The sequence below is a fragment of the Labrus bergylta genome, chromosome 7, assembly GCF_963930695.1.
Source record: "Labrus bergylta chromosome 7, fLabBer1.1, whole genome shotgun sequence".
Classification (NCBI taxonomy): Eukaryota; Metazoa; Chordata; class Actinopteri; order Labriformes; family Labridae; genus Labrus; species Labrus bergylta.
In genome coordinates this window covers 9,215,379-9,356,547 of record NC_089201.1, presented here as the reverse complement: position 1 = coordinate 9,356,547, position 141,169 = coordinate 9,215,379, and the positions used below count along the sequence as shown (strand labels likewise).

Genomic DNA, 141,169 nt, shown 5'->3' with positions numbered 1-141,169 from the left:
GAAATGTAATATATATAAATATAGTTTATGACCTTAAGATGAAGAAAGATGACATAATATATAACATTATCACGTCATATAACATAAAGCAGTTACTAACAATCCAGGTGAAATGACAAAAGGAGTAAGATTAAGACTTGAATAGTTTTCATTGTTATTTTAACACAACATTATTGCGTTCCTTCCTTAGACACCCAGAGCTCTGCCATACAGTGTTTTTTTTCAATCTCCTTTAATAGTTCAATCAGCTTTAAGTTGTACCCCTTATTTATTATTCAATATCAGTCTGCTTAGTGCTCCTTAAATCAAGGCTACAGAGACTATGACAAACGCAAATTCAGATCAAAACAAACATGTACAACATAAGGTTCCAAATACTTTACTTTAGTTTCACTGATGTTGATCCCCAAACTCAACCTCTGAAATCTAGACGGTGTTTGATTTAAAACAGTCTGCTAAGCAGGCACAAATTCATTCAAATACAACTCAGGGATTCTGTTGCATAACAGAGCACATCTGAACTTAGATGTCAAACTTTCAAAACCAAAATCGAACTTTTCAAATCAACATAAGATTCCCAAAGTAGCATGCTTACCTTCTTCAATAGCAGAGATGCTTTGAAATGAGATAATCAACTCTGTCTCCTCTTCTCCTCTACTTTATTTTAATAATGCACGGCATTCAATTGTGTAATGACAAACTAATCCTGCATGCGTGGCATATAGTGTAATTATGACTGAGTCTACAGTGTTAGAGAGCAGATGCACTCTACCATGACAGGCATTGTGTGTATGTACCTTTAAGAGACAATAAGTACATTTTGGTTCACCAATCATTTTTTTTTCTAAAAGGATTGAAATTATTTTACTGCAATTCCTTAAGCATTTAGTGTAAGTGTTAGTAGACTGTTTACAGACTGAAGTAGATAATACATCTCCCTATGTCAAGTTTAGTTTTGTTCTTATCAAGCTGAAAAAAATCTGGGAACATTTTTTATTTTGAAGCTAATTAAACCTTCATTAAAGTGATTTTAAAGAGCAGAGTGGATAGGAAACCCACTTGGTGCTGGGAAATATAGAGCCCAACCAGTTTGTGATATTTGAGAACGAAACCATACAGGTGGATAAATGAATAAATGAATGAGTCCCTTTGTGTTTTTAGTGTTTAGTGTGTAATCGGCATTACTGCAAAAATTCCTCTGAATCTGTATGTGTGTGTTTTAGCCTGCAATAGTTCTGATAAGTGGTGAGCAGGTGTCTGTCGTCTTTGACAATGTCATTAGTGTGAGCTTGTGATGTCCTCTAGTGGGGGAAGCAGGTATTTTTTTTGCAGCAGAGCAGGCTGCAGACAAGCTGAATGTTAATATGGTAGATAAATGGTTGTGTTCATCGACATTGTCTGATCATCGTTTGATGTAAATGATAAATGGACTTTTCATGTCTTCTGACTACTCAAAGCGCTTTTACACAGCATGTCACACCTACACATTCACACACTGATGGCAGTGGCTGCTTTGTGTGTGACCATCAGAAGTAACTAATCCCATTCATACACATCCACATGATGCCGACGAAGCAGCTGAAGCAATTCGGGGTTAAGTGTTTTGCCCAAGGACACAACCCTAGGCCTTCCGGTTGAGAGATGGCGACTCTACCAACAGAGCCACAGCCGCCCCAGTGATGTCAAAGTTACACCTGAGTGTATTCTTCCAGACTCATTTAATTAAATGAATCTCATGCAGTGTGTTTAAAGCAGTTATTATTAACCGTTTACAGTGAACAGAGCTGGTGAACAGGAGATCTTCAAGCTGGTCCAGTTGCTGATCTGGATGCTGGACAGGTTCTTGTGGGGTCCTGACAGTCAGATCAGCAGCAACATAAATGTTTAAGGGACAGCTGAACATCGGGCGGCTGTGGCTCAGTTGGTAGAGTTGCTGCCTCTCAACTGGCAGGTCAAGGGTTCGATCCCCAGCTGAGCAACATGTCCGATGTGTCCTTGGGCAAGACATTAACCCTGAATTGCTCCCGCTGCCTTGTTGGCGGATGTTGTACTTCTCTGAGGTCTGCACATATTCACCATGGTCATCAAAGACCTCTTCCTCCTCAGACAGGCCATCAGATACAGAGTCAAATCTGCTCTCATCATAGCAGTCATCATCATCATCTTTACTACCATCTTCCCTCAGGCTCATCCTAATATTAAGGAAGACTGGGTGAATTTATCAAAAAGATGATGTGTGGCGGGAATTATTCCATCCTGATCACCTCAATCATCTGCTGGAGTTGCAGTGGTGAAGATTACACCAACTGATGGGAGAAAAAGAAACATCTGACAGTGTTCTGTGCTGGAAAGAAAAGGTGATATTGACTCTATATCCCCTTGATTCTTGGGGGCATATTTGCTCTGTAATTTGTTGTTACTTTAGTGCAAGAATGGGGGGGGCAGCAAGGCTAAATAAGAACAATGCATGGTAAAGCATGGCAAATATGGTGAGACTAACAATAAAAGCAGAACAGACGTCACTGAAACAAAGATATGAAAATAAGACGAGTCATTTTCCACCAACAGATTCACCTGTACAACAGTGAGTAATGAAGGTCCCACATCCTATCTGCGTGAATGAGGTATGAACCTTAAAAGAAGATTTTTGAGTTTTTTCTTATTTTTAGGGAGTTGTTCATCTTCAGAGAGTCAGGTAAAATAAGAATCTGATTAGAGCTACTACTGTTTGTGAAGAAAAGAGGGGGCCCAGCAGTGCTTTAGGGATCGACTTCTACATGACTTTAATTGAAATATATTTTGGATACAGAAGAGATGATCTCAAATCCAGCTGAGCTTCATGTGAGCACTGCTGTCCACACTGATCTTAGTAATTATTTTTTGCATCACTTCTGTTCTGATCATTTTTCAGTTTGTAGACAGTAGCAACAATTTGACTCATAAGATGTGAATCTGGGAAAATTCATGCCACAATAAAGAAGAGTTGATTCATTTGTTAAATTTCATGAGCTTAATAATGAACCCTTTAACATTTTTTTTTATCAATTTAAGGTATGACATATAAACTGCATTAACAGGAAAACTGATGCATATGTAGTGTTTTTCTATCTAATTTATTTGTTTATTTATTTCAAGTAATTTAATTCATATCGCCACCATGTACCAAATTCAAGTTTAAACTCTTTAAAAACAAATCCTGTTTATGTTTAAAGGTGCACTATGTAGTTTTGATAGGGAAATGTACAGATGTTCATAACTCTATACACAAACTGTCCTCAGAGGAAAAATTGTTCCCTGGAACACTGTTTGAAGATAAAATGCTACACAAGAAGTTATGGTGGTTTGCATCAGCAGACCTGAGAGCTCCAAACAGTGTTCCAGGGACCCATTTTTTCCTTTGAATGAAGTTTGTGTATTTAGTTCAGAAACTATAGCATAGAATTGTTTCCCTTCTCCAACTTTCAAATTTCACTCCCAAATCTACATAGTGCACCAAGACTCTATTAAAGATGCAACCACTTTTTTTAATCAAGCCATAGCTTTAAATGGCTCATCACTTTAAGGAAATATTCCAGATCTTTTTGGCTGCTTTAAAAAAAAAAAGATAACATGACTGAGTTTACATGTGATATTACCAAGAAGATCTTATTACTTATTAATGTACTGTTAGATGTAAACTCAGATCAGATTAATGCCTGTATAACACAGTCAAATTGAGTCTGTCTCCCTCTAGAGGCCAACCTTGGAACAACAATGTAGATTAGGCTGTGATTCTTCAAAAGTATCTTATTCAGTGTTGCCTGTGTGGTTTCAGGTGATTCAGCAGACCACCTGAAACTGAAGTCACAGTGGCCAGATGGTTCTTATATTCATTTATGTTCATTTATTGTGTCTGGCTACATGAAGCCTTTACACAACAACAAACTGAGAGAGTCCTAAGATTACTCATCTGAATGAACAAATGAGCATGTGCATTTAGGCTGATAAATAGTTCAGGGCTTTATTGCTGAGTTTTCAGAGAGGCAGTAACTTGAGTTTAAGGCTGTCATAACTTTTTTATTTTGCTATCATTGAAAATTGACACATGAATTTGATAGGCCTGCAGGACGTAAACCTTCTCCTATAACAGATCTTTGGAGCATATTAAAATATATTCAAAATATCATACTATGACAAAAACAAACAAGATGGATGGGTTATGTTGTGTAGGGTTTATTTGCACTGTTGCATTATTTGTACAGATTGCTCGATTTCAACAGTAAGATTAAGGACAACACTCCAAACTTCATTTGCTCTGAAAATGTGCTAACCACTTTTCTCTGTGTTAAACTTTCAAATACATATAGGCGACATACCACACAGTTTTTTTTAAATTAGAATACATTTGTTTGAAATGTACGCTGATTGACACAAAGCTATTTTTGAGACAATTTTACAAGGTGCCATGACACTGGGCTGATTATTTTTAAAATGTAAATAAACACTAAATCAATTAAACATTATAGAAATGAAATAAAACAATAATCTAGTGGTGGAAAAAAGGCAGATAAAGTTGTAGCCTTCCCTTTCTAAATTCTGATTTGGTGGGCAACTCATAGTCCGCTTCAAAAGCACCAAACTGCCTCACGTATCTTATGTCACATGTCTTTTCAAACATAATTATCTAATATAGCCTATATATATATATATAAGTATTATTTGTGGAACATTAAACTAACTTAGTTTTAAAATGACCATGCGAAAAAGAAAATCTAAAGTCTTGAACGTGAGCAAAAGTTTTGAAATAGTATTTTTTTCTGTTAAATAATATTTTTCTTTTTTCTTTTTACAGAACTGAATTTCTACAACAAACTGTTCGACAAATCGCAGAGATTTGAGTGTTAGATGCTCAAAATGTCCCGAGGGGGGACCCCCACCTTTCATTATCTCATGCCAATGCCTCACTATTAACCCCATACTGAGATTAGGAATCAGGGATTTGAAACATATCTGGGTTTACTAATGCCGAGGTTGTCCACCTAAAAAAAAATATATATATTAATAATATATATAATTAATTGAGAGGCTATATCAGCCCTGTGTTAAAGCCTGAGCCAAAGATGCATGCAATGTATGCCTTTTAGCATTTCAAATGGACTATGGATATGCCTTTGGTGCATGCTGGTATCATCATTTGATAAACTAGTGTGACCGGATATAATGTGTATTAGTTTATACGTTTTGAGCAAGCGTCGTTTTACTTTGAAAGCGAAGACCGGAAGTTATCGTAATTACCGACGCGCGCTTGGCGCAGGTTTGAAGAGCTCTCAGCTCTGCATTGCTGCTGAATCTCTGCGTGGAAGAAAGCGGTCCACTGAAGTAATGTAGCGGGTATTTTTATTCATTAAATTGGACTGCGCTGACAACAACAACAACAACAACAACAACAACAACACTGTTGGACTGAGAGAAGAGTCGTGCTCGGAATAATTCTGACCTGGCGGTTTTCTCATTTGGATAAAGAACAGATTTGTGAGAGGAGAGGAGCCAGAACATCGCAGCAAACATGTATGTTGGTTTAAATGTGTCTCATTTCAACTCCCTGTCTAGCTGCCTGTTTCTCCATTTGTTTATCTATATTAGTTAGCCTCCTGTTTTGGTTGGGGGGGGGGGGCTTAGCTTACATTAGCCCAGGACATCTTCTGTGTCTGCCAAGACGCTTTTCAAGTAAGCTACTGCTTCAGCCTGCTCCTGTCACATCGTCATGTCCCGCTCTCTGCTCAAGCTGTGGAGAAACCAGCGTGCCGAAACCGCATTAACAAACCCTTAAATCCTGCATTTCTTGTAGTTTGAGCTCTGTGTGTGTGTGTGTGTGTGTGTGTGTGTGTGTGTGTGTGTGTGTGTGTGTGTTTCTGCAGAGCATTCCGCAGTGTTCTTCACAGCATGAAGCATCAGTGAGTGTGGTAAAGGCATGCTGGACCTCCACAAGTTGCAAAAAGACTTTATTCAAATACATGCTGTTTGGAATAGTGTTTCCAGATTACCTGGAGACGTGTATGCTCGAGGTTTTGAAGGTCCTAGTTGTAAAGCTTTGTCATTTTTTGCTGGAGGCAGAAGCTAGGAAAGCTTCTTTTGATGACGCATTTGGAGGTGAAAGACATTTGAAAACATATACAAAAAATGTGGATCTCTTTGTTTGCAAAATCATTAAAGTCTAGTTTGTGTAAACCAATAACACTGTTACTGGATTAAGTTGTTTTTAGTTGTTACCATGTCAACTACAGCCTACTATTCTCATTGTATTGATTCTGAATGTAGCTGTTTTCATTATAGTAGATAAAGCATATTTGTAGTCTCTGTTTACTCACTTGGATTCATATAACACACCAACTAACAGTGTATGTTATCCTGTCAATCTTATTATAGTCTAAAAGTAATGTATATAAAGTCTGCTGACTTCATTCACTCTGTTAAAATGTCTTGAGACACAAAGCCAAGAGAAAGTCTTAGCGTGACCTGGCGAGGCAAACCCGGGCGAAATCTAGTTATTTTCAAATTGCTTGCTTGACTTGGGAAATTTCAACTCATGATCTGACCAGGACAGAATCCCGACTTTCAGGATGATTTATTCCAGCATCCATTTAACATGTTTATTAACATCTGCAGAATCTCATTTCAAACAGTTGTAGTGTTGTGTCACTCTCATACTGAGCTGAGCCTGACCCAACAGGTCTTTAAACTGGCCACTGGTCATGTGAAGAAGTCGTAGATTGTTCACCTCTAGACTGTATGATGTGAAGAGCACAGAGCTGACAGTGATTTGTTTTGGGACTTATGTGGAAGGGTGAATTATTCTGCAGTCACTCTCGTTCAAGTAACAGAGGAAAACATTTTCTCTGCTTCTTATTAGAACAAATGTTTAGACAGACTTGTTTAACCTTTTAAGTCCAAAACATGAAGTAAAATAAAAATACAACCCCAGCCATAAAACCTGCCAAATTGAATATAAATTACTCACACAAACACACACAGACAAAATGATTGATTAACAGACAATGAAAATGACAGTAATTTCAAGCGCCTCACACATTTATTATGTAAACAGACGAGCTTCCTGTCTCCAGATGGAGTGACAACATTCCTGTCATAGCTGTGAAATGCAGCGCATACTGTAGTAGTACTCTGTCTGCACAAATAAAAACACAGTTCTGTTTGATTCTGTTCCAAGTGGGGTCAAGGCCATTGGCTCCAAATAGTGCTGTAATAGGAGGCAAAAACAATCTGGTTCAGGATGAGTGTGGGAATCCTCTCTCCAAACCACAAACACACCGTGTCTCTGTAACTCTCCCAGAGGGAAGTGAACAGTGAGTCCTTTGTGCCGGTGTGGGACTCTCACTGTTAGAAGACCTAATTCAGCTAATAATCAGGCCTGTGCTAACAAGCTGCATGAAACAGATACAGAGCAGGGGGCAGACACTGTACTCACTCATCTGTCTCTCATTTCATTCAACATTTATTACCCATAAACCATCATATATGGATCATATATTTCAGCTTTCTCTATATGATGTCCATAGTGTACTCATTACTCATTCAGGTATGTGTTTCTTTGGGTCCAAAATGCGATGAAAATGTGCAAATTCTGAACATTGTTACGAGTGTTAGAGCAGCTTTCTCTAAGTGAAAGTTATTATCATCTGATGATAACACCCTGATTTGACTTTCTTTGTTTGAGTCAATCTCTGCGCTTCATTTTTTAAATGCATCATTTGTCATTGAGCAATGCAGCAAAAGCATAGCAGTCTGTATACTTCACTGTCAGTGGTTTCCTGGTATACAGGAGTTTAAAGGGGTGGGAATCACCAGAGTCCCCATGATACGATAGTATCGCGATACTCGAGACACGATACGATTCTATTGCCATTTTTTCAGTCTTTTCAGTCTTATTATTTGTTTTTCAGTCTAATCCAACTTCAACATGAATTCTTAATAAAAAAAATAATAGATACTTCTTGGCTGCCATGAGATGATATAATATTGCCACACAAAATATTGCAATACTATACTGTATCGATTTTTTTACCCCACCTCTTGTAGTTTACAACAGTAAAGTGCCTTGAAGAAAGTAGTAATTGACAATGATTTCATGTCAGAGGGCTTACGCTCTTAAAGATGCGTCTCACAGGTAAATCACGAGGCTCATTCTGGCAGACATATGAAGTGATATTTAACTGAAAGAAAAGATAAAATAGTCAAACCTTCATGTTTAATGGCGAAATCTGATTAATCCAGCAGAATTCTGGGTCACGTAAAGGCCTTAAAGATAACCATGTGTGCATGTCATCTTTGTATTCTGCTTTGAGGCACGTTGCTTTCCTGCAGGCTCATCCTGTGGACGAGCAGCAGATGAGACTGCAGTTTTTTAATGCTTCAGAGTCTTAAAGGTTCACTTTTTACATTTTAAAAAAATATTTATTTGGGCCTTTATTGGAGAGATAGGACAGTGGATAGAGTTGGAAATCAAGGCGGGAAATTGGGGAATGACATGTAGGAAAGGAGCCACAGGTGGGATTCAAACCCGGGCCGCCTCCGTACATGGAGGGCACACGCACCAACCACTACGCCACCGGCGCCCCAAAAGTTCACTTTTCACACACTCAGTTTTTCCTCTGCCGATGCAAATGATTGAAGCTAAATGTGAGAATGAAAAGTAAAGATGATCTAAGATGAATTATTAGATATTTTTCCTGTACATGTTAGGACTGGGCAATTAATTGATTGCCCATTAATCAATTAATTAATTGATTAATCTTGTTGATCATGTAAACATGATCAACATTTCAATCCCTGATGTGGATGTTATTAATACACCGTTATCTCCCATTTGTACAACGAGCTAACAAGCTATGTTGAGTGAGAAAAGAGAGTGACCGTGCCTTATAGAGCCTCCTCCTCCCTCATTCCTCGTCCGTCTAGAGAGCGACAGAGAGGAAATTAGAAACGGGGAGTCAGGGTTAAAACGTCACACTGCGTTGCGCTGGGTCGCTAGCAGGCAGTCAGGACACTCCAACAGTAAACAATTGATTCAAGATGATTTTGACAGGCCGTTACTTATGAACGTTTTCAGAAAGTTAAGATTGTTTAAGTCTGATAAATGATTTGATGCAGTGAAGTGATCATCAACAAAACATCTCATTCTAATTCCTTTATAAGTCTTATGTATCCCTAATCAATAATGTATGCTATGAAAAATGTCAAACTAAATAAGGCTCTCTCATCAGCATGCAGATAATCACTGCCATCATCTGTCACCTTCCCTGTGGCAGCGTATTCAAGCATTGAGAATAACTGAGTGATCAGTCTTGTTTGCTGTTGTAGGTCACACAGAGGCCTCTGTTTCATTTCAGTCTGTTTCATAACCAGCTTCAACTTCCCACAGGAAATGTAATTATTGTTTTACTCACCAGACCTGTTTGTTTTGGTCGAGGAGGAGACCTTTGAGGATTATTCAGTACCTGCTAAAAAATGAACAGTGATTTCATCCATATGCGTTGCTTCTGTAGCTATGGGCCTTTGTACAATTACACTGATAAGCAGCTTCTACAAAGTGAATGTTCATGCTGCCTGAGAGAGAGAGAGAGAGAGAGAGAGAGAGAGAGAGAGAGAGAGAGAGAGAGAGAGAGAGAGAGAGAGAGAGAGAGAGAGAGAGAGAGAGAGAGAGAGAGAGAGAGAGAGAGAGAGAGAGAGAGAGAGAGAGAGAGAGAGAACTGAAGCACCACATGGAGTGAAGCAGTTTAAAGTGTCTTTGGGGCCCCAAAAACAACCTGACATGGTTTAAAATGCATGGACTTTTGAAAACAGCTTCAGGAATCTCTCTCGCATGTGTACATACACACACACACACACACACACACACACACACACACACACACACACACACACATGGTCCTTTGAAGATAATGACTTCCTCTGGTGGAGTAGACTTCCTTGAAAAACTGGACAAACAGCCAATTAACACACAAACTCTCAAACTGGGTTATATACACACTTATATAGACACACGTGCACACGTGGCAGTCTGAACTCTGAAAGACTTCGACTCTTCAGTTAACTTTGCTGTAGAAGTTTCTACTGAAGGTTTGGGTTTAGCAGAATCAATTGGTCAGAAACAGTTTTGAAGAAATTAGTCGATGTTTCGAATTCTGGATGAACTCCTGGACAGTTTCACGCACCAGCTAAAAGTCCTCAACAAACTAGCAGTGCTCTCCAAAGCCAGCAATGAAGTGATGAAGGAACCTCTATGACTAAAGATGCACCGCAATCTGCTCGGCCCTGACTGTTGACCGCCTGGTTCTCACAAGTATAGCTGATTTTGTGCAGATCTCTGACTCACAAACACAAGCCGTTTAATGCCCTGCGCACAACTACACAAACGATTACGGACTGCCACACCCACAACAAGCTTACATGTGGGCAGTGTGGTGCCCATCAACGGAGGAGATAAAGGTTTGACATACAGGACGACAAACACAGAACGTTTCTCTGCATTTGCATCCCCCTCACCTCTCTGCCCAAAGTGGATCAGGGATTTTTACTGGCTGTCAGCCAAACATTCGACTACTCACTTTGTGACAGCCGGCTACTTTTTTCATTTGTTGATTCTGACACACAAGTAGCTTTTTAAGAGGCACTCACCTCCGCTAAACTCATTAAAAAAAGAGCTTCACATCTCAGCTTCGAGGAGATTTCAGTGTCGGATAAATTAGAGCAAAATAATTGAGCAGAAGAAGAAGAATATTATGGGATGCTTTTGCAAAACACTGGAAAAATATTTGTAGCAACATGACTCCTGCACAGTAAGAATAAAAGTTCTCTCATTTTACCTCCATACACTTCTCTGTTGCTTTAAGTAAAATGACATTCATGGTCACATCAGCGTCTCAGTGCGTGATTGAAAAGCTCCAATAATGCGAGACGCATTGTTATAAACTATACATATTGATAATTAAAGGATAACAACAGAGCAGGGAGAGAGAGCAAGACTACAGGTAACAGAGTTTCAAAGATTATTCAAACTACCTTTCCTTTTACACCTTTTCCTTTCACCCTCAAAGTTTTGCGGAAATATTCACCAGAATGCAGGGAAATAAGTGTTGATTATTCAAAATGTCCTCGGGGAGGAATCCGTAATATTATTTGGTTGCGGAGGGACACTGAAATGATATAAGCTCAGTGTCCTGTATGAGTGCATTCAAAGTTTGACCTGATGTGAGAATATTCACTGCAGGGAATAATATATATTGGATTGATTATAAACATATATATAAATAAAAATTCTAACCGCTCCTGTAATGGTCATGTAACCTGCTGCAGTTTTTTTGTAATAAACATTGAAACAGATACTTTACATTCAGTATTTTTTATGAACATAGAATTGATCTCAATTTAAGAAAAGGTTGAAAAATGTTTTTTGTTTTGATGTCAATTAGGCCTAAAGTGCTTTAAAGACTGATCATCGATGTCGGCCAAAAATTGGTATCATCAGGTCAGAGCAGGTAAAAATATCAGCCAAAGAAATTGCAATGGGTGTACGGATAGCTACAACCAAGATGTAGAGGTAAACAAGCAAGCAGCCATCACTTCTAAACCTGCACATACATAACACTGAACAAAATGTGAAGAATTCCAGAGATCTTGTAGAACCTGCTACATGGTGGACAATGCTCTCAGTTTCTATATATTTGTGTTCTCTTTCGTTTCCAGCAGAGAACTTTAAAGACTCAGCAGCATCACGAAGTTCATCCTCGGAAATGTTCAGCGTAATCACCACCACTGAGCGTTATCAACGCAAACTGAAACATAAGAATATTCATAAGAGAAGGACCTTTAAGAACTATCCGAGAAACTATGGAGCTGGCTCCATAAGAAACTGTGGAAACAAATAAACATCAAAGTTGCCTTTAAAACTTAGCGTTTAGTTTAGCAGTTTGTAGCTCATTGAATTAGCCTCCCATTGGTTGGCATGGTGATTGATTGCAGTTTCCTGGTTAACTCCATCTTAACTAAAAACAATAATAGTCGCAGCCTTTCTTCATTTTGTAGTAGATGACTAAGTCTGCCATCTTTCTTTTCTTGTCACTCTTGTTGATGACGTCATTGTGTAAAACTCGGTGCAATTTAAAGCAAAAAGTGCTGGCAGAAGGAGTTTTTCTCTGAAGTGTGAGGAAATGTTTTGTTGTTTTGTCATGTTTAAACCTTCAGACTAGTTAAGGCACTGATGGACCACTATAGCTGAAGAGAATTAGAGACACTAAGACATCTGCTGTAAATCTCAAACACCAACGCTGCACTGCAGTTTTAGGTATAGACGTAAAGCAATTCTATAAATCTTTGCACCACAGAGTGATATCAGCACTTTTAAAATGGGTATCACATAACCCGGAGCAGCTTTTCGCATAAAATAATAGCTTTTGTTTTCAAGGTGAACTATTTAAATGCTGCATTTTTTTAACCTGAAGAATTAGTGCTCTAGATTTTGTCGGTTTATGAAGGTTAGATCTCGGCTTTTGTCTCATGACGATATATGCCTACTTAAATGAATGCCGACTTCTCAGTAATCCTTAGTAGGAGTAGTAGGCAGGAGTAAGGGCACTTTTCCGATCCCTCCATGGGTTGGCTGTGGACCAGAAGTAGTCTGTCATCTCTCACCCCCAGTTGACGGACCGCAGTGCGCCCTGAGTATGTGGAAATTGACTCTTAGAACCAGCCTCAAGTGGAGGAACTGCAGGATTTTGAACTTCCGCATTGGCTTCATTTTTCAACAATGAAGGTTGCTGTTTGGTCATATTTTAAAGTGTCCTTGGGCAAGACTCTGAATTTGCGTTATGTGAATGGAATTGTACTATTGGGCAGTTAAGCATTGTAGCAGCCTCTTTCATCTGTGTGTGAATGGTTGAATGTGATATGTAGAGAAAAGGGCTATACAGGTCCAATTACCATTTCAATATTTTTGGTAAAATAAGTAACATGATAACTGTTTGTATCAAAAGCAGCTTCCCTCTGTGAAGTAAAGTCTTGATTTCTTTGTTCATTTTCCCCCTGGAGGAGAACACTTCATCTGTTTCTGTAGGATCAGTAAATAAGTAGTTACACAGATTCCCTTTATACGCTAAAGCCTGCTGATACGTGATTGGTCAGTATTACTCGTACTACAAACATACTTCAAATGGAAACTAAAACACTTCTCATCCTAACGTCAGGTCCCTGAAATGCAGGTTTCTTTTTTTAGTAGAATCTTTAAAAAGACATTAATAGAGCTGTTTGTTTTTTATTAACAAGCAATTATTTTAGGACAAGTCAACACAGTCAGATATTTTATGGCAGGAACCTGAGAGGATGGAGAGAAGAATTTTGATCAAATAGATCAAAAGTAAGTACGCTTAAATGGAGCCTTAAGAAAACACTAAGAGCTGTACCTGCACTGACCTCTGACTCAGCTGAACTCACTGTGTGTGTGTGTGTGTGTGTGTGTGTGTGTGTGTGTGTGTGTGTGTGTGTGTGTGTGTGTGTGTGTGTGTGTGTGTGTGTGTGTGTGTGTGTGTGTGTGTGTGTGTGTGTGTGTGTGTGTGTGTGTCCATGAAGTAGTCCAGCTCTGAGACTTCTGTACTGTCTTTCACTAATAACAGAGTCGTGCAGTAATCACAGGTTATACTGACTGCAACAGCCATTTACAGTCTTTTTACTCTGAAAAGTCGGTGTGTATGCTGACGGAGGTTTGGTCACTGGTGGGTCAGTCGTGGTTGTTTTCAGAGCTGGTCCTGTCTCGCCACAAGAGGGAGGGAAGCTAGGACACACATCAAAGCAAAAAACATGTGTCCTCATAGACTGTATAAAACATGGACAAATCCTCAGCGACATCACCCATTGGTTACTGAGGAGGCGTTTTCAACCCTGTCATTGATAATGCATTGCCATATTGGAAATGTTATCCTCACCTGACTTTTGGTCAATCAAGAAATAGACAAGGAACTGGTGATGATGTGGGCCACAGATCCTTACAAAAAAGCTAAATTGTGCTCACCTGCATCGTACTTGATTGGTACGCATCCCGTGTATTTAAACCATCAAAATCTGAAAAGACTCACCTAACCATCCGGCCATGCATCCCAAGGATGCACCTCATCTTTCCCATACTGAACAACACATTGTAAATTAAAAAATTGTGGTAAAACAGGGTTTTGCCTCCATCAAGCTTCAAACCACCACACAGCACTCCTCAAAGTCCGCCGGGTGTTTTCATGAAGCAAATACTGTTTTCTCAGGAGAGCACTGAATGCATTTGTCAATTCTAACTGCAATTACTGCATTACGCTGATTTGGTGGCGGCATTTTAACATAATCAAATTGAAAAAGGTTTCCAGGGAGAGCAGAGAGGCTTCAGGCACAGGGTGTCCCCACTAATTGTTTTGTTTAAAAAAGATTATGAACTAAGATACGAGAGGCGGGAACGCTGAATGAGACGGCTGTCACCTCAGAGACTACACATTGCAGTGACTGGATGTATAAGCTGATAAACGTCAGAGTTTTACAGAGCTACACCTTTTTCATGATTAAATGTCCTGTTTACTTTTTGCACCTCCGTCCATATAAAAATGCTCCCGAACTGCAACATCGTCAAATGTAATGTGTTCTTACATTATGTTCATTGCTCTTTTCTATATGTGTAGATCCTTGGAAATAAACGATGTCAGTGAACAGGCCTGGATACAACATGACACTTGATCAAAGACTTCTGGGAAGGATAGACCTTTGTTTTCTTGCTCTAAGCTCCTTTAGTGGCTCCTGAAGGTGAATTTAAGGGGCTTGAAGGTTTGGGGAACGATTTTCGGTTCATGGGAGGAGAGAGGACGTAAGGTAGCATAAGTTGGTGTCATGAAAAGCTTCCATTGTCTCTCTCTCCATGTCCTCCTCTGCACCTCTCTTGGTGTCTGCACATGCAGATGGTTCAGGTGAAAGAGATTATAAAGGGATTACCCACTAGGCCTTTTGCCTGCATGGCCACAGATAGTGAGAGGGAGATATACCGTGTATCGATGAATCCTTATGTTACAATCAGCCAGTGGTTATTTGTCAATTCTTAACAAATGTTATCTCAAGACACTTTACAAAAGAGCAGGTAAAAGACCTTCCTCATGTCTATATTACAAAGAGTCAATCTTAATCCATCATGAGCAGTATTTACCAAAGTTGCAGAGGCAAGAAAAAAATCTTGGGCAACACCAGACTAGTGATGAAAGTTTAACTCATCTGCCAGGCTTGAAAAATGGGATAGAGGAAGATGCAGGAAGAAGGATAGACTTTAGACTTTAGACTTTACTTTATTGTCCCCAAGGGGAAATTCTTTTCCACTTCACAGTACAGTTATGGACAGCACACCGACAGATAATCACAGATGGACAAACACAACAAGATAACATGCAGACAAATGGGGACAAACAAGGGGAGGGGGGGTCCTGTGCAGCAGACCGCCCCCACCAATGATCCAGAGGAACCTACAAGACATGAGAGCTCTGGAGCTCCCAGGCAAATATGTGGTTAGTAACTTACATAGCACATGAAGATTTACAGATAGTAGAGAGAGAGAGAGAGAGAGAAAACAAACAATGCAATATACAAGCGATTAAGTAGCTTGTCTGTCAAAAGGTGTTACGGATTTTAAAATAATCTATTTTAGAGTTCAAATTAGGGCTGCATGTAGTTTAAAAAATCTATATTCAATTAATCTACCATTTGTAAATCTACATATTTACATTTTGGTTTTTTAAATGTTCAGAATTTAATTTCATTCCCAATTAAAAGATCTTGAGCAAAGAAAGGCAGGAAATATAAGTATTTGAGACAACCATTCTTGTTTAAACAATCTCCTTGAAGTGCGTTCACAAGCATGACTGAAGTGTTTGTTACACGTAAGCCTGAGTTCCAGGGAGCTTCAGAGAAAAGGAATCACTCAGAGGATTAAAATCATCACACTTTCTATTGTGCCAGCATAGGCTGCTACAAGTTCCTCACTGCTTCTACATGCCTAATAGACCCAAAACAACTGATTACATTTAAATGGAAACAACGTCATTGGACAGCTCAGCAAGCCTCAAATAATAGTATATAGTGTTATAGTAAATGCAGCATTGTTGTGCAGATGTTAATATTACATTTTGACAAATGAAGGCAAAGTTACAGGTATTCGTTTCTGTTTCATGGCTTCTTTTTCACTACGCCACCGAATAATTAAATTGCAATAATCTGTTTAGCAAGATGAGTCTTGAAGTTTATACAGACGAGATGATAATTAGTTCCACGCATTTACATCCAAAGTCAAAGGAAAAATGCAAAGAGACACATCAACTAATGTTGATTCAGCTGAAATGGCCAGCTTGTAGGTGGTGTCCATCTGAGAAATCCTGGCATCGATCCTCGCTAAAAGGTAATCAAATATGGCACCGATCAACCTCAAGTAGCTGGAAGCAGCAGTAAAGCCAATCCAAACAAAGTTCCTGGAGAAGGTGGTGAAACAAACCGAGCAGTGTGCGCCTGCACGTGATGTTATGCAACTAGACACAACAGCATTTGATTTTTTAGTGAACCAGGGTGCAGATTTGTAGAAAGTCTGAATCCATGTTTTGTCAGTTCCGTCCACAAATTGAGACATGCCAACTTCTTTTTGAAAAGTGCTTCAAAAGGATCTTATTGACCATTTTTTTAAAGCAATCTCTGGACGTCAGGAGAATCTTAAAACGGACATTCAATGCAGTTTCATGCTTGACGTGAAAAATCAATCTCGCAAAGGAAACAAGGTGCAATCCTTAAAAAATGTCTGGATGATTCGCAGGAGGAATGCTCCGGAAATCAGCTGGAGACAATCCCTGTCAGATGGGAGGGAGAGGGGTATCTCCAGATAATAACCTGCTGCATTCTCACAGCAGAGCTTTGTAAAAGTGTGAAAGCACTATGACATTGTTAATAAAAAAGTGGGAGGAAAGTGGTCGTTGCAAGTTTACAGAAGAATTCTTCAAAGGCAATCCCTTAACACTTTAACACTTTATATTAAGGTCACAATACTCACAATGAAGTTGTTCCTTATTAGCATGCTAATTAGAAGATACTGGCTGCTTTTTATCAGTCATCATTAAGCGCTTATTATTAGTACCTAATAATATTATATAGTATTCTACATGACCATATTCTATAGCGACTTGGCTGTTTTGTCCCCAGGTTTTGTCATGTGTGGTAAATGTTTCAAAGTGTGTCTTGTTTTCTAAGCGTGTCAGGGCCAAGAGGTGTACGGATTGGAGCTCAAACGCTAGTCATGCGGCCTGTAGGGGTGAAGCGTGAAGGCAGGGTGCGGATTGCCTCGTGTGAGTGTGCACTTAATTAATGGCCTAGTAGCTATGGCATAGGGTCATGTAGAATAAGGTACTAATAAGCGCTTAATAATGACTGACGATAAGCAGCTATGCTTCTAATTAGCATGCTAATAGGCAGCTAGTTAATGATGAATATTGTGATTGTGAAATGAAAATCACCAATGTGCATACATAAAGCCTTGCAGAGCTGCACGTGTTGTTTACATTTTGGGACCTGCTCTCAGATTTTTCCTCAGTTGTTGTCACAGACTAACGCACCAGTTCAGCAACTGCTCTATGTGTCCTTTTACTGCCCGTGCAGCAGCTTAACCTTCCACGAAGGGTTAACCTAATGACATAGTATCCCTGCAGGTAGATCCGCCTCGCAGGCCAAACAGAGACAGAGTAACAGACATCAATCAGAACTTACTCCTAGCAGAGACTCTTGAAGAAACTAAGATACAAATTCTGAAAGTTTAACTATTACTGTAATTAAACAGTCATAACATGTTCTCACGCACAGTTTGATTTTGGGACATTAGACAAAAACACAGACTAGAAACATTGAAGAATATAGAGCTTGTTTATATTAAATATAGAGCATGTGATTCATCTCAAGTGAAACCAGAAGACAAGACTAATCTTTCCATCTATTTCAGCCTGAGTATTAATATCAGAGTTATTTTCAGTAAAGTTATCTGTGTCTTGTCACCCTATTAGACAGGCTACAAACTACATAGTAATTAGCCTGCTGCACTCCAGTGACAGTTAAGCTGATTATTGGCCAGCTGGAGATTAACCAGAAAGTCCCACTTCACAGGGGTCCACACACACACCCACACACACTCAAGTCATGTGGTGCTTACTGAAGGATGTGCAGCCTGTCAGTTTATTTCTAAGCTCATTCTACTATTCTACCATATAGCATGACGGAAATGATTCAGTACAGTTCAGGATCTACATGAACGGTCTGACTGCCTGATTATGTCTTGAGAGCAATGGGCAAGAAGATCTTTCCTAATCATAATATCTTTTGCTGAAGCCCAGTCAACTCTTCCTGTTGCTGCTACGAAATAAAGGTTGAAGAAAGGCATCATGTTAAATGTAGTAGCTTAGCAAACATGTAACATATTTAGGTAATGTTATCCTGCAGGGCTCACGAGTTGTTTACTCTTTTTTTACTCTTAAAGACAATCACAAGACAAAAGCCACTAAATAACAATTATTACAAATATAAATCTGTGCAGCAGTAGATCAGCGAACCTGAGTTCTGCAGATAAAAGATCAATTTCTATTTTTGTCAATGGAGTCTGGAGGTCTTGAAGAGAGCTATAACCGTCTCTGGTTCTAAAAGTATCCTATCCATAACAGAGGTCAGCCTCTTTAGGGATCCTGTTTTTTAAGTGTTGTCAGACATTGACAATTACAATCTGAGACCGTCAGAGGCAAGAACATGCTCTTTGGCTGGATGGACTTATATTTGGAGCATTTTCCCAGGGAGATTACCTTGTAGCCATTGCAGCTAATGCAGTGGCTGTAGGCTGAAGCCATCTCCTGGAGCTTTTTTAACATGAGTAATTTAAACTCCCAAAATGTAGAAATCGGGCCCAGGTTTGAATATGAAAAAGAAACAAAGACCAGGTGACTTTCTAGAACCTTGATAGTAGTTTCTTTATAGTTGCTTGCTATTTTAAAAATGTTAACAGCTTTACTAGTAGAAATTATTAAGCTTTGATCACTGACAGGTTCATTTTTTGTTTACTGAAATGAAGACTTCTTTTTTTCAACCAGAAACTTACTCATGGTTGGGTGCTCAATAAGCCTTATTATTAGGCGTCCTCCCACTTTGGTTTGTATTTGTTTGTGCAGCTTGCCCTTCAAAAATAGAAACAGCTTTGAGGATGAGGGCAAACTGAAGTAATAAGTTTGATTGCATGTAGACTTCCCCTAATCCAATAAAGCCGAGGAAAAGAGTCCCTCACTTTAGCATGATCTCTGTTATAGTGCCACTTCTGGACGAGCTCCAGAAAAGAAGGCTCTTTACACTGGGTTACCTCTGTAGCTAGTAAACATGGCTCATTAGCAGCTTATGTTAGATGAGATAACCTCACGTGTAATGCATTCCTTTAAGTCCTTTCTAGTATTTGAACTTTTGGAACGAAATGAAGAAAATGCCCCACACCATTGTAATCATTATTCCTAGTGGGATCTTGTGCATTACCTCAGGATGTTGGGACACCTAAGAGTGAATGTATAAAATGAACTGTTATCTTTGGCAATAGACAAACTCCTACAGCTGGTTTGGGCGCTTCCATCTTGCGTTGGCCACCATACAGTAACTGCATGGCATCTCAGCGTCTGCTGCTGCCTGGGCCAGAAGTTCTTCCAGGTGTCGTTGTTAAAAGGAAAGTTACAAAGACAGTAATTGTACAAGTAGAAAATGCAAAGTGTCTTGACCAACTGTACACTTTTGGGAGGATATGCTGTGTGTTGGCCGATCCTCGTCATCAGACGTCTGACCTGACAAATACTCTCCAAAACGTAGTGTATTATCCACTCGCTTTAGAATGGGAAGTCCAATGGGCTCATATACGTGTTGGTCCACTCCAAGGACTTGTGTTGATAAAGTGTATAATTAGCTGTAGATTGCTTGGTATGAAATTCTAAAAATATGAAGCAGGAAATTGAGCAGCTTTGTTAACATTCCCTGGGCAGGGTTAAAAATAACCACTCCAAGGGAAAAGGAAAGAGGTCATACAGACAGCCAGATAGAAAAGCGTCAGCACTGTGCTGGATTCATCTGACCTTTAGTGAAAATCAGGACCTGTATTTGTTGTACTTTTAACCGACTTTTTGTCGGACTGACAAGAACTGCTGTAGGTCCCCCCACCAAGAAATACATCATACATTTATATAACATTTACATTGAATTAAGAAGTTGACTTTTTATATTTTGGTTTTATGCTCTTTATGATGCCAATTTAAGAGTTTACAGGTGGATTGATTTAGTGATTTTGTTTTTGATGAATCCATCAATAAATTGTTCTACCAAGTTTTTTTAATACCTTTCAAGAATTTCTGCATATTTGTGATAAGTCATGAATACCCATTGTCATCATTCTCTTCTGTCAAGTACTGATGCTTTGTCTTGGACCTCATAGATGTCTCATAGTGTTGCACATTAGAGCTTCTGTCAAGGTTTGTTTAAGGTCTTTTTTTATTCTTTACAACACATGGGGAACATGAAGCAGTCAGTCTGATTTGGTTTATGCACAAAAAACGACTTTAAGTTTAGAAAACACATCATGATGTACTGTAAGTAAACTGGTTTACTGGGTGAAAGATTTGCATTGTTTGACCCAACCATCGTCTCCTGAAGTGGAATGCTGACCTTATTAAGAAGAGCAGCTATAGGAGGTCATCTCCAACCAATAATAAAATAAAGTAAATAAAGTAAATAAAGTTCACTTATATCAATAAAACATGTGGTGTTTTTCAGCCATTCAGTCACAGAAAGAAAGAAGTCAGCAAATTTTTGTCCTTCAGAAGTCCTTGGCCTGATGTTACCTTAGATAAGAATGATTTGATCCCAGTGGAAAGTACAGGTCATATATAATATCTATTATACAGTTTTTCTTGTACGGAGGCTGCATTACCCTGAGTCGAAATATCAGTATAATTTATAAAACAAAAATAAACACACATCACAAGTGCTCAACACTTTGACACACACACATTCACACAGACGTTTGCAGAGTTGGATTTCATGAGTGTGATCATTTTGCATATTTTTATGACCCGGAGCGATAAATAGATGTAAACAAATGAGTAAGCTGAAAACTATTTTATTAGCGTTATTGTAAACAGAGCAACCTGTCAAGATCACACAGAGCTTTCTGTTCAATGACTGACTACACAAAATGGATTTGTATATCAGATTATAAACATGCTGAAGACTGCTTGAATAACAGAAACAAATTGTAAACTCATGACATTCATCGCAGCTTGTGATTTTGTCACTGCCAAACAGTTGCCTCCACTGATAGTCCAATAAGAGAATCTTAACATCATTAGGGTGGCAGGCAGCAGTAGCTCAGTCTGTAGGGACTTGGGTTGGGAATCAGAGGGTCACTGGTTCAAGTCCCAGCACAGACCAAGCCCAGAAATTGGCCTGGTAGCTAGAGAGGTGCCAGTCCACCTCCCAAGTGCTCCTACCCTGAGCAAAGCACCCAACCCCCCCACCAGCCCAGGAACACCCACTGCAGGCAGCCCCCTCACTCTGAGACCTCTCCATTAGTGCATGTCCATAGGATCCTGTTTGTGTGTGTGTTTCAGCCTATGTTTGTGTAGCATGTTAACTAGACAGAGTGCAAAAACAAATTTCCCCTCACAGGAACAATAAAGTATACATTATTATTGTTTTACATACAGTATTAGACAACTGTTGCACAACCCCTCCTGTAATATGAGCTACCCTTTTTTCAGGTGGAAAAGTTTAAAACTCAATTCTTAATAGGAAGAAAATATAAAGGAAAATACATTAAAAAGTGTGTGTGTACAGTATTCTGTCTTTAATTTGGACAGTAGGGCTGTGTTAGCTCAGTCTCAAGCCGTGCCAGCCTCCACGTTCATCACTATGAACTTATCTGGATTCTTCTGTTTATGAAACCCTCCCCTTTTTCTTCTCACTCGTCTGCTGCTGACAGCATGCACTGTAGATAATCATCAGGGAATCATGTAGACATTTTTTGCACTTGTTTTACTGGAAATGAAGTGATTGTATGAAATTGAAGTTGGGCTTGACTGGAGGTTATTCGGTTTCAGACTGTGTCAGGGTTCAGATTAGAGATGCACCGATTCACTTTTTCCAGTTCTGATCCTATTCCAATACATGTACTGTACTGATACTGATTCTGATGTTTCATCATCATAACTAATATTGTTATCGTTATTGTTGGTCGTATGTGTAAGTCTACACAAAGCTGTAGTAATCCTGGCATTGCATTGTGCTGACTTTTCATACAAACTGAAGTGCAAGAACATATAGAATGAGCTGTTTCATGTCATCTCAGCGTTGTCATGGAGACATTCTTACAATTCAGTCTGAATGTCTTCAAAGCGAGGCTGTGTGATTTGAGAATTGGACCCAATACCGATATTATCGGTCCCATCTCCAGTTTAGATGTCTAAACTCATGTACAATGCCAAACAATTAACAAATATTCTAGTTGGAAAGCGGTGTGTAGATGTTTTGTTTTCATTCAGAAGACTGCTGGGGAGAAAGAAGTAGCTGCTAGCTGGCTAACGTTCGCAGACGTCATGTCAACATCGGTAACATCTGACACTGACATCTGTCTGTACACTGACTAAGTGGACTCATGTTTACTGTGGCACTACAACCCACAAGAAACAGTTATCACTAGTTATTACTTACCCATCCAGTTAGTCCACTGTTAGCTTCCATGTTGTTGATCCTGCAGCAGTGATAGACGGTAAATTTGGATAAAAGCGTCTGCCAAATACCTAACCATAACCATAACCAGCGGTGGCTGCACAACACTGCCTTCTACTGGTTATTCAGGGGAGGTTGTATTCGCATTTGAATTCGGGGGTATTTATTTGTGGATGGCAGTGTGCGGTAAGAATGTCTCAAAATTACGTCATCGAGAGAAAAGCCCAAAAGTGATCCACAAATGCAGAATCCACACACAAAGTCAAGCATAGTTATTTTCAAATCTCGAAAAATGTATTAAAAAATATGTTTATTTATACAAATTAGTTTATTTATTTGTATGTCACGTTTTTATATTTGTATATTTGTATTTGTATATTTATAAATGTATGCCTATTTATACATATCATTTCGATATGTATAAATCTTTTTGAGACAATTCTATCTCCATAGAGCTGAAAGGTACCAGCAGAGGGAGGGCTCAGCCTCTGTAAGCTGAAGAAACTGATAGAAAGGAGGTCACTTTAATGCTCCAGCAGTTTAAGTTTATTCAAATTAACTGGTGATCATCCAAAGTTGTTGCCCTTCAGACTTTCTTCTCTATGTATCTTCCCTAGCTCACGCTGAGCGGAAATAGAGGGACAGTCACACAAAGCAGAAATTCTGAACCAAAAATACTTTGGAAGGTAATGACTTTATGTCTTACAAAGAACTCAGACTTCTAAAGTTAAAAACAGTTGTTAAAAACAAGCTGCAACAATGTGCCAAGAAATGTAAGAAAAAGGAAGGATGCTAGCTTGTAAAGGATATCAAACACGTTGCTTCATTTACTGCTCAGATTTGAAAATGTTTATGAAAAAAGGAAATGAAATGAATGAAAACTCGTGATTTTAGATCTCAGGGATTGTGATTCTTTCAGTAAGTAATACTTGAGGTCAGCAATGATTCTGTTTGTTTACAAGAAAACTCAATTTCAAAAAACTATTTCATCAATGATGGAGAGAGTAGAACAAACAGAGGAGAAACAAGCATACCTAGACTGTTGGGGTATTAAAGATATGACAGGAATGTGAGGAATGGGGTTTCATTTCAGGAGGAGTGTGTGTGTGCAGATGACTCAGCTGAAAAAGTGTTGAAGTTTGTTTGAGTGAGTGGAGACAGATTTAATTTAAAAGCAGCGTGTGTGCGTGTGCGTGTGCGTGTGCGTGTGTGTGCGTGCGTGCGTGCGTGCGTGCGTGCGTGCGTGCGTGCGTGCGTGCGTGCGTGCGTGCGTGCGTTAAGTATGCTGTGCACTAAACCTTTAGGACAAAAGGATCACTGTAACTTTTCACTTGAAGTTAGTGATTGTGAGTGCTGGGATCCTTTCTTTAATGTTGTCAGGTACTAAGAATAACAATCTTGATTTTCAGTGTTAAAAAGTACATGGAGAGCACGTTAGCAGGTTTTATTCGGGGAAGGGTGAAATTACCCTACGAGTCATATTGGCAAATCATCATCCTGAAAAGAATTGATGAGAAGAGAGGATAAAGTCCAACCATGCCAAAGACTAAAGGAAGTGTTAACCTCACCTATGTGGTAGGTAGGTAGTAGCATAGAGAAGGTTTGGAAAAAATGATAGACGTTATACTGTGTTTTCAAGGTCCAGCTGGTGCAATCATTTTATTTTATCAAAGGAACTTTTATCGCAGGTCATTTCACTCATCTCATACCCCGTCTCAATGTTCAACCATTGTTTATTTTTTTATTTTTTTTAAGTACCGTGGACGTGTTATTGTAATAATATCGTATCGTGAGATTTCAATATTTTTACATTATTAGTGGCCAAAATACAAATCCTGTGTTATAATAAAAGTCAAAGCTGAAAGTATAAGGTGCATAACATACTCTTAAAAGTGTGTATTGTGAAACAACATAAGTAGGAAGTGATCAGTGGGCAGTAACTTGATGCTGTCCTATTACATCTGTTGGAAAAATGTTAATTCTCATAAACAACACAATAGCTTAGACCAGGGGTGTCCAAAGTGCGGCCCGAGGGCCATTTGCGGCCCTTGAGGGATTTTTTTGCGGCCCGTGACTTCAAATGAAGAATCAGAAGATTTTGGCCCGAGGCCTTGATTAAGATTGGCACATTATCTTCTTTTTCTTTTTCATGTTAACAAGAGCTGAACAATATTCCTAAAGTAGAAAATGTTCAGTAACATGTATGTTTTTTTTTTTTTTTTTTTAATCTACAGCTCTTACTATTTTCCACATTTTTTTGTTAACTATGAAAAAAAACTTTTTTGCAAACAAGTGGACTATTGTTTAACCATTTAATGACCTGAGCTAAATGCAGAAAGCTTTTCCAAAAACAATGAACCACGTTACAGGCTTGATTCTGAGAAAAAAACAAATAAAGTAGAACGAAGAAATCTAAATATTTGATTTCCTTTTATTAAAGGGTTTGTTTAGCGAGCCTTTTGATTCTGATCTACAAAGCCTAACTATTTTTTCAACTATAGTCTAAAAAACAAAACCTGTGGCCCGCTAGCGATTCTAACACGACAATTTTGGCCCGCAAGAAAAAAAGTTTGGACACCACTGGCTTAGACTGATCCAAATTGACAATCAGGATAGGTAAAGATGACTGACTAGATACACTCAGAACAAAGTCTCTTACCCACTGCTGTAGCTTTTCATTTCATTTTCATTTTCTCATTTTTAATTTGAATTGAAGTATTATTTGTTTAAATGTTTTTCTTCACTCCCCGAGGGCAAATTCAGGTTTACACTCTGTTATTGAGAGACCTGCTACTCACACACATGCACAAACAGGACCTATGAACATGCATTAATGGAGAGAGGTCAGAGTTGGGCTGCTTCACAGGGAGAGCTCCAGAGCTGTGCGGGGATTTGGTACCTTGCTCAAAGACACCTTGGCAGTACTTGGGTGGTGACTTGGAACCTCTCCAGCAACCAGACCAACTTCAATACTTTGGTACTTACAGTAGAAACCTTGTAAAAAGAATCAGAAATTAGTTTCAACATGTCACTTTTTTTAATGGTGTTTTTGGTCATGGTTTTACCTCGATTGTGATTACATCTTTAATTCTGAAAGCTGATCATAGAAAGATTTCACATTCCAAAAAAGGCAAACATGTTTCACTAAGAAGCCTGTGTTGGATTTTTAGGTAATTAAAAACATACAATCCATACAATTACCACTTAGGAAATGGTCTAAACAGTGTAATGGACAAAACATTTTATCATATTTTTAAGTTTTGTTTCAACACAATTTCTAATGGATGTTTTCTGTGACTCTGAACTTTGATCTAATACTCTGGAGTGTACTATTTCAAGCCAAATTGCAGAATCTAAGCTGTAAATGATGAATCAGCTGGACATCAGATGATGTTTACAAAGTATCACTAGTGTCAAAGCAGTCATCTTTTCTATTCTCCTGACTGGTGTCAAAAATAGGCGTGTGTGTACTTGGTGGGAGAACATGTTATTTGTGTATGTCAGCTGCTTCTATTGTATGCGTGCAGGTTAAATAGCAGCTGCTCTCCTGTTCTTTACAGATAAACACTATCTCTCCTGTCCACAGCACGATGGATTACACCCGGTGGATGTGTGGCAGTGCTGGGCTCCTGGAGAAAATAAAGATTCAAGGCTCCTAGCGGAAAGAAAAAAAAAACCTCTATACTGTAAAGATAGGACAGGGGTACATTTAAAGCTACTGTGACATTATCCCTTAGGAACATGTTTATGCTTATTTGTAAAATTATGTTTACAAGAAAAAATAACTCCATCAAGTCATTTAATTACCTACCTGTCCAACTTTGCATTAGTCAAGCTAAAGATAGCCAGCTAGTTGTACAACAATAACAGAGAGGAGTAGCTTGGTACCATGAACAAAGACAACAGTGCTCGTCTCCTGAGCTCAGGAGGGTTTTGTTAATATTTTGTTTGGATACTTTCAACATGTAGCTTACTTTAGTTGTTCTCGTCAGTGTAAGCCTGGCAAACCAAATTATAGATGTGAAACAGGCTGTCATCACGGCTCAGCAATGAAAAGGATATATCAAATTATTGTTTCACTGTTCATTTGGTGTATTTCATTGGCTGATTCAAATTTTGCAGGCTATTATAAAATGAAAGGCTAACGCTCAGTTTACCACAAAAGTTTACAAAAGAATCTGAATTATGGGATGGCAATGTTTCGATAGGCCTAAAAGTCTTGCCTATTCCAACACAACTGATGGACAGAGGACTTCAATTATAAGTCAATAAGTCAACACAAGTCAATTACCATGGCAACAACAACAACTGCCATGTGTGTTCATCACCTTTGTTCGTCCCTTTGAAACCCATTATTTGGGGAGCCATGCTCTTGGCAACATGTTTGTCTGTTGATTTGTTATTATTATTGATGATCATTATTATTGCAGGACAATCGACAATACACGAGAGACAGTTACAATGAGTACAGGCCTGAAAAAGGGGGTACATTCATGTTTTACCTGTGTCCCAAACTCACATTTCACTTTAAGAGAACAGAATTAGGGTTACTGCATGCATGGAGGTGTGTGTGTGTGTGTGTTTTTACTTATAATGATCTATTTAAATCCTCATAACTGTTTGATGCAGCGTGTTTTCACGTTACCTTCTTCTGTGTATTTAGCCAAGTTGTGGCACTGAAATGACTCCAGGTGAAGTCTAACTTTGTGTGGTCAGAAACATGTTCAGCAGGGAGAGGGAGGAGCAGGAAAAGCAGTGTCATCAGGGAAGAAGAGGAGGGAGCTCTGCTTTAGTTTTTCCTCCTCCCTCTTACGCCTCCTCCCCCTCCTCTTCTTATCAGTAAGTGTGCGGTGGAGAGACAGAGAGGGGATCAGTGGGCGAGTGGACCAAGGATTAACAACTTTGACCGTGGATATGGGGGAAGAGGGAAAAGGAAATAGACCAGGAATGAGAGAAAAGAAGTGAAGAAGCTGCCAAATAAAAAAAGAACAAAAGAATAAAAGAGAGAAGTTAGGATTTGAAAAAGGAGTAAGAGAGCGCGCGGAGCGAGGGCTGCGTGAGCACTTGTTCCTGGATTTGGGTGGACTCTGCTAAAAAGACTTGACCAGCACAGCCATCATGTACAGTGGATATGGAGGTATGAAACATTAACTCTGTTTGTCAGGGTGAACTTACTGTTGCTGGTTCACAGGTTTGTTACTTATTATGAGCTGATGGCAGGAAAGATGAAGTCAAATACCCAAAACAAACAAAAAACCTGGAACTCACCCTGCAGCAACATCAAATTAGTGTCAAACATTATTTACTGTCACTTTACATCACTCCCAAATGAAGGAATCCTCCTCCCGGGACTTATTGATTATTACTATCAATGACTAAAATGCCTATTCTTTTAAGAGTTAATATTTAGTTTTAAAAAATCAAATAATGATCCACCTTTGTTAACACTTTGAATGTCTCATTCCATTTTGAGGTTTATTGGTGTACATAACCTCTCAGTCTGTGTTCAATAAGTTTTCTTGAGAAGAACTATTAGTTTCATCAACTGAGTTACTCAGCTCTGCCTAATTTAAGAACAGATCCGTGGTGTCACTACATGAGTAAGGATGCCACTGTGCCAGTATGCACTGCCTGAAGTAGAGACATGGTTTACCTAACTTTTTATTTTTTCTCTTATCTTGAAAGTACTCAGCCTTTTTTTTTTCTTGAGTTTCAAATTCAAATTCCATAAACGTTCTTTGATTAGACACAGTCTGTCATGTTGTTATGCTTGATATTACAGTCTGAAGTGACAACAGGCTGAATTCAAACTTTAAGTGGACAAACTGCTCTGAGGGGGAACTTGCCCTGAAGGAGGACTTTTTAGACATTCCTCAGTTTCAGGGCCGTCTGTCGATGAGATACAGAAGCAGCTCTTGTATATTCTTCATTTTGACCCAAAACATGTCAAAGGGAGCCGCGTTTTAATTAAAAAAAAAAAGGCCACAATGTAACTTTAGAATTCAGAAAAGAATTACTGAGAGTGGTCTAGACAGACAAAGAAAGGTCACTCCATTGTGAAGGCAGGTTAAAAATTATCTCTGTGTGTGTGTGTGTCAGTGTGTGTCCCCTTAATGGGATTAAAGGAAACACATATTTTGCTGAGCTTGCTGTTCAGATGGAGGAAGTGCTGAGTGTCAAAACTGCAAATAGAAATAAACTTGGAAAAGGAAGTTAGTGATGCAGACTGACGGTGTGGACTTTGTAACAAGAGCTGTTTGTTGGTGCGTCAATAAGTTAGCGCGTTAACTTCTTTTTTTTGACCAGTTTGAAACTGGTGGTTTTATGAATCAGATTTGTACCTTTCACACTTAATGACCCGAGTCATGTTTAAATAGTTTGTTAGGAAACATCTGTGTTTCCATGTAAACAGGATGTCACTGCATGAACACAAGCTCAGATACCAAAAACCACAGTTAAAAGAAACCATTTATACAAGAAAACATAATAGTTGATCTTTTTTAAATGCATATATCTAATCATTTTATTGATTTTATTGAACAGCATTCATAGAGTTTTTTGCATGTCTTCGATGATTTGTAGTTAAGAGTTATTATACCTGCTTCAGCATGTTTGTGACAATTTTAACATCTGGAAAGTCTGCATAATGAACATCAGTAAGATAACAATTCATCTTCTAATGTTCTGTTCACAGTATAAACTACATCTTACACCGAGGTTAATGACACCTGTCATATTGAGACTGCCTGCATCATGTAACTATCATGATGAAGAAAACATGATGAAAACATTTTGGATTACGTGTCAAACATGTTCAACATGTTTTATTTTTTCATGCACCTTGTAAAAAAACTGAAAATATAAATAAATTCAACCATCTCCTTTAAAAGTACTTTGAGTGGTGCGACTGGTTCTGATTGAGAGTCCTGTCAGTCCCTGCTCACTGCAGCTTTTTAAACTTGCTGTGATTTTTGATTTCCCATTTGACCTTTCGAGTTCTGCCAACATTCATCTTACTTTGATGTAAATGTTTTGACACTTCATTTTTCATTACAAGTATAATAACGTAATTTGGGCAATAATAACATCCATACAGTGTTCATACATGTCAGGGATTTTTAATTTATACTTTATGAGAAGTAAAGTCAGCTGTTGGTTTAGGAGAAAAAAAGTTTATGAATTGAAAACAGTGTAACAAGCCTTCTAAAAATGATCAGTATCATTGGTTTGTGTAGACAGGATAGACAGGACAATTTGAGTGATCTAAATCTTGTTACCTCTTAAAGCTCATCAAGAGTATTAAATAGGAGGATTTATGAATTTGTTTATTTATCTGCACTGCAATTTTAGAGCCTTATATTTGTTCAAAAGATGTGATAGTATCACAGCTGTATTAGTTATAAATTACTAACATTAAAAAAGGCGTTTAAATCGTCTTTTCTTACGAGGACAACAGATGAAGAAGAGACTGAGCAGCTTTCCTTTTCCACCGAGTGTGATCCTTATTTGCATACAAATATTTAACCATACTCTCCCTATAGCAGTTTAAGAGCAAAGACTTCATCAATCTTTTCAACCAGGACTCGTGAACCCTCATCTTTATTATACGCTGGATAGCTGATGAGTTCAAAGATGAATTATATTTCTACAGAAGTAACAGTGGATCATAGAAGAGCTTCAGTGTGATGATCAAACTTGTCGTACCTGATGGCATGTGAGCAACTTTGTGTGAATAAATAGTTAAAATAAAGTGGATTTACCGCCACGGTGAACACAGCGTCTTAGGTCAAAGTAACATATTAGTTACATGGTCATACTGTCATTGGTGCAGATTAATTATGTACATGTGTGCTGTATAACTACACAACAATAACACAAACTGCTCCGGCCCCTTCAGCATGACAATAGCATAAAGTATCCTTTTCCTGAAGCGAGCAGGCAGAGCTGTACTGTGAAACGGGAGGGTTATTCCTGTGACTAAGTTCAGCCATCATTTGCTGGAGTCTTTTCCCGGCCCCGCCCTCTCTGCAGGATGTGACTCCATCCTGAGTTTCCTTTTCCTCAAGAAGTCACATGAAGGAGGAACGGGACGAAACGGGACGGGACAGCCGGGCGTGAAACTCTGTTTTCTGTGCTTGGTGTCTGTGTTATTGTCAACATCAAGATGGAGATTTTTTGGATGAATCAAAAAGGAATACACAGGACTGACCCTTTGTGAACCTTCAGTGCATCTTTTACCAGGAAAACCCCATGAGTCAGTTGGGCCTTCACAGGAGGCTAATTCATTCAGGTCACATGTCTCAGTTCTTACTGGAAGACACAATTGTCCTTATGATAACATTGAACAACTCCTTAACCTTTCTTTTACTATGATACTCTTAATAGCACCAGTTTGCTCAACCATTATAGCCTACCACACCCCCCCCCCCCCCCCCAATAATAACTTTGTTATCTGAGATAAAATACCAGAAGTGTTTTGTGGTAAAAACAAAAACAAAAAAAAAACCTGAGGCTATAAAACATGGGATTCTCGTTTTAGTGAAAGTTTTGTTTTGTTGTTGTTTTATAAAAAAGTTTACACTGATTTCCCTTGATTATAGTTTAGACGCTAATCTTAAAATCCTTGATTATCATGAACATTTTGACTCAATATTTGTTTGATTAATTATATAGAAAAGAAAGTTTTTTGGCTGAGACCGTTGGCCTTCTCATCCACAGTTTGTTCAGCTTGCTAACTCACTCTGTTACAGTAGCTGCTCTGTTGGGCTTAGCAGATTGATTATTATTCTTGACTCGAGTGTGTTTTCCCCTGTTTCCCACTGTGTGTGTTCTCGGATCTGCCGGTCGTTCTGGGTTAAACATTCCTTACATGATGGAAGGACACACACCCAATTCTCCCAGGGGAGCATAAACACACATGCACACCCACAAAAAGTGATTATGATAGAGCATTAAGAGCAATGACCCAGTGTTGCTGAGTAGTTGGGCGTGCATGGTGTATTTACTGGTAATCGTCCTTTTGGACAATGAAGGAGGCCGACAGATTAAAAACCGATGGGCTGTGTCTTTAGCAAATACAAATAAAGAATTTGATGCTAATAGTTTTACAGCTGATATTCATATTTTCCAGCATGTTAAGTCGATAATGCATCAATGATATAAAGTCTTCTGTGGCACTTTTTGTCATATGTCAGAGTGCTGAAAAAAAGAAAAGCAGAAGGGAACATTTCTTTTGATTACAGAGGTCTTTTTTCTTTGAGCCATGCTGCATTTTACAGTCAATACTCCCATGCATTTTGTCTTGTGCTAAATCCAGTTATTTTGTGAGATTTAACTAATGTTCAGTTCAGGCACATATGTATTTGGTTTGATTAAGGCAAAGAAAGTGGTGATTGTCAAAGGAAATTAATAGTTTTTTTTAACATATGCACTCTGGAAAATGTGTAGAATAATTCAGGCATGCTGCCCTGAAAACTTCCTGGTTGTGCGTCCATTGCAGGTTGTAAACGTCTTCATTCCCTCCCATTCAACACTGAATTGTCCTGAATATTTCCAGGTGTGCTCTCACATCAGCTCACCTAACATAACGTGGAAAATATATTAGGGGGCTGGCAGGAAAAATTCCAGGTAAAGTCATAGTGAAAAATGTGGCGCTCTGCAGACACACATTCAACTCAGCCTGAAAATTTCAGGAAGTTTTCAGGAGTGAATGCATGTGTGAATAGGGCTAGCTTTTGATGGACGCATTTATCTAACCAAACCAACTTTCTATAATCATTTTCTCTCTTATAGCTCAACTGGGGGCACCAAATCATAATTTCACCTCAGGCGGTGAAATGGCTAGATCCAGCCGTGTCCTTTATGGACCACGATTGTGCAAAACAGTTTATATAAGTCTGGCTTTTATTTGATAAGACAATCTTGTGCTGACTAAGTAACATCGCCATCCGCAGGTCATCACACTAGTGGTGCAAAAACAGGGTAAAGGAAACATGGACTTAGTGGTATGCTGTGCTTGTTCGTGTGTGCGTGTATGTGTGTGTGTTTGGGCACCAGACAGAGTTTTTCCAGAATGATCTGGGAGAGACAGACCAGAGAGCATCAAACAATAGGTGTGGTGTCACACAGTGGCTCACCACAGAGGTGTATGGAGGTCTGTTTGTCACTGTGTGTGTTTGTGTGTGTGTGTGTGTGTGTGTGTGTGTGTGTGTGTGTGTGTGTGTGTGTGTGTGTGTGTGTGTGTGTGTGTGTGTGTGTGTGTGTGTGTGTGTGTGTATTTGGGTGAGTGGCTGGGTGGGTGTGTGTGTGGCACAGAGCCACAGTGATTATATGAGAACATCAATAGCCAGGGAGATGGTGTGACTGGGATCTGTTGTTGTCATTGGGCAGGACTGGACCACTGTTTGGATCAGGTAGGAAAAACTCAACACTGCTCAGTTTGACAGACAATTTCAGTTTGATGGATTTTAACTGGCTGACTTCTGGATGAGCTTGTTGGAGTTTGAACGGATCTTTGAACTTAATTTAACACTGGCTGATTAGATCACAAAACTTTATTAACAAGGTTGAGCACAAGAGGACAGTGGGGTGTGTCAGGGAAAAAATGTGCCGACTACCACTGCCCTGTCTGAACACGGACGACTCTGACAGAGACGTGGAGTCCCATCACGGTTAGTGTTTGGTTTGATTTGGATTGAGGGGTGCACTTCTGCTAATAACACACGTTTCTAGTCCAGTGCGTTTTTGAAAGCAAGAGAAATGCGGCAGATGACACAGATTATTGTACAGGAAAGTTTAAAAGTAACATTAAGTTACAGTTTAGCAGGCCTGACTCAGTTTAAAAACTGGTTTCCAGCAGGTTCCTGTAGATGATTTTTTATTTACCATTGAATGAATGTGCTGGGCTCATTTAATAGTATCTATTAAGTTCAAATAACTGGTCTTACTTTCCTTCAGTACTTTACTCACTCAAGTGTGACCACAGGATTATTTGGGTTTGGTAAACACAACCAAGGAAAATCAGTCAATAATAAGGAAACATTAGCTGAAAACCAAACACCTTCTTGATTTGGTATCATCACCTGGAGAGCTCGGTTCATTTCACTGCCTTCTCCAGTAACTGTGTCCTCATTGTCTTTAGTGTCGCTTCCAGCTTCTTGAGGCTGACCGGTGCCTGGTTTGTCGACTTGTTAGCTAGGTCACGCACAGCTCAGCTAGGATCGATGCCAGGGTATCTCAGACTGAAAAAAAGAAAAAAACTACTGATAGTCTGCAACAGATGCTCTCTGTCTGCTTTCTCTGATATCAACAGCATGCCTGGTGGCTATAGCTTTGACTCTGAGAAGAAGCTGAGAAGTTTGTGTTGTATGTTGAGTCAACAAAAACTTCATTAATGATAATGAGGAGACCTAAGAGGGTGAAGTGTAAAGAGTCATACAACTGTTAGGCTTGGGTGGCAGTTGCTCAGTCTGTATGGATTTGGCTTGAGAATTGGCGGGTACCCAGTCCAATTCCTGGTACTGACCATGTATGAAAATTAAGACTTTTTCCTGGAGAGGTGCCAGTTCTCTTCCTTGATGCTGCCATGGTGCTCTTGAGCAAGGCACTAAATCGCCAACTGCTCGGGTTGCTTGTCCGTGTTAAGCCCCCTAAACTCTTATAGCCTATGTTTGTGTGTGTGGCATGTGTCCATAACAGAGAGGAAACATGTAATCACCTCTTTATTAAGAGGTGATTAATGAAGTGTAACATTAATCTGATTGTTTATCTCATTTTCTTTTGAAAGTCTTAAATGGCTGGGCTATAAATCAAAGGTATTATTCAGTCATATGATTTTAAAAACTTATGACTGCATTACTGACCAAAAAAATCAAATTTTTAAAACATTTTTTTACATAAGCAAGCGACCCATCTTTTTCTGCTTTCAATTTTTTTATTAGCTTTAAGTGTTTAGGATATTGTGGTATTTATTTATTTACATTGGATCCACATTCATCCTGGGCTCCATAAAAAAGAAAACAAGACAAAAAGTACAAGATCAATCAAATGTACAACATCAGTAAAGAAAAAAACAATCACAAACAAACCATGAACTAATACAGCTCATAGTGTCATGAGCACGAGATGGTTAAATTATTACCTTATTACTTATAACTTGACATAATCAAACATCATTTAAATACAAGATGATATATGTTTACCAAACTGATAAGGGATTAGAATATAACATGTTGCATTGGGGAAGATAAGATAAGAGAATCATTTATTTCTCCCACAACAGAGGCATTTACAGTGAATGTGCAGTAAAGCAGTGTAAATACAAAAATTACAAATCCAAAATAATGGCCAGTAAATCAGGCTCACTGTTGTGCTGTGGGGCCATCATTTGGTGCTTGACTCCATTAATAGCAAAGTTTCCCTTCATCGGTCTGTGTTTACTGATAAAATAACTCATTGATTTAAGATAAAACTGTTTTGTATGGACTTTTATCTGAGCAGAAACAATTGACTGTTGTCATGTTTCGACTTCAAAGTCATCACTTGTTACCTGGAAGTTCCTCATGGAGACGGAGAACTGTTATGACAACACAACAAGACGATTTATCGGGAAGTGAAAGAGGAAAGTGTCTGAATGAGATGGACCCATTGATCGTCAACTTTTCCACTTGCTCTCCATGTCCACTCTGCTCCTCTGGCAGGCTACGTTTATTTGTTGTCTTCCTTTATCTCTCACTGCCTGTTAGCTCCTCTGTAATCTATGAGAAGACTTTAACTAGGTTAAGCCAACAAGAGCTTGACCACACAGTCCAACAGCAACACACAGACACACACACACACACACACACACACACACACACACACACACACACACACACACACACAGACATTCCTAATGATTTTCAAGGGTTGAACTTAACCGTCTCTATTTTTAAAACTTAGCCATTTTAAAATAATTACTTTCTTCATGGTGTCCTTGTTTAAATGTGTTTAAAGTCAAAAGGAAGGTTTGATTGTTGTAATTTGATTTCACAAAAAAATACTTCTGCTTAAAGTACTTTTTCCATCCATTGTGCCCGAGCTGAACTCGGGTAGAGTTGACCTTTTCTCTTCAGCCCGATGACTGCAGACTTCAGGACTATCTGCCTTTGTTAAATTTCCTGTCAGGAGAGGCAGTTGCTTCTGACTTCCTGTAGGATTGTGACATTTCCTGTGCTGTCGGGGGGGAGGGAGAGGAGAGGGCGGGTTGGCAGTCATCTCACAAAGGTCTTTCAGCTGTTTGAAGAAACAGGATACAGGACAGTGGATATTTCAGAGTAGGAAAACACACTGCCTCAGCTGACAGAAATTAACCGCTGACATAAGCCACAACAACAAATCACAGCTTCAGGCCACAGACTTCACATGTTTGTCAGAAGTCAGAGAGACCAAATGGACTTTCATCAGAGCTGAATAAGAATCTACTCTGAAGATTAGAACCATAGATTGGGGACGTTAAGATTGGATCTTTGTACCACTCACACTACAAGATAATCTGGGCAGATAATCGGTTCCGAGCAGCCATGAGTCGGGAGAGACTCTGCGATTGTCGGGAAGGAATAATCGGAGCTCAAATCGGCCAGATTATCCTGCAGTGTGAGCCAGGCTTAAAACAGAGTTTATTCTTTTGCACACAGATGTGTAAACTGTGGTAACAAATTCACAAACAGCTTTTTATTTTTGAGTTACCTGAGCCTTCAGGTGCTCAGTAGATTTGGGTACCAAAATGACTTGGATAGGTTTTTGGAAAATACCATGTTGTGTTACATGTTGGGTCAAGATTAACAGCTGGTTTCATATGGGACATGAACACAGTCTATTTGGTGGAAGCTATTTGTTGGACCTTTGGCTTCTCCTAGCCAATAACCGCACAGTAGGTCTGACCTGTGGCGTACTTTATTCAGAAAAAGGAATGTGTGGTCATTTCCCACCATTCATCCTCTATGTTTCACAGCAGAGCTGTCTGTAGAAACTGATATCATTGACAGTATTAAAAACAAAAAGATTCTAGTACCCAGTTGACTTATACCACCTGCTACATTCATGATTTTATACAATAGAAATATAACACCCAACTGACTTCATTGCCTTTAACTTTATTTTATTAAATCCGCATGCAGCCGTTACTGGAGCTCCTTATTGAGATGTATACATATCTTGTGTTTAAATTCCTGACACGTAGTGATAGAGGATTGGCAAAGACATCATGTCACTTAATCAAACTCAATACCACATCGCTAAGCTTTCAAATGTAAAACTGAGTGGTGCGTTTAGTGGTGAGTTCGACAGCACATCAGTTATTTAAACTGGTGAATGTGAAACTCTGAAGCTACAAAAACAGGCTGTTTTCTCACACTTGATAAGCCATTTAACCTTGAGTAAACTAAAAACACACAGAGTCAGATAGGCTGTATCTGTATGTGCTGTTCAGTACTAAACAGCTGCTACAGAGTACAGAGAAGGAGCTAATCATTGGGGAGATGTTTAGTGATACATCATTGTAACACGATAAGATAAATCACAGTATCTTTCAGTGTTTCGGTTGGAAATGAGTCATAGATGAACATAGAGAACAGGACTCTTTCTGTTTTAAACAACATTTTATAGATTTTTACCCCTTCATATTGAGAAGTTAGTCAAATGATTTATGATGTAAACATACAGTATGGAGGGAAAACAAGGCTTACAATAAGTCTTATATAACAAACTGCTTAAAGTGAAACTTTGGCCTTCTGTGAAAACAAAAGGAGATACTTTAACTCTTACTGACAAAGTTAAAAATGAGAGATATTTTCACATTTCTCAGTGTAAGAATGATTGTAGGTTTATTAGTTTCGTAATTTGGTATCTCTAATCAAAGGGAATTAAAATGATTGATACGTCCCCAGTGACTCACCTTCACAAGGTAATAATGGTGGCAACATTTCAGGGCAAATCTGTCTGATCATGTTTTGTATATCCACTAAAAGAGCTAGTTTTATACCACTTAGGCATCAGGTTGTTATTGTGTCTCATAGCAGTACTTGGGAGGAGCCACAGAGGGAAATACTTTTGAGTTAAAGAGTAAGATGCTTAAGTAAGTTATATTTGCGATAAAAGTTTTCAGTTCTTCATAATTGACCCTTCCATTGTTGATTCCTACTCGGGGATATTTAGCTCAATAAAATGAACTCATCACAGGTACAGAAGCATCTTAGCCGCCTTGTTGTTAAAGGTACATTCTTAATATTAACATCGAGGCACAGAAGGTATTTTATTTCCTGGTGGTAATTCAATGCCTGTATCTTTAGGTTCGAGTTGAATGACAGAAAAACATGGCTGATGTTCTGTGTATTGATAGTATTTGTCTTGTTCTCTGAACAGGGAGTCCATCCCGAACCCTCTCCACCATGTCGCTGTCCGTTCGCCCCACCAGGCGCCTCACCTCCAGATCCATCACTAGGAGCCAGAGCTTCACTGGAGTCAACACTTACGACAAGGCCTACAGGTACACACCCACACTGCCCTGAACACACACACCAACACACACACACTCTCATATACATGCTGTGGGGAATTTCACAGGACATCCTGTCAGGTGGAGCTCCAAAGACAGACAGTCTGACTGAAAAATAAGTCATTATGGTTCATTATCACTAAGCCTTTAAAAACAACAATTGTTTCTCTTTATGACGATACATAACTGCATCCATTTATTTTCTTTGCATCTTTATAAAAAAAATTGAATTAAAACTACTTAATTGACAATAAAAATTATGAATGGAGTAGTGATCCTCTGTTGTATTATTTAACAGCCAGTTCATTCATTGTTTGTTTATTTGCCTCCCACCCCATCCTTCTCAGTCCGGCTTTCTTTGAATGTAGTTAGTCATTGTACTTGGTTTCATTGCTTATCATATATGAAATAGTTGTTGCACTTATTTTGGGATTGTTTTAAAAAAAAAAAAAAAAAAGTTCTCTCTAATTGTATTTCTTTGGCCAGTTATCCTCCTATTTTTAACCCCCCAGCTGTTTTTAAATGCAGTCCTCTTGTGCTAGTAATAACAAAACAATATGCTTATATTAAATGAACATATGTTGCTTTAGATCAAGAGGAATTCTGTTCTAAAGTGAATAAGTTGCATGGGAGACAATGTGCTGAAAGCATCTTTGTTTCGAAGAATTGTCTTAAAATATAACAGAAGAGAGCCACCAAGTCCTGGTTAGTTCAGCAGCAGACTTGTACTCATGTTTAGCTGTTGGTACAAAGGCTAAATATGTATTTTATCTGTATCCTAGTGTACCCAGTTTACTCTTCTTTCTCCTTTTTAACTCTTTTTATTTTTATCCACACAAAAGCCCTTTGTAGGAAAAGTCTTGCAAATTAGCACCTGCTATAAACACTATGAGTCTTGCATTGGATTGCTGTTTTCAGTTTGTCTATGTATATTGTATCTGTCCCTATCAGATAAACCATAAATAAATACGGACAGAGTTGAGGACAACTGGGATATATATCGATATTTAAAGAATACTTTTCTCTAAACCTGATGTTGCAGGAACCTCTCAGTGTTCAGCACTCCAGGTCTGAGCAGGAAACCCAGCAGAGCCAGCAGGATGTTCAACACGTCCAGCAAGTCCAACCCACCACCCAAAGTTCCTCAACCAGAGCGCCTAGACCAGGTCTACGAGGCGCTGAAGAAGGGCCTTCAGTGAGTACTCTCACAATACACCGTTGTACCGTAGACACAAATAGCAACTCTAATCTTTCAGCTAAGGGCTCACGTCTTTCATGCTGCACTCATGACCCCAAAGGCTTTATTGGCAAGAACAAATGCAAAAGCATAAACACAGAGCTTTTTACTTTCATTTCAGCAAATCACAAGTTCAATGATCTGGGATCCTTTCAATTTTTCCTGATCCAGTGGAGAAAACAATTTTCATTATAACAGTCCTCTTCAAGGAATTGGTTAAATATTTAAATCAGTCAGCGATGGAGAATGTGAAATGTTGATATTGGTAAATACTTTATATAACAAACATATCTGCTTTGAGAAAAGTTACACGTTTTTTTTAACTCCTTTTCTCAACACCTGAGCTCTTATCTTGGTCAGCACTACTTGATCGTAGTTGTGCGTTCATCCTCTTTCAACTGAAAATAAATCTTCCTGACTGAGAGAAAATAACAGAACATTGGTCTTGAATTGGTTGTCTGTGAGTCTGTCTGACACAAAAAGCAAAAGGAAATCAGGGAAAGTGGTGACAAGTGACGTTAATGCTTACAAAAGGCTTGAAGCACTTAAACTTATTTGGTAACAGGAAAGTTTAGTCTTATAATTCCTGTCTATGTCCAACTCTTCATATATGACATATCTACAACAGTGGTTCTCAATGGGTCCAGCCTCAAGACCCACCACCAACCCTTTAATGAGAAATTGTGACACAATTTTCCGGATATTTTTTAACCAATAATCTTTATTTGATTAGAAATAGTGCAGTTTGGACCTCAGTTCTGCCACAAAAGACAGAACAAAAAGATCAAACAAAACAAACGTTTAAAAAGTGATCCAGGCACACGTTCACGATCCACAGAAAAAAAGGCTCCACAACCCACTTTTGGGTTCCGACCTACCAGTTGACAACCACTGCTCTACAGCACTCAGGATATCTGTCATGTTCAACAAAGACAGCATTTGATTAACTTAGCTTAGGATAATGTCAAAGAATTGGAGGAAGGGCCACTGACTTATGAAATATCTTAAAGTGGGGACTCTGTGGTGAGCAGCAGTGTGGGGGCCTTCAGGGTCGTCAAGTAATGCCAAGGAATATTCTAAGATCATTTTTCTAAGACCTTGGTTTGTTAAGCCAAATATATGAGTGTGGTTAGATACTATAAAGGACATATGTTAAACTGATGTCGTTATTTGCATTTGTGCTGTTTTGTACAATGTATTTTTAGTCTGTGACATTATTGACTCTGGATTGTACTGTCTCTTGTTTTGTTTTTTCTTAATGTTTTTATATGTTTAAGGCCCATGAAGGGTTAACTATTGCAAAATAGCTTAGGCTGTCAGTGTGTGTTGTGTGTTATTCATGCTAAGACTTGTCCATACACAAATATAAATGAAATCAATACATGTTCTCTCAGGTCGTACCTCCAGGTTTATCAAACAGACCTGGACGGCCTCAGCAGACAGATGAAAGAATCCAAGAGGAACTCCAGACTGGTACGTTCTATGTTTGGTATATCCTACAAGGGCTGCACAATATAGGACAAAAAGTTTCATGCAATCATTGTGACAGATATTATGATTGTGATATCAGTCAGAATTAGTGGATATGATTGTTTTTGATCATCACACTATTTATTTCACTGGAATTATTAAAATCTTGATTTATTACATAATATTATGACTTGATGTGAAAAGATTTGTAGAAAAGGGGCATCTCTGTGGAAATAAATACCTCAATATGTTGCTGCTTGGCCAGATTGTTCTTCTTTCTAAAATGAAACCCCTATTATGGGGATCTTTTCTAAATAGTATTCATTTAATCACTTCCTTAAATAAAACTCTGTCCTCCTCAACCAAACGTTTTCAAAAAGTTCCTTTTAAAATGTTTAAATTATTAACCAATAAATGAATTGGCTGAATGAGTCTCCAGATCTGTCATCTTCTCTGGTGTATTCATCTCTGGCTGATAAATAACAAACTAAATATATTAAGCATGAGGAGTGTAGCCCACATTTTTCTGCAACTTTACTGAAATCCTAGAAATATATTACTGATTTCTGTTTTCTTCATCCTCAGGGTTTCCTGTATGAACTGGACAAGGTAAGCCACTGTTATTTCTTAAAGGGGAAGGTCAAATATAATTGGGTGACGCTATGACAGGCTGCATGCAAAATATTTCTGTTAGTTTTAACAGCAACAATTTGATGTGACTTTGTGCTCCCTCTAACAGCAAGTGAAGGTGACTGAGCGGTACATTCGACGCCTGGAGTTTCATCTCAGCAAGGTAAGACGACCAGCAACGCTGTCTAACAAAGTCTCTCACATCCCTGAGGGTGATTTAAAACCAAATCTGTTGGAAATGTTGCAGAGGTGTGGACCCTTTTACAATATTTCTTACTTTCATTAACAATTAGTAAAGGACTACTTGCTTACTTTAAAAGCTTGCCTTTTTGAGCTTCCATACAAAACTGCATGACTGCTGTACTGCACACACCTACCTTATGAACTCCCTTTACATTTTAACCTTAACTCAAGAACTAAATACCTGCCCTGCTCCTTTTTTCACTAGTTTCTAAGACACAGAGAAGCAATTCTGTTGACACAACCTCAAAGATGATCGATGTTGAAACTGGTTACAGCTCAACTGGTTTTATGTAGATTTCTGGTTGAAATGGGCACCGCACACAAATGTTCTGTTTCTTGTCTCTTTTTTAATTTACATGTTTCATCAAGAATACAGCACTACTTAACCAAAGGGAAGAAGGCACCTCAGTAGAAAGACCAATGACTGTCATTAGTAGTTTATAGAGATAGCTGAGGTGGAGCAGGAATCACATACTATATTATAAACACATATTAACATTGTTTTCCTTCCTGTACCTTTAACCAAAAGGTTAATTCAACACAATAACAATGATAACCAGCATTGGGTTCATTAGAAGCATAAGCAGTTATATTATAGGCCAGATCAAACAGTGAGGATGTATTTCTAACATTGAACTTCATACAGTTATAAATTTGCTGACACTGCAGGGCTCCAATATTCCAGAAATGTATTTCACCAGGGTGAGGTTTCTGGAGGATTGGAGCTCTGCGGGGTGTGAGCCCTCTTTCTCTTTCAAGTGATTTTTTTTGCCCATCTCTATTTGTTTTTTATGTGCGTGTTTTATCGATTGTTGTGTTTTAGAACATGGCATATCCCGAGCAGCCAGCTCTAGCAGTGGTGTGATATTCAAACATTATTCAGACTTGGCTTCCGGAGTCGCTGATTGACTGGCTTCCTGTCCAGTTCCTGCCTCGTACTAACTTACATTTTCTGCGTTCCTCTTGCTATGAGGATGTTTTCACTGAGAACCTTTTTCCTCCTGTTTCTCCCAGATTGAGGAGCTATATGAAGCATACTGCCTGCAGAGGAGACTCAGGGATGGAGCCAACAAGATGGTGAAGGCGTTCACGGCCTCTCCGGTCAGCAAGGAGGCCAAGGAGAGTTTAACAGAAGCCAACAAAGGATACAAAGAGTACACAGAGGTAAAAAGTAGGAGACAGGGGAGAGGTGGGCTGGAGTGAGAAATGGATTTAGATTGAGTAGAGAAAAATGGTAAACATATTGTGATCCTTGTTGGAGAACAGAGCCAATGCATGACCAGGTACAGATACATTAACCATAAAAGCCCTAGGATAGCTCCATTGTACCTGCGCCTCGTTGATATCTGTGCTTATCCTGATGTATTTTCTAGATGTATGACCAAATGCTTCTTATCCTTAAAATCTGAATAACCTGAGCCAAATGTTAATGCACGATAATAAACCCTAATAGTTGATTTAAGCATTTAAATATTTTCATAATTAAAACAAAAAACACCAGATATGATTCATATTCTGTGCATTTTTTGGCATTTTTGTGCCTTTATTGGAGAGATAGGACAGTGGATAGAGTCAGAAATCAGGGAGAGAGAGAGAGTAGGGAATGACATGAGGGAAAGGAGCCACAGGTGGGATGTGAACCTTGGTCGTCCGCTTGGAGGACTACAGCCTCCATACATGTGGCAATAACCACTGCGCCCCAGTACTCAGTGCATTTTAAGGTTTTGAGATATGCTCACTTTGATTTGGGGTTTTATTTGGATATGTTCCTCTACAGTAGAAATACATCTACTTGGTGTTTTTAGCTTGCAGTGATTTCTTTTCTTGGAGTACATTCAAGATGCAAACAACAATCCCTCGTGGCCTGATAGTGTTCTTCCCCGGCCACCTGCATGTCTTCACCACATCGTACATTTGGTGGATCTCATTGTACAGATTACAATTCTTTTAAAGACTGAAGTCTGAGCTCAGCAGCTTTCTCAAACTCTTGTAGGAGTAATTTATTGTATTTTGTTTTGATCTGTTTTCATATGGATGCAGACAATCAGGATATAACAATTCATAACTAGCGGGATAATGTGTAAACAACAGCTCTGTAGTTCAGACCTGTTTGTTAAACTGTCCCCTCTCTCTGTAGAACATGTGTGTGTTGGAGAATGAGTTGGAGAACCAGCTGGGGGAGTTTCATATTAAGATGAAAGGTAAGAAATGTCCCTTTACAGATGTGATTTAAATTTCTTCTTTTCTTACATTTGTTTTTGCCTTCTTTAAGCATGCAACACAAAAACACAGTTGTTTTAAATTCTTTCCATGCCATAATTGAATCGTATGATTTGGTTATTATTACTTCTGGGGTGAGGGTAAGAATAATCCAGACACTTGCAGAATACGAAATAACCTAGAAAGTTTCCGGCAGTCCTGGTGGGGGTTTCCTGACGCTGATCAACTGCATCTGTCTCAATCTGTCTTTCAGGTCTGGCTGGATTTGCAAGACTGTGTGCTGGTGACCAGTATGAGGTTAGTCAGTAAAAGGAAGTCTGTTTGTTTGTATGATTGATCCGGGGTGAACGACCTCTGTTCATTGTGAGTGAAGCTGTATAATGAACCCAAAAAAAACCATGTAAACATGAAAAAGAATTCATGCAAAGAAAGAAGAGAAAAACACGAGACGACTGCCGAACACAAAGTATACACACATATAACTCTGCTGACCATCAGAACTGAGGCTGATGCTATGTATGTGTGTGTGTGTGTCTGTGTCTGTGTCTGTGTCTGTGTCTGTGTCTGTGTCTGTGTCTGTGTGTGTGTGTGTGTGTGTGTGTGTGTGTGTCTTTAGATCTTTATGAGGTACGGTCGGCAGCGGTGGAAGCTCCGGGGCAGAATAGAAATCAATGGCAAGCAGGTGTGGGACAGTGAAGAGATGGTGTTCATGCCTCTCATCAGCGAGTTCCTCTGTGTGAAGGTCAGTCCTCCTCATGTACACCACACACACACACACACACACACACACACACACACACACACACACACACACACACACACACACACACACACACACATCTACCACTACATGGTTCAGTTTGGATATTAATATTATTACAAATACTGATGTCGTTTAATAGTGTGATTAAACTACATTTATGTGGTCTCCTAGGTGACAGAGCTGAAGAGCTTAGCCAATCACGTGGTAGTAGGAAATGTTTCCTGTGAGACGAAGGACCTTTTTGCTGCGCTGCCGCAGACTGTTGCTGTGGATATAAACGACCTTGGGACTATCAAGCTGAGCCTGGAAGTCTGCTGGAAGTACGTTGTGTCAATTATGCTGTCAACAGAGTTGCGATGTAAAGTTCAACATGGCTACTGGTTTAAAGAGTATCCTTAACTGACCCACGCCTTACAAAAAACAAAATATAGTTAGTTTCTTATAGTTTTTGCATTGTTATAGTTTTTTTTTCTTTAAGCAAAGATTAGAAGTTAGAAACAAGCAGTGTTCAAAGGTTTTATTCAAGTCCAAAATCACCTGCAGAAGTTTACACCTCTAAACAGCTCAGCGGAGTTGAATAACACAAGATCACTTTTGTGCCCCTTGGATCCTTTTTTTTCCTCTTTTCAAGAGGACACAACTTTCTTCATTCAGTTTAAGGCTGCCGCACAGACAAAATATGAAGGAGTTCACAACACTGTATCTACAAAGATCTGTCACCCGGCTTTAAAACCCTCACTGTATTCAAGATGGTCATGATCTGTATGAGTAATGTTCTGTTTGTTGATTTCACCTCTAAAATTTGATTTAAGAACATTGAATTAAATATTGCATCGAATTATAATTTTGTCCCGCTCTTCCTCAATTCCTCTTTTTCCTCTATTCAGTCCATTTGATAAAGACGACCAGGGCTCAGTGGCGAGCAGCGTCAACAAAGCTCCAAGCGTCAATAAGAGATTCTCAACCATCTTCAACCAGAGTCCGCCTGACACGCCGTCCTTACGAGAACAAGCCTTCTATGTAAGTGCTGCCTCCTTCTGGCTGCTTCTTATTTCCTCCTATTTCTTCCAGATTATTTGTTTTTCAAACGACTGATACTGGAACACTTTGGGCTTAAGTCGTTGGTGCAAATATTTCGCTTTTATATTTACTATCCTTATCTAAATGTAGGTGAATAGATAAGGGAAATACATGATATTATATAAAGTTATACTCTTATCATACAACTAAATGAGAACATTTCAGACCACAAAGTAATGACCACTTTGGATATACATAAAAGTGCATGCAATTTGTGCACATTTAAAAAAGAATATCAGTTTGAAAAGAGGAGAAGCATACATTTTTACACACATTTACTATGTTTTTTCCACATCATGATTGAGGCTCTTGAACACACTAAAGTAGGAAGACACTTTCTAACTGTGGAAACAGGGACATTAAGGAGGAATAACAGCAGACATGGTTGAGATTTCATATGGTTTGTATACAGGAAACATTAGAGTTAGACAGAAAACCACAGCTTCCCAACTCCCCAGTAACTTTTTGTTTCACCTGCTGCCACTCTGACGTGCAGTCTCTGCCTCGGAGTCTGACCAGGCGGCAACACTGGCCACTTCTGGACATCTTCAGAGACACACTTAGCCAGAGCTGTTCCTGTAGTGACAACTCACCAGCAAGGCAGCCTACTGCAGTAAGTCAATATGCAGAAAAACGTCCCAGAGCCCACTGGATAGTGTACTAGTGACAGTAGTGATAGTGTAGCTCTTAGAAATCTAGAGCAGGCTCCTTTTTTGTGTCTTGCTTCATGAAGCCGTGAAGGTTGTATGCAGGGTTTCTTAACAGCTCTTCACGTATTGTTCGTCTCTTCCTGTTTGAGAGCAGGAACCATAAATCAGCTACTGTAGTGTTTGGTCAACCACAAAAACTGCACACATATGAGTCTACACTGACCTTACACTAAGACCCTGCACTGGCGTTCTGGTCCGGTTGCAGCAATGCTTTAAGTGGAAGATTCTTTTCTGATAACTGCACTTTCACATAAGTGACTCTATTTAACCAAACGTCTCTTTCTGTTCATATCTTCTTCATCTCTCTTGAGTCCAGCCTCTTTAAAACACTGCCGCTCTCTTTTAGAACATGCTCCGCCGTCATGAAGAGTTGGAGAACGGAACAGCCTGGTCAAATTCATCGGAGTCCTCTGATGACTCCTCCAGTCCTCAGCTAACTGTAGGCGGGCTACGCGACAACACACATCACAAGGTAACACACAAAACACACAATACCTTATCTATGGTCTGTGTATTTGTGCTCTTTTGATGGTGATGTAATTACGTTCTCTGGCTATCTATCAGTATCTTTGCTTGCTAAGCTGGTTCTCTCGGTGTAAACATGCTCATTGGTACGTCTCTGCATGCTGCTTAATCATGGTTCTCAATGCAGGTATTCATATTTACAAATATAAATAAGCTGTGCCTCTGTATTTTTTTTCTGTGTTTATAGAACTGGTCATTCATTATGTAAAAGAGAAACTGAATATGGTTCAATCACCCTGGTGTTGTTTTTACTTATAGGAGGCACACAAGTAAAATAGTAAACGGACTTGAGCTCTTTTCTGGTCTTACTCAAAGCACGTTTACACTTGGTGCCTCCGTACATGGGGCGTGACCTAACTGCTCTGCCACTACTGATGCCTTTTTATCAGTACACCTTAAATATTTCACTGTGTCTGTGTCTGTCATTCTCTAGGGGGTAGTGGTGACACCAGAAGTCCAGCCAGCTGTAACTGGAAGTTCTTACCCACAGCCTGAAATCTCGTTCTGCCTTCGAGACTCCTCCACCTCAACTCCAATCTCCACCAACAGAGTTAGTGCAGCCGCCGAGATCTCCAACAAACACCGCACAGACAGCGACAGGTAGAGTTTTTTCAGGGGTTAACAGTTTTCTAAATTCGTATGGACTGATTTTTCACTGTGTTGGCACATATATTAACTTCGATGTATAAAATGATTTACAGGCGAGAAGAGAAGGTGACAGTCACTGTGAGGACAAAACCTACCAGTGAGGAGGGCGAGGCAGGACGACAGTCTCCCATAGAAACAGAGGATGGAGTAGCCACAATAAGCCTCACCTCTCGTAACTACTCGCGCTCTCTGAGCCACATTAGTGAGAGCAGTGCTGATGGTATTGTGTTGACTGACAGGTCAGCAGGGGAATCAGGGGAGGCGATGTCTTTGGCCTCTGTGCTCTCTGTCAATGACATTGAGATGGAGATGAACAGCAGAACTTCAGAGAAGCCCAGCTCTTCTGAAACATCACCGCAGAGACTTATTGCTGTCCATGAAGACAAGTCAGCTGACAATGTAGCAGATCAACATCTGGAAGATGCATCCAGCTCTCTCCTAACTCCCTCCTCTTCCAGCTCAGGAGGAGAGGACTCTACCACTCACTCGCAAACAGACACAGACTCACACACAAAGTGCAACACACTGCCGGAGAGCACAGATGTAACATATGTTGCCCAGCGGGTGGCGGTGGAGGAGGAGATTTCAGGTGCAGGAGAGAGTGAAAGTCCTGTGGACAGCGGGCTGGAGGAGGCTCTGGCAGCTGTAGTTTCCTCTCTGGATGATTACAGAGGACAGTTCCCCGAGTTACAAATACTGGAACAAGAGCTGAAGCTCCTGCAGGTTACACTGAAGGTAAGGCTGGAGTATGTATGAGAAAAGGGTCACTATTTTTCTCAAAGGTAGCAGAAGCCAAAAAGTATTTAAATTCAGTGGCATGAAACAGGCTGTGATGGCTGTAAAGTAATCCTTCAGTCAGGTGCACTCGATCAAAGTACTTCAACTATACATGTGTGTTTCTGCCACTGACAGGCTCAAATTGTTTTTTGAAGTGTCTGAAAACATTAAAGAAAGGATCCATGTGGATTTGAAAGGGTTATATGCTTTTCTCTAAAACGTTGCTGTTTTTAAGGGTGCAGACTCTGTTGACCTTGTGAAGCACAGAGGTTCTTGTCTATTGCTGCCTCAACTGGTTAGTTTGTTGGTATTGTTTTTATGCAGTAAATCTCTTCGTGTAACTATGTGTTACATGGACTGCACACAGAAAATTCACCTTTGGTCTTTCATGTAAAGTCATATACCGACGATTTGCCACAAAATGACACCCATGTGTTTCTTAGTTCATTATGATCAGTTGGCAGCTAATTTTTCAAAATTAGCAAACACCACAACCGTCCCATGTTATGGATATTTATAGAATATATATGAATGGATCATTTTTCTTGTGACGGCTCGAATGATGAAGAAAAGAAGCTGTGGAGGGTTGAGACAGTTTCACTGAGAATCAACTGATCAGTGGGTCAGTAGGTACTGTAGGTAGGAGTGATGATTGTGTAAATTTGTAGACAATGGTACTTAATATTTTGCAGTCATGTACCAAAACATGTGCAGTTAGCCTGAATGAATGAGAAATTCTAATCTGTTGAATCAAACGAACTGTTCAGAGATTTAAACTGAAAAAAGTAACCCTCCCATGCTAGAAATGAGATGAAACGAAGGTTTACTCCTACTAATTTCTTTCAATGCACAAATACAGTGTCTATTTCCACTTTGTAAATACTGTCTATGCTGTTCAAAGACATGCATACATCAGTGTTTGTGTACTGTTTGACTTTTGCTTTCTGTGCGTGTGCTTGTGTATGTGTAGGGTGGTAAGCACAGCCGTTCCCCCAGCGTGGTCAGCCTCACGGTGGAAACAGCTCTGGGAAGCTTTGACTTCCTCAACACGTCTGACTGGGAGGAGGAAGAAGAGGAAAAGAGCGACAAGAGGAGTAGGAACGGGAGGTCAGTGCTCACAAGACTAAATGTTGGTGAAAACACTGAAAGCCAACTAAATCCTTTGACATATTAAGTGAAAGTTCCTCAGGGTGTTTGGTTTATCAAGCAATAAATCAGCCAAACGTCTCCCACTCACTCAGAAATGACTTTCACACAACTGTCAGAGAAAATCACATACAACAGTGAAGTTAAGGCATGTCCTAGTGATGCTTTAGATCCTGTTGTGATTGTAGTATCACGCTGCCATCTAGTGGAGTGGGGTAGTACTGATACTCTGTTTCTGTTGATTATTTGCTGCAGTGAGAACTACTGGCAGCTATTGAATGATTAAAGACTTGAAGAAAATAAAAAATGTCATCAGGGAAATACCCAGTCAATCCAAGAATTCCATCCTAGACTGCACAATTGTACTTAATCAAATCATTTTGGCATATTTTTATTGTCAGCCATCGTGTGTGTCTGTATTTGCTGTGCTGCTTATCAAAACACAAATACACTGCTCCTCAATAACTAGACTCATATGAGCTTTCAGAAGCTACTTCCAGTTAGAAAACTTCAAGGATTAATTCCTCCTTCTACATATTTCAAGGTCTCTGCAGGACAGAGGCCGGGACAGTCCCTCCTCCCCTTCCACTCCTCTCACAACAGGCTGCATGACTCTAGACTGCTCCCTGGTGGTCCATCTGAAGAACTGCTGCACACAGCTCCTGGTAGGAGACTTCTTACATTGTCCTGAAGTATTATTTTCACAGCTGTGTTCATAAATGTTCAATTGATGCATTCATTCCAATGGTACCAGTGCACTTAACATTTCATTTGACAGACAAATTGGATGTCTGTAGAGGTTAAATACAGAGACTTATGCAGTAATTGAAAAGTCAGGCTTGTTTACAAAATAAGGTAGCTTTAGCAGTTGATTTATTAGAATCATGGCGTAAAGCTATATCCTCAAGCACAGACGCTAGTTTTATTTAAAATATTATGTGAGAATACAATAAATCAAACTGAATTCAGATAATTCACCAGAATGAATCTGTTCTGTGTACATGATAAACAATATATATATATGTCATTCTGTCTGCAGCGTTTGGGTACGTTTGGTCCTCTGCGATGTGGAGAAATGTACGCCTTAGACCGACTGCTGAGAGAGGCTCGAGTCCTTGAAATCATCCGACGCGCCACCAAGGACAACCCGCGGGACCTGAGACAGCCGAATGAAGGTGAAGACATGAGTCTCTTTATCTTTGTGCACCTCCGATGTCAGACCATCAGCTCCAGATCGAGAGAAGCATCAGTCATATTTGAAGCATTACATTGTCCTTTCAAAAGCCATTTATGTGGGCCAAACAGCTGCTGACCATAGAAAGATAAAGTGAAAACGTGTTCAGAGACCTGCGTAGAGATCAATGTGTACGACGGGTCACAAACTGGGAATGAATAAAGTACACACAGCAGGTGGCTTGCTATTTAAAACAAACTGAAGTGGGTAGAAACTCAGCTTACCTAGATTTGAATTATATTAAAGTAAATTTTCATATATTTATTTATGCTCTTCAAACCTATAAAAAAAAACTGACAGAGCTCGCGACAGCTTAGCTTGTAACCCCTCCTGACATGCTGTCCATTGATGATTTAAAAAAACAAACTGATGATTGAATTAAAATGGAAACAGTTCAAAACTGTGTTCGAGCTCATGTTATGTACCGTAATGCCATCTGTAGTATCTTTGGGCTTCCATCATTATCTGAATAATTCCAACTCTCAGTTTTACCAAATTAAAATACTGTGAGAAATGCCATCATTATAGAAAAAAAAATATATTTTGAATACTGTTCATTTTTTCCTGAATTTATGTGCATGCAAAGTAAAACAGTTCTGTAAAAGTGATGATTCATTTTGTACGTTGATTTTGGTGTTTCTGACTTAGGCTAGCTTTTTCTTAGCTCTCAGTTTGTTTGTTGTTTTATTTTGATCCACATTAGTTTTTTAAAAGTAGCAGCTATTCTTTATGTACACATGACATGGCAGAACGTCCATCAACAACACAGAAACAGTTGCATCATTCGCTCAGAGAAGTTGATTTTTAAACCTTTGAGCTGAGATCGAGTTTTTAGACAAAACCAAGTTAATGTCAGCAAGCTTGATCTGAAATAAAATAATTAAACACAACTTCTCTGATCTGTTCCCTCTCCTTCGCAGTGATACCACAGCTTGACCAGTGTCTGGGCGCTGTGTTACTATGGCAACAGTGTGTGGGTCAGGGCAGCGTGTACAGGGTCTCTGCGGAGAGCTTCCTCTCTGCGTTGTCCACCCTTTACTCCAACAACCTGCCTCAGAGGGCCAGCAGCATGGCAGACACAGGTATGAAAGCATGTGTTTGTAAGAACTGTAAAGTGCATGTGAGTGTTTGTGCATCAAAATAAAACCTGTATTTTATGTGTATGCTCAGTGTTCCTGTGTACGGCTGAGCGGGTGCTGGATCAGAGGTTACCACGGCGAGAAGGCAACAGAGCAAGTGTGACGGTGACACTGTTCCAGCTGTGGAGTTACCTGGAGGCCAACAGCATCACAGACATGGAGACACACGTCAATGAGTTGGCAGAAGAAGGTAAAACACACAAAAACACACACATATACAAATGCCTGATGAATTTTCGAGAATAATGTTAGAAAATAATCGGTAACAATATCCATCCAACAGTGTGGCTGGTGCAGAGCTTGGCGTCATGTGAGCCAGATGTCATTGTGCACGCTCTGCGGCAACCTGCATCATGCAGCCTGAGGAGGGAGGGACTTCACGCTGTGGCCAAGTTACTGAAAGACCCTCGAGGAAAAGTATCAGCATCTGCCAGCTCTGTGCTGAGAAGCCTGAATACACAGCCCAGACAGAGAGAGCAGGTAGGAATACGACATGTTTTTACAACCACTGAAAGGTTCATTGATATCCTGTGAAGAATAGCACAAATACAATAGGCTTATAATATTGATTGATTGATGGTTATGCTCACACATGGCAGCAGTGTTGACCAGGTCTTCATCATGTGATGAGTCGGTTCATGTTAGCACTCAGCAGCCTCATACAAACAGTAAACTATGTGTGTATTCTCGTCCTCAGGCGCTGGTCATTTGTTTGGAGCTGCTGGAAGACGACAGTGTGCACACCAGAGTCTGTGGATGTAAAGCCTTAGCATGTCTCAAGGTACAAACACAGAATCTTTTCTCTGATCACAAGCTGTTAAATCCTGTCAGAAAACTCTAACATGTTCAGTAGAAGTGAACGATTATTTTACCAGAAGCAACAAATTGTTTAAATGTATGACATGGAAGTGATAAAGTAAAGAAATACAGCCATAAAAAGGCGTCTCTCTCTATGTCCACTCTGTTTTCCTTTCAGGCCAAAGAAAGCATCGATCAGTTAGTGTATCTGTGTCGGACGGACAAAGAGGAAGTCCGAGAAGCTGCCAAACAGACTCTGCTGGTGCTTGGTAAGAATGACAGTGAAACCTTGTACATTACCTTTATAAACTGTTAGGCTGGCTTTAAGAAGACAGTGATGGTGATGATATCTTCCTACAGAGTTGGCAGGAGTTGTGCTTCTTACTTGAATAAATACAGAATTAGGGTACAGGATATATTACCTACTTTAAGTGCCTGTGTTTAAAGTTTTGTGACTTGTGCTACTTGGTTTTATGTCTCTGAGATTCTGGAATAAAGTAGTTGAGGGACTACTTTAAGTTGCTGTGTTCTTAAAAGAAACTTCACGACAAACTGGGATTTTTCAAGGTCAGACAAACAAAAGCCCTTCCAGCAGCCCAGGACACTTTTTGAGGAAAAAACAAACTGGCCTATTACCTTACAGTAGCTCTAGGGCAGTGCAGATTGACCCGCACCTGAAGAGAAATGTTTGTCCCTGCAGCTCAGAGAAGCAGTGGTAGCTACACTGTGTGGTTCCAAAAGTTCAAATGATGATAGACTTTCTTTTAAAAACACAATTCTTAACCGAAAACCAAAATAAAAAAATAGAACTAATTGATCACCCAGCTCATGTTGTTTCATGTGTTTTTTGACAACTGGATTCAAATTGCTTCATCTAAAATTAACTCCCAATGAAGTTCATTAAAGTAAAGATTCTATGCTCGATTCCGATTGATGACATTATTTGTCTTCGTGTTCTTTTTGAGTTAGCATTAGTTGCCTTTGAGGAGTTTTTGAGTTGATCACGCTGTCGGTTTGTTCTTTAATTCATTCCGTTGTTAGTCGAGGCCCTAAACTTGTGTTTATTAAAAAAATACCGTAAATGACAATTTTTTTTAATGAATTCTTACTGTTGCTTATCTGTAATCTTTCATACACATTGTTTTTATCCCATTCATTCCTGTACTTTATTTCTGTCATTAACAGACGGTTAAGGCAGAAATCATCAAAAACATCCACCTTTATTGTTGTCTGCTTTTCACTTTATCGGACATAACCGTCTCTTGAGATGATTCATTCATACATCCATTCATTCTTTTTTATTTTTTTTTATTCATCCGTTCCATGTTTTGTTGTTCTTCCATTTCTTTTGTTGAGCAGGCGAGGAGGGGAAGATGGCGCACAGACATGTGGAGACGTCTCAGGACAGTTTGCCCAGACTCTTCGCCCCAGGAAGCATGGCCAGCACAGCTTTCTAACACCACACACACACACACACACACACACACACACACACACACACACACACACACACACACACACACACACACACACACACACACACATAATTGCTTGCAAACACTGTGGGAATAGAACCACTAAGTCTCCAATACATTATGAATGTTGTGCTTTGACACATGTTGTGATAATATACACTATGCTGTTCTTCTACCCCATTATCACCACTAATAGTATACATCAATTCAGAGGGTTTACCTTAATACTGACATGACAGACAGAAACTGTACTTTGGGGTACTTCTGATCTTTTTAAACCTGGGCCTGAGTGAAGAACACAAACAAACTGGCAGATTGGACGATTCTTGACCAGAAACTCCAGTGTTCTGTATGTCAAAATTTCCATTTTTGTCACTGGAGTTTGATCACTGTGAAGTGAGCAATGTAAGCCAATAAAAAAATGAAGAAGCATCTTCCTTTGTAAGAAAAAAGGAGCAGGTGTAGAGATAACATTGCAGACATTTCAGCCCATTTTATAACTGCTGGCTGAAGCAGTCCACCGGAGCAGAACTTTTTTTTTATACCTGTCAGCATTTAGAGAACAAAATATGTAAACATAAAAATATGTTTAAATAAAATAGAATGGCCAAGGGTTTAAAAAAATCTTAACTCCTTGTTAACACTGGGCCCTTTTGTTTCCATCAATAAGCTATGAACACATGTTATATATCAGCCTGTGCTAACAAATCAGTTGGACTTACAGGGACGAATGCACACTAGGAGCAGGCTTTAATGAAATAATGTAAAGAGGAAGCTGCAGGAGGATGAAACAGATACTGAGGGATGAAGGGGACAAGGAGGAAAGTGTCCGTGTGGCCCTGAGGCATTTCATAAACACATTACCAGACAGACTGTGCCATTGCAGTTCTGTCTTTTCTTAGACACAGACACATTATTATGAAGGAAGACAGAAAGCTATGTAAAATCATTTTTTTAAATAGTTTTAATTACACAACCTTCTAAGTGCCCTAACATGTACGAAATGTTGAGTTTCTTGTATTTTAATTTATTTTTTACCTTTAAGTCTCTATGGATTTTGAGTTGTTATGTGGTGAACCAGTCAGCACACACACTCTCCGATCAGATAATGCTACCCCTGTCATTAATTCTCTTAGGGGCCCCTGCTGTCTTTAGATTAGGATAAAAGATGTTTATCCTGCTGCAGGGTGACATATTGGTCCATGAAGTGACATGTCTGACAGACAATTCTGCCTTTACTTCACCTAATTGTTTTTTAGATTTGACTTTTTTTTTTTAAAGATATTTAAGCTTTCTATTGTTGTTCATTTGTGTCCAGGCTATGTAGAGAGATGAGGCTGTAGAATATGCAACAAAATGACCGTCAAAACTTTCATCTATAATTGCCAATGCAGCCTCGATCGGGGAACGCAGAGAAATGGTGCAGAAATAAAATACGTGCAAAGATAAATCAAAGCCAAATCACAGAGATGATTAATTTCCACAGGACTACTTTGGTCACTTATTCATTAGCGTTAGAACTGTCAGGTAGTCTCTACTCAAAGCGTTCATGTTTGTTAACTTAAAAAGCGACACATGTCTCTAATGTTGTAAAAGTGACAAAATTCCCACTCCTCTTTTTTTTTTTTGTGGAAACACTTTTTTAGTCAAGATGAGGCTTTAGCAGTTAGCCTTCTGGATGTATAGAAAAACAACACTTTATCTGAAAGTATGTTTCAGTGCACATGTTTAACTCGTTCATGCTGAGCTGAACTGCGTGCATGTTGCTTCAGGTTGTATGATAAAGCTGTGTGTAGCGACTGAGCAGGCAGGGCTTCACTGTGTTACTCAGGAGGAGACATTAGAGGTTATTAAGGGAGGAAACCCTGCAGGACACTTTACATTCAAACATCTGCTGTCAACGACACACTTACACATAAAACTGAACCCAAACCAGCACCTCTGCTGCTACTTGCGTGTCAACTGTGAATAGTCTTCCACTCCGTTATCTATCTCGCAGGCCTTTAAGTTGAATGTTGTCAGTTAATTTGGCAACAGATTAAAAATGAAGAGAAGTAAAACTCACACTGTAGATCTACATAAAGATTATTTGAAACTTTTTAAGTTGCGTCTGAACAGAAAATGGTTCAATCAATTCAGTGCCATTACTTTACTTATCTGCTTCTTTATGGAAATTCATTTAATATGACTTTATGCCACTGGAATGTATTATTTTCAAATTGTAAATTGCTTTATCTTAGCAAAGTTTTGATTTGTAAATGTATTCTATGTTTTACAAGATGCATTTTTACTATTACAATGATTATTTTTAGCATGATGAATTCAGTGAATGACACTACTCTCTGTCACGGGTCTGCTGTTAATGGAGGGCGTTCTGTAAAGAGTTACTGAGTATTTGTGAAACTGTCATGGACTGCAGCTGATGAAATTATCTTTTGAGAAGGCCACAAAAGATCCCAGAGTACAGATCAATCAGTCCATGACTTTCCTTTACATCACTTTCAAATAACAGTTTGATCCTGAAAGCTCGTAGAGAGAATAATGACTACTGTTTCTTTGTTGTGTAAGTTTAGGCATTCTTATACAAGAAAAACAGGGACGACACTGTAATACTACTGGATTGAATATCCCATATATCTGATCCAGATGTGGAATCATAAATGATTGAAGGACAACACCTGTGTCTTTAAAACTCGGCTGACCATTTCCAAGTAACCAGCTTGAATCCACTAACATCACATTGAAGACTCGATTTTGTAACTTTTATTTGTGACTATAAATCCTTGTTACAACATCTCATCACTTTGAGATATTCTACGTTTTTATAAGTTGCTACGTAATATTTAAAGCACAAGGAGGCAAACATTTCAGTTGAGTAAATTAAACTGTTTAAAAAAAAGAGTAATGAGGTCAGACATGAAGAAATAATGCAGATGTCAAATTTTACATTTCAAGAATAAAGGCGTAGTTTCAGTTTAAGTGAAACGTTTTTTTTTTTTTTTTATCAAAGAAAGGATTTTTGAATATTAAAACTTCACTTTTTAGACACTAAATCTCCTAATGCTCTTCAGTATGTTCCCACTCTAAAGCTAATTTATTATTTTTCCAGAACGCAAACACTGGTGGTGATTTCTACCAGAGCAGGGGCCTGTTTTTAGAAAGAAGGTTCAACAAACTCTCAGTCTAACCCTGAGCTCTGAGTTGATTTAAAACTCTGAGATTTCGGTTCCAGAACAGCTGATTTAAGTTTGTTAAATCAACTCTGAGTAGGTCCACTCGGTGTTCAGGCCGTGCACCATGAGGATAAAAAGCCAACATTAATGGAGCTCCTATACTACGATTCACCATGGCAACAGGTGACAAAAAAAGAGATCCTCGAACTTTAACCATCTCGAAATAATATTAAAACTACCAGGGTTTTTATTCTGTAATACGCACGTGATAAAGACTGAATGAATGAGGAAATTAAATGGGAGGAGACAGGGAAGAACACAGGGTTTGTTGAAGAAAACCTGCTCCCGACCAGGTTGCGTTAACAGACTCTGTTACCATAGTAACTGACCCAGAGCTAAAGTTACCTCCCTCTATGGAACGGGCTATAGTGACCTCTCTTTCTGAAACGTAAAACCCAGAGTTTCCCTCATTTCGGGGTTAACTGACTCAGTTTACACTAAACCTGCTTTCTGAAACGGGCCCCTGGATGATTGTCGTAAACTCAAGCCAGTTTTATATCTCTTTAACTTGACGGTGAAACTGTATAAAAACAGAATATTGGGAAATGGTCAGCATGAGCCATCCAAGATAGTTTTATTTTTTTATAAAGGGTAAAAGAAAATAAGCTAAAACACAATGCTTTATGTTGAAATCACAGGTAAAAAGCGCCAAACATTTTGCACTTCTCCACAGTCAGAATCTGTAATCATATGGCAAAATGCCCAGCCCCTTTTGTTTCTGTTTATTATAATTGAGTTTCATCAGATTCACAGAGACACTGCCGACAGTGACGTTGGCCCTCTGCCTTTTTCATTTCCTGAGCACAGTGACTGACAGGTCATCTCTCCAGAATGACAGTATTTGTAATTCCACTGACATCACCACATACAGTCATGCTCCAGCCTCATTCAGTATACTGATAGGTTTAAACACAATGGATCAATGTAAACACAGTTACAGTGAAAAGAAAGACAGAAATGTGTAACTCACCAATTGCTATTGTTTTGCACGCTAGCAGTGGGGCTCCACTGATGACAGTGTCGGCCGTGAAGCACTCATTGTAATAACTATGGTGACAACCTGTCTTTTACTCCAGTGCCACCATCAGGCCAAATTTCATCTTTTGTATTAATAAATACCTGCAAAACTAAAGCATGTATGTAAGAAGTGGGCATGGCCACTTTGACCACAGGCACTGGTTTGTGGATTCATTTTTGAAGCCTCCATTTTGGTATTTTAATTGTCGCCATCTTGTTTTTAAGAGTCAGAAGTGATCATATTTACAAAAAGAGGGGGGGATTGCTACACCTCTATCTTATTTGACATGTTGTGTTCATTCATCTAAAAGTGCTGTACCTCACAGCTAGCATGGCTGTAGTTGTTATATGTTCAGTTGACCGTCCTTTGTACCACTGACACTCAATTATTTTATGTAACAACAGTGTGCTCCAACATCAAACCAAAATGGATCATTTTCAGTCTGACTGCTGATGCTTTTGCTGGACCTCATTTGATCTTTTTTCTCTTCACCTTAACATGCTACAAACTTAAAACAGTTGTAACCAGTATAAAAATGCAATCACAATGTGCCAAGCCTTTTACGTCCCTTTAACTGACTGAGATGTTCTTGGTAACACTAAACTGTATTGATGATGTACTTCTGAAAACTAACTAATCAGTGCTTGTAAGGATGTGACCACTCGTACAGAGGATTCATGCTTTTCAAAAAGTCTGTGTAATGAGGAGAGGGAATGTTTTAATCAAAGTCACTCTTACAAAGCGTATGGGCAAAACTAACGTCTTTGCATGAAGTCTGCGCTTACCCCCCCCCCCCCCCCTCCCTTTATAGGGGTGAATCTTGAATCAGAAGTATTTTTAACACGTTGCCCTTATCCTCTACAGAAGGCAAAAGTGAATGGAATTTTTATTGATATGAGGGTTCATCAGACAACTAGTAAATTAAACTGTTTAATTTGGATGTTTAGTTATTTTATACAGCATATAATGAGCAGCAGAAGCTGCATTGTTACTGGAATCACAATGTTGGACTCATGTCACATGTGGGAACTCAATATTTTTTTCAATAATGGCTATCACTGTATTCATTGCATAGTGTATAGGAAAGCAGAACTCTAAAGCTTTACCTCTGCATCCAATAAGCATCCCAGTGTTCAAGTGCCTCAAGCTTTGATAGTAACATAGATGCAATAAGACATAAATGAGATGCTTTATTTAAGAATGAAGAGAGTGTGAAGCAGTGGAAAGCACTGCAGCACTGTATATTTTTTCCACAATATTGATCAAGTGTGCAGCATTGGAAACTAAATGTTCTATTATTTTTTGTTTCTTTGCTAAGATATATTTCCAGGAATTCTGGTGTCAAATATATGCAAACTATTAAAAAAAATGTTTAAAGATTTTTGTCATGTGCCAGTGTTTTCTTATACTGAAATGCATTCACACTCAAATACCACTACTGGCATCAACTTCATTATCATTTGTCTGAGGATCTCTGTGGTCTTTTCGTGTTTACTACATTTTAGAACATTGATATACAAAAGGATTTTGCATGGAGAGCACAAAATATAATGTATGCTGCGTTTAGGGCACTTCATGAAAGACTGAACAACTAAAATTGGACGAGGAGAATACCTAAACGATCATATGTCACAATAAACCTTTCAACCATTTCAAAGCTATGACGGCAGTGTTTATTTTTGACTCTTAGTACCAGTAATCGTACATTGTTACTGATAGATCTGATCTTGCCACTGTTTAATCGGACTCTTTAACAGCATTGCCACCTTTTTTTTTTTTTTAAAGAAAAACTCTTTCCATTATTCCATATTGTCATCCATTATTGTATATATATTTTTATTTAACTGATGTTAATATGTTTGATTTTTTTAACTTCTACTTTTATTTTTAATAATTATATTCCTGTCTCCTGTTTTCTTGAGCTGCTGTAATGCAAAAATGTCCCCCATGGGGGATCAATAAAGTGTATCTTTATCTTTAATTAAAACCCTTCCTGACCTTAAATAGATGATGCATATAAAATACATTATTTTATTAAGAATATAATTTCCGTTTCATGATTTTCTTTATAAAAGCCTTTGACATCTGGAGGTTTATTTTGCATAATAAAAATCATATCTCCGAGGGTCCTCAAAGCGGCCCTATTCCACACAGTGATAAATTGGCTTCAATGTATTCCAACGGGGCGCCCCTCCTGGCCAATCAGGGTGTGTGCAGCAGCTTCGACACCACCCCCCAGCGGCCGCACAGGCGCACTGAGCGCTCAACTGCCATTTTGTGGCAGAGGCTACTCTGCTAAAGCGGGAGAGGATTAAAACAAACTGCGAAGAAGCCCGCATTTCTTACCAGCATCTCTAACTTTGTAGCACAGACTCTCTGCTTTCGGCCAAGTTAAACGGGAGGAGAAACACACTAAAAAGAGGTAAAGTATCACTACTTTTCTGATAAGTGGGGAGTTTGCAGGATCTTTAATCGGCCTCTAGGTGTCACGATGGGGCTCTGGGTCCGGGCAACTCGTCGGAGAGTGTTTGTCTCCCTCTATCGTTATCCAAAACCCCGTCTAAATACGTTTAAAAACCCCAAGTTTTCACAAATATAAACACAGCCTGCTTTATTTTAAGAGAAACTACGGCGATAATGTTGAGGATGAGTTACTGATACTCGGATGATTTGGTTGGAGAGTTTAGGCCGAGGCGTCCATTTTCTCTCTTCTTTGTTTCCCGTCTTTGCAGCCTTGACGACATGGAAACTGGCGGGTTTAAGTTAGTGCTCATGTTAGCTTGTGAAGGCAAACAGAAAAGGCAAAGTCCCCACAACAAACACGTCTACATGCACGATAAAAAAAAAAAAAAAAGGATTGCAAAGTAACACACAAGTCACGTTTTAAGCATTCAAACATGGAGTTACGTGGAGGTGTAGCGCGTTGAATCAGCGATAGATAAGAAGACACAATGTGAGCTAAACGGAGGCTAGGTCAGCCGAGAGAAAAGGCCCTTCCCCACCCAAATGCCCTTAGTCACGTCCGCTAATACAAGCAGACTTCTCTTTTTGTTGTGTTATTTAATTCAGCTGCATCGTTTTTTTTTGTTTTTTTCTTGTCTACATCTCCTTCAGTCTTAGTAGTGAGCTTGTGAAGAGATGCACACTTCACTAACATGTAGGCCAGCGCGGAAACAGTGACGAAGCAGTCAGAGAGAGAGAAAACAAAAACCCATCCTCGGTAATCACGATACGTTCACTAACAACAAACAACGCGGCTGGTGTGGTCCTGAAATCAGCCATCTTCCACTGGGGAGTATCTCTTTTTGTTTCTTTGTAAATGTTCCTGTCATAGCTCCGTGGTCGAAGCTGTTGTTGCACCCTTCTCCCGCTTGTCTCTTATTGTAAGCCCACCTAGAGCATCATAGCCTCAGATATATATTATAGCAGAGAGCTCCCTCTACGATTCGGCTTGGAGAGCTACAAAAATACCGCTATATATCTGCTGTGCGAGGAGGCAACAGCTGCCCGTCTGGTGGCTCAGTATCATTGCCATGTTGTGGTAATTTTATTGTACTTTTAAGAGTATATGGAGGAGGCCTTTATAACAGCCTCTGTGGCTCATGGACGTTTTGTAACATATAAACAAACATGTTACGTGCTAACATGGACCATCATCCAGAGGTGAATGCTCATGGACAAGTCAAATTGTTGGTATTAGAGGCTATTAGATATGATGTGAGGTACAGCATCACTGCTGGTACTAAATGTGAAAATCCTGCTATGATCATTGGGGTTTTTTTTTTTAACCTTAAAATTAAACATTTGCTTTTTCTGGCTTCTGAATTTGTTTTCTTTCACTTCTTACAAATAACACAGCAACATGTGACACAGAGGCTACATTTTTGCCTTAAACTGCATTATTATTATTGTTTCTGTATTATTATTGTTTCTGCATAGGACTATGTTGTTTGTCCTATGCAGTTAAAATTAAAACATTAAGAAGACTTTTGAATGTCCTTCATCGAGGCATTTATCTACCAAATAGAGTGGAAGTTGTGAAATCACACTGATTATCTGTACCCCCCCCCCCCCCCCCCCTCCCCTCTTTAGGTTGACTTTCAGGTAGCAGCCTGAAGCCTCGGGTGAGCAGATATGTGTTGAACAGAACAGTTTACAATATCTGCAGTCTGTTACAGTCAACATGTCTGTATGTGGAAGTGTGTAACATGTCCCTCTTCCCTTCTTCAGCTTGGCAGGGACAGTGAGTAGCAGGCATCTGAATCAGGAAAGCTCAGGGTTTTCAGCAGCGATTACAACCCTGCAGACTGCAGTCCAGTCTACAGAAATCATGGTAACAGCCAATTTATATCAGCTGTTCCAGGTAACACTAGTGGAGTTCAGTTGAAATTGTTTAAAACTACACTTTGCTCTGGTATGCCACAGTCCCCTAAATACACCAACTGTTTCACAATATTCATAGTAGAGCAACAAAAAAAAAGTAAGAAGTGAATGTCAAAAGAAAAAGATCTAGTGTTCAGTTAGTATTCATCCTCATCTAGTTTATGAAACCGAAATTCAAGAGTACCAAATTGCTGTCGTGACATATTTTCCAACTGAACAGGGATAGAATCAATCACAAGTTAGAAGGTGGTATATAACTTTGGGATACTTTTAATTTGTCAAAAAGTTAGTGAACACCGCTGAGGGCAGGACCAGTCATCAGACATTCGAAACGTTTTACAGGTAGAGAAAATACAGATATTTTGAGATACAAATGCTCACTTAATGCTTTATTAACATTAAACACAGGGACCCTGGATTTAAACCAGGAAAATGTACTTTTTGTTTCACAAAGACTTAGCTTAATATTGGGGCTTTAACACTTGCAGAAAACCTCCTGATGTTTCCAGGAGGAGCTTTATGAATGAACGCAAATAGTCCCATTTTTCACTCAGAGTTTCTCTTGCTAGACCCCTAGTATTTTTTCTTCAGCAAGTCTGAGTGAGCTGATGTGAGAACACAGCAGGATATTCTCTGAAGAATTCACCTCAAGCCAATGGGAGGGGGGAGGGGGGTGATGTTTACCTACTGTGACTGGAGTGCATTGACTGACTGCCCATGACTGGGTACGATCTCCATGCACGTGATTAAACTGCTGCATTATTTTGTTCTCTGCTCTTTGGTTGACATCGTGGTTCTGCGAAACCACACGTATCATTGATATGAAGGCAAATATTCTCACTATAGCATTGTATAGCGGACTCTGTTGCTACTTCCGCGTCTTTTTATTTTACGTCACGTCTTACCTTGGGAGACCCCCATCCCCCTTCAGTCTGACAGTGATAGTCTCCCGCTGTGAGGAGCCAATGTAAACAGCCAGGTCAGGAAAATCTCTGGAGTAGTGCTCCTGAAATTATTCAGGTATTTTCAGGAGTGTGTTTGTGAAAACGGTTTATGACATATATAATATATATACATAGCGTGATTTAATTCAGGAGATCTCTAACATTTTGTTCCTTTAAAACTTGCTGATAAACTCTACTTAGTCATAAAGCAAACTTGCTTCCAGTGGACTCAACAAAAAGCACATTGCTTAATGATATTTTATCCTGCATAATATTTCAGTTCCTACCCAACATGGACGGAGGGCCAACAGAGGGTGTAGGGGTGGTGGAGGTCCCCTCCAAAGACTTTCCCTCCATCCAGGCCGTTCACAGCCAGGATGCAATGGTGGCTGATCTCCTCCAGCAGGCAGCTGAGGCGGGGGGTGTTGTAGAGGGACAAGCTGGAGTCGTCCTCGAGCAAGGTTATTATCCATCAACCGATTTGTTAACGTGTAACACTGTTGTTTATTTCACATTTCAGGTTTATGTGGAAACTGTTCAACTCTCTGATTCTCAGCGATGTTGTGTTTCAGGTCATGGAGATGGAATGGTAGCGAGCCAACAGCAGCTGATGGAAGCAGCAGTGGGGGTTGGTGTGGAAGGGGGAGCAGGGGTTGAAATGATGGTTATGGACTCGCTGGATCCAACCCTATTACAGATGAAGACAGAGGTGAGCTCACAATTAGAAGCTTTATGATTGACTTGGTATGATTGTTTCCCAGATAGTTAAAGAATAAAATCATTTAGATTTAAGATGCTTCATGTGGGTTGGGTGTTCTTCTCTATTGTAACAGTCAATTAATTCAGAGTGAATCTGCAGGTGATAGATGCTTCAGTAGGCGGTTCAACTACTACAGTGGGTGTTGTTGGAGGAGTAGCAGGTTCTGCGCACCAAGCAACTGTAACAACAGTAGACCAGACTCAAATCATCACACTACAGGTGAGTGCTTCTGAAGTCATTTTACATCGTGATGTTGAGTTTGTCTCAATAACGCACCGTAGTTTCTATGTGTGCTGACCTCGGGTCTCTGTCTGTCTTCAGGTGGTAAACATGGAGGAACAGGCGGCTCTGGGTCTTGGTGAGCTCCAGCTGGTCCAGGTTCCTGTTTCTGCCACTACTGTGGAGGCCCTGCAACAAGGCACTTACGTAGACACCACTGCTATGCCGAAGGATGGAGACCCAGTCATCTGCCACACCCTGCCACTGCCTGAAGGCTTCCAGGTACACAGACCAGCTTTGATTTTTAGAGCTTTAACTCTGATTTAAAAATGTTAAACTGCATTGGATATAAGCAATGGCATCGCTTACTAGTTTTCATTTAGAATATCTTTCCATAAATATTCAGGTTTATTTTGAATAAATATTGAGTTGCGTTATTATTGGTTTTGAAAGTTAAAGTTCCTCAGTCTTGGGACTTCTGATATCTTCTTTGTACCTACAGAGGAAATGCACACATTATTTTGTTCATGGTGGTTAACTGACTAAACATTAAGTGTATATTTCTTATAGGTAGTCAAGGTTGGTGCTAATGGGGAGGTTGAGACAGTGGAGCAGGAGGAGGAGGAGGGAGGAGTTGTCCACCCTGTAGAGGAAGATGAGATGGGTAGCCACCAGCTCCTGGAAGAAGGGGAGGATGAGCCCATGCAACCTCCAAGCGAAGACCCAACCTGGTCAAAAGACCCAGACTATCAGCCTCCAATTGGAGGTATCAAGAAGTCCAAAAAGGTCAGATAGTTGTTCGGTATCAGTCTCTGTTGTTGTGGATGTGAAACTGTAACATGTTGAAAGGTAGAGCTTTGATGTCAGCTAGTGATGATGTCTAATGGTTGGCTGTGTGTCCAGGGTAAAAAGAGTCGTCTTCGATATGCTGAAGGAGACAAAGACATGGATGTCAGTGTGTATGACTTTGAAGAAGAACAGCAGGAGGGCCTTCTGTCGGAGGTAAACGCTGAGAAGGTGGTGGGCAACATGAAGCCACCGAAACCCACCAAGATCAAGAAGAAAGGTGAGACAAAGACGTGTGCTTAATTGACAGTATGGCAGGATGCAAACTTTTGGTCATTATTTTTGTAAGATTTAATTTGCATTACCCTTTTCAAAAGGAACTCGTATTGGCCATTAGTATTCGTTCAACCTTAATCACAGCATTTTAGGTAAATTGAACTGCTTCCATGTTGAGGTTTACATGGTTTAGATGAAATGCTGTGAAGTTACTGCTAACAATGAATATGGGCACAAACTCATATCTTGTATTAAAAAGAATTTGCACAGACGGAGGCAACATTCACTATTCACTATTTTTTGTCCGATTTTACTAGACGTCTCTTCTAATCTGAACATTTTTGTCTGGTGCCAATCACATTCCTAAATACGATATTGGTAAACAGTTAACTGTTATTATCCAGAGTTAGTTTTTTGGACTGTGGGACTGTTTGGAAATAAAATATATCTTTAGTTTTTTTTTTACCGAACTCTGTTGTCCACATTAGTCGGTTAAAATAATGCTTGAAATTATAGTCTGTTTTAAACGTTTCATGATTCTGAAGTGTTTTTGAGTTTTTTGAGACAGTGGCTGTTATTAACTCTGTGGTCTGTGTCTTGTCATTTTTGTGTTAAAGGAGTGAAGAAGACATTCCAGTGTGAGCTGTGCAGCTACACCTGCCCTCGGCGCTCCAACCTGGACAGACACATGAAGAGCCACACGGACGAAAGGCCTCACAAGTGTCACCTGTGTGGAAGAGCCTTCAGGACGGTCACCCTGCTGAGGAACCATCTCAACACACACACTGGTACTGACCTACTCGACCACTTCATACCACTGCAAGACTCCCAAGTAGACCATACAAGTGCAAGTATTGAACTTTTGTTGTTTTTTTTCTTTTGACAGGAACTCGTCCACACAAGTGCACAGACTGTGACATGGCTTTTGTGACTAGTGGAGAGCTGGTTCGTCATCGTCGCTACAAACACACACATGAGAAACCCTTCAAATGCTCCATGTGTGACTATGCTAGTGTGGAGGTGAGACTTTTATGTTCCTACTGATTTCACTTTCGGCTGTTCTCCATAAATGTGTTCTCATCGAGAAATTCAAGAGATTAATATTTTTTTAGCCAGCACTCAAAGCTAAAATAGGTTTCAGATACAGAAAGTGCTGCAATTTTTTTTGTAATGGCTCTCTGTGTTTGTGTGCATCTCATGCAGGTGAGCAAACTAAAGCGTCACATTCGTTCCCACACTGGTGAGCGTCCATTCCAGTGCAGCCTTTGCAGCTATGCCAGCAGAGACACATACAAGCTTAAGAGACACATGAGGACACACTCAGGTAAAACTTATCCCTGCACTGCTCTTCTGTGTTAGCAAAGGCAGCATAAATGATAAAGTGGCATGTTTCAGTTAGCAGAGATGAAGGACTAAAACATTATAGTTGTTTAACCTTTTGTCTATGTATTCTTGTTAATGTGTTTTCATTTGGTAGCTTCCTTACACAATAATTAATTCCAATGAAAAAGAAAGAACATTTAGCCTCTTGCTTATCATCACCTTCCATTAACTTTCAACTTCTGAGCTATAATTTTGACATGTATCAAGTCAAACTAGACTGATGTTATATATCCCTTTGCATTTTTCTTGTTGCCCTGTCAGATTGGAAAAATGAATAAGAACAGTAACCAGGGTTCAACATTCACCGCAAAATTGCCCAAAGCCAACAAATTACAGTTAAGGGACCCCTCCTTGGGATAACAACTGTATCCAAATTCTTTAAACCTTTGCAAATGCATCCCCACAATTCCAATGACATCCCCATTGCTTCACACTAGCATTAGCATCGTCATGGCTGACCCTCCAGCTTGTGAGCTGCGGAGATTTAGAAGCAGTAGCAACCTGGTACAGCTACAGGAAACTTCAGTCTGTTATTGGGTTGATGTAGAAGTTCAATGTTATATAATATTGGAAGGTTATGAAGGCTGTGTAAAGTGATGGTTAAATTGCCTTTAAATAAATTTTTAAGTTTGATTTTTATAAAGGGGGCACCAAAATGTAATTTTGCCATCAGATTTTGTTGTTGAAAATACGAGTGTCTACTCCTGTAATGGTGATTAACCCATGTTTTTGTCCGATCCTGTTCTTAGGAGAAAAACCTTACGAGTGCTACATCTGTCACGCTCGCTTCACTCAGAGTGGAACCATGAAGATGCACATCCTGCAGAAACACACCGAGAATGTGGCGAAATTCCACTGTCCACACTGTGACACAGTGATTGCACGCAAAAGTGACCTGGGTAACAAAAAATCAAAAAAAGGTTTAAACTTACCACACACAGATCACTTTTTTTTTGTTGACTATTAACGTATATCGCTGTTCTGCAGGTGTCCACCTCCGAAAGCAGCACTCATTCATAGAGACGGGGAAGAAGTGTCGTTACTGTGATGCCGTTTTCCATGAGCGCTACGCTCTGATCCAGCATCAGAAGTCTCATAAGAATGAGAAGAGGTTCAAATGTGACATGTGTGACTACTGCTGTCGCCAGGTTTGTCCACCCAATGTTTTGTAAAAAAAAATAAAAAAAAAAAAAATGTTTATGTTGGGTTCCCCGCTGCTAGTTTTTGTGAAATTGTAATTTCATATGAATAAATGAGCCAGTATCACTGTTTTTAAAGACACACATATTTTAACCCATATGTTTTATTCACATGTATTAAGCATTGCATTATAGTTCTGTCTGTTATTAACGTTGTTTAACATTCTCTTGTGTTCAGGAGCGCCACATGGTGATGCATCGCCGCACCCACACAGGAGAGAAACCGTACGCCTGCAGTCAATGTGAAAAGACCTTCAGACAGAAGCAGCTGCTTGACATGCACTTCAAGCGCTACCATGACCCCAACTTTGTCCCCACCGCCTTTGTCTGCCCCAAGTGTAACAAGACCTTCACCCGCAGGGTAATGGCCCTTCCCTTTTCATTTCGCAGATCTGGTGTGAATTCTGAAGTTCAACATTAATGACTTATAGTTATTAGTAAGTTAGTTATACAATTCTTCAACAATCTAATTTCTCTTCTTTTTGCAGAACACCATGGCTCGCCATTCTGAGAACTGCAACGGTGAGGTGGATGAGACTGAGAACGGAGCTGAAACCCCGAAGAAAGGAAGGAGGGGTAGAAAGAGGAAGATGAGGAGCAGGAGAGATGATGATGATAGCGGTGAGAATTAAACCTAGTATATTTATAAGGCTTTTTTCACAGGAAGACCAGCTGTTAGCAAGTTTTTATGACCTTTGCTTGTCACATTCCTGACGCCTGTCTGTGCTTTTCTCTGTTGCATTCAGAGGAGGATCATGTTGAGCAAGACGACGAGGAAGAGGTGGAGGGTGAGGAGGAAGCATCACTGCTACAAGAAGAAGAGGAGGAGGTAGATAGTATGGAACTGGACCAGGCCCCTGCCGCCATCCCGGTGCCGGCTCCTGATGAGCCACCCGTGAAGAGGAAACGAGGCCGACCCCCAAAGAATGCTCCCAAACCTCCAACACCCAGCAAGCCCGTCAGAGTGGCTACCAAGACACCTTTAGCTGGTGAGAATATGACCGCATTTATAAAACAAAATGAATGAACAAATTACTGTTATTATCGTGATGTTAATGAATACTTTGGGTTTTCCCATGTCATTAAAATAAAGTGAGATGGAAATCTTATTATTTCTAGAGGCAGTTAAAAAAAGTTGTAGCATGTAAGTTGTTAAACCTGATCACTGTCTGGCTGCACTTGTTGTTGTATTGCTGTCTGGTGTCTTTGTATAACTATTACCCCTGAATGCAGCACTGAATTGAGTGATGTTGTGTTGTGTTTTGCAGCTGCTGCCATCATCCAGGTGGAAGATGAGAGCACTGGAGCAGTGGAGAACATTATAGTGAAGAAGGAGGACGGCGACACCTCTGCAACGAGTCCTCTGGAGCAGGGTGTGGCTCTAACCGTGGAGGGGGTGGGGCTTGATGGGGAAGGGGTGGAGACTGTGGAGCTGGCAGTAAATGAGGAAACAGCCGTGACAGCTGCCAACGGAGACCTGACACCAGAAATGATCCTTAGCATGATGGACCGATGAACATGCCCCACACACACACAGATGGACTTTGAGTATAATTGGCAAGCACACATTAACATTTTCACATCTTTGGCCTTCACCGGATGTTCCACATGGTGGCCACGTTGCCTCAATTGCAGTGGCTGCACAAATCGACATGCACGAAGAAGGGAAGCCGCATGTAAATACTCTTATCATAATACTCCACGTCCATATACTTCATCATACAATACACACACATATACACACATGATCCCACTGCACACACTTGTGTACTCTCCCTTATCATAATCAGATATCATCTGAGCTAACGACAGACTTCTCTCTGCTCTTTAATGCTCGTTTCAGTTTGATTGTCTTTTGAATGAATCATTGTGTATTTTGCTACTAATTTGTACCCACAGCCACTTCCTATGTCAGTTCCCGCCCACACACTCTGCAGCTAGTGTTTCTCTCCTCTCTGCTCTGCCAAAAGGGGACATTATGACATCTACTTTCACTTTTCACCTTGATTTCCTGCTTGCTCTAATTGCAACTACTTGACTTTGCTAATTCAAGCCTTTATATGTGTATATATAGAAAAAATGTAGTTTATCCTAATGACATGTAGTACCTGCTCTCAGTCAGATGCTCTTTTTACATTATTTTCCCAAAGGTTTGATTTCCCTTCTTGGCCTCTGTTAAACACACAGTCCTTGTTTTGATTTTATGAGTTTGTAAATGAAAGCCTCTCTCAAGGGAAAGATGGAACTTTTCTTAATACATGAGCTGATAGCTCAGGAAAATGCAGTCAAATTAACGGCAGTCATGACTTCATGTGTGTCTGACATGTACACTTCCAGCAGCCATTTTTGTTATTACCTATAGTCAGTCACTCAAATTAAATGTTTCACATAGCTCCTAATTCAGTTTCCCAGCACCAATGTAGTTAAAGATAAAGTTATATTTCCTGTTTTCTTCTCTTGATGACTATTGGAAGATATTTGTCATTCATAGTCATGTTCTTCCTCTGACTGTCAATTGTTTCCATCTTCTAAACTGATTGATCCCTGACTATCAGAGAAAACTCATGAACCTATTTAAGTTGTTAAATTGTGTACTTAAGGTGCAAATTGTGAACATTCCTTGTCTTTAAATCACAGGGTAAATACCGTATGTTGTTTTGAAACCTAGGCCCTACTTTTTTACATATTAATGTTTGGAGTAATGCACCAAAGTGAGTCCACCAATGTGCTGGTTTGTGCCACTGACAGGCTCTCCTATAAGACATATAGACCCCATAATGTGTAAGAAGGTAGAGCCTGGGCTTAAAATAACACATTGACCCTTAAACATTGAATTATGTTTATTTATTTGAAATCATTACTATGATCAAACATTGCTTTGTAAGATAAAACCAGCAGCCCTTCATCCCCATTGTAAAAAACAAAACAAATCAATATAACCAGCTGTAGCAGGTGGTTTGCATGTACATACTGGTTTTAAACCCTTTTTGCTTATGTGAACCTTTCAAATGTTTTTATTGGCAGATTTGGAGATGAATTGGTTCAAAGGGATGTTGAGGTTTTCATATCTGTGATAAATGTGTTGTTGCCATACCCGGTACTACATCCCCATCATGCTTTGCTGCCTCACATGAAACCTTCTAACCACCTAAATCTGAATACACAACCAACAATTCTCCAGTCTGATAAATATTGCTCCTGGCTGTATTATGTATCTGTTCTGATGCTGTTTTACTCTTCATATGTATGGCCATGTTACAGCTGCCACCATTTTCCTCTGTGGTTGGCTCAGTTCAGTTTCATAAAACAACATTTGGGTCATCTGCTTCTGCTTAAAGTGTGAGTTTAACCTGTAAAGGAACAAGATATTACTGAATATACGATATGAGACACAAACGGATACTTAGTGAAGTTCAGTGGTAACATCCTTTAAAAAAACAAAGCAGCGTTCATGCTTTTTTTCTGACAGGCTTTGGTATTGAAAGGAGGTCTGTTTTAAGAAGCTGTGGTTTGTTTTGTGCGATATGACTTAGTTTGGCAATCAGGTTCAGCTCTGTAAGAACAAAAAACAATCTCAGCCCAAATTCAAAGCAATCATCCTTTGAAAAAATGTCATCTCTCCAACTTTGCTGGATGCTCAGAAGTCCAGCTGGTTCAGGTGTTCCTCCTTTTAATAAAACAAGATAGAACCTTTTTCTTTCTTTTTTTTTTTTTACAACTGTATATGCCCAGAATATGCTGTGAAAACCCACAGACACACAGTACGGTTTTCAGAGGCTGGTTTAAGTCTAAAGAAAATAATGCTCACGCATCAAATTGTCACTTCTCTGTGAATCATTCAGAAACAAAATGTGACTGTAAAAAAAAAAAAGGAAACTTTGCATTATCATTCTATCATGTTCAGAAGCACGAATGGAAGATGGGTGTTTGCAGTATCTTTGTTTTTAGTTTGCACATCCCTTGTTTGATTCAGCAGAAGAATTGAGAGAACTGTTTAAGAATGGTGTGAAACGCCCTTGTTTGAAAGCCAGATGAAACCTTTGTCCTGTCATTCTGAAACTGAATCTGTATAGATGATGAAAAATAAAAATCAATCTGATGGGCCCATAACTGCTTCTTTTCTTTCCATCATGTGTACTGCTGCTGGGGCAGAGGTGTGATGATGGTTGGAGGATTAATCAGTCAGGCCTACATTTTACAGGTTGACACATCATAGCCCACCTGCTGAAGGTGAACGATGGTGATAAAAATAACACCCTGATGCATTTATTGTTGCAGTAATCTTACACCAATAATCCTAATACCCTGCAGATTACTGATAGATCATTTAGATGTCAGCATGCTTTAAATGCTTTACATCTAGTGTAGTAATGTCTGTCTACTGAAAGGTTGTGGATCCATCAAAGCCCCCGACAAAGTGTAAAAGCTAGAGGAAATAGTATGTGTCTTGTAGGAGTCATCAAGTTTGCTTTTGTACCAGAATATATAACGTCTGCTGCTCCTTCATTAAAAAGAGAGTATGCTACATATTTACATTTTATCATTGTAGCTACAGGACTCTAGATATCACCTGTTGCATCATTTAGACCATCTTAGCAATTAACAATAAGCTATGTTTAAAAAAAACAACAGATTTTTTTGTAAAGAAATGGCAGAGCAAAGGTCGTCAGATAAACACAAATCTGAAGACTGAAATTATTTTGATAAATGAACATAATTACAAACTTGTTACGTTACAAGAATAATTACGCAACAGGTAAATACAGATGAAGCATCTTTATGTCATATATCTGAGCTATAGTTATTTTTTAGATTAAAGGTTTTACTCCTTAAATATTAGACAGTCATGTAGTTTAAAAACCTCTATCTCCAACTTCTAAAATAAAAATGACCCAAAATGTCCAGTTTAGTGTAGAAGGAACAGTCATTTACTGCAGTTGATCATTTTAAATGATGACAAGCTTAGTGTACGTTGAAGTCATTATGGTTTTGAATACAAAGCCTAATGCTGTATTTGCATAGTTGTGCATAGCTGTGATTGAAGATTTATAGCTTAACTTTTACTTGATCACAACATCAAGCATGGTCAGCACCATCAAGGTCAATATTTGAGTTAAAATTGTAATTTTTCCAGCTGGTTATAATGCCCCCTGGTGGTTAAAGGTGAATGAAACAGCCTTTCACCAGCTGTGCATTTATCACATATATAAAATATTATCACAGTGTGTATTGATTAATTATACAAGCACATGTTCAGTCTTAAAGATTAGATTTTCTGAGCTGAAAAAATATGATTCTCTTATCTATTGCTTTCATGTCTTCCAAAATCTGTGATCACATTATGGAGGACAGTGACACCTCTGAAACAGCTTACTGCTTCATGTGTTCAGGTGCAGATTTCCTGACTGTGGTGATTTTATGTGCGGGGGCGGTTAGGCAGTTAAAAGGGTTCCTGCCAGTTTGCTCTTCTCTGTAAGTTCACTACAAAAGTGACTCACAACATGGAACAGGATGTAAAGGTTTGAGAGAAAAAAAGCAAGTAAAGGTGACGTATGTGTGCAGAAGTGCACAAGTGGAAAAGAGAAAGCAGGTGGGAAACTTTGATAATTATTCCTGTTACATCAATTCTTTCTTTTCTACTCATGTGATGTAAAACTCTGGACCGGGTCAGTGGTCAGCCTGGATAGTTCTCTCAGACTGAATGTGGGACTTTGGTGGATCCAAAGATCATCTGAGGTCAACCCAGTGCATTTTTAATTCGAAAACAAAAACTATTTTTTAAGCGCATAGGATGGACTCTGTTTCTCTCAACCTGCGAGGTAAGATGACTTTCCTTTAACTTCAACATCAGAATTTATTTTTAAATCTCGGTGACAGTTTGATTTATGAGGAGAGAGCAGCAGCTTATCAACACTGCAAGTAACAAATAGCAGTGCTTTTGTATGATTTACTGCAGATACTATTTCATGCAGTTACAAAGTTTTGAGGAACCCTTGTAAAAACAATTGATACAGTCCTTTCCAACAGCCCTGTTCAACAGCCTCATAGTGGTTAAACGTTTAGTTTTAACATTGTTTTAGGCGATTCCAGTTCAGTTTGTGCTTTAATGCTTTGTGTTATACTGAAGGCTGTTGCTCATAATTCTTGGGCTTCAGATATATAAAATATGGTTGACTAAATGTAGCAACTATATCCCTGCAGTTTTTACCAGTGTTCAGGAAGATGCAATGAAATCACAGTTTTATGTTCTGACCTCTGGAAGCAGCACTGAAACTCTTTGATAGGCTACATAATGTTAAGTGTGATATGTTTGTAAAGTCCCAGTTATTCAGCAGGTTTAAACATATCCCTGTGTACCAATGCTCCTGTGTGTGTGTGTGTGTGTGTGTGTGTGTGTGTGTGTGTGTGTGTGTGTGTGTGTGTGTGTGTGTGTGTGTGTGTGTGTGTGTGTGTGTGTTTAGATCAGATCTCAGAGCTGCTGAAGCCTCACAGAGTCTGTTTGGTGACTCCTGTTGTTCTCAACTTCAGTCATTCAGGTGAAAGATCAGTCAACAGGTTTATGGTGAGTGATTTAATATGTATAAAAATAGTTTTAATCAAATTGTTATTGTTGAATAAGATGTTGAATAAACAATTATACAAATTGTGTCCTGTTGGGATAGTCCAGTCATCAAACACAAGACACCAACAGCCCTGAAAGCTCCTAACCTGACACGATTAGACATGATTTTTTTTCTCAATGTCATTTACCACAAACTTACTAAAGCATAATAATCCTGGTGCAAAGCCTTACATCAAGTGCAACATGTTATAGCCAGGATGCTCCTGCAGAGGGAGCTGCAGTCCGTCAGTCCCATGTTTAATGTCCTGTCTCTCCTTGTGTTTAGGTGCTGAGTCTGTGGAGAGGCTACCTGGTTATTAACAAGCACCCTGTCAGGGTAAATCACAAAACAAACAACACCACCAACATTTTGTTGATTTTATGACAAGAATTAAAATGTCTGGGTGAGATTTTTTCCGCGATGTTAAAAAATTCATTCTGACTTTTCCAAATTGACACAAGATAAATGTGAAGGCCCAGTAAAGAGGTATACCTCTGTTTATTTTTTTGATTTTATCAACTGTTCTTTTTAAATAGAATTAACTTTTTACATATGCAGAGAAAGTCAGAGGGTTCTGGTTTTCATGGAGCAAATTTCTATCAACAATGTTCATTTTGTTTTGGTAATTGAATAGAAAATAGTGAAATAAAATGTAGGTATTTTCTACCTAATGGTTTCTCGGAAGATCATTTCTGAGAGTCAGAGTAAAATAGTGCTTAGTGTGTTTTCAAGAAGTGTCCATGTCTGTGTGCAGGTGGAGAACACTTTCAGCTACCTGGAGATTCGCTCCATCAACATTCACAGTCTCACAGAGGTAACTTGTGTGTAATATTCAGATCAGCCTTTTTCCTTTTTCAAATTTTTACTCAATATAGAATTTAAAACAGAGAAGAGAATATATATTTTGTAGTTTGTGATCAAATGTAAATGAACATTTCTCTACAGTCTGTGTTGAGCTAAAACTAAGCATCAAACATGTCTGACATGTAGTCTGTGCTGCAGATTGTCCTTGAAGCGGAGAGGCAGACTCTTTCTTTCAGTGTCTTACATGGTGAAGATCTGGAGTCCATGGTCAGTCACATAACTGCCTCACTCAAGAGGACCTTTCCTGACTCCTCACCACTGTGAGTCTCATGGCACCACCTGCAACCAGTATCAATGCACACCAATAATTAGATAAGTTGCAAGCTAATACTAGTAACACTCAGAGATGGAATTGCAGTCATTTCATACTGTATCTATTTTTCAGTTCAAATGCAAATGAGAAGCACTTGATTGAACAATAGGTAGTAAAAAAACATCAAGGTTTTCCTACTTAAAAGACTTCTGTTCATTTTTTTCTGTTATTATAATTATTGTTATCATTTAACATTGTGAGGCACTTTGTGAACTTGTTCTGTTAAAGGTGCTTTACTAAAGAAACCTAACATAGACCTATACTATAACTTACTTACTTGTGAATAAAATCCCTGCAAAAAAATACACCGTTTTAGTTTTTAGTGTTAATTGAACATTGTGGAATAGGTATAACTTTAGTATTTTATTATCAAGACAATTATAAATCATCACATTAGTAGCCTGTAGGACATAATTTAAAAGACTATTCAGTAGAAAAAGCGAGTGATAAGCTTTTCTTATAGAAATTCCTTAATTAAGCCAATGGCTAAGCAGAACTGAATTATGAGTTCAGGATCTAATTGTTAAATATGCTAAACTTTGCATACAAGAAAGTATAGACAAATGTTTACTCTTCTAAAAAGCTATTTCATACATTTTATAAGGAATGCCTAAAAATAATTAATTCCGTTTACAACCTTCTTGGTGAAGCATTAGAGGGGCAATCGGCCAAATGTCGGCGGCAGCCATCTTTGTTTTTTGGGACGGCGCGAAAATTGATACCCGCTTGGATTGGTTGGACATTCACCAAAAGGTGAAGCTTGGGAAGAAGAGCATGACAGGTTAGCAAATGCTAAGTTATAAACTAACTCCTGTGCAAGCAAAGTCAGAAAGCCGCTTCCATAAAACATGTAAACTGTGATATAAATATGAAGTTAATTTTGAATAGCAAAAAAAAAAAGGCTTTGAACAGAATGCACTTGCACAAAACTTAATAATTCCTCCAGTAGATTAATGCCTACCTGTTTGTAAAAAGCATAGATATACAGTCTGTGGTACAAAGTAAGAATGAACCAGACATGTCCAGTTAGCTGTGGTATAGCCACACACTACAGAATACTATTAATCTTAAGTTTTCCTCTAAATAGCACATTCATTTACAAATAATAACCATGTTGTATTTGGTTTTGAGATTGAGTGTTTTATGGCTGAGTGATTGAACACTTAAAGTAGGCTCATTGTCTCAGACTTCTCTGTTTCTGACATCTTGTTGCACACACCTGCCTTTATAACAAAAGGCAGATTTTCAGGTACTTCTGCATTGACCTCACTTTGAAGCGCTTTACACCAACCCCACAGATATATTCTGCACACAAGAAAGGAAATGCTTATTTACAGCTAACACAAATTTTCAAGGTTTTTCTTTATGAAGGCAGCATTTCAAGGCCGCTCCATACCACAATGACAGTCGAATGTGTGTCTTGTAACACCATGTCTGGCTAACGCAGTATATTTTCCCTTCAATCCCCAGAAATCTGTTGAAGACCGTTCCCCCTGATATGCAGCAGAGACTTATTGAGCAGACAGGTGTGATAGAAGAGCAGCTCCACAATCAGCCAGGACCCTGTGGTATGTGCTTTTTCTTAGTATAGATGAGTATAGATATTATCTATAACAGTAGATAAGGCTATTCTGTATGATCAGTGTCACTGTTAAGATGTTGGAGAAACTTTTTGACCTGTCATTTCAGTGATAAAACTGAAGGAGACTTTCCCAGCTACCAAACAACAATGTGTTTTTAAACAAAATTTTCAGGAGGATTTTCTGAAACCTATGCTGCTCTGTGTGATTTCAATGAGATACGATTTCGAGAAGAGATTCAGTGGGTAAGACACTACTGTAATGATACATAAAACATATGCATTGTATATCAAATAGGGCTGTCAGGATCAGTGTGTTAATCGCGATTATGCGTACATTTTTTAAAATCACATTATCACCGGCCATTTTGTCCCTTTTTGGGCACCGTAGTTAATCAACCGTAGCGTAGCGCAGCCAGAGTGATGGAAATAATTGACACAGCTACACCTGTGAATGGTGCATTTCAATGTGCAAAAAACTCCCTCACAGATCAGTAGATTAGTCAAAAGTAATATGCACGCCCAACGTTTCACTTTTTTCCCCTTTTTTCCCCTTTAGCTATTTTCATTAACTTTTCAATCCATAGCAATGTTCTCTGAACAAAAGCAGGTTTTCATCCAATCAGGAAGTCACACACACTTTGCTTAAGTAAGTACAAAATGAAAAACAAGAGCATCACAAAAAGTTTTGAAATGCAAAATATTGGAATTTCAAACGTGCAATTAAATATGAAATTAATCGCGATTAACTATTGAAATTCAGCGATTAATCACGATTCATTTTTTAATCTTTTGACAGCCCTAATACCAAACTTTAAAATTACACTTTAGAAGCGCTTTACAACAAACAAATGCAAACACTGAAGCAGTCTCTCCTGTCTTGGTAGGATGTCGACAATATCTACTACACAAACAACTTGAAACAGTTCAAGCTGCAGGACTTCAGCCACTTAGAAAGCAGGTGAGATACAGCACAGTGCTCTTTCATCCAATTTTAGTTTCATTTCTAATCTCTCCTCTCCTCTCCTCTCCTCTCCTCTCCTCTCCTCTCCTCTCCTCTCTCCTCTATGCTCAGGGACTTGGCATTAGCAGTTGCAGCTCAGTCTTTCAGCCACTGGTTTTCTAAGATCTACTGCAAGGAGCTCAAACTGGTAACTCATATGATCTTATGTATCTTACTTTTTCTCTTCCCTGTCCTAGCCCACAAGAAACATACCTACACCATGTTAAATGCTGCTTCCCATGTAAAGGCTTACTTTCTCTCCTGCAGTATATGCTAGAATTCTTTCTTTGAAAAATTGTCTCCATGAAGGAGGACTGAAGGAGGGGGGCTTTATTTGTACTCCTTTTTTCTTTCAGTATCAATAAACACTCTCTGACCATTAATGTCCTTTCTGAAAGTGGAGCAGGTGGTGGCACATTTTACTGTCTACTATCCATCTTGTTACATTTTTTTTGGCAGGCTCTCTTTCAAACAGACGAAACCAAAAGGAAGTTGAGATGTTGTTCAAAAATTATGAGGAAAGGTGTTTCCTCTGACTGTATCTTGTTGTCCATCTTATTAAATGATACTGCTGCCATACGTTTTATTACTGAAATTATTATTACAGTAAGACTATAATCTTACTGTAATGACACAATGTTGCCAGTTTATTATGTTCAAAAAGACAAAAATAAGTCCTGCAATCAAATAGATACTTTACTGCATTTTATGTCGTAATACAAAAAAGATGAAAGGTAGAGTATTCAGATTTATAAAAGATCTATATACGATATATTTGAAAACATCTTGACATGTCCTCTAAACTAGGAAAGTACCCATCATATGCATTAGATTGCGAAGAGCTTGGAAGTACAGCATCAGGGCAAGTTGGATTCATTCAGCTTCGCTCTGCTAGGCACTGAAGCAGTCATATTTGAAATTGAATGAGACATGGTACAGTCAAAGGAAGATGAAGAGGTCACCCCTGACAGGTCCTTGGATTTGTGTATATTAAGCACCTTCACACATACAGCAGTAATCTCTAGCAGTTTTATTGCAACATTTCTCTGCGCTTCACAGTTTCCACACATAACACTGAAACATAAAAATGAAAATGCGTAATATCAGACTTTATCATTTGTTTCAGACTGTGTGTGTCTCTCTCTGTCCTGCTTCAGTCAGTAGACGTCCAGCAGCAGCTGACTTTCCTGCTGTCCAGATCTTCTTGTCTTGAGGAGCTGTCTCTGGAGGCCTGTGGACTCAAACCGTGAGTGTGCGTGTGAAAGTCGGTTCAGAAGGATAGATCATTTACTCAGAAAGGAAAGCGGGCACAGTTAACAATTGCTTCCCTCAATACGACTTTTAAAAGTGCATTCCAACCCACACCGGAAGACTGACTGTACTACCTGCTATATGAGTTTATAGTTGTGCATATTAAGATAAAGATGCTCTTTTTCTGCTCTCTATACTGATTCTCTCTTGTACATGCGTGAGTAGTGTGATCTGACACAAACCATGCTCCTGCTGTCTTTTAGTGGTCAAACATATCACTCACTGTAAATCTTTTCAGCTAATTGTTAATGACTTTATTGGACACTAACTCGATGACAGCCGCTACATGCTTTAAAAATAACCATATAGAAGTATACGTTCTTGTTGCTAATGGTCCTCTTTGTGCCTGTTAGTCACATAGAGATTGGTTGTTGGCAAAATATTAAAAAAATGGGGTATTAAAAACATGATTTGTGCTACCTCATCTGAAAAAAACCCCCAAAGAAGACTATGTCCATCTATGGAAATAACCAAATGGTCAAAGCACTGCCTAAGTCTGTCATTTTGTGTCATAATCAGCACATCTCCATCCCCAAACAACAAAATGAGTTAAGAAAAACATCCATTCAGATCAGCTATTTTACATGATTATGTCTTTACATCATCCATGCATTCATGCACTGCAGTGTGTCATTGTTACTGTGCTGATTCTGGGACAGTCTTGTGTCATGTGTTGCATGGTTTCCTATTTAAGAGGATTGTGTCTCTTCAGCTGACTCATTTTATACTTACACACATGAATATCAATTTAGAAAACAATAAATCCCTCCAATATTGTGCTGTTTTTGGGCACCAGTCTGTTTTTGTTTATTTTAGGAGGATTTGAATGTTTACATTTGAACAAAAGTGGAAATGGTACAAAAGACATTGAATGACAGGGTTTGTTCCAGCTGCTGGACAGAGAATTAGATACCATTTTTCGCATGATAAATCTGGAAATGTAAGCGGGCCATTTGTTAGCCTGATATTAAGTCTGGCATACAGGACTGACTGAGATTGAGAAGTATCCTTTTATTCTGCTGCAGGGACTTTGCAGTTAAGATAGCTGCTGCGCTACGGGAGAACACCTCTTCTAAACTGCAATCCATCAACCTCTCAGGAAATCCAATCGAAGACAAAGGTGGGCTTTTGAAATACATCTTCATGGTAATTGGACTTGAGCTTGTACAGCGCTTTCCTAGTCTTCTGACTACTCAAAGCACTTTTTACACCGCATGTCATACCTACCCATTCACACACTGATGGTAGAACTATGTAAAGTTACCATCAGAAGTGACTAATCCCATTCGTACACATGCATACACCGAAGACGAAGCAGCAGGAGCAACTTGGGGTTAAGTGTCTTGCCCAAGGACACATTGGACATGTTGCTGCAGGAGCTGTGGATCGAATCCAGAACTCTTCCAGTTGAGAGATGAACAGCCGCCCCAAACACTTGTCACACATGCTTATTAACATGTATATAGTAGATTGTAGACACTTGTGTGTTTGTTCTAGGTTTAATAGCTGTCAGTCAGGAGTTTGGGAATCTACCTGAAGGACTGAAGTACATTTCTCTGTCCCGGGTGTCAGTGACTGCTAGAGGTAAGACATGACATCATATATCTCCAAGAGTAGCCTTTACATACAGATATCTTACTCCATTGAGATCACCATGTGTGCTGCTCTGTTCTCTCTCCAGGCGTTGGCTGTCTAAGTCAGATGTTATCTTCCACTCTGCTGTTCTCATCGACTCTGAGTCATCTGGATCTCTCTGGTAACCCGGGCAGCCTGGTCACTGAAGATGCCATGGTACTCTCTGCTCTGTGTGTGTTTTCCATCATTATCTGGATGAACTGCAGATAATGTTATTTGCAGGAATGCACACAATGATACACATATTGTGGTGTGCAGAGCAATTCACAAATGGAGCCGTGTTTTGGAAAGTATGATCCCCAGTTTAGTATTAATAATAAAAACGTATTCTCGCTGAGCATGTTTCAGCGCCATGTTCTGGAATTCTGCACTGATAATTAATGTAAAGCCATGAATTCACAGCACACATGTGCGCTGCTTTCCGTCTGTGCTGCACCCTCTTTAGCTGATCGGGCCCACCGTAGTTAAAAACCGTGTTTGCACTAGAGGTGCCATGGTACGTCTCAGAGGCGTCCCAGAGCGCCACTCTTCTCTGCTTCACCAGAAATACACGCCGAGTCTATGACTGAATTGAATTTCCTCTCTAAACCCTCTGAGCCCTTTAGGACTTGAAAGTGATTTTGCTTTCTTCACAGCCATGGTGCTTATAAAAGTTCTTACTTCTATATATACATAATGTATAAAATGGGACTAATATGCTCTCTCTCTTTCTCGCTCTCTCTTGTTTTAAATAAATAAACTTGTAAATAGAGTGTTTTTCACCTTCCTGCTTGTTTACCGTCTCTCCCTTTTAATGTCTTTCATGGCGTTCCATTCTTGCGTGCTTCCCCTGGGATTGATATATTTCAGGTCACAATGCTTTGAACTATGGGTAATTCCCTCATGCTAAGTCTGCAGATATGCCCACTTATAGACAGGGTGCATAAAAGGCTCAAAAAGTCTAAGACCGATCCCTCACGCACTTGACGATTCAACAGTGGGACAGCGTGCATCAAAGTCAGTGAGTGTGCGAGGGTGGATATCGAGATTGTTCCCATCTTTGACGGAGGCACATGTCAAGCTGATCAGTCTAACCCCTGAACCTCTCAGATCAAAAAACAAAACTGGTATCAGTTCCGAAAGCTGTTATAAATATGTAACAAAGTATTACATACATTGTTTAACCTCTGAGCTGAGAGTCCAGGTGGATCTGTAACAGGTCTTTATAAACACAGAACGTTTATAAAGTATACTTTTGTGTTTGTGTTTGCAGTTCCTCTTCAAGTTCCTGTCCAGTACTAACTCTCTGTGTCATTTGGACCTGAGTGATACCTCCTGCCCTCTGGACACGGTCAGTCAGATAAACTTTATTTAAACACTATCTTCTGGTCGAGCAAGTTTTAGGATTATCGCTTCCATCAACACTGAACTCAAAAGCTTAGCAACACGTCGTATAACATAATTTTAAGAAATGTTCAGAAGAAACATTTTGGGTGTGGGTGCTATTAGCATTGGAACTAGCAAGCTCTTTTTTTTTGACGGTACTGACAGTTTAACAGACAACCCTTTCAGCAGGGTGTACATGCCATGCCAAGATATCTGGTCTGAGACATTCAAAGAAAACATGAATGTGGGTTTATAGAATTGTGTCACTTGCTAATGTTATCAGAATAACATACAACGATGGTGAGGAGAGCAAAACGATTTATCCTCAGCACTTTGGTATGGCTGTGGAAACTGCCTGATAGCCTGAAGTCTGTTTTTGTATACAATTTGGGAAACTTTTTAGTTTATTAAGAACTTTAACTATTTGTTGACTAAATAGTTAAAATAAACTAAAAACAGACTATTGTATCAAATTTGACTAATTAATAACAGAACATCACAACTTTTTGTAGTAAACGCTTGTATTTCCTGTACATAACACCCACTGATTCTGTCTTTCTTCTGAAGTTATTTGTGTCTCTGTCTGCTGGATGTTGTTACAAACTGATGCACCTGAACCTGGCCAGGAATCCTTTCAGCCACAGGTCAGCTCTGGTATTATTATTAGTCCTCAGGCCGCACAGACACTTTACTTCTCCATATCCAGTGTAGTACAACAGTATGAGACCATATTGTGAACACGATACACAGGTAACACTTTTAAACATCTTATCACTGAGACTGTTAAGGGGATATCACCATAAAACATACAAAAAGGATACAACAGAGAGTTTTTCAGTAGTCTAAGATTTTTTTACTCTTTTCCCAATTGTGCTGGTATAAACTCAAAACTTACAAACCTTGGTATTTTTTGGTTGTTTTTATAGTTGGTCTGTATTTACCACCTTAGTCAAATGGTTAAAATTTGCTTGTGAAAAAATGACTACAAACACCATAGAGTCATTTGCTCTTTAATTTAAGTTTAAATACAAATGTATCTTTTCTAATTTGAAGGATGTTCTGTCATCTGTTAATTTGTTGCGCATTTATTTGACGCAAATTGATCATAGAGCACCACAGGCAGACAGAAGATGCATTGAACAGCACATTTCCATAATTTCGTCTCATGCTCACAGATGTTAGGTATGATTCATGAAATAACTCACAAAGAAAGCACAGCTGATGACTCTGTTCATGTCTGCTGTGTGTTTGTGTTTAGAAAGGTGCGTGAGGTGACCAAAAGCATTCAAAAGTTCTTCAGTCAGAGTTGTGAGCTGAAATATGTGAACCTGTCTGCAACCAAACTACCTCCACAAGCTCTCAGGTACAGTCAACCCTCCACTCGAAACATTTTTGATTTATTATGAATTTATGAAACTCTGAAATTCATGTTTTATTTATTTTCTTTTTTCTCAATATCTGATCTGAATACCTTCTCTGATTTGTTTCCCAGCTCACAAAGTTTCTGTTTGAGCTTGAATATGACATGACAAACCGTTCAATGAAGAGTTCAAGTTCTCTGTAGTCTCTGTAAAGTTTGTTCTTTCAAGAATTGGGAGGACCATTGGAAAATGTAGTTTTCAAACATGTTCATTTGAGATCATATATGTGAGCACATTTTCTGTAGACTTGCTTTTTTACTTCTGCCTGCAAACTCTTTTTGAAGTCTGTAGATTCAGACCCAGGTTTGCAACTCACTTCTAGGTTTTAATTATATCATTTTTCAGACAAAAGAACCATGATGCATATTTTCCATCCATCCATTATCTATACCAGTTTTCCAGTTTAGGGTTGGGGGAGGCTGGGGCCAATCACAGCTGCTGTTGTATATTTTCCTCAAGTTTAATGTGTTTAATGATGTTGATGTTTATTGCTACCTAATAACCAATTTATTTTTCTTTTCTTTCCTTTGTGCACTCCCCCCAAACCTGAAGGATTAAGCTCTCTTGAAATGTATTTGATTGATCAGCAAAACTCTTATGTTTGCTTACTCAGCTAGTTTGGCTGCACACAGCTAGCTCAATTTTTCTGGTCGCCTGTTCTTTATGACAGATTTGCAGAAAAATTAGCTACCACAACAACAGGTAGTGGTGGTTATGGTTAGCCAGCACTGTCAAAAAAATGGTGTATTAAATAGTGTCAAAGCAAAGCTGTGCATGTACAGAGTGATCATCAAGACGTTTTGTTTTACGCTAGGTTGTTACTGCAGGGTCTGGCAACCAATACTTATCTCATTGGGCTGGAGCTGGACATCAGTAGCTGTGAAGTAAAATACACACACACGACAAGGGCAAACAATAACTTCATTTTATGTTATGATGAGTATCAGTAAACCTTTTATTTTTGTATTCATGATTGTGTTTGTGTGTGTAGCTACGTTCAACAGGGGCCCAGGTCATACAAGAGCACATCTCTGAAGCCACCGTTATAAAAAGTCTGGATATCTCTGACAACGGTATGCTAAACCACACAGGCAAGAACATGCACACGCAATGCACACATCGACTGGTCCATTGGCCTGGACTGCTATAAGTGTTAATGGCCAGATGTTTTTCTGACATGTAACAGTGTAAGTTTGAACAGTGTTTTTCACACAATATCCCAATTTTAGATAGAAATGTCTTATGTTATGTATTGAAATTGAACAAAAGGTAGAGGAATATGCTCAGGTGTCTACAGAGACATTAAACCCAGTGAGATGTTTGAAGAGACTACATTTAAGGCACTTTAAGTAGTCTGCTAATTAAGAAACTAGTCTAAAAGTAAAAAATGCCTTTATATCAATACTATGTGTAGTCCAATGGAATGACAACATCCACAAAAGAGAGGAGAACAACATACTGACGAACAGAAAACATAATGCAGCCGTTTAATTACGTGCACGGAGATCGTAGTGGTCGCGTGCAGACACTTTATGCAGTCACTGTATATAAACGTCACTCGGGTCCCATTGGCTCAAATTGAAATCTCCGGTGTGTATGCGGCCGTGTTCAGACATCAGCTCACTCGGATTTTCTGCGGATAAAATACGAAGGTCTGGCTGGAGAAACTCCGGGTAAAGTCCACGCAAAAAATGCGGCTGTTTGCGTTCACACATAGCCTAAAGATCCTCCGGGTAGCCAAATATCCAGAGTTTTTCAGGAGATTTCCATATGTGTGAAAAGGGTTATTGACTAACAATAGGATTTTAAAAGTGATTCTGTATTGTACAGGGAGCCAATGGAGTGTTTTGAGGACAGGAGTAATATGTTCGGATTTTCGAAGAGAACAGGTGCTAGGTTTCAGATGCTGAATTAGTGTCTCCAAACTTTCTTAGATAGGTGGGGAGAAAGTGGACATTGAGCTGAATAGTGAGAAGTAATATACTTCATACTGTAATATTGAAAATCCTACCTTCAGAGCATGAAGTGACTTTTTAGTGGCACTAGATTGATTGATGGCGGAATGACTGAAATCCTCTGTGTTGTTCTTCCTATCTTTCTCTCTCCCTCTTTGCCTGTAGGTTTTGAGAACGACATGGTGACTCTGGTTCTGTCTGTTGGCAGATGTCGCTGTCTTCAACATCTTGCTCTGGGGAGAAACTTTGCCATGAAGTCCAGGTCTGAGAGACATAACACAGCTATATGCTTCCTTTCACATGATCTCTAAACTCTACCAACTCTCATGTAATGTGCATATCTATGTTTATGTATGTGGTGTGTACATCTTTTGCATGAATAACAGTTTCTGTCAGAGCTTGGCACACGTCTTACCGTTAATTATTGCAGTTAAATGTTTAATTGATTTTTAACTTGGACAATAATTTGAAAAAGGAATATTGGAACATTTAACTTCCGTTTCTGCTAACGTCACTTCGATACTCAAGATGACCCTCACCAACTCAAGTCAGTTGACCCTACTTGCTCCTGACTATCCGCAGAGACTCCCCACCATGTTGTTATCTCTCTTTTTAACGGATACATCGGCATCATGTGTAATGCAGCCATGGAGGGGAGAGAAAGAAAGTCCTGTTTCTACTAAGGCTCTCATTGGCTATATTAGCCTAGGAGCAGTGAAGGGAAGGACCTGATTGGTCAAATTAAGTGTCAATAAAGTTCAATTCATTAGTTAGTACGCAGAAAACAGATCAACAGGGGAGGGAAGTTTGAATCATCCATGGATCTTTGTGGATTTATTGGATTAAATCTTTTAATAGATTTGGATCGTTGAGAACCTTTGTTGATGCAGCAGGAGTGTTTTTGTTAGAATATAATGACCGGAGGACTAGCCTAGCCTAGACTGTAAGAAATCAAATCAGTTTGTTGTTTGTTTGTCCGTGGCCTGACAAAAGCGTGGATTGTGGCTGCTTTGTTGGTTGGATCTTTAAATGGTTTACACGGTCAGAATCAGAAGAATCATAGCTTTTTAGCGATGTGCAGCCTGAGTGATATACACAGAACAGCAGTTGTTTACGTGACAGTGAATGTGTATTATTGACTTGTTAGTGTATATTCAACACTGCAAGTGTGTAATTTAGAGTTTTCTAAGTTATCATGGCCTCTTTAAATTACCTATCTATTAACATTTTAAAAGGCGATGGTTTTGTTTGGTTTTATTAATACGACTGGTTAACGTTACTTTTAACTTCAGTTAACTAATACCAGATTAACTGATATCCAATTGACCTTGTTTTGTATGTACCCATCATTTATGAACCTCGCTCCAACTCTTCATTGCATACATTCAGCTTCTCTAACCAGACCTCTGCTCTTTAATATACGATACACATCAACTGAGTCCATGTTCACTTTGAACCCTTCCTTTATATATCATAATTTCTTCTTCTCTTTCATCCTTCTTTCCCTTATTCCACCCCCTTTACTTTGTGGTCTGTGTTACGATCATTTTTTTCTGGTTGGTTTAGTATGAACTCTTTCTGTCCACCAGAGCTCTCACCGATGTTCTTCATCGTATAGCCCAGCTCATTCAGGATGAAGAGTGTGTAAGTGACAATACAGTTCATGTAGTTTACTCTTAGTTATTTATATAAGTGCACAATTGAATAAATGAAACACATGAAGTACTGATTTGTAATATGAGAAACATTCATCAATCAAATGCCATATTTAAGTTCATCTTCTCAAGGGAAATGTATTTTTCCAAATGATGATGACTAGTATAAAATGCTAACATGTCTTCTATATTTGTGTGTGTGTGTGTGTGTGTGTGTGTGTGTGTGTGTGTGTGTGTGTGTGTGTGTGTGTGTGTGTGTGTGTGTGTGTGTGTAGCCCCTGCAGTCTCTCTCGCTGTGTGACTCCAGGCTTAAGACGGGGATAAACATCCTGCTGAGTGCTCTGGGCGGCCATGCTGCTCTGGCTGAGGTCGACATCAGTGGGAACAGCATTGGAGACACTGGAGCCAAAATGTTGGCCAAAGCTCTGATGAGTAACACCAGACTGAGGTGAACACACAGTGTGGTGTCTGCAGCAACATGTTGTCATGGAAACAGTTTGACTTTACAGCTGAACACACTATAAAGGTTTTTTTTCTCTATATGACATCATTGGGGCGGCAGTAGCTCAGTCTGTAGGGACTTGGGTTGGGAGCTGGAGCGTCGCCGGTTCAAGTCCCGGTGCAGCTTAAGTATGGAAGTTGGTCTGGTAGCTGTAGAGGTGCCAGATCACTCTGACATCTCTCCATTAGTGCATGTCCATAGGACTCTTGTGTATATTTCAGCCGATGTGTGTGTTGCATGACTTAGAGTGTAAAAGCTGAAATTTCCCCTTACAGCGATCATTAAAAGTAAGTCTTTAGTCTTTATACGTTATCTGAAAATAGCATTCAGTTACTACATTCATAACTCAAATTATCTATATCTGCAGCCTTACATGAATTTAAATGTGACACAACTAAACAGAGACCTCATCATCTATATGGTGTAGGGCCTATTGAAGCTAGAATCAGTCTTAAGGAATGAGGTGTAGTTTCTGTAGAATCTGTCCGATCTGATCTTCCAGGGGACACTTGAGGGGATAAAGAAAGCTGGGACATGCTTGTTGTTTCCATAGGTTTGTGACTCATAATTTAATTAATTTAGCCACATGTATGTTGGGTTCAGAGATAAGCTAAAAATAAATAATTTTTAAAATGAATAACAGAGTTTTGCATTTTCCCCAAAACGTGAAGTGAACTCTGTTTCTCTCTTTCAAGACGTCTAGCATGGGACAGAAACAGCGTGACTGCCAGAGGCTTCAAGGATGTGGCTGATGCCTTAGAGTGGTAATTTAACACACATTTACTCTCAAGTCCTTTGTATGTACACATAAGCCAAGGTGTACCTACATCCACAACAAGTAAAAGGTTCATTAATCCTGAAAAGCTAGCTAAGAGTTTTCTGCACTTATTTACTAACATGAATGAATGAATCGTTATTTTCCTGTTTTATGGGATTATTTAGATACATTTCAATAAAACATTTCCTTGTGCCATCACACTGACACATGAATGAATTCAATAGAAAAAACACTGGTTTAACTCAAAGAAATGCCTCATACAAAAAGAGAAAGCAAGAGGTGCGGGAGCAGTGCTAACGTGCTGTTTATATACTTTTTATGTCAGGCTCATTTGCTGGCTTAAGTACTTAATGAACACCTTGAAAAATGTTGCTAACAAACATGTGTACAGCCTGATCAACTAAAAATAATCTAGGCAAAGGATTACAAACCTCAATGGAGTAACTACTGTGAAATAGTCATGTTACAGAGCCTCAAATTCACTACATAGTTTACTTTTGAAAAAAAAAAATCTTCAGTACATCTGGGCTGAAGCCTATTTTTTAAATAAAATACTATCTAAAATTGATATGGGCTGAGTGTCTACAGATGATCAAGCGGCTCAGTGATTGCTTTAACATAAATGCAAACACAGCTCACAGGTGGTCACAACCTGACGTTTAGTAGGTTTACATTTTTATTATGTCCACTAGCTTAGTTCAGTCTGTTAGAATGCAAACATTTCCTAAATAGCACTGGGCTCAAAATACAGCTCAGGGACATTTGAATGTCAAGTGAAGTGTGTTGAGCATATTGTTGTGTGTTTTACAGGAACTTCACTCTGCAGCAGGTGTGTCTCCCGCTGGCTGACATCACGCAGAGTTACCGTAGCGACCCTGACAGAACAAGTGAGGCCCTGCACAAGGTCAGAGTTAAAGCACTTTATCAGTGTGCTAAAAAGTGTGACTATCAATAAAGTTTATTTTACTGCAGTGTGAAATTTAAAAAATCTGAATGACAGACTGTGCAAAGTATGCATCTGCCATATCTCACATTATGTTTCTTAAGCTGGCCTTCCTGTCTCAAAGAGAAGTTTACCATAAATAACTTTTGGTTTCTGTTGTTTTTCATGCAACTGTTATGAGTTTAATGTTTAGTAATTATGTTTTGATGTGTGTGTGTTTGTGTGCGTGGACAGATTCAGAAGTGTTTAGACAGAAATAACCAGAGACCATGTGAACGAGTGGAATTTCAGCAAACGTTGAAAGCTCAACACTCTGAAAAGGTAAGAACAAAAATATGATGTGTACTATGGTCTTTTTACAATAATAGTCAAGAAATTATGTATATTTACTTAAAAATATCCAAATAGAAGACTAATAATAATAATAATAATAATAATAATAATAAAATAAGATTGTTTTTTGTGCTGTTAATGCCTTTATTAGAGAGACAGGACACTGAACAGATGGTGGAGAGTGGGAAATGAAATGCAGCGAAGGAGTCACAGGTCGAACCCGAACCAGCGCTGCCCGCTTCGAGGGCTGTAGCCTGTGAACATGGGGCTTGTTAACTAACCACAGTGCCCAAAATATTTTGAAAATTTGGTCATCAATGTGAAACATTTAATTTGGATTGAACTTTCTAATATTCTGCACTCGATTATCCCACAGAAGTTTATTTAGGGAAGAGTAAAAGAGAACTATTGATAAGATACAGATTCAGTTTGGCTTACTTCCACTTTTTCACAAACGCTTTCCTTCGATGGGAAAACTGTATCTAACAGAGTGGAAGATAGTGAATCAGAAGGATCCAGTGTATGGAGTATTGCACATTACATTTTTCAGAAACTATACTGCTCTGTTACATTTTTTGTTTCGTTCTGTATCTTCAGCTGTGTCTGTTCCCTTGTGTTCAATTGTAGTTGGTCCAAGGTTTGAGTAGGCAGTTGGAAGACAGCATTCAACGTGTAAACCACTGCGACACTCAGCAGGTCCAGGCTGACATCCTGAATGCATACGAGGTGCTGCATAATTCCAGGGAGTCCATTAAGGTACAGGCTGCTCAGATGGGTTTTGATCATCTCTATGATTATGTCATTATAGGCAACAAATCATTAGTATTGTACACTGTTTTGGTTAATAACTATGTTTATTAATGATAATGTGGTGAGAGGGAAAGGATGATCGAAATATATCTCAATATGATATCCTCCAGTGCAAGGTCACTACCATTATGACCTCAATTAGGAACATATAGTTCTATGAACACCTCTGTTGGAGGTAGAAGATGTGGCAGAGCTGCTGTACTGGATTGCATCTGATGGATGTACATACAAATAATGTTTTTGCTACTAATGTTTTGTTACTGTTGTTGTTTTTTTTAATTATCTTTGTACAGCTGCTCCCCTCTCTGTATGAGGCAGGGAGGACGTGCACCTCTGATGGAGACATGGTGAACTGCATCCTCAATGACGCTGCTACAGCACTGACTAATGAGTTCAATAGAAGCATACAGGTACACGGTTGAATATACCCTCTGTGTGACTAAGCATACTGGGTCAATTACAGGGTTGAATCACTGAACTATATGATAGTTTAATGTAACCAGAAAGTACAGAGTGTTGAACTCATAAACAGGGTTCAAATCAGGACTGAAGTTCTTGTGTTTCATGCATTGTTTGGTGAACAGTGATTCACTTGTTTTGTATGTGTAGACTGGCTCAGTTGGTTTTATTTAATCATGAGTTAGCTTGGTGTTAAGCTTCACTTTTAGTGTCATGCAGGGCTTGAACTCCTGTCGAAAGAATGGTATCCTTTAGTGCGGTTGTGCAAGAATTACAAACTTACATACTACAGTAACCAGGTGATCGGGCCGTCCTTTGGACATGGAAGAGACACCATTCTCCCTGTTGAATGTTATCGTGTTATCAAATCAACATTTGAAACAACTATTTTAAAGGCAGAATATGCGATTTTTCACACTTAAATATAGCAGAAATCAAATACCGGTGTATCCTCTGAAAATAACTCTGTGAGTCATGACTGTCTACAATGAGTATGACACCTGAGTCCCGCTGTCTGTGACGCTTTCCGAGTTTTTCGAGCTTTCCGAGTCCTATCTTCACTCTGTTTACCGGCCGGCCGGCTCATCCCCTTGCGTATAAAAGTTGTTTAATTGAGGGACTAGAGAAAATAAATATTGCATACTGTACTCACTGCTTAACTGCGTTTCTAGAACACGGTGTGAAGATACGAGCATAATAAAGGTCGCTAGCATTAGCATGCTAACACAACAATGCAGCGCGAGTTGTTTTGGTTTCATGCTGGTGCTCAAGGGCGACATCTGCTGGATCAAACAATGGCATATTCTGCCTTTAAGGTGGTAAAGTAACATTTTGTTGCTCCAATATCATAGGAGGTATTCCTGGCTGAACCTCCAAAATAACAGAACATTTTCAGTGCTGCTCATTTCCCATTTTGAACTGTGTCATATTTAACAATGCATTTAACCCCCACTGTGTTGCAGGAGTTGGCTCAAGGCCTGACGAGGAGTGCAGAGGCAGTGTGTCCAAGGGTTGTCCAGCGGTCGAGTGTGTCTGAGAGTCTTTCAGAGTGTGTGTCCAAAAAAGTCAGACAGACGCACACATTCCTGACAAGCACCCTGCTGAAGCACACAGGGCCAATCATCACCAACAGACTGAGGTAGTGACATTTATGTAAGACAGTGTCCTTTCAGTCCGTTTAATTAACCTCATTTACACCGTGTAATCACATTAGACACTGTCTGAGCTAACTCTCTGATAAAAAGCTTGTGAATGAGAGGATAGTGAGCAGGACATGTAGTGGTAACCATGAAGTACTGGTCAGCATAGTATATCAATTTACAGCTCATTTATTCAGGCTTTCAGATTAGGTGCCTTTGTTGACCAGTTTAAGGAATTTATTATATACTTAAAATGTCCTTTTGAAACCACAACGTAACGCTAGCAGAATCCAGCTTCCCTTTGAAACGTAGGAAACATAAAGCTAAGGCAGTCTATCTGTCATCCGAGATTCATGTGATATTATCTAAAGACATGCTGCTGCCTCATCCCTCAAACCAGAAGTTCATACGTCTGCCCTCAGAAATATTACTAAGGATCACTATGACACTGACACATTGTATTCTGAATAACATGGCTGGTTGGTCTCCTCTGGCCTACAACTGCATCTTTTCATCTCTAAAAACCTTGATTATTCACTTCTCTACATAACACCTTTTCTGGATTAGACCCCAGACCCCATAAAAACACTTACTGCTTTATGATGATTTGTAACTTAGAAAATCTGCCTTTGTAAAATATCTTGGAGTGGAACAAGTTAAGCCATAGAACCGTATGTATATCAATTACCCAATATTATGAAACTAATTGATTCTCTCAAACCAGCACTCTCCAATTTGCTGTAATCACTCTGTTGTATTTCCTGTGTTCTCTGTTCATGCAGTGAACTGAAAAAAACTCTGAGTGTCTCTCTGGCTGAAAGCATCATTGAACAGGTTCTGCAGGATCTGACAACATCACAGGACAAAATGGTAAATGTGTGGTAGATGGAAAATAGGCAAACGTTGACACTTTGCTGCACTTCCACCTTGTCCCTGGCCCAATCTGCTGTCAATGTTAAAATCTTTTCTTTTTTTTTATATCTCTGCGAGTCTTGAGCCGAGATTGGAACAGGATGTGATTAGCCTAGCTTAGCACAAGAACCGAGAACAAGGGAAACCATAAGTCCTTTTAAAGATGTATTCATAGCTTTCATGTGGCGTTACACACTTATGGAACTGCCCAGCGGGCAAGAAAGGCTTCCTACTGCTGTACACTACAGAGTAATGATCAGTCTTAGTTTCCACCTACCATTACGTGTTTTACATAGTCTTATTTTTTAAATACAGTTTAAAAAAGACAGTTATTCAGTTTGATTTACTAACAGACGAGGAGACAAGCCAGGGGTGTAGTACACCATTTGATCTGAGAGAGAAAACCCAACGAGGAGGAGATTGTTAAATTAATGATACTAAACACATCGCTATCTCTTGAGCGTACAAAAAAAACAACTTTTTTTTTATTTTTTTTAAAGATTTTTATTTTTGGGCTTTTTGTGCCTTTAATGCAGAGATAGGACAGTGGATAGAGTCGGAAACCAGGGAGAGAGAGCGGGGAATGACATGCGGAAAAGGGCCACGGGTGGAAGCGAACCTGGGCCTACCGCTCGAGACGAGAGTCTCAACACATGGGACGCGCGCCCTAACCACTGCACCACCAGCGCGCCCCCAAAAACAACTTTTTATCCTGCTATTAATTATTGTGTTACTTGATCCGAATATTCCAGCCTTTTAACTAACATTACTGCCCCAGAACACTGTATGAAAGTCACAGCTGACAGTGATCCTGATACTGTCGTTAGCTAACATTGACTTCTTAATGTTTGCTAATTAGCACACACTTAAGCTTTGATGATGAATTTCTTGCCCTGCCAGCTGTCACTTACAGCCCTTCACTTCCCAAACGGCAGCATCATTGACCCAGCCACATTGAAAATAAACTAAGCTGTCCGTACTTTTGTTGGCGTACAGTGTAAGCGGAAGGATTTTCCACTATGTATAAGTAAACCTCAATGAATTGAAGTTACATTTATTAAATAAGTAAATAGAGAAAGAACATTTAAAACCTGTGCTGCAGCTGTGGTAGCCGATACTTTTAACCATAACCGTGCTGGTAACATGACCGAAAGCTTTGAATCATTTCTAAATGTAATGCTGTATACCTTCTTAAGTATTGGACTATGACATTTTACATTTTCTTATCATGCAGCCTTTTTGGAAATATCTTGATTATTTTTGCCACATATAATTTTAACTTACACTTTGTGTATATTTGAAATGTTGTGCTCATAGCTGAATACATTTGTCTTTGTTTACCGTTTAGGATTGCTTTATAAAAGAAAACTCATGCAATACTCCGAAAATCAACATCCCAGAGCTGCGACTGGTTGAAAGTGATTTCCCAACAGATGACGTAAGTGACTCACACCCATCTATGCATCAGTCCTTTTTAGTCATTAACTCCTTAATGTATATGTTGGATTTTTTATTTTTGTTATTCCTCTGACTCTGCTCATCATCAGTACAGTCCAGCAGTTTGGAGAAACAACCTGAGGCCTGCACCTTCAATTAAGAGTAAGACAAAAACAATATCACAATGAGATCCAATCATTTCTGTCTTTCTCTCTCCCTCTGTCTGAATCTTACCTCACTCCACTTCAGGTCAGATCATTTGCATATATGTGCCTTTGCTTTCCTTGAAAGAGCCATCTAATGACAAACGTTGGTGTCGACCAATACTTGCCCTGTTGACAGACTATGGAAAATAACTTGTCACGGACATACATCAGTAGCTGATGTGTATCTTTAGTGTCACAACAATTTAATAGTGGCAGGCTGCACTTGAAGAATTATTAAGACATGATGACATACCAGTATCATTGTTATGGGAATCCCAAATGGTCTCAACTGTTACTTAAACGTTGGTATTGGTTCTGATTTTTACAATCACAGTCAGTCCTCTCCTGATATTACTGTTTTGATTTCAAGTAGCTCATGTACTTGTAGATTGATTCCCCTACTCTCTAACAACACTTACTGTATATTCTGCATTAAGTTAAGTATATAAGTTAAGAACACATCTACTGAAGAGGCAGGAATACAATAATGGGCTCTATTAGCTACTTACACAGTTGGGCTTAAAAATTTCAAATGCATCTTTTGGAAACCAGGAAGGACTGTTGCAAGATAGGGCAACACTTATTACATACTACACTATTACTTATTACAGAGAATTAATGATTTAATAATATTGCTTAAACAATTTGACATAATTTTTTTAAAGTATTATTAAGACATTTCAAGAGCTCTTATCAGTCATTTGAGATAGGAGCTGTTTTTTTTTCTCTACGCACACTGACACATTCAAACCAAATTGTCGGATTCATTGAGAAAATAAACGGAATAACTAATTTAACCAAATTAAGGTTATTCAAAAGACATGTGAATGTAAACTTATGAGTCAAACATCTGTATTTAACTTTAATTATCTTGCTTCATTTTGTTCTGTTTTTAGCCAAATACATTTGTATTTTGTTAAGTATCACAATAGCTGTGTGTTCTTTTTTAAGTAGCCTGGGTATGAAATAGTATTCATGATTGAATAAATGAATATGATGGTATTAAATTGCCAGCATCATACTCAAATCTGTTCTGCTACTACATGTCTGAGCACAGATATAGGTCCTAACCTGCTGGCATCTACTTTGTCTTGTTCCTTTGTGTCTGCATGTGTGCTGTGCCATTATGAACCACTCTATGGCAGACAGCTCTGTTTGGCTAATTGGAGCATGGCCTGTTTACTTTCACACCAGTGACTTCCACCATGGAGGAGATGGGGAGAAGATGGAGGAGGGGAGGATGAGGGAAGAGGGGGGCAACACGAGGGGGATTTGGGGGTGGCCCAGCTAAAACCCCCAACCCCTGCTCCCATTGTTTGATATCGAATATTTAGCTTTGAAAGAAGGCATGATAAAACAAAATACATACAAATAATGATTGTGTGTTCCTGTTTGCTTGTGTTTGGCAGATGTAGGTCAAAAAAGAATTAGGTCAGTTTTATGAAGCATCTTTATAAACAATAACATTTATTAATGAACTTGCAGGGTAATGCCTCTCAAAATAAACCATCAACTGTAACTTAGATAATAAAAAAAAGGTTTAACCCTTTCAGATTCTACCTTGTGCTGTGTGTATGACTGAGTTAACTTCATGTGGCAGGCTGAAAAGTGTGCAGCACAGTGCATCTGCAGCATCCATCTGCTGCTCTGCCTCTTCTCTGCATTTCTGAGCTTAACTGATTATTTTTCTCTTGTATGCTCTGTCCTCCTTTTATGCTCCCTCTTTATGTCTCTCTTCTTACCTCCCTTCACATTTTTATTCTCTCCATCCCACCATGTCTTCCCTTTATTGTTCAGGTCTCCCTGCCCTACATATATATATATATATACCTAGAGTAATACTCTCTGCAGGGGCTTGATTCCCCATATTTCCCATCCTTCCTCCCTCTGTCCTTCTTTTATCCTCCCTCCTTTTGCCTCCCCTCTCATCGGTCATGTTATTCACTCTCAGGTCTCCTGGATGCTGACTGGGAGCAGCAAATGAGGGACAGAGCAGGAGAGCGAGAGGAAGGGGGTGGCCTCCCTAGGTTACCCACAGCAACCACCCTGTCAGTCACAGACTCAAGACCCTCCCCTTCCACTTCCCCGCCCCCATCCCCCTCAGGATGGAGGGGGAGGAGGTGGGGGGAGGGGGAGGTGGCGGCAGTGGATGCTGCAGCAGCAATATCAGGAGCAAGAGGAGCATCGTTGATTCCCTCTCGCGGTCTTCCCCTCTTTTACTCCATCTCCGCTCGAGCTCCAGAGAAGGAGGCTGCCGGCCACGGAGGCTTATTTAGAAGAGAGGCTTCCAGCCCAGGCCCTCTCCCCGGCTCTGGATCCCCTGCTTCTCCCATGGAGCCTCTACCCACCCAGGGCCAGACTCTAAGGCACTACACCGCCTCCCGACCGCGGCCACGACGCACACACACACAGCCCCCCTCCTTCAGGCCTCAGGTAAGAACACATACATGAACACCAACCACCAATGACCATCCACACATAGACACACACAAACACACATACATACATTTATGTTCGTGCAGAAATTACCTCAATTTGCATTTTTGCATACCACAGTCATTTGCATACAAAATGTGCTTTTTGACGACATCTCTCTCAGTGAAATACGGCCACTCTGAAAGGTACTAACAGGATGCGGGGACAGAAAGATGAGAGACGGAAGGGAAGTATGGGAAGGATAGATGGATGTATAGCGAGAAGGGAGATGAAGCAGGAAGCTAATTGCATGACTATGGAGAGATCCCAGAGGAAAGAACGATGGAAAAGGAGAGTACAAAGTAATACATTAAGAAAAAAAAGACGACAGAGTAAAGAGAGGAGGAGGGAATAAATGCATCAAAATCTATCTATCTATCTATTTATCTATACATCTATCTATCTATACATCTATCTATCTATCTATCTATCTATACATCTATTTATACATCTATCTATCTATACATCTATCCATCTATCTATCTATACATCTAAATTATTTTCTATAATGCTGTAGTAGTAATGGTAGCCATCTTTATCTTTGCATTCTATTTCTACATGAAGTCGTGCTCAGCGTGTGCGTGTGTGTGTGTGTGTGTGTGTGTGTGTGTGTGTGTGTGTGTGTGTGTGTGTGAGATAGAGAGAGAGAGATAGAATAGGCACATGCATTTTGGGAGTGGTGTTCCCTGGGTTGTTCCCAGTGCTGATTTCTCTCTCTCTCTCTCTCTCTCTCTCTCTCTCTCTCTCTCTGTCGCTCTCTCTCCTGGGAATGCTTTCACTAACTCAATTATTCATGTTTTCCCATTAATGGGGGTCTCTTTCTCTGTGCTGTCAGTGTGTTAATAGAAACAGAGGATTTCTCTTCATAAGTACTGACCTTGTATAGGTGTAAATTGTTTGACTTCTGTTTTTGACACATCGGTGGTTTGCAGGTGTCACTTTAAGGTTGTCATATTTCTTAGGCTAAGCTACATTACTTATAGATGATGTGTTGAACTGAATGGAATAGATTGGTCAATCCTATGATTTAGCATTGAGAGAATGTGGGTCTTCAGTGCTTTGATTTTAATCATGTGTTCAGAAATGACCAGGAATACTTTACTGTTAATTTACCTTAGCTATTAGAGATTAGTATATTATGTAATGACACTAAAATGTATTATTATAAAAACGTTTGTAAGTAGTTGGATCGTTAAATAGGATTTTTTTTCCAGAAATGTATTTAGAAACATCAAACAAAATGAAATATTGTTAAAATTATATTTTGATGAAGGTAAAAGAGTTTGATTTGAATGGGCTACCAACGCTAGCGTGAAGGTTTACTTTGTAGATGCTAGTATTCGCCTGATAGCATGCAATTTTGTTTGCTTGTAGAGCTGCTTTTGCTTTCTAAGCCTGGGTTTTCAAATAATAATAATAATGAACCAAAATATCGTGGTAAGCAATATAGACATAAAATGAATATGCAGACCCAAGACTGCTGAAAAGACGGTTTCAGCAGCCTTCAGGTCTGAGCAGCAGCCACAAAGCAGTGCCATAAAAAAGCTTAAAAACTGCATGCGTTTACTTTTACTTACATATATGTCAGGCCAGCTGGCATAAAATGGCTCTTTTTTACGCTAACATAGCTTGAATATTTGCTTCATACATTTTTTGGCCGAATTGATTTAAGAAGTTGAAAACTTAGCATTACCATGTAAGCATTCTAGAAAGTTAATGTTAGTGAATCTTTTAACTTAAGGAATGATTTCTGTAAATAAGGGCTTTTCAAATTGTATAACGTTATGGGCAAGTGTGTAATTGTTTAGCCACAGTCAGATCGGCTTTAAAGTCAGAACACTATGTTCGGGCTTGAACTTTCTCTGCAATTTACCCATGGATGCTTCCAGTCCCCTGTCATCCTGAAAACATATTTAAGGAATTGAATCCCTCATTATAAAAGAGTGACACTATTTTAAGTGAGAATAATCACATTAATAGGCAGGCGTACAGTAATCATAATAAGGAAAGAGAAAGGGAAGATGACAGATGGTCCGAACACGAGGCAACATATTAGGATCTGGCAGTGCATGAGAAAACCTTCACACTCTACTGTGTACAATGGACCTATAAGCAAATACACAGGAGCCATACAGAAATACACTGATTAGAACAGAAATCAGATGATGATGATGATGATGAGGGGTGGAAGACTCAGTGAGAGTATGTGTTGGACTAGTTTGTTACCACAAGCTGTTTAAATATACGTAAACCACATGAAGACTGACAGAACATGGTCTTTCTGTCCTGATGACGATGGTGTTGAAGGATGTATCAGTTCTTACCTCATTGAGATCTGTGACCGTCAAATTGAAGCTTTTTCTTTCAACCCAGGGAACCCATGTGTTCACTGAGTAATTATTCAGTACAAGACAGCAGCAGTACACACAGCAACAAAAATAACAACAGATAAACCACTTACAGCAATGACACCAACAACTTTAACAACTATAAGAACAATTTAATAATAATGTAAGTATGCCAGATGTTAAAATTTGTAGCAGTTGGAGCAAAAACGGATCCTGTGAGACAAGGGCGCACTTGGGAATATGTTAAATTTCTCGGGGGTTGGCACTATGCGCTCTCCTGATGGGGCTGGACCATGAAGAGCTTTGTATGTGAGAAGGATTTTTGAAATCTTTTTTAGATGTTATTTGCAGCCAGTGCAGAGAAGCTCATATAGGAGAAACATGATCTGTTATTCTAGTTCTTTTCAGCACATGGGCTGCAGCACTTTGGACGAGCTGAAGTGCAGTAGGTTTTTTAATAACAAGAAAGTTTGTTATGATGAAAAATCCATCCTCTACTTCCTGCAAAAGCTACGTCTCCCACCCATCTGCTGCCTGGTAAAGCTTCTCTTCCACTCGCTCCACTCTGCCCAGTCAGTCCTGCAGTGTGTGCAGTGTGCGGCTGCCGTTGGCTCTTCAGTCTGTACACCCATGGGAGGAGCTGAGTGTTGCATGCTTGTTGTCTAAGCAAAGAATAGCTTAATCTAGAGTCAACCTAACTGTATCAATATCTGTTGCTTTTAAATATTTAAAACTGGGAAAAAAAACTTTGACTGACACTCACTGATTGTCACAAAGTGTTGTTTTGTATCAGCCTGCTTTTTTGTACGAGTATCCACATCCACATGTTCATTAGGTATAGACTGATCTGTTGCCCCTTAGTAACAAGTGTATGAGTAATGTGTGAGTGTGTTTGCATGTGAGGGAGAGAGAGTGTGTATGCCAACACTTGTGAGCCATGCTGGCATGTAGCACACAGAGACAGGTGGCTATAAAGGAGGTGGCAGTGAATGAAAGAGAGGCACAGTATTTCCACTGGATAATAGATGGAACAGCCTGAGAGATGGAGACAAATACTGCATTCACGAGGAGGAATTCTGGCTCCTTATTTTTAGTCGTTTTTTTGTCACCTTGGAAAAAAAATCGAATCTTCTTGCAGAAATTTTAGTCTTTGACAAATTTTCCATAGGTATTCTGGGCCTTTTTAATGCCTATATTAGGAAATCTGACGGGTTAAATGGTATAAGGGGAGAGAGATGAGAAATGGGAATGACATCATGGCTGTACAGCCGGCTTCTTAGACCCCTTGTCTACCTTTTTACTGAGCGTCAGCGTCTTTTTCAATTGTTTTCAATGAGAAGAGAGCGTTTGCAGCAGTAGGTGGCTGCCCGGAAAAATAACTAAGCACCCAGCATATTTCTTTGGAGTGATCCGCCCTTTTTGCGCAACTGCTCCGAACGCTTTGATTTGAAAATCTTTCATTTTTCCAGAAAGGTGCTGTTAAGATTAAGAAGCGATCTGGTACCTCTCCAGCTACCAGACCAACTTCCATATGTGGTCCGCACGGGGACTTGAGCCGGTGACCCTCCGGTTCCCAACCCAAGTCCCTACAGACTGAGCTACTGCCGCCCCGTTGTACTGTTGCCACTGTTGACTTCACCAGGGCTTTTTTTCTAAATGTATGATATTCCCCATATTTTTGCCATCTTCAGCTTGTATCTCCTCTTTGATCCGTGTCAGCTGGGGTAAAAATGATCTCAAATTTAGAAGAAAACATACAGCAAAAAGCAACAGAGCAGTATCGATTATACATCAGCTGTTGACTGCTGTCATAGAGTCAGGCCTGACGTTCAGCGCTTTTCTTCTTAGCGCACAAACGCTTTATGCAAGCGCCCCCTAGGTCCAGGCCAGTACTTTTCTGCCTGTAAAAAAGGTGGACTAGGTGGACACTCCCTACAGTAACCATGGTTTCAAGTGTTGTTTTTATCAAAGATTGTATGTTTTTAAAGGTTTTTTTAAAGGTTTTAAAACACAATTTCACATTTGGATCAATCCGCTGGGAAGTGTCCTGGGTTATGAAGACAATTTGACATCCGACAGGCTGTCTGTAAAAAATGTTCATCTACTTGTGTTTATAGTAGAGAGTAGTGCAGTAGAATATGTTTCAATAATTGGTCAAGCAGCTGTATCAATTTCTGGAGAAGATATAAATACCACCAGGAGCAACAATAAGGGTTGATGATGATGTTTGATATTTATTTACCTGCTAAGGTAACCGTTCAGTTTGTTTATTTGTCACATTTGCTTCATTTTGTTTTCTTGCAACATAGTTTTTGTACATGTTTGTTGTAAAAGTCGTAGATTTTACAGCAAAACTAACACTGTTTCCAGGATGGTTACTCCAGTTGCTTGCTCTCAAACTTCTTTAGTGCTCTTTTGCACAATTTACAGCCCAAAGGTAAAGACATCCATCTTAATATTCCTTTAAGATAAAGAGCAGTAAATCATCACAGTTCAGAGACTAAAACCAGTTATTATTTCTAAAGAGGCTATACTAGTTTAGTGCGCTTTATTGATTGTTTAATTCATTGTAATAGCTCCACTTCTGCTTTGTAGAGTTAATTTAAAGCAAAGTTTGCAGACTTTCAATGCTGGATCTTTATTCCACAATATAGACTCAGACTCACAAACTGTTTTGTCCTCTCAACTGCTCATATTTACCAGCAATCTGATCTGTGAAGACTGAAGGTTGTTCCTCTGAAAGGTGATGCAGTTGTCCTTCTGTGTGTTTAACGGTCTCGTCTCTGCTCGTCCCTTAATGTTTTCCAACAAAGTTATCTTTGATTATATAAAAATGTTCAGTATGCAGCGGATTACATGTGGAACCATCACAAAATAGCCACAATAGATCACATTAGATCAAAATCTTACAAAACACAGAAATTAAGTCTTTATAACCTTTTTGTTTATGTTTGAATTGTCGAGTAGTTTCACATGTCACTAAAGAATCTCCTAAAGAAAACGAACAAAACCAAATGATACGGACTGTTCTGCTTCATTTAAGAGTGAAACATTTTGACAACAAAATCATCGACCTTGTGTAAATTGTCTTATTATCAAATAGAATAGAATAGATCTTTATTGTCATTGCTAACAAAACAACAAAAGGCAGTTTAGCAGCTCTTTTTTCACCGACTCTCATGAAACCAAATCAAAGTCCTTCAAAAATATTATAAAATGTAAAAGTTTGCCAAAATCCCATGGATGAGTTTTAGGTCCAGTTAAGGGAAAATAATGCAGTTATGACCTTATTCTTGAACTGCTACCATTGCACTAACATGGCATTACTACTTAACATGACATGTTTCTGTGTGTTGCTACATCTACAAACAGACAGAACAGTATAAAATGACATTATGGAAAGGGTTAGCAGAGGGCCTTGTATCCGCACAATAGCAGCTCCAGTAGGCTAATGTGTGTTTCTGGAGACTATGCTTGACCCAGTTAAAATAATGCTTACACATGACAACTGTCCTGAACAGGAGCTCCTTATTGCTCAGCTCACAGCAGCAAGCATCATTTCAAAACTCACCAGCATGCTTTTGATCTTCAGTCAACTGGAATGCACAAGGTGATTTATTACCTGAATACAGTAAATGTACAGAGTCTCACAGGTTATTCATTTTGTCAAAATGCTAAATTGTATAAAATAACTCAAAATAAGTTGCTATGTAAGAGATATTCAATTCATTCAGTGTTCCACATTAAAGCTTTTTGAAGATCTTGTAAAAATATCGACAGAGATACTCAGTCTACTTTCTGAAAGTCCTGTTTGCTTTTGTTGCTCAAATAGAGAAATCGGAATTAATTTTCCCAATAATAACCATCTGTAAACTGCTGAGTGGAGCTTTAAGTTTAAATAACTGATTACTTCTTTTGCACCTTTAGACTTGTGCTATGCATATGAACAGGTTTCGCTTTAATCTCCGGAAAAGCTACAAAGTTTTGGGATGTTTTCAAGTCAAGAACCCCCAAACCTACACAAATTACGCCACAAACTCCAATTTCCTCAAATGTTGCCCCCAATATATACTGTAAAAATGTTTCATCAGACAAAGTTGTGGCACTGAACTGTGTTTTTTATGATCTGTGTCCTGTACTGACGTTACCGTTAAGTAAAAGACATTTCCTTAAATTCCTCCCCTGATGCACCGCCTGTTACTAAAGTGTTCATTACCATTACCCTTCAATTCTGTCTGACCCATATTTGTAAATGCGATCTCAAAGGAATGCCTGAAGGGCATATCTTCAAATTTGGCTCAAACATCAACATTAACTCAAGGATGACCCAATTAGATCATGGGGTCAAAGGTCAGAGTTACCATATGCCTTTAATCAGGTTTATCAAGTATCCTGAGTATACTACTGTCTCACAAAGCTCTTACAAACATGCAAGAGCCTGTCCAATATTTACTCTCGTCCAGCTTCTTACCTGGCCACTCTCTCTTATTCCCCTCTTAGCTTCATCTGTTACTGTCCTCTTACATCTCTCAGCTTCTGCCATTTTATCAAACAGAACAGAGATGAGCTAACTGGCTTTCTTTCAGCTGAAGGCTGGTGCATGAACTAGTGAAGTAAAGCCTTAAGGCCCTGACACACCAAGCAAACGGCAAAGAACTAGTGGCGACGCACGACGCCTTTTGTCTTTGGCCAAAAAGTTGCACTCAAACACACCACAAAGAGTAAAGCCGACGGCCAACCACCATGTCTGTTCTGTGCATGCGTGAGAGGCAATAACTCTCCATGCCAACATAATGGAGATAAAAAGTTGAAAATGGCACTGGCGTTGTCAGCCCTTGGTCTTCTATTAGTGGAACAAGAATAGAAGAGGTGCTTCCATATTTCTTCTCGAGCATCGGCTCTCCTGTGTCGCTTAGCTAAACAGCCAATCAGAGAGATTCCTACCCCCAACCTCGCTCACACGGATTCAACGTATGGAATCTGCCAAAAAAGGCCCACTTGGGCCGACGTGTAGCAACGGAGCCGGATACACCGCAAAAACTATGGCGACGACTGCTCACCGGCGGTCTGACGGCCGACTGTCACCTTGGTGTGTCAAGGCCTTTACGTTCATCACGCAAGAGAACTCTGGCCCATTACCAAAGTAACATAGTGCTGAAAGAGACTGGGGTGCTCTGTGGAAATGTTTTAGAGGCCCTGTTTAAAGTGATTGTACTATTATATCGACTTTAAAATTACTGTTTTAAGGTGGAAAAGTTTCATATTGGTCTTAGCTACGGTTCTTTGCCTGTACAGAACAGCAACTCCTGTATTCTTTAAGGTGAAAGTCAAGTTTTTGTCAATGGAGACCTGTGGTTTTAAAGACAGTGATGTAACTTTTTCTAGTTTATAAATATCTTGCTCTTTAACAAAAATACTATCACTGTTGGGATCATTTATGTTACGTTGTCAGACATTTAGAATAATATCAATCACTCACACTTTTTTTGTTTCCATTCAAAATTACACAGTTATACTTACATCAATACAAGATGTGTACATTAAATGTCATATTGTGTTTTCTGTTTCAGGAGCCTGTTTCAAAGGTAGAAAATGAGGCGAGTGAGGGTATGGGCCGTGTGGACGAAGGAGTAGAAGAGTTCTTCACCAAGAAAATCATCCCTGACTATGCACTGTGAGTTGCATTGACGCATGCACACACACACACACAAAAGCGCACGCACACACACACACACACATGCACAAAAAATACACATTAGGGTAAAAGTTTACTTGGAGGCCCCTTAGAGAGGAAGACACAAAACAAGGAAATAGATGATAAAGAACAATGCTATGTAAAAGATAAAATAGAGGAGCACAATAACTTCCATAATGTTGACCTGTAAAATGTGGTCATGTGAATTGACTTATCTCATCATTTGTGACCCCTAAATGAACCCAGATACTTTATACCTTTTTAAATCCTGGCAGCTAGAAAGTTAATGTTCTTATTTACCCTGACAATTACACAACCAATTGTTTTTTCCCTTAATTGGTGCCAAGGGAGCTGTAGGGATTAATTTATGATTGGTTTATTGTGCTTTTATAATAATGGTTCACTTCATTTACAAAACCTGCACATTTATATCACAGGTTATATTTATGTATTTACTTTACTTTTCAAACATATATAAACAGAGGAAAGAGCAATAAAATCACCTATTGAAAACTAATATTTAATTGATCTAAAACTCAATATTCAGCAGCTTGTGACAGGAGCCTCACAGTTGCTGGCTGCCAAACACTGACAGGTTTGGCAATGAAAGAGCAGGCGACCCTCACTGAGACCATTATGAACCGTAAATGTTAAAGTTTACACCACTTTCCTAACTTGTGTTTGAACGTTGCTCTTTGTCTGAATAGTTAAGCCCTTTATGTGTCTGTGTTGACTGCATGGTGAATGCTTTTGTAGTGTTTGACAAACCTTCCTATTCAGTTTTCCACCACATAAACACATATTCCTCCTCTTCCTTCTCTTCTCTCTGAGTTGCTGTTTCAGGAACCTGAACCAAAATGTCTAAGTCGAGATTACAGTTAGCTGTCTTGACACTAGCTTCCTGTTAGCTGGTTTCTGTTTGGGAGTGTAGTTTTTTTGGTATTTCGTGACTGATGCATCCATTCAATTGATTGAAGAGTTTCAGTCACCTCCACAGCCGTGTTAGCAGGAGTGTTACAAAATAAACTAATTTCAAAGTGTTTTTATTGGCTTTTTTCAGGTTTAAAATTGTGCAGTATTCATCAGCATTTGTAACAAGCATCTTCACAATTAAGCCTGCTTTACAAGTCTGTGCCGAATATTCGCTGTAGCTACGCTGTAGTGGCCTACACCTACACCGTAGGCCACTACACAATTTTCCGGAGAATTTCCTGTGCTGTTCTCCCATCAGCCAACTTGGACTTGATGCGGAAAAAATACTAGGGGTCTGGCAGTTGAAACTCCGGGTTAAGTCCTAGCAAAAAAATTGTCCATTTGCATTTACATACAGTATTCAGCTCCTCCAGAAAATATCCTGAGTTTTTCAGGAAATTTCTGCGAGTGTGAAAACGGTATATGTTAGTTGTATTGCCAGTTTTAGTTTCAGGTTCCGCAAAATTCTCTGCTGGTTTGTTTACAGGACATGTAGACCAATCGCATGGCTTGTAGTGTGCGTCCTTTTGACGCGTAGTTACATTTTGAGGCAGTGCACGTCAGGCTACGTATGTAGACTTCTGTTTAATGTACAGGGCTACATGAACCTACAGTATATGCTGCGGCGTAGATTCAATGCAGAAGGCTTTAGTGGTAAAAGGTATCACAAAGCTTGTTATCCACTACTGTGTCCATTCAGTCAGGCTTCAGATCCTCATATAAAGAGGTGTTTGAAGCTTAAATTGACAGAACGTGTCCTCAGTGTCTGAGACTACGTAGCCTTAATCATTCGTACTGTGTATGGATGATTATCATCCTGTCACAGTAGGACTAATCCACATTGTGAAATATGATGTGTTAATATAACCTTAAGCCGGGATAACAAGGAAACCAAGAGGAGTATTAGAGGTTTGTTTAAAGCACAGGTATCAATATCAGTCAACAACACACAATACAGTGAACCGTGCTTTCTTTCTTGCCGTTTTGGTCTCAACTGGTTGCATGTAGGAAGCCCAGGCAGAGCAGGTACCACTTGACATGACTACTTCTTTTCTTTTAGTTGTTTCATCAGTGAAGATAGTTAAAATCTTTCCTGTTACTCCACCAAGGGACTTGATTCTACTGCTCAACAGTTTCTCCACCCTTCTTTGACTCCTGTAATCTGACCCTGAATCATCTTGATTGTCACCAAAGTCACACAGAGTTCACATGCGTTTCTTTCATTATCAGTGCAGTTCATGAAAAGACATGGGACCCAACCAAGACTTGAGTGAGTATTATGGATCCAACCCCCCACTGACATGTGGTTGGGTCCTCGGGTCATATAGCCCGGGTAGCCTTCAGAACAGCTCAAACAGGCCAATCAAGCCTCTAGGACTTACTCAAGGACATTTTTGGAAGTTTAACTCTTAATTTTGAGGTACTTGTTGACTGTATAATGGTGCTATAAAAATATCAGCAGGGAACCAAAAAAGTTAAGGGACATCACCTTTTTTTATTTTAATCCTGATCAAAGTGGCCAATGGATGGATTGGCAGCATCGTCATGCTGGGCCTAGAGTTGCAATCATTGAGTTGTTTTTTTCTCTTTGTGTTATTTGCATGATCTTTTTTGTTGTGATCCTGAACTGAGCATGTGTCTTGAGTTCTGTAGTGGTAGTTGTAGTACTGAGTGTCTCTTCTTGTGTGTTGCTCTTTCTGCTGTTTCCTTGCTGCAGAAAAGGCCAGTGGGAGGAGTCATACCCTGCCCAAGCCACTCCCTCAGAGTCAAGCTCCACTCCCTCAGCCTCAACCCCCTTTTCTTCTTCGTCTGATAATATCACCCCCTCTACCATCACCACCACCACTACTAGCACCACTGTCACCTCCCCCTCTGTACCATCTATTGACACATCCTTTATACCCACCGATGTACCCCCACTCTCTTCATCCTCCCCCACTCCCCCTACCCCTGCTTCTGACACCACCACCAACCTCACCACACTTCCCTCCAAAAACATCAAGAAAAAGTTTGGCGACTTCTTTGCCTTCAAGAGAGCTCGAGCCGGCCGAGCAGCCAAGGCAGGAGGGGGAGAGGGAGGGGGAGAGGGGGTGAAGGTCAAAAGGACCTCCATCGCAGACCTCATCCGACCCCTCCGAGAGGCCAAAGAAAGGGAGAGAGAGAGGGAGAGAGAGAAGGGGAGAGGGTCAAGGTCAGTGGAGGATGCTAACGTTTCTAATGATGCCGCCATCACAGAAGGAACCGCTGCCATCGGCGAGCGTCTTGCGGGCGATGCGAGGGGAATGATGGCGCCTGCCAAGACTTTACCCACGATGACGCCTCCCAGTGAGACCACACCCTCTTACCCCACCATCACCACAAGCCCCGACCTCACCCACCTGGAAGATGAGGCAGCTCCTGCCTTGCCACATCATGCCCCCAGCTCTGTGGTCACCCCCCCTTTAACAGAGCAGGAGATGAAGATGGGAGGTTCTCCGTTTGGAGAGAGGAGACTGAAGGTGACCAAGAGATCTCTGAGGGAGGGAAAGAGTCAAAGTCTCATTCTATTGACAGGACTAGAGCCTGAGGACAAGGAGGACATACACAGTAAGGTCAGTCTGAACACACAAAAACATCATCTCAAAGGAGAAGGGAAACATCAGCAAACATCAGCTTATTCTAACATACCGCTGAAAACCGGACCTCACATTGAAGACGGGCCTAAGATGCAGACTGTCTCCATATTTTCACTATTAATGTAGGCCAACAGCTTAATCAATGAATGCTTTGCATAGAAAAGCATTCAGTACGGGATCAGCTTGTTAGCATGTCAGCTCTCTGGGGAACAAGGTGCCAAATATGATACAAGCATGTTTCGGTTCTATAGATCTCCAAAAAATAATAATCAGAAAGCCTAAAATCACCTACAGTATGTCGGAATGTCAGAAAGCTGGGCCCTTACTGAGCAGGGTGCAGGCATACCATTATTAAAAGAAAATGGTAAATAATGCTGACTTGGGCCCAGTAAATATTGGATAAACATCCCATTAGGTCCGACCATTGTTATGTCTTCAAAAACCTGAAGAGGTAAAGTTTCATTACATTAAAGTTAAATGATGTATTTGTAATAAAAACGTCTCATTGAAACAATCCGAGTGTCAGAGAAGTTTTAACATTCATGTTTTCTGTTCCAAACGTTCTCCAACCTCTTGTAGAAGCATGCGTCTGAGAGTACATCTAGTTTTGAGCAGAGGCTGCAGGTGATGCTGCATAGAATGGGCGTGGTCAAAACTCCACCTGCTGACACCAAGACCAGCCAGGTAGGATGTGTCATTGTTTTCTCTCTCTCTGTGTGTGTGTGTGTGTGTGTGTGTGTGTGTGTGTGTGTGTGTGTGTGTGTGTGTGTGTGTGTGTGTGTGTGTGTGTGTGTGTGTGTGTGTGTGTGTGTGTGTGCGTGCATGTGGGCATGCGTGTGTGTGTGTGGGTCTGAACATGGACACTCATCTCACAGTTTGCTTTTAACACCTTCAGACCACGTTATTTTTCTCTTTTTATTGGATGGTCACTGTTTCTTGATCAGATTTATTTGTTGATTAGGCCAACAAAATGGGATAAGATTTTGCTTTTCATTATGTTTTACACATTATGTTTTACACAATACCTTCTTGTGTAACTTGTCCCTCCTGAATCCAAAATAAATCTTGATATCTTTATTGGTCTAAACTGGAACCAAATCATCTGAAGGTAGCTGAAAGCATTAGATTGGTTTCAAAGCATGGCCATTATAATCAGCCCTCCACTACAAAGGCAAATGAATACTGTAGATGTGTGAGAAGGTATTGCTTGTTTACATAAATACGACTTATAATTGCATTAAATTCAGTCTTATGTTGCAGTTGAAGAGCATGGGAGTCAGTTTTACCTCCAAGAACTATGTTTGTTATATGGCAGAAAAACAGTAGTGAAGAAATATTTCCAACAATATCCAACAGTAATTTTGTCAAGCAAATAAATGTTTTCTGACATGTGAAACTATTCTCACTGGCAGAGAACAGTTACACGCACACGACAGTGTTGAGTTAAGATGCACAACATACAAACATGACTTTATACACTTACAAAACCTCTTGATCTTATTTTTTTACTTTACTTATGCTTAACTGGTTTTTCAGTCACTCAGGGTTTCATGCTGAGTTTTCGGACAGAGAAAAAGTGCTGTAACTTAGCTCAGCTGTCATTACGTCTTTGTGTTTCAACTTAGTGGAAGCAGGGAACGACCGGAGCTCTACATATGCACACAGACAGATATACAAACACACATAGCACTGCACTCCCTCGCTGGCTCAGCTGATCCTCTCTCGCCCCTGTAACGCCTCAGATGGTACAGAGAGGGAGGGGGGGGTCACTTCATCCCCCCATTACGCCTTTGCAACATTCATATTGAAGGCAAAACCTCACAGGGATGTAAATATGGCGCCTTGAATAGGCAGTCGGGTTGTGCTGCTATTTCTATTGGACAAACACTGATGATGTTCACTGGGATGTTGTTTTAAAATGTGATCACGTCATGATGACATTAACAGCAAGAGAAAAAGCCCTGTGGTCAAACTGTAACCTATTACATAGTAAACTTCTCAGCTCCGTCAGAGGTTTTATGCTGAGATTTACTGTCAATGACATGCTATTATTAACAAAATGTGCTCATCCTTCAGTTTGACCTACATTTAAAGGGTTGATTTTATTTTTTAAATGTTTTGCCATTATGTTAGAAAAAAACATATGATGAATCATCACAAAGGTTAACAGTATTTATAAAAACATTGTTTAATATTGTACAATATGTCTGTTGTAGAATAAGGATGAGGAGCTGAGAAAAGCCAACTCTGAAGGTAGGTTCATATGTTGATCCAGATATCAGAACTCATTTTGTATCACTCGACAAATCTCTCCTTTCAACACTTTTTTCATATTTATAAATCTTTAATAACTTGAGTAATTAGCTCATTTTGACATTCTTTGTGCCTATAGTTGTTTGTTTCATAAAAGTCTGTATAATCATTATGAACCTGACAAATCTCATGAGTGTTGTGTATAGAAAGATAGATGAGTTCCAAACAGTCTGCTGTAAGTCCGGTGGTCAGGAACAGTTTAGGGCTGAATTAAGACATCTTCAGCACATGTAGTGTTTATGACAGAGTCTCACTTTTATGGCAACAAGATGAATTATTAATTCACTTTCATTAGCTTTTCTGTTGCAAAAATAAAGTCCTGCAGAGACATAAAAGTGCTTTCAGATTTGCCAGCGGGTGCGATAAATGCTAAAACATATTAAGGAGGTAATTTGTGTTCGATACATGGGATTTTTTTTTTTTTTAGTTTAAAGAGAACAAGCAGACACTGTATGAATAAATGTATTATCTGGACAGCATTTGCATTATAATGACACACTTTCAGAAACATTCACTGTTAAGTCTGTAAGAGGTAATGTTGGTGTTCATGGTCAGTTTTGATACTTTCTGACTATCCAGCCTTTTTTATCATAATAATGTATACTTTATTGATCCCACAAGGGGAAATTAGTTTTTACACTCTGTCTAGTTAACATGCTACACAAACATAGGCTGAAATACACACACATGCACAAACAGGACATCCTGTGGACATGCACTAATGGAGAGGTCTCAGAGTGAGGGGGCTGCCTGCAGTGGGGGGGGGTTAGGTGCTTTGCTCAAGGGCACCTTGGCAGTGCTCAGGAAGCTACTAGGCCAATTTCTGGACTTGGTCTGTGCCAGGACTTGAACCAGTGACCCTCTGATTCCCAACCCAAGTCCCTACAGACTGAGCTACTGCTGCCCCACTGAGCTATACACTCACAGTTGCAGCTATGCTTCCTTTAACCTTTTTTTAAGATTTATTTTTGGGCTTTGTATGCCCTATTAGAGATAGGACAGTGGATCGTGTCAGAAATTGGGGACAAATTGATTGGGAATTGAGATGTGTGAAATAAGCCACAGGCCTGTGGCCACAGCAGCCACAGGCCTGCTTGGAGGACTACAGACTCTGTACATGGGGCACACACACTAACCACTAGGCTACCAGCACACCTAGTTCTTAAACCTTTTTAAGACCTACTACTTAAATGTTCTGTAACTTAATTAGTGATGCTTCAGTGGAGCCTGGTGCTCAGATTTAGGGAATGACTTGTACATCTTGGATTCCTCGGCTGTATCACTGTCTGCTGTCTCTGTCCCTCAGGTGCTATCCTGGAAAAACCTGAACCTCCTCCTACCTTCCTGAAGCCCAGAACAATGTCTACGTCATCAGGTAAAGATGCTGCCAGTGTTGAACCAGTGGTTATGACTCGTGACTCAACTTGGACTGGAGCATTCACTGTGTTAGAAAACGGAAGATGGAGACAAGTGCTGTCACTTATTTATTGATAAAATAGTGTTATTGTTCATTGTTTTGGTTTGTTTTATTGTATAAGACTAATGATTTATGTACTTTAGAGCCAAGGCACGAGTGTTCTCCTGCATGTGCGTTGACATGACGTCTTGTTCGTGTCTTTTGGTTTTGTGCTGATGTCACTGTGGACTGGGTCAAGTGTGATACAATTTTATATTCAGTTTGAAAGCAGGTGGGTTGCAGGTATTTTTGAGTTTAATAGACACGTGCAGTGATCCCACTGCAGCAGAAACGATCAGTGCGTCTCCACATTAAGATGGGTGCTGCGCAACTCAGTGCAAAGTTAAAACAGGGAAGAAGTTTAGTGTGGAACAGCGGTCCTCCTTCTAATCCCATCAGAGCTGTCTTCAAAATGTTATTTAGATGCTAAAGGTTTATTCCCTGTCAAAGTACGACAGTTACAGCAGTTTTTAGTTGTGCTGCTTAAATGTCCCACAGTATTTGATGCTGTGACATCACTTCACAGATGGAAACATTTGAGAAACATAGAGAATAGCTTCTCTGATCTCTTTAAATAAACAGTTACAGAAGACATTCAAACATCAATACAACACAATAAAGAAATCACCTGGAGAGTTTGCTCTGATCAACATAATTTAGAATAATTTAATGAAAAATTGACACAGCATGAACACTCATAAAAAATAGAGTTAACGATCAGCTGAGAAGCATGTCATGTAATCAGATAAATAAATGAAGCTAGTCTTGGAATGATTTTAGACTCAACATTAAGGACTCGTCTCAGACTCAATGGTAATGGGGATTCAACTGAGACTCTACCCGGATTCATCTTTGGTGACTGTCTGGGACTCAACTCAGACTTGAGCACTGGGGACTCAAAAAAGTACTCAGACTTGGAGTTGACGTTTGGTGACTCAGCTACAACACTGAATGCTGTTCTTGCGCATTTGTGAATGATAATATGTGCACTACTCCCATGGTAGCTGGTGCAGTAGTAAGATCTTTTGACTCACAGCAAAAAGCTCTTGGTGCCAGCCAGACACCAAACGTTTTTGAGATTGAACATGCCCTCAATCTGCCTGAACACCCACCTCCTCTGAAACTGATTGGTTTAACCAGAATCATTCACAGAGGGTCCTTACCCTACATTCCACATTGAGTATTTCTCTTTTTACTGCAGTGTGTTCTGCAGCTGCTCTTAGAAGTATATCATTTGCATACAGTGTATAGCACTAGAATAAAGAGTCCTTTATGACACAACAACTGTAAACATAGTTCACAGTCTGTAGCACATCTGTGCTCTCTGCTTCGCAGTCAAATCTTTCACTGTGCAAAGGATTGTCGGTCAGAGATACTTAAAAAAATTCCTTAACTCTAAAAATTGTGAGATGCTGGGATGTTTTGTCTTCCAAATGATTTCTGTCTAACTTTAAAGCTTAGATTTCTGCAAACACAGCCTTACCTCTTCTTTCACCCTCTGTTTTCAGCGGACCCCAGACATCCAATGAGAGTACTGGACCCTATCCGTCCAGAACCTCCCATTCACCCAAAGCCCGCCCTTCCTGATCGCCCTGTCGGCCCTCTGCCACCCAAACCTGCCATCGCAGCCAAGCCTCCTATTCCCACCCCGACTGCTTCTGCAGGAGGAGGAGGAGCCTGTCCCTTCTCTGCTCCTCTTTCCAGCAGCTCAGCAGAGAGAGTCCAGCTACGATCACTCAGCCATGACGACAGGCCAGCAGAGACTACAGCACAGGTAACACACTGTGGCAGAAAGTCAGAAAAATGATAGTGTTATTGTGTTGAAGATATAAAAGTGTCTGATTAAGGCTTGTGGCTTATCACCAGTGTTTAAAATAGTAATTGAAGAAGCCTGTATTTACAGGAAGAAAGTCATGCATTTTAAAGGTTCCAATCAGCTGCTAATAGACTTCAAATGAGAAAAATAACATATGAAAGGCCTTTATCAGCAATGCCATGAATTGTCTGTGTAATAATGAGCTGTTTGTCCAGAAAGAATAGATTTAAAAGTGTTCTTCATTCTTGTTAGAGTTAATAATCTGTTAAGCAAGAGGAATGTTTTAGAAGGATTCTTAGTTTTTGTTGAATTAACCCTTGAAACATTTGCTTTCTCTTGGATTCCATCGCAACATGAAAAGATTATTATTGATTAAGGATCAGGAGACCTCACCCCTGATTGACTCTTCAGATACATTTTTTTTGTGATCATTGATTTACAAAATTAGACTTAAATTTTGCTTCTTCAAAAAACCTGCTTTGTAAAAATTTGAGCTGAAGTTCAATCAAACGTGGAGGTAGATGTTTGTTGCAGAACTGTTGGATTAAACTTTCTTTTAGCTAAGTAAAGCTAATGAAAAACATCATTGAATATCAATATCAGAAATATAAGAAATCACCATATATTGAGGTTGGCAACATTGTTCTCTGCCATTGTAATCTCATTTTTGTCCTGACATTAGTCATTTTGTTCCGCCCCCACTGAACCCCTCTTATCTTCATTGCAGAATGGAAGTCAGGAGGGTCCCCGCGGTGCAGCCCCAGCTCTGTCTCCCAGGAAAGAGCTGCTTCCTCCAGCCACGTCTCCATGGAGGGGTCACAGCGCACAGCATCGCTCTGAGAAAGCACAATCAGTGACAGATGGTACGCCTGCCTGATAATACTATGAAACCAAATAATTCATCCATATAAGAGATAGGCTGAGTGAAGGTTAAGAGCTTGTATGACAGATCAGGGGAAGTAGGGTTGTTTTTAATGTTCTGTTGGAGGATCTGTTAAAGAAACAGCTGTAGACTCTGCATCACGGTGGTCTGCACACGGAACGCTTACATCAGTTGTGTCATGAAACGGTGTGCAGAAAAATACATTTCATTGGTTAGCATTTAGAAGGGTCGGCCAATATTTAAACATTCACACTTTATATATACATTTACAAAAATGCATTCACTTTAATGAAAAATATGACTTCAGGTTTACCTATCTTACTCTTTTTGTTCCCCTGTTCAGTTTTTACAGGGGATAGAAGGACAAATGAAAACGATGTTACATTTATAAAACGTTGTGTGTGTGTGTGTGTGTGTGTGTGTGTGTGTGTGTTTGCGCTCCTCTAGAGAGTCTTCCTAAGCCACGCCAACACATTAAGCCCCTCCCACAACGCAGAGCTGTGTCTGTCCACGAGGATGCTTTGACCATGACACAAGGTAAGATTTGTTTTAATGTATTATAATGAAGAATTGAAAAACTTAAAACTGGTCACTTTCAGTACCAAGAGCATTAATAGAAACGTATGAAAGAGTTGTAACATGAAAGAACAAGCTGTTCAAAAATGAATGCACAGATTGAACAACCTCTGTTCAACTTGATGACAAACATTTTATGAACTTACCTTCTGCTACAAAAGTACAGTGCACACGGCAGACACATGTTGTGTTCTGAACATGTTCTGAATACTTTAGCCTTTACAAAAGGTCAGACAGCATATCATTTGAACCAGCTTTCCTTTTTTATAAATACTCATTAATGTAGCTTTACATATGAATGTGGGTCACTGTGTGAAGCACATTTTTTAATGCGCACAACTACTTACAAAGTCATGCAGTGATGTAAATTTGTGCTTGTCAACTTGAAAGACTATCAGCCCTGAGATTCTCCTGACGTCCTATATGTTTCAGAAATGTTCCTTTAAAACTCCATTAAAAAAACAAGTGTTTTAAAAGATTGTTTGCTGTTCTCATTTTGCAGAAAGATCTGACAAAACTTGAATTTAGACTTTTTACAGATCTGGGACTTGATGAAGATATTTCTGCCTCCTTTTGACCACTTTAATTATAATTTTTTTTATTATGGGTTCATGCTGCTGTAGTCTGAGTTCAGCTCATGTGTGAATGGCTGGATACAGTAAATCTGACACTGGCTGGAGACAGATGGACGGTTGAGCTGCTGCTGAAACAGAACGCTGGTAGTTGGTTTACATCAGAGATAACGTGGTATAGAGTCAAGCTAACAGGTCATCACACTGGTCACTAATCTGCCTAAAATAGCTGAAAGCAAAACTAAAGTGAATTCAGACACTGTCTGTGTGAAGAGGGTAAAATAAAGCAAACTGTGTGCAGCTCCTGATTATTTCACAAACAACAAAACAATTAAAACAGCGTCATGACAAAGTCTTTCTTCATTTCGGTCTGAACACAGTCTCAGTCCAAAGTACTTTGTCCTCTGTCCCCTTCAGAGCTGAAGGCAGTGCTACAGAGATCACCCATCCGTTTCCGGGGCAACATGGGGGACTTAACCACCTGCACAGAAGATCCATCCAGCGGGGAGGGAGCACAACGAGCTCAGGAGGGTAAGAGTTTTTTTTTCAGTCATAATCTACTTTGTGCTTTCTTACTTTTAACTTTATATTTGTCTTACTTTCCTTTTCTGTCTGAGGTGTAAATGTATTCTTCCAACTGTTTGTTTTTTGATCCGCCCAGCCAGTGACACAGGGAAACAGGCGGCAGAAGATCAGAAGAAGGTTGTCCATAAAGATGCAAGGACAGTAGCTGAAACCAAGCCGCCGCCTCCTCCGGTAAAGGAGAAATTCCCCAGCTTTGCATGTCCCTCTTCTACAGCTCAGGCTCAACATGAAGGATCAGCTCGACTCTTAAGTCCAGCTGCAGCGCTCGACAAAGCTCCGTCTGTCCCTGAGAGGCCTCTAGCACAAACCCACACCCTGGAAAAACCTCCTGTAACCCCAACATCCCAGAAAAAGAGCCCCGGCACATCCCCTGCATTTTCTCAAACTCTAGAAAAACTGCTGGTGTCCCAATCACCTCAAGAAAAGACCCCCAGCACAAGCCCAGCTGCATCTGAACCCCTTGAAGTGAGTCCTCAGTCACACAAGGAGAAGAGCCCAGGTTCAGGAGATCTGAGAAAGAGCACACAGGAGAGGGGGGAGGCGGTCTCTAAACAGCACACAGTGAAGGCAGAGCCAGCTGACCAAAGAACTGAGCCCCCCCTGTCTGAAAAACACAAAGACTGACTCACCTAAGGAGACACCTGGGAGAGAGAGGAGGGAGGACGCTTTGACATCTCTGAGATCAGGAGCTGGGAGGGTCTACGAGGTCTGAGAGTGACTTGAATGTTGATCATCTAGTAAGACACAGCTGCTGTGTACAGCTCACATCTGTATTGTTGCTGTTTAGTCAAACTCATTCCTAATGTTCTTAAGGAACAAACTTTATAACCAGTGTGAGGGCTAATGTCTGGACTAAAACTGTTGTTGCTTTATAACCAATTTTGAAAGTTTCACATTATTCCTATAGCATTCAGCCCAAACAGCAGGTGTACAGATGTATTCTGTAGCTAGCTAGCACCAAACACCAACCACGTGTTGTTGTCATGCCATCCTCGAACCAGGAACTTCATTTGTTTGATATGTTTCTGACCATAAGCTGTTTGATAAGACATAGCCATTGTGACATTACTTATTGGTATTGGGACCTTGGCTATGAAGCCTTCGAGTTTGGAACTTAGGCGGTCGACAGCTTGTTTATTTTTGTTTCGTTTTAAAGACAGAAGTGACCATATTTAGATGACAGACAGAATTCACATCTATGATGGGGGGCTAGGCTTATTAATATTGAAGCTGTAACATCACCGCAGCACCTCCCTTCCCCGTCATGACTTTCTTACTCCCGGTTCTTTACGCTCCAATAATGATGAATCAGGAAGGAGAAATGTTGAGCTTTGAGTCATGATTGCTCACGTGCTCCAAGGGACCAGCTGATATTTTCAAATATTGAGGGGCTGTTTGTGGATGATTTTGTAAGCTAACCATGCTTACAAGGCTTGAACCTGACCTTTGAACTTTTACATTTTTACGTTTCATCTCACTACTTCAGAGAGGCGTAAAGTGGCTCTGATTATCTTGAAAAATATCTTTTACATTAAAGCATTAGACCCAACATTCTGATTATTTTCTAGTGATGTCAAAACGATTTCACTTTCTTTTTTATTTCCTGATCCAATCACACCATCCACGTTCAGATAGTTTGTGCTCTGCATATTTATTTTGCCTTACGTAGTGGTTCTCACGTTAGCCTTTTTGAGTCTTCAGATGAATACATGGACACTTTCCATGCAAGTGCTTTATGTTCCTGCATCTTTCTGTGAACACAACGTTGTGACATTCATATCAATCCATGTTTAGTCATTCTGTAAGGGAACAACAGGACCAGAGACATTCTTATATCAGAGAAATATATGATCAGCTATAGTGTGAGATAACTATTCAGTCTATCAAGCTCTCAGGGTGGTTGTGGTGGATGGTGTGTGTACGTGTGTTTGTGTGTTGTAAGAGCAGACCTCAGATCAGCTCCTGATCCTCCTCCTCTCAGGGGAGAATTTATTTTCTACCATCATGTTTGTCTTTGCCTTGCACGCACAAAATATGTACAAAACTACAGAAAGCAAACAAAAACAAAGTTATGAACAGAGTATAAATCCAATACCTATACTTGTTAATAATTATTAAAAATATGAGTTGTGTCAAATGTTTCCACTGTGTGATTGTTTTTTTTGGGGGGGGGTCTGTTTTAAAAAAAATCTCTGATGATGCCAAAATGACATAAGTTAAAATGTGGACATGCAGTAAGAAAAAACAAAAAGCTTGCTGCTTACATTTTAAACAGTACTTTTAAGATAATTTACTGGATCTTTAAATCATCTCATATGGTTTCCACATCTGTGTATCCGTACACTATCCAGTGAGCAAAGGTTGTGTGTTTCCTCACGTTCTGATGGCTGTGGTTGCTATGTGGTGAGAACATCAAAAGAAACAAATCTGCATTCACATGCTGCCGACTAAGCAGCAGGAGCAATCCTGGATTAAGTGTCTTAACACATCGGACATGTGGCTGCAGGAGCTGTGCATCAAACCCCCAACCTTTGTGGTTGAGAGACGACGACTCTACCAACTGAGCCACAGCTGCTCCTCTACTCCACTAATCCAACACTAAAAAGTACCACAGGTCTGAATGCTATGGATTGATTGTTACTATCTAAACTCAACTGGAACCTGATGCACTGAATAGGCCTGATGCATTTTTTCAAATCCCTATAATATCATGTTGGGTCCACTTTAAATATTCTCTTATCAGTTCATCAGTCCATAAAAAGGTAATTTCTACAACCACTGAAAAAAGGAGTATGACAAAATAAATCCTAATATAAAATGAACTTTGGCTTCTAACTATTAACTTTCAGGAGCCTGTACCTCAGTGGATTCAGTTTTCTCAGGTGTGTGCAAACAGCTGTGTTGGCATTCAGCATGAATAACATGGAACTTCTCTTGTTGATGTTAAATAAAGAAAACTCCCTCTGCTGATGAAGACTCTTCGATGTGGTTAAAAAGCTTTTAAAAGCATCTGGTCAGGACTCAACCTGAAGACTGAACACTTCCTGTTCATTGATGGCCCCCTTGTGTATTTTTTAAATGCACTATATTATGGTTGACCACTTTTTAAATATATTGCACTGCACACTTGACATCCTAACAGGTTGACAGTACTCGTACACTACAAACAATACAGTCTGCAGGAAAATGAGTGCTGATCTTGAAAGTAAAGGAAAGCACTTGTCATATTATCACTGTACCTTTTAAACAAACACAACAAGAGCCACGTGTCATTTACATTCCTTTAATGTATATTACAGTCCGTGGTAAAGTTGGCAGCTATATAATAACAATATAAAGGATAATACATTTAATTCTCATATATCAATGCTTCAGATTTTACATTCTTTATGTTCCATTTTAAAATGAGATATTTTCTGTCTGCAGTTTCTTCTAAAAATAAAACATTTGAAGGGCTTTATGAAAAACAACAGGCATCTAAAATTCAGTTGTTTTTTTGTCTCAAAAATATGTCATCATCACAAACTCAAAATACAGCTCTTTGGCTAACTTTCATACATTTTCTTCAACTCACATGAAGAGTAGAAGTGACATTCATCTTCATCTCAAAATAATCCTACAAAGTTCAAAGAAACACGTTCTCAGTTCAGTAACAGAAGCAGGCTAAACTGAACATGTCCCTGATTGGTAGACATTTTAATTAATCAAAACATAATGAGATGAAATTAAATAAAATGTAATAAGGTAGGGGAAAAAAAATCTATGTTCAATGGGGGGGGGGGGGGGGGGGGTTAGTTTTATCAAGGATAGACTGATGTCATTCTCTTTGTCCTAATTGCATCTTCCTCCAACCAACATCCCTTCGTGGTTCAAAATTGAAGAGCAGCAGTGTTTGCATTACATTGGACTAATAATCAAAGTGTTTATCTCTTGGGAATGCTGCCGGAAAACATTGAAATGTCAAAACGTTAAAAATGATGGTGCCGTTAAGCTCTGATAACAGGATGTAGGATAACTCTACACCTCTGGAAATCATCCACTGCGTCCACTTTTAAAGAATGGATCGAGGTATTGAGTACAATCAGGAGCTATGAGTGGGTTACTTAGAGGAAGGCTTGGAGGGAGGATCTGTTAAATGAACTGTGGGCCCTGACCTGACTCATTGATTGGTGATACATGATGAATGCTGTTTATTCTGTATGTGGATCAGGTACATGGTGTATTGTTTGTCTAGGTTTTTGTTGTTGTTTTTTGTTGAGTCTCTGTTTGTCCTGTCTGGCTAGAGGGGACTGTTATTGTCGGATTGTGAACTAATTTTCTCTTCTCGTTATTGTTGAAAAGAAAAAAGAGTAACAGAGAAATATAGCAGCAGGCTGTGAAGAAGAACTCTATGTTGTGAACCCAGTGTGATAATATCATTTCTGCTTAACTGTAAATGTGTGAGCAACCACTTCAATTTCAAAAAAGGTCTGAGTTCAGACTGTTGACAGTGAGGTCTGTGGACAACCCCGAGTAACACAGAGGCTGGGATGTTGTTCAGAAAAACTTTATACTGTTGTGGTTGTCAAATGTAACTTTCAATCTCTTTTGGGTTGAAATCTAAAAGTCTAAATTTCTTTTAAAGTCTAAGATCTAAACCTTCATTCATACACAAACACATCACTTTCCTTCTGACATGAATTGTTTGGATGTCAGGTAGGAGGTGATGTGAGACCACAGCTAAAGAGTCAAAGGAGAGTCATAAAAAGAAATACAGCTGAATAAGCTAACATAAAAATAAAATGTGGAAAAATCGAATTCTATCTATGAATTCTTATGACCAATTGTTTCATCCTCATTGTTCATTTATCCATTTTATATTCATATTTTCCAATATTCTTCTTCACTGCGTATATGTCAATGTCAGAGCGGCTGAATGAGAGCTTGGAGCTTCAATGAGTCCTCAAAGCAACAGTGAAGGAGTAAAATAAATAATGTGATGATAAAAAAAACCTACAATTCTTAACTGACATGAAAAATATACATGAAAAATCTATTTTTAAGATACACAATGATAAAATATAACAGGGAAAAATAAAAAAAAGTTATTTTCCTTACATAGCATAGCTTTTCTTATCTTTTCTTTTTTATGGCGCTCCTTTGACTCAATACTCAGCTCAATGTTAATATCTTGAGAATTGCCTGTCGTGAATCAGCGCAGTGATCAGTAGTCCTCTCAAACATGCAGGTGATGAGGTCTATTCAAACACACTCTACCTTTGTGAAGCAGATGAGGTTTATGTTTGTATTATAAATGTTCTGAATCATCTTATCAGTGTCCTGATATGAACTGAAACATGTCTACACATTGATGGTGCTCTTTGAGAAGTGGTCAGCTGTTAAATACTGGTGAACTGCCAGTGAGAGGAAGGTAGACATCAAACCAGTAACATGGTCTTTTAAGTTGCCTCCATGTACTCCATGCTGTCTTCATTTTTCTTGCCTCCTGTCTGAATAAGTAAGCAAGAACAAGTTTGGACTGTGTGACATATGAAGACCTTAAATGACTAAACAGACTTGCCCCTCCGGTCACCTCTATGCTTTCGAGTTTCTAAGACTCGTCTTCGCTGCCTGAGTTGGTCGGCTCTTCTGGCTGGAACACAGGATTGTGGGAGTGGTTATGCAGATCACCTTGAGTCATCGCTCGCAACTTCCCGTCCATACCGAGCTGCATTGGCTGGATCAGGTTGGTCCTGAAACAAGAAATAAATGAAATGTGATGCTGTGTGCATGTCTGTGGCAGTATTAAAAACAGTGTAAGAATTCATTTTTTGAAACAGTGTACAGTAATTGCAACTTGAAGATTCCTATTCTTGTCAACTCATTCATTTAATTTTCAGTCACAATACATTGAATTTTAAAAAATACTGTTTTTATTGAAGAAGCAAATTATAGTTAAATTAATCAATTATTGGGCTGCATAGTGGTGGAGTGGTAAGCACTGTTGCCTCACAGCAAGGAGATTCCTAGTTCAAGTCCCTGTCGGACAGGCAGTGGCGGTTCTAGACCACTTTTACTTAGAGGGTCAGACATATTATGCCAAATAATGGAGCACATCATAAATCATAAATACCACTACTAATACCATGATTTATATTTGTTTCAGTAACAGTATTTAATATAAGGTTGTGAGTCCGGTTGTTGAGTCAAATACTGTGTATGTGTTATGAGGGGGGGCTCTTCCTTTTGGAGGGGCGGCCACAGGGGGGGACCAAGCTCAGTGTTACAGGGGCACTGGCCCCTGTTGACCCCTGCCTAGAGCCGCCCATGCGGACAGGGCCTTTCTGTGTGGAGTTTGTATGTTCTCCCCGTGCATGCGTGGGTTCTCTCCGGGTACTCCGGCTTCCTCCCACAGTCCAAAGACATGCTCGTTAGTTTGATTGGTGACTCTAAATTGCTCGTAGGTGTGAATGTGAGAGGGAGCTGGTTGTCTGTCTCTACATGTCAGCCCTGTGATTGACTGGCGGATAGTCTAGGGTGTACCCCGCCTCTCACCCAATGACAGGCCCCCTGTGACCCCAAATGGAAAAAGCGAAATAGATAATTGATGGATAATCAATTATTTTAAAGTAGCTGTAATAATAATAATTTCAATAAATATCTGCGGATCACTTCGAAGCAATTGGTCAACATGTTCTCAATTCCAACTCTTCAAGTTTAGCAGCATATTGTGACCCAAGGCTTCAAAATGAAGAACATTCATGCTCTAGTGCCAGTTTAACATGTGCAGGGTTCAGCAGTCAAGTTAGTATAAATAAATGTAATGTTTTTATTTGTTTTAACTTATAGACTAGGTAGAGCTAGACAGCACATTCTCAGCATGTGTGTGTGTGTGTGTGTGTGTGTGTGTGTGTGTGTGTGTGTGTGTTTGCTGCTTTTATTGACCTTGACAGTTTGTCAAACATGTGAACCAGCTTCATGGCTTCAATTTCCTTCTGCTCCTCCGTCATTCCCTCCATGGGGTCTGGCTGCTCTTCTTCTACAACTCCTGTTATCGGGTTAATACTGGAGAGAGACGACAGAGAGAATAAGAGAGAGAGCAGAGAAAAGCATTTTTAAATTAAGTCACTGAAATGCAGAGTTAAGTTCTCTTAACTTAAAATCTTTATTATCTATCAAAGCTAAAGAGGGATGCTGGTGTTATAAGATCAACCCATTATGGATTTTTGGGTTACTTATTGTTGTGGATACAAACAGCTGATTGTTTGAGCTTGCAGTAGTACATCTCTCTACATCAGACACTGTTGTATTGGTACTGACTGGGCTTTAGCCTCTCTGTACTCCTCTGTCTCAGAGTCTTCATCTTCAGAGTAGATCCCTGAGTCTCTGCCCCCCCTCAGGAGTCCTCTGGCAGCCAGCAGACCAGCAGCGTTACCGTATCCGGTGTACTTAATGAACCTTGAAACTGGAAGACATACAAACTGTTAATGTACTGTAGCAGTTTTGATGTGATGTGAAGCCATGCTTTAAGAAATGTACTGAAATCAATTTGAGTTCTTGAAAATAAATCAATGAACAGATTTTTCCTTCACCGCTTTCTTTGCAGAGAACAAACAGGAACTCAGCTGCACAGTCCTTGACATCAGTGTCGATGTGTGTCATCAGACGAACCAGTTTGTTCCTCAGAGCTCCACCCACCTCTGGTCTGTTGATCACATCACGCAGGGGGGGCAGGACCTAAAGCACACATACATACATGATACCTGAGCCACAAACACACCTACAGTAATCACACATCTGGCCTTTCTCAAACCGCTCCCTACACCCTCTCCCTACACTCCGTTTGCACGCTCACATGTAGGGTCCGTCACGTAAAGTGCCGTCCAAATCCGCTGAGTGTTGAGTCGGCGTGGGTTGTTATACCAAGAGTGTATATTCAAGAGTGAGTCTGCACCGCTACTGACTTGTTGAACATCTTTAACGTGGGTTATTGTTTGTCTCTGGAGTCGCTCTATAAATGGAAGTTCTATGTGATTACCAATACACAGCTTTATATAAGACACAAATTAATATCATACTGATGTTGTAAGTGTCAAAGCTTACATCTCATTTACCATTCTAGCCGTGGAAAGCGCGCATGTTTATTTGGTTTAACCGTTTTAATATTCACAGTGACTTCTTCTCATCTTATAAAAATCAGATTTAAAAGAAAACAATGCCACCAAAAAAATAGTCTTTTCTCATTAGATGGAGTCTTTTTAAAGTGTCTGTCTCGCTGTTATTTATGTAACTATTATTATTTGAGTGACATGAAACCATGGTAACCTAAAGTTCCTTGAGTCCTTGGGGGTGAGGGCAGTTCGTCCTTGGCCCTAAAGCTTGTCGCTGTATCTAATGAGGACGCCTTAATGAAAGGTGCTTCAGCTTCGAGTGTGACTTCATATGAAGTCTGTGAGACAGAGGTTGTGTCTGAAACAACTCCCTACTCACTGTACAGGGAGGTATATGTAATGGACTAAGGTGCACTCATTTGGCACAAAAAACTGTACTGAACACTACTTGTGCCTGCATCAGCATTAGGACAAACTATCATTACACTGTTTAAAATCCTTTATTCGTTAGTAAACAAACTTCTAGATTTCAGTAAAAATGCCACCAAATATTGACTTTACTGTGTTTCTGTGTTGCGCGTTCACACTGGTCACCACTTTTCGCTTGCAAAAAGCTATGAACCGCAATGCTTGATGGTATATACAAGCGTGAAGAGTGACCACCTTTTGTACACTACTTTTCACAATGGATTGTTGGATGCAATGAGTTGGAATATACAGGGTACGATAATGCATACTCAGTATTCAGTCACCACTAAAAAACCGCATATTCACTATGTAGTGAGGAGTGTGTGATTTCAGACAGTGTGAGTTAGGAGGGACAGGTTAGAGAAAGGCCTTTCTTTGTCTCAGTCCAGGGCTGACCTTTGACCTGAGGAACTTCCTGGTCTCTCGGTGGATGCGGGCGCTCTCAGTCAGCAGGTTCAGTGAGGGGAGGAGGGTCTCCTTCAACTTATGTCCCTGCAAAATGAACATACAAACTGTTATCATTTCATCAACAGAGTTTCATCAAACACATCCATGACAGTTTTTGAGAAATTATCCAGAGTTAACAGACGTTGATAAACATGATTAGATACCTAGTGAACTGTTTGGATAATATTATTCAGCCAATATGGGACTGTCACAAATATGTATTATCAGCATATATGTTATCAGATTTGATACGTTTATTTAACACAGTCATACCAGTCCAAACTTTCTATATAAAACATTGATTTTTGTCCAAGCTTGAAAATTGTATACAAATGTATAAATGTGTAATCACTGTTTTTTTATGTGTGTGCTTGTGCTACTTTTAGTGAACAATCTGGATAACTGGTTTAAAGTATTTTCCTTGTTATGTTTTCTTCCATACATTTGTCCCTGTTTCGCTGAATCTTAGGTGTTTTAAGTGTCTTTAGTATGAGTTTTTTATTTACCTAGGCTGAGTCAGCTTTTCTTTTCTTTTTTGCTGAGTTAGATTATTGTTTGTATGCTGTTTTTGTTGTTTTGCTCTTGTTCATCATGACTGTGGTTTGCAGGCTGAACAGGAAACTCTCTCTCTGACTTGATGTTGCACTCTTACCCCGCTGAACAAGAATTAAACTTTGACCTACAAACCTATACATGTAATACGTTACTTTCCACCATTCTTTCACAGGAACATTTAGTACACTGATTATTATTGTATTAATAAAATAGTCAGCTGCATTTGTCAAAATGTATAAGTATTCTTTTAACATGTGGAATTTTTCAGAATTGAAACAAAAAAAACCTGTTTTCTTTGTACTGTTAAAACCATGTTAACTCATCAGTAACGTGACGACCCTGGGGTTGTCCTGTATAGTTGTGTGATCTGTTACTAATCCAGAGTGTTGTTTTCCTGGTTGCCTTTCGGTGGAGTGAAGGCCAGGGTTATCAGAGTGGATTCAGGTCACCCAATCTCCCAGGTTCACCTGTATTTAAGAAGGCTGCAGATTGTGAATGTGAAGTTTGTGTGAGCTTCCTCTTTTGTTGTAAGTCGGAGCCAACTTGTAACAGTTAACAGACAGCTCCCTCTAGTGACGAAGTCTCAGATTATATATCACAGTAATTTATCCGTCTGTCTTTTTCATTTAATCCCAAAGAAAACAAGCAATGTATGCTTTTTACTCAAAAATGTATCGTATCAATTTTAATATACTGCATTGTAACCATTGTTTAATGTCATTCATGTTTTTTTTTTAAATACCCACAACGCTGAATCTTGTCTTACCCGGTCCAGTCTTTTCTCCATGAACGCCATCAGCATGCTGACAGCGTCCATGTTGACGCCCATGTACTCGATGGAGCCGTGTTGCACTTTGGGCATCAACAGGACATCCAAACACGTCAGAGGGAGGTTACCTAGTAGGTTTACAGTATGGCTGTGGAAAAGAGAGCGGGTGGTGTTAATGGAGATGCTTTTATTAGAAACAGACACACAGGTTAAGAATGTTTGTTACTACCTGTGAAACTCCTCAGTGCGCTCCTCTCCGTCTGCCTGGCTCATCAGACAGTGTCTCAGTATGGCACCTAAATGTCTGTACTCTGCTGCCTCCTCCTGCACACAAACACACACAAACAAACACATGTTGTTCACATGCTATAAAGACAACCCTTATCATCAGTGTTATTCTGTTAAGGTTAAAGTTTTTTTTCATGCATGATTGTGTGTAACAGGCAGATGAAACTGATTAACATTGTGTCATTTTTTTGTTTTTTAAACAGAGGAAGTAAAACCCTTCATAGGACAGCATAAACATTTCAGGTATGATCATCACAAACAGCAGCCAGGTATAAGATGAACTCTCTAAGGGAGAGGTAGGGGTAGGTGACTGTTAGAAATAGGTCATTGATGATGACATCATAAATTGGGCAAACTCTTCTCCAGAGAATGAACTCTTCTGCCTTTTATTTAAAAAAAAATAGTACAGGCAAAAGTACACATAACTAGATACACAGAATATGGTATTACAATATAACTTTACATAACCATTAAGCAAGAGACTCAGGAAGAACATTAAAAAAGACAAGAATGGAGACTAAATAAAATACATAGGATCCCCTCAGTAATTCATTCATATGAAAATGTGCTGATATGTGAATTCTTTTTTATATAAAACAAGTAGATTGATCTATGATTCTAATTAATCCTACTTTTAACATCAGCCAATTTCTGTCCATTTAATATCACATTGTGCTTCTTGATCATAGAAAATGACTTGGCTGTCTTTTTTGTTTTTGTTTTCTTTGTTTTTACAAAAGTTAGATTCAGATTAGTTCTTGTGCTTGAACAAATCAATATTTTGACCAGCACAATGAAAGTACACACTTTTTGGGGGCAATTCTCATCCAGACAGTCCACTATGACATTTAAAGGTATACGTTTAAGACAACTATTAAGTGTCTTTAGTAGAGTTTTAACAGTAGCCCACAAACTTGAAACATATGTTCAGTGAGAAACACATGCATCTTGTCTTCCTCTTACTCGTAACAAACTGTGCATAATGATGATTGTTACATTTTAAACAGGCTAAATTATTGATATGGTAGCAGTGAATTTGTAGAAAATCTTCAATTCAACTGAAATATTGTAGAGTCAGAATCGATTCCTACTTCAACTGAATTTTTGATTCCCAGATTATTATTTTTTTAATTTAGTGGCAAAAAACTTGGAACCGAAGTACACATCCCCATGAAGTCTGACTAATAATGACACCTCTGGGCATCCAAATGTCATAGGACCCAGAAATATGGTCAGCAAACATTTTGATATGTACTATACTAGCACACTAAACTTAAAAAAGGAGCCTGATCAATATGCATTTAGCTTAAAACACTAAGGACAGGTCTCACAGAGCTACTGATGTGACTGCAGACTGTGACTGTTCTTCAGTGAAAACTACTGTATACCCTCCCACATCGTGTAAAGAATGATGTCTGTATGTGTCTGTCTGTGTGCCTTGAATAGACAGTAGAACTCGTCAGGGCACCCTGAATGTATCAACCACAGGACTGCTATTCCAATAGAATAGATACATGAAAGAACTCACAAAAACTGTAGAATATAGATAACAACGAAGACAGAAATACGAAGGACTACTGTGTCATTTTCTTCAGTACCTCGTCCACCTTGCGCTTGGCTGTGTCAAACGTGATATTGAATAGTATCTTCAGACTTTCCATGGCAAGTTCTGTCTGCTCTCTGCTCAGCAGGGGCATTTCTTCAGGTGGGACCCCCTCAAACCCGGCCCGGGCTGTCTCCAGCGAATCCGGCCAACACAGACCAAGTGTGGCATCTAACTGGTTACCTGGAAAATATACAGGACAGGAAAGATGTCATCTTTTAACTTAGCTTAAGTATGTGTGATAAGTCTTCACAGGGCCCTTTTTTAAAGATTTATCACAGGTTGTTTGACTTAAGAACATCCCAGGCTTTACAAACATCGGTGAATTAGAGGGTTAGTGTTCTCTCGGCGTTAGTTACCTTTGAGACTAGTAACCTACAGAGATGAGGTTGGTCCTCCAGGTCAGAGGAAATCATTTACCTAGCAGCCTGATGCCGTGAAGCTCCTGAGCCAGCTGTGCCCTCGTGTCCACTCTCAAAGCCGTCAGCAGGAAGGTGAGACGCAGGTCAAAGAACCGCACCTGGACAGAGAAACCAAACAACTCAGAGTATCACACTGGTACCTTAATTTAGAAACTGAAATGATACATTTCATGTTTCAGTGTTACTCGGTCTTCACAAAAAGATATTTATATTCTAAGAATTGTTTTGAATGCAACGGCAGAGACATTTAGGTTTTATTATCAACATAACAGAAACAGAATTGTTTGAGGCACAATTTTACCCTCAAATAGATAAAGATGTGATTTTGTTAGGTTAACACTCACACTACTGCTTATTCAAACGTCAACAAAGAGTTCCTGGTATCCATACCTCGTGGTTCCAGGTGGGATCATGACTCTGCTTCAGCCTCTCTGCCACACCCTTTATCAGCTGCAAATCTCCTGCCACCACCTGAAATCCATCCATTAGACATCCCCATCAATGCATTAGTCCATAAATTCAGCCACACATTCATTGATCCATTAATAAATGTAGCTCTGCATACTGACCTGTCCTGTGTGGTTGTGCAGCAGGATGTTACAGATAGACTTCAGAGCCTCAGAGATCACTTCCTGGTCAGCGTTTTCTGAAGGTTGAGAGGTTTCCTTTCTCACCTCCTCTTCCTCCCCTCCCTCACCCTCCTCTGGGAAGAGAAATGTCAGCAAAGTAGAGTCATACATCAACCTATATTTAGACCATTTTACTCATAAAAAGTGAAGGGACTGCTAATTGACTCATTATTCTTTCTTTGTTCATTAGGATGTAGAGAAAGAAGATGATTTCATTTTGCTCTCAGTAATCAGAGTAAGTCAAAGCTGAATCAAGATACAATTCATGAGGTATGATTAAACCATCGTTGTATTGTTCACCAATGTGTCCACTTCGTAACATAGTTTTACAAACAAGAGACAGTGAACGAAGCTTCCTGGTTTTCAAAAAGGAATCATATATGGAAGTGTCCTGAACCTTCTCTCTTACAGGGATCGTTTTGGCTTATCTTCAAGAAGTACATTTTGTTTATTTTATTTTTTTCCACTAGCTAAAATTAGAATCCAAATGATGTCACAGTTGCCTTGAATTACTGATGCAAGCCAAGCTAGCCCTGACTCTTGTTTAAAACTCTCCTCACTTCTCTCCTGCTCCATCCTCTAACCCCAAATGCTTCTCCATGTCAGAAAAAACAACAACATGGTGATGGCCAAATTGACAAACTGAAGACTTACTGTAAGTCAGTGGCTCACGAAGAAAAGGGTGATGTCGCAGTGACTAAATCATCAAATACAGTTTTTTATTTCTCATAGTTTGCATGTCTGCTTTTTGGAAAAATGTATCTGGAAAATGTCATGTAATGAAACAGAGCGATATTGATGTTTGTACATCATGTCCACACAGGCTTCATAGGATAACCATGTGCTTCATTCCTCCATCTGTGTCTACTCATGCTGTTCAGGGACAGTACTGAGCCTAGGTCACCCATAGTTTAAACTGCGTTCAGAGCCAAATACAGAATCCCAACATTGGATAGTTGTAAAACTAGATAAACATTTTTGCTGAATTGAGGAAACATGCTTCGGACTCAGAAAGTGGAATGATGTATTTGAAAAACAGGGGATTCAAGGGCCTTTCATGGGACAAACAACTAAACAGGAGCAGCACAAAGGGGACTTACCTTGGCCCTCCACCTGCTGGGTGCACTCAGATATGGCAGAACTTTCAACAGCGATGCCAGCGTAGCCGGCGAGCGTGGCCATGGCAGAGTGGCTGATGAAAGGATTCAGGCAGTTTTTGTCTCTGGACAGGATTCGAACTGTTTCTAAGCAGGCCAGCTGACAGGAAGGCTGCAACTCCCTGTTCAGGAAGCCAAGCACCAACTCACCCAGACGCTGTGATGCAGAAAATATATCAGGTTAGACCTCAATGTATTCAACAGGATTTCTGTGTATTTATTTTTGGGGTTTTGTTCTTTATATGGTACACAAGAAAGATGTGTACCTGTTACAAAAGTAACACTGCTTACATCAGTGTTTCTCAAATTGGGGTACGTGTACCCCTAGGGGTATGTGGGAGTACTGCAAGGGGTACATGACAAATGTAATTTAAAAAAAGTTGCAAGTGTAAAAGCCAAACGAATGATTTATAGGAAAATCCATACACTGATTCAAGACAACTTAATTAACAGCACATGTTCTCTGTGCAACATCAAATAGGGGCAGTATTTCCAACTTGAGGATATTCATTTATAATACAGCTTGCATTATGTGCGGAGCCGCTTCAACCAGAGGGCCTCCCGCCTGTTGACGTGAATTGTTCAGCGAGCAAGCACATACATTTGCATGCTAACAAGAGCTCGGCCAGGAATATAAAAATGAACAAGTTGTTGAAACGAGGTAGATAAAATCAGTTGGGGAAAATGAGGTGGAAGACGAAAAATGTTCTTGGCCGGACAAGGGAGTACTTGGCTGAAAGAAATTCTGAAAGCGTGTACACAAGCCAAAAAAGTTTGAGAATCCCTGGCTTACATCATGGTATTACACATCACAAACACTGTGAAAAAGAGCAGTCTCATACACTTGAATCCTTACATAAACTCCCTCTCAATCTGTCAATCTGTGAAACTTATGCGACGTTCAGTTTTAATATTATAAAAAAACTGCAACAAAAACGAATGAATTTTTCAGCAGTATGAGTCTGTGAGTTTTAATCTCTTGACGTAATGCATCATTTTCTCTGCAGCAGGAGCCGTGAACTCCCAGAGTATAAGCTGCATTCAATCTGTTCCCTGTCTGACTATTTTACATACATTATGAATTATCTATGACACAGAGGCCCTTCGAGAGGGAATATGAGGCTTAAAATAGGACTTTGTGACTCTCTGTCAGTAAAGGGACATTTCAAACAGTTTCAGAGTCACCTGTGATTTCTGGCTGATGTTGAGCCCATGTGCAGGCAGCTAACTGTGACACTGATAAATATGTCTGCTGAGATGTCTTGCATAATGTCTTCCTGCAGTCGGAGTGCAGATATGTTGAGTTTGTGCACATGGCTGTAGGATAATGAAGACACGCAAAGGCACATAAGCTGCACCTGAACTAATCTTAACCCTGGAAGATACTCACAGACTCTCACAGACTCACACCGTCTGTGAGAGCGGGGCAGAAAGTTCTCTTTACTGGAAGGGCACCTGGAGGGCACTTTGACACGTTTTTGCATGTTAGGCCAGAGCAATGGGCAATTTTTTTTTCTTTTGACTTTCAGGCAAGGTAACATGGTTAGTGTCCTGTCCCTGGCCATTCTGACAGTTTAGACTCACAACCTTTTTATCATTTTTCACTTTCACAATGTGTTAAGATGGGGGGTAAAAACATGACCAGCTTCTATAAGTGGTCTATTTTTAAATATATAAAAGGGTTGGTTACCCTAACCCTATAAACAATAGAACATCCTTCTCCAGCTTTCTTGGTTCGTCTGACTTGTTCAGTTGTGATGATTTGGGTGGGATTTTTTGATGTCACTTTAATCCTTTGCATGACCTATTGCATTAGTTCCCAACCTGGGGTCCGGGCCCCACTCAGGGGTGCGTTAAAGATCTCAGGGGGTCACCAGACATTGTCTGCGTTGAGGTTGTCAAATTTCGATTTGTACATATGAAGTAAAATCAGGATAATACTCTGACTGGAGTGACAAAGGTCTTTTCTGTTTTGGGATTTTATCGATGAAAACAATTGAAATTGTTTTTAATTTTTGACATATCACCTTTTCCATGTGGTCCTAATGGGCTTAACATTTTTCTTTGAAAAAGCAAGTGCCGTCTTAATTTATCAATTTCTTAATTTCCTTGTATCATCCTCATTTTACAACATGATAGTGATTTTTTTGAATATGGGGAAATAAGCCATTTATTAATTAAATCTCTGATTAACTCTGTCTTTTGTTTTCAGAGAGAAGCAAAAAATGTTGCTCTTTGCCAATTCAAACATTAGTGAGTGCTTCTCTGAAGCAGCAAGGTAAATAAGTGGAGTGAAGAGTAGACTTAACACATGTTCTCCACATTTTAACTTTCTGAAAAGCTTAAGGCTCAAAAGAACACCTTCAAGTATTTCTTCTTTTGCAAAAAAATTTGATCAACCACAATAACGGACTAAAAAGGAAACCATCAGGAGAAACTTGTTTCAACTCAAGACATTAAGTAAGGGTCATTTTATGAACAGAAGGAAATATATTGGAGTCAATGTTGAGATTGAAGGGTTAGTTATACCTCTCTGTCCTGCTCCTCCTCTGCGATGAATGTGAAGCACTGGTTCATCTAAAGGAAGGAAAAGGCACATTGAAAAAGCATTGTCATGTCCATGTTGTTTCCAGCTGTCAGCATTTCTTTTAAAATGTGTCAGCTGACAGTGCATCACAACTCTGACATAGGAAAAACTTAACATAACGACAAATTGCTTAAAATTTCCACTTGAACAAGTTTTAGAGGGTCTGAAAATATATTTTTCTATTTAACAAAGAATTAAAAAAGAAAAACTTTAAAACTATTTGAAACTTAAAACCCTAACCCTTTCAAAAACAGAGCTATATAGAAGCATTAAACAAGTCTACATCTAATTTACCGTTGCATTGTTTTTTCTTGTTCACTTGGGGTCAGCAGAACACACATTTAGAAATACATTTATATATTTTATAATAGAGTTTCCTGCCCACCTGCCACCTGACAGAAAAATATATAAGCATGAATTGTTATTGAGTTGTTTTGTGTCAAATATTCACTTTCCTTTCGGTCTTGTTTGTTCTTAAACATCACTGAGAAAACATCTGTTTTCATTAGCTTCTAACTGCTGCACTATGTTCAGCAGTTTGCCTCTAACTGTGTCTGTGTACTGTTTGGAGCAGGGAGTAAAGCATGTGTATCAGAGACTTAAAAAAAGGATCCTTACTGTTGTTTGAAACAAGACTGGTGACAATCAAGTATTATGAGTCGAAAAAACAAATCAGCTAAAAAGATTTAAAAAATCCAAACATTTAGATATGTCTTCATATGAACTTGTGATTTTTGCTACATTAAAATATGTCATAGAGGTCAAACTATCCAGGTAAAAAGTCTGCATGATATTGGAAAAGTACGAGTCGAATTTGAGATATAACTATTATGATATGAAGTGAGATAAATCAACAAACATTTCCTCCTCAAACAATCTGAAAAGCAGTTTTTACTTTTCACCGCTTGATTGGCACCTGTTCAATCTGTGGCTATCAGATAGCTTGAGCTTCATCTGAAGGCATTAAGATGGTATCAAAACATGGCCATTATACCCATCGATTCAACTCGATATTGATCAATATGAGTCAATGTTGATTATAGATGACAGAGTCTGATATTTGTTAAATAAAAATGTGTGCAATATTGGTATTGGTTAAGAAAAAACTGATCCCACAATGAGCATCCAATCAGAATCCAGAATTTCCAGTGATAATAATGTATGTTAAAAACTCTAAACATTAAAATAAAATGCACACAGTCCAAATGAAGTCATTCATTGTGCATTGTTGCATCCCTTCCACTAATCTACATCTGTGCAACGGGGTTCTTAGAATGAATGAGAGCAGACTAGCTGACAGCAGAGAAACACCTGAACATACTGGGGCAGGTTTATCAGTAAAGAAAGATGATGCAGATTAAGCAGCAGAGTCTCTGCAGCACTAAGCTCCTCTTCTCAGAGAGCTCTGAGCTACAGTAGGATTTGACGGGCCTGTAGAAGACTATTTGTGTATCACTGAATCTAATCCTATTGCCTTCATGATCGACTCCCACACAGCTAAAAGTCTCTTACGCAGCAGGGCTCACCTGGTGCTAGCGGACGGCTAGTGGCAAATTAAGCACACAAAGCACACTTTCTTTGAAGTGGAAGGCTCTATTTTCTTAAACGCAACTCTAACAAAGATCACTCCCTGTCATGACAAAGGTTGGAAATCCTGTGCTCAATAAGTTCACATATTGATACATCTTTTTAAGTTATACTACATGCTAAAATAATTGCTGATAATCTGGAAATCAGTAGCTGAATTTGTTATGGATCCTCAGATCAATGTAAATATTTCAAATCACACTTTTTTTTGGTGGGATCATCACTACAATTTCATCAGCATCTACCTGTAAATGATATTATAATGTTGAGCCTCAGGAAACACCATGACCATCGCTGTTAATAAGATGAAGCATGTAGTTGTTGCGATGGTTACACAGGGTTATTACTGAAGGCGCCTGGCTGAGCTCTTAGTGGGAACTGAAGTTTAATTAGATGCAGGATGTCTCATGGATCTGTGCGACCTACTTTCAATGTGTTTTTCTCCTTCACACTTTTTTTCACGCTGCAGTTTCGACCTATATAATAGTAAAAGATAAGAACAAGTTTGAAGTGCACATAAGAAGCAAGGTTGCACAGGCTATTTCACAAAATTAACAGGACTGATAATACAGCCTGGTTCAAAAAGTGAAATAGGTCTGATTAGCTCATGTCTCTTTCGGCACACACCGTACATCGGTTGAATTATTGAAACTCATCTGTTTTGATTTTATGAAGGATGAACGTAATTTTCAATAAGGCACGGAGCTGACCTGATTGACAGGCAGGCGCGATGTAACAGCTTGTCAAGAGGCTTAAAAACCCGCCTGTCATTAGGTTGACTGAAAGTTAGGGTGAGACAGCATTTCCAGCATGGCAACAGCCAGCGATCAGACTCCAAAGCCCCCTGCAGGAACAGATGATGGGTGACGTCACTCAAGCTTCGTCCATTCATATTCAAAGTTTATAGTTTTTAAGATGGATTCACAGGAGTAAATAACAGCTCATTACTGTCTGGCTGTCAACAATGCATCAGTAGGGTGACGTCTCCATATGTGCACACGCATTTTCTATATTTCATATCGTCTACCAATATGGTTGAATTTTATGTTTTTTAAATTTTTTCATAACAACTGTTTTAATAAGCATTAAGGTGTTTCCACTTAGGCATTGTTAGTGCTGTTGCCTCACAGCGAGGAGGTCCTTGGTTCGAATCCCTGTCGTACAGGGCCTTTCTGTGTGGAGTTTGTATGTTCTCCCTGTGTCCGCGTGGGTTCTGTCCAGGTACTCCTTCTTCCTCCCACAGTCCAAAGACATGCTCGTAAAGTTAGTTGGTGACTCTAAATTGCCTGTAGGTGTGAATGTGTGAAGCTAGTTGTCTATCTCCATGTGTCAGCGCTGCGATTGACTGGTGGATAGTCCGGGGTATACCCGCCTCTCACCCAAGCTGGGATCGGCTCCAGAACCCCAAAGGGGTATAGATGATGGATGGATGTTTCAACTTAAAGCTGTAAGGAACTTTTGGTTTGTGTTGATTTTGGCGCCCCTTTTGGACAAAGCGATATGTCTGATCCGTCTGATCCGTCTGATCTTGTACATGTGTAAAAATACATACAGCTATAGAAGAAGAATCAAATCATTATAGTAATGGTCTTGTTTGCTTTGTAGATTCCATTTATTCATATTCAATTTAAAACTCCTCATATGAGATGTTTTTTACAACCATGTTTTTCCTATACATTTTTGATTGTTTATGAATATTTTTCTTTTATCATTACGACTGGTCCAGTTTGGAGACGAGAGCAGTCTTAATGTTGTAATGCTCCTTTTAGTATTTCAGCATATACTAGAAAACGTTTTTCCTTCATAAACAACTGGAGGTGAGATTATTCAGAGTTGTTCTATTCAGACTTTCATTACTAGACTCACAAAAACTTTTAAAAATCTGATGTATAGCCAATTTAAAAAAATGTCTGCACTGTTGATGTAAGATGCAGTTGCAGCACCAGAACTCCAGATAATGTTTAACTGTAAATGTGGCAGATATAGGAGAGTTGCATGTCAGTATAGACCTGTTTACACCTGGTACCAACATGCCTTCCATTTTGACATTGTCATGTTAATGGTAGCTACAGGAGCGATTGAAGCTCTAAACCATTATTATCAAATTTAACATGAAATTAAGTTTTCAAACATCTTCAACCAAATCAGTCAAATGAATCCATAAAATTGATTTATCAGCCAACTCTCAATGACTGGCTGATTCGTTCCTATTTCAACATATTATCAGAATTTAGAAAGTGCTTTGGTTTTGATCATTGGTAGAAATAAAGGCTTAAATTACACAAACAGAACTAAAGTTGTAATAAAGCATAACGATGAATGACTTGAGTTCAAATGTGGTTACAGTTTATGTGCTCACTTTTGCTTTTTCCAAAATTCATAGTGCTTGAAAAAGGCAAGTTCTAGGCGTATAAGTAGCTGGTTAAGTGCACATCACAAGCGTAGGCTGATCCCTCATTGCAGTGGCAGTTAGATTCTGACTACGGCTGTAACACTTTAGTTTGAATAAACTGCGTTTTCTGAGTCATCACAACATGAAAATGTGCGACAACATCGCAAACTGCAATGAAATGCAATAAAGAAGAGACCCAGTTTGTCCACATGTGCCACGTTCATACTGAGAAAGTGAACATTTGAACAATCAAAGGAAGCTCTGGCTGAAAGGGCTTAATTCTGATCCAGGTCCTTTCTCCCTCTCATGATCTTTCCAGTCTGTCTCCTGCCTGTCAATATCTGAACTAAACATCCATAAAAAAAATACACCTTGTTGTTATTTTATGATACACCTGTTCGGTCAGGAACATTTAATGCTCTGCCATCTGCATTATGTACAAATGAGATTGGAAACACAATAGAAGAAGTACTTAGCAACTGTGACCAGATTACTTCTATCTGGGTTGGTCTCAGTGAGAGACACAGTGTCGGGCCTTACAGCGCCATGAAGGCCAGCGATGACTGATAAATTGTACATCACAGTGGTTTGAACACTCATTCTAAAAAAAGGACTTTGAAAAATGTAACCTCACGTTTGTAAATAGCCTAGTGTTATAAAGTGGTAGTATGTCAGGGTTGAGTTTCTTTTTCTGCTGCCCCCAAGTGGCAAGAACTATAATGCATCTTTAAAAGTGGTTTAGTTAAAAACATTCAAAGTTTAATTTTGAAATCTTCAGTTTTCTCTCGTAGGCTTATCATAAATAATCATCTGTTAATCCAGGGCAAATTGTGTAATACATAATTAGCTGCAGGACACTTGCTATTGGCTAATGCTTATTAACAGAGGTGATGCTTTCTATTCTGCAAGGTGATGCAATACTTATGATCTAAATTGTGCTTGTAGCTGACCTAAAGGTAATTAAACAATGATGACAAACTTAATGTTTTGATAAACAGCTCTCTTCTAATGATGTTTACCTCCTTGTTGTAGCTCTGTAGAGCTGTCAGAGCAGCGTCCTGCTCCCCCGTCTCCATTTGCTCAATGGTGACATTTAAATCCATCTTCATCGCCATTAAACTCTGTAGCTTTTCCTCCTGAATCACCGTCACACCAGGAGCCTGTGTGTGTGTGAGTGAGTGTGTGCGTCACTTTGACACTCAGATATACAGTCCACGCTTTGGTTGGTCTCCACCCACAGCTGACTGCATGGTGTCTGAACCCCCACCGGCCGGCGAGAGGCGATTAACCGAGAGGATTAGTGCGAGTCAAGTGCTGCGTTCAGGTGTCACAGGGAAAGACGGAAGGAAGTGCAAATCCATTTCATTTTTCACAATAATAACAAAAGTTTTGCCTTGATTATTATTTTATTTTTATATATTAGACATTTTCAATATTGTATAAAGTAAAGAAAAACACCATAATTGCTTTTGTTCAAATAGAAGATCATTCTTACGGAGCCCTGGAGGTGACATGGATGGGCTCCGTACATTCTCCAGCAACAAATGAAAATATATTTTGAGTGAGTCAAACCAATTTGAAAACTGTAATTGTGAAGGTTGACTCCAAAAATCAAAGCCCTAATCAGTCATGATTAGGTAGTAATCAATCATTATTTTTAATATTAATGTCCACTCTCAGCATCAAAACACATCAAAACACTAAGGCCTAATAGGCTGAGAAAAGTTCATTATTCATTATATTCACATAAACCTTAATGCTGCCTTAGATCAAATATTTGAGTAACTCCTTTACTTAAAAAAAAGATTCAACATTTACACCTCTTACCAACTTTTTTATAACTTAATTTTTTATTCAAATAGGCTTTACAAATGCATGAATGGGAGTAAAGTAAACTGTTTTCAGCATGTACATTATTGAGAGAGTGTACACACTTCCTGGAAGCCTCTCAAATTGGTTATGCTTGTAAATGCCAACACCTACTTTTCT

The 141,169-nt window shown here is 39.4% G+C and overlaps 4 protein-coding genes across 6 annotated transcripts; 3 read left to right on the top strand and 1 right to left on the bottom strand.

Moving 5' to 3' along the window:
• The first annotated feature begins 27,590 nt into the window (after positions 1 to 27,590).
• On the top strand, positions 27,591 to 60,089 carry ripor1 (RHO family interacting cell polarization regulator 1). Its single transcript, XM_065956705.1, has 24 exons — positions 27,591 to 27,967; positions 38,230 to 38,353; positions 39,405 to 39,557; positions 40,994 to 41,072; positions 41,655 to 41,678; positions 41,809 to 41,862; positions 42,957 to 43,106; positions 44,080 to 44,143; positions 44,416 to 44,459; positions 44,779 to 44,904; positions 45,097 to 45,245; positions 45,813 to 45,945; positions 47,062 to 47,187; positions 47,674 to 47,840; positions 47,942 to 48,623; positions 49,636 to 49,772; positions 50,356 to 50,476; positions 50,851 to 50,986; positions 51,966 to 52,127; positions 52,216 to 52,374; positions 52,468 to 52,664; positions 52,882 to 52,965; positions 53,161 to 53,251; positions 54,342 to 60,089. The coding sequence occupies exons 1-24, from the start codon at positions 27,949 to 27,951 to the stop codon at positions 54,437 to 54,439; spliced, it is 3,279 nt and encodes a 1,092-aa protein (XP_065812777.1). The 5' UTR covers positions 27,591 to 27,948; the 3' UTR covers positions 54,440 to 60,089.
• An 860-nt stretch (positions 60,090 to 60,949) lies between these two features.
• ctcf (CCCTC-binding factor (zinc finger protein)) lies at positions 60,950 to 72,768 on the top strand. 3 transcript variants are annotated; one of them, XM_065956707.1, is made up of 16 exons: positions 60,950 to 61,130; positions 64,316 to 64,496; positions 64,608 to 64,744; positions 64,895 to 65,014; positions 65,117 to 65,296; positions 65,585 to 65,800; positions 65,918 to 66,080; positions 66,694 to 66,864; positions 66,963 to 67,096; positions 67,280 to 67,400; positions 68,209 to 68,358; positions 68,447 to 68,607; positions 68,837 to 69,019; positions 69,147 to 69,279; positions 69,405 to 69,647; positions 69,927 to 72,768. In XM_065956707.1, the coding sequence occupies exons 2-16, from the start codon at positions 64,328 to 64,330 to the stop codon at positions 70,172 to 70,174; spliced, it is 2,529 nt and encodes an 842-aa protein (XP_065812779.1). In that variant the 5' UTR covers positions 60,950 to 61,130; positions 64,316 to 64,327; the 3' UTR covers positions 70,175 to 72,768. The 3 variants fall into 3 exon arrangements, with proteins under 3 accessions (XP_065812779.1, XP_065812778.1, XP_020497081.2); XM_065956706.1 differs by lacking the exon at positions 60,950 to 61,130 and adding an exon at positions 62,958 to 63,041 and having other exon boundaries at positions 65,927 to 66,080; XM_020641425.3 differs by lacking the exon at positions 60,950 to 61,130 and adding an exon at positions 63,017 to 63,041.
• A 1,386-nt stretch (positions 72,769 to 74,154) lies between these two features.
• Positions 74,155 to 120,327, top strand: carmil2 (capping protein regulator and myosin 1 linker 2). Its single transcript, XM_020641037.3, has 41 exons — positions 74,155 to 74,477; positions 75,120 to 75,220; positions 75,546 to 75,596; positions 76,015 to 76,074; positions 76,263 to 76,384; positions 77,908 to 78,005; positions 78,192 to 78,262; positions 78,904 to 78,977; positions 79,092 to 79,167; positions 80,177 to 80,265; positions 81,356 to 81,450; positions 81,828 to 81,914; positions 82,012 to 82,121; positions 83,218 to 83,295; positions 83,898 to 83,974; positions 84,589 to 84,693; positions 85,566 to 85,635; positions 85,743 to 85,824; positions 86,872 to 86,968; positions 88,296 to 88,350; positions 88,637 to 88,809; positions 89,559 to 89,627; positions 90,452 to 90,545; positions 90,819 to 90,905; positions 91,545 to 91,673; positions 92,021 to 92,137; positions 93,149 to 93,324; positions 94,108 to 94,195; positions 95,586 to 95,675; positions 95,785 to 95,836; positions 97,832 to 98,313; positions 106,274 to 106,377; positions 109,088 to 109,961; positions 110,565 to 110,669; positions 112,202 to 112,238; positions 113,605 to 113,673; positions 115,263 to 115,528; positions 116,298 to 116,433; positions 116,901 to 116,990; positions 118,019 to 118,132; positions 118,263 to 120,327. Exons 1-41 carry the CDS (start codon positions 74,450 to 74,452, stop codon positions 118,808 to 118,810), a joined length of 5,526 nt encoding a protein of 1,841 aa, XP_020496693.2. The 5' UTR covers positions 74,155 to 74,449; the 3' UTR covers positions 118,811 to 120,327.
• A 1,128-nt stretch (positions 120,328 to 121,455) lies between these two features.
• On the bottom strand, positions 121,456 to 140,494 carry ric8a (RIC8 guanine nucleotide exchange factor A). The gene is made up of 15 exons (XM_065956879.1): positions 140,200 to 140,494; positions 135,144 to 135,191; positions 132,558 to 132,771; positions 131,398 to 131,531; positions 131,219 to 131,299; positions 130,827 to 130,926; positions 130,402 to 130,589; positions 128,745 to 128,839; positions 128,513 to 128,663; positions 127,141 to 127,236; positions 125,758 to 125,902; positions 125,486 to 125,630; positions 125,111 to 125,230; positions 123,759 to 123,918; positions 121,456 to 123,675 (listed from the first exon to the last, which is right to left on the bottom strand). Exons 1-14 carry the CDS (start codon positions 140,293 to 140,295, stop codon positions 123,777 to 123,779), a joined length of 1,755 nt encoding a protein of 584 aa, XP_065812951.1. The 5' UTR covers positions 140,296 to 140,494; the 3' UTR covers positions 121,456 to 123,675; positions 123,759 to 123,776.
• Positions 140,495 to 141,169: the final 675 nt, after the last annotated feature.

Bases quoted from the DNA above. Each gene is read 5' to 3' on its own strand.
- ripor1 (XM_065956705.1), top strand. The intron at 47,188-47,673 runs GTAACACACAAA...GTCATTCTCTAG, and splicing joins GCGACAACACACATCACAAG to GGGGTAGTGGTGACACCAGA. The intron at 53,252-54,341 runs GTAAGAATGACA...TTTGTTGAGCAG, and splicing joins ACAGACTCTGCTGGTGCTTG to GCGAGGAGGGGAAGATGGCG.
- ctcf (XM_020641425.3), top strand. The intron at 67,401-68,208 runs GTAAAACTTATC...TCCTGTTCTTAG, and splicing joins ACACATGAGGACACACTCAG to GAGAAAAACCTTACGAGTGC. The intron at 68,608-68,836 runs GTTTGTCCACCC...TCTTGTGTTCAG, and splicing joins GTGACTACTGCTGTCGCCAG to GAGCGCCACATGGTGATGCA.
- carmil2 (XM_020641037.3), top strand. From the start codon at position 74,450: ATGGACTCTGTTTCTCTCAACCTGCGAG. The intron at 75,597-76,014 runs GTAAATCACAAA...GTCTGTGTGCAG, and splicing joins TTAACAAGCACCCTGTCAGG to GTGGAGAACACTTTCAGCTA. The intron at 78,978-79,091 runs GTGAGATACAGC...CTCTATGCTCAG, and splicing joins TTCAGCCACTTAGAAAGCAG to GGACTTGGCATTAGCAGTTG.
- ric8a (XM_065956879.1), bottom strand. From the start codon at position 140,295: ATGGCGATGAAGATGGATTTAAATGTCACCATTGAGCAAATGGAGACG. The intron at 132,772-135,143 runs GTATAACTAACC...TCTGCATCACAG, and splicing joins AGGAGGAGCAGGACAGAGAG to CGTCTGGGTGAGTTGGTGCT. The intron at 123,919-125,110 runs GTCAATAAAAGC...TTCTTGTTTCAG, and splicing joins ATGTTTGACAAACTGTCAAG to GACCAACCTGATCCAGCCAA.